Here is a 144,179-nt window from a genome sequence, read left to right on the forward strand (position 1 = left end):
GCCTGAGAGACTTGGTGTGAAAGTCTTCTCTGAAAGCAGGCCGCTAAGCCCCGCCCCTTGCAGTCACATGACCACAGGTCCCGTGTCGGCTTGCTAAACTTCATCACTCAGGTCCTGTGCACCTATACTTTCTGGCTGTCCTGGTCCCCAGGGGTCCCTACAGTGCGGGTGAGTCCCTGCTCAGCGGAGGCTGTACGCCGGCGCTGTCAGGATCCTGATACATTCAGGCAATTCCATATAGCCACTCCACAAGCTTAATACAAGCACTCTACTGTACTTTTCTGAACCAGCATACTCAAGAATTCTCTGAAGAAGGTCCAGTGTTGGACCGAAAATGTTCAGTGATTTTTGTTGTCTGGATGCCAATAAATGGAACTCTCTTTTTCACTATTTTGAGTGCCAAGTTCATTATTGTTTATGTGCCCACAATTGGCGCAGATGGAATCGCGATCCACCTGTGTCTATTAACTAGTTAAATCCCGCTGTCAAACGCTGACAGCGGGATTTAACCAGCGCTTCAGGCCACTGGGCCGGAAATTCGTGCATCGCCGACCCCCGTCACGTGATCGAGGGTCAGCGATGCATTGAGATCTCGTGACCTCTATGGTTGTTGATGAGGCATTGCTATGAGCTCCACCCGGTGGTCAGCACTCATAGCAATGCTTTAATTCTGCTATATATAGGTGATCTGCTCATTGCCTATATGTAGCAGAGCCGATCGAGTAGTGGATGCTTCTAGCCTCCCATGGAGGCTATTGAAGCATGTCAAAATAAAAAAAATGTTTTAAAAAATATGAAAGAGATAAAAAAAATCTAAAAGTTTAAATCACCCCCTTTCAAAATAAAACAATAAAAAAAAAATCAGACATACACATATTAGGTATCGCCACATTCAGAGTCGCCCGATCTATCACTAAAATAAAGGATTAACCCAATCGCTAAATGGCGTAGCTGGAAAAAAATTGAAACTCCAGAATTTTTGGTTTCTGTGACATTGCATTAAAATGCAATAATGGGCGATCAAAAGATTGCATCTGCACATAAATGATATCCTTAAAAACATCAGCTCGGCATGCAAAAAATAAGCCCTCACCCAACCCCAGATCACAAAAAATGGAGATGCTACAGGTATTGGAAAATGGCACAAATTAGTTTTTTTTTTTTTGTTAGCAAACTTTGGAATTTTTTTTCCACCACTTACAGTAGATAAAAAAGAACCTAGATATGTTAGGTGTCTATGAACTCATAATGACCTGGAAAATCATAGTGGCAGGTCAGTTTTAGCATTTAGTGAACTTAACAAAAAAGCCAAACAAAAAACAAATGTGGGCTTGCATTTTTTTGCAATTTCACTGCACTTGGAATTTTTTTCACATTTTCGAGTACACAACATACTCATCCTGCAAAAAATAAGCCCTCACATGGCCATATTGTTGGAAAAATAATAAAGTTATGGCTCTGGGAAGAAGGGGAGCGAAAAACAAAAACGCAAAACTAAAAAACGCTCCATCATTAAGGGGTTAAAAATCTTACGTGATACAGACTTTTGGAGCACATATTCATGCTCAGCACATCAAAATCTATAAGATACAATACAATTTTCTCAGGGGACAAGAACTTCCTTGAAATTTGTTGCGCAGTGATATCAATCTGATTCAATTTCATCAGGTTTTGGCACCAAAAATGCAGCAAAAACTGATGCTTGCATTTTTTCAGCGTTTTTTGCACCACCCATTGCTTTCAATGGTGAAAAATGCTGCAAAAACACTGAAAGAAGTGACATGCTGCATTCTGCAAAGACCAAGCAAATCACAAAATACTGAGGACAAAAGAAACAAGCAGTGTGCTTTAAGGCCCCGTCACACATTTTGTGATGCCACAGCGATCTTGCCAGCGAGATCGCTGTGTGTGACAGGGATCAGCGACCGGCCCCAATGCCGGGTATCGCAGATCGTGCTCGATCGACCTGGGCCGTTTTTCGATCGCTGGTCTCCCGCTGGCCAGCACCCATCGCGTGTGGCAGCGAGAGATCAGCGATCAGCAACGCTGGACGCTGGTTTCTAATGTAAACAGCGGGTATCCAGGAATTGCGCGGCTCTTAGATACCCGATGTTTACATTAGAAACCAGCGTCCAGCGTCGCTGGTCCTGATCGCTGGAGGGGCTGTCTTGTGACAGCTCACCAGCGATCAGCCTAACGATGTCCCAGCAATCCCATCATGTCGGCTAGTTGGTGGGATCGCTGGGACATAGTTTAGTGTAACGGGGCCTTTAGACTTCTGAAATCTCATAGACTTTGCTGGTACTGTAAAAGCAGCTGAAAATTTACATTAAAAAAACATAAAAAATGCTGAAAAAACGCAACATGTGAACATAGCCTTAATTATGATGGTAAGTCTTTTTAGGCCTAATTTACACATTTTAGATTTGTCATTAGTTTGTGTAAACAAAACTACAAGTGAAACAAACACAGAGGAAGTTTATCCTACTTCTCTTTTCATCCATTTTTGTAGATTTTAGGCCGGGGTCACACTTAACGTATGAATTATCGGTCTGATTCTTTTGGCCGAGAGTCGCACAAATGTTCTCCTTATAGTCATCCGTGTGTAATGCGTTTGCAATGCGATGATGATGACTTGCGTATGGTTTTACATTTCTCACTGATTTCCCCCATTGAATTTAATGACTCAAAGGGCTGAACTGAGGAAAATGTGTGCGCATTTCTCGCAAGTTGCACTGATGGTCTGTGTGGCGTTCGAGTTTTTCTCGCACCCATAGACTTGCATTGGCTATTCTCAGCCGATATAGGCATAGAGTCGCAGCATGCTACGTTTTCACTTGCATGCTGAACACGCCCGAGAAAATAAATAGTGAAGGGAGCTGCCCCATAGATTAACAGTGGTCCGTATGCTATGCGATGTTTTCTCGCATAGCACTCGTATGTATTCAACGCTAGTGTGAGTCCGGCCTATGGGCCCCGTCACACATGGCGACGCACCAGTGATCCCGACAACAATATGACCTTGTCAGGATCGCTGGTGTGTCGCTACATGATCGCTGGTGAGCTGCCAAACAGGCAGCTTCATCAGTGATCAGCACCAGCGACACGCGACGCATGTCACTTAGTTATCCACTGTGTTCCTTAGTTACCAGCGTGCTGGTGCAGGGAGTTGGTAACCAAGGTACACATCGGGTTTCTAAGCGGCGCGCGGCACTTAGAAACACGATGTTTACCTTGGATGCCAGCTCCCTGCACCAGCGCACTGGTAACTAAGGTACACATCGGGTTTCTAAGCGCTGCGCGCCACTTAGAAACCCAATCCTTACCTTAGTTACCAGCTCCAGCTCGCTGATCGCTGGTCTCCCACCTGCCACACACAGCGATGCGTGCTGGCCAGCGGGAGACCAGCGATCAAAACAATGTCCTGGCCATTCCAGGACGATCAGCGATACCCGGCAGGGGGGCCGGTCGCTGGTAAGTGTCACACACAGGGATCTCGCTGGTAAGATCGCTGTTGAGTCACAAAACTTGTGACTCAGCGGCGATCTCGCTAGCGAAATCGCTATATGTGACGGGGGCTTTACAGAGATATTCTTGCTCGAGACTTCTTATCTGGTAGATGTTTAGAGATGACTCAGATGTCCATTTCTACCAATAATTAACATAATATTAAGCCTGTACTTTATATAACAGGAAGAAATGATCAGATCACAGCAGTCACACTGGGGATTTCAGGCCCCTGCAGTTAGTCACACTGTGTGTGTTTCCTTTATTGCAGCCGCCACTTAACAACAATGTTTATAGCAACCATGTAACAGAAACAGCAAAGAAGCCAAAGAGTGCAAAGAAGTCTGACAGAGAAGGTGTCAGGACGCTCAGCCATACCCATCCTTCTATCAGGTACTTTTCTAGGGGGGAAATTCAGTGGTACATTATTATTGGGTTTCAGCTGCAACACTCGGAAGCGTACTTCGGGGCAGACAACTTTAAGAATACCTTTATATCTGGCAGATTTGTGGCAGTAATTTCTACAAATTAAAATCTTTTCCATAGAACTGAATATGATTGTATCTGGATTGTTACAAGCCTTACTCATATGTATGAAACAATCTTCTGCAACAGATCTGGAACATGTGAGGTTAATCTGTAACATTGGTAAGCTAGGCATAGTACAGTATTCTGTTAAGTATATATACATTTTGTATATATACTTATTACTGCCTAAAAGCAATGACAGATCAGAGATGTCAGAGAACTTTAAATGTATTTGAAAGTATAAATAATTAATTTTTCTTAGGATCATTTTAAAGGACCACTTACGTTTTGTGACTCATTTATATGTATCAAAAATAAGGGGGTAAAATTGTAAGTTCTAGCAGCAGTTGCAGGGTTCCCCCATAGAGTTCTTTTTTTATATATACATGCAGTTTTAGTTTCATTTTTTTTTTTCTTTACAAATGATATGGTTGGATACTACAGGAAGAAATATAAGTTTTTCCCTAATATTTCACTTTTACCCTTTTCTGATATTGAACATACTGGCACATCCTATTTGGAAACAGCCAGGGTCAATAACAGCATTAATACTGGCTTTTCAACCCTCTAAATCAGCATTTTTCAACTCCAGACTTCAAGGTCCCACCACAGTTCATGATAGAGGATATCTTAAGCTGGTTTCACACATCCTGATATTTCCAATACCGGAAAAAACAGTACTGGAGATATATGTGTCCGTGTGTTCATGCGTGTAATACTTGTGTCATACGTGTGGCAACCGTGTACCATGATTTCCTGTATTGTGCCTGATGCTTTATTAATAGGGATGAGAAAACCTGAACGGTAAAGTTTTTACTACTGTATATCCGGTTTCCTGTTTGGGTTCACCAATCTAATAAAGCTTATTGAAAGGCTGCAGCACAGCCAATCAACAAGCTTTTAGACTGTGGGCACTTACGGAGTCATTGGCATGACTGTGATCGGGCAGCAGCACCATATGACCAGGCCTGTATAAAGCCCGGATCAGGAGTGCAGCCACCATTCTGCTCTTATTACTGTAAGGATAGCACACAAGATGGAGTGAGGGACAGATTCTGCAACCTATATCTGTGGGAGTAGTGTATCAAAGGCCAATGTACTTTGCAACCCATATCTGTGAGAGTACTGTTCTAAAAGCTGCTCTGAGTACTATGCAACCCATATCTGTCGGAGTACTGTGCCCTGTTGTGTGTACTCTGCAACCTCGCCTGTTGGACTACTGTGCCTTAAGCGACTGTGTGTATTCTGCACTCCCCGCCTCTGTGAGTAATGTGCCTTCAAACTGCTATGTGTACTCTGCACCCCTGACTTGCGGAAATACTGTTCCATTAAGCAACTGTGTGCACTCTGCACCCCTCACCTGTAAGGAGTACTGTTGCTTTAAGCCGCTGTGTGTACTCTGCACCCCCCACCTGTGAAAGTACTGTTCCTTTAAGCCGCTGTGTGTACTCTGCACTTCCCTGCCTGTGGGAGCACTGTTCCCTTAAGCCTCTGTGTGTACTCTGCACTTCCCTACCTGTGGGAGTTCTGTTCCTTTAACCCCTTAGCGACTGCCGATACGCCTTTTAACGGCAGAAATTAAGGGTACTAAAACCACAGCGCCGCTAATTCACGGCGCTGTGGAGAAAGTGAATAGCGCCCCCCAGTGTCGGATTTTCTCTGGGGTCTCGGCTGCCGGGGGTAGCCGAGACCCCAGAGAACATGAATCGGTCGGTTTTTACCGACCCCGCTTTTGCGATCGCCGTTATTAACCCTATAACGGCGATCGCAAAAAAAAAAAACCCCGAGATTTTACATTTAATTTCTCTTTCCTCTGATGTGATTGCACATCAGAGGAGAGAGAAAGAGGGTCCCCGATCCCCCCGGTACCTCTCCGTGGTCCTCTGTCCCCTCCCGGTGGTCCTGCGACCCGCCGACGTCCTCTGGTGGGCGCCACCATCTTGGATCCGGGGAAAATGGCGGGCGCATGCGCAGTGCGCCCGCCGGGAATCTGCCGGCTCCGGCTGGCAGATTCCATTCATTCATTTTGATTACGATGATAAACTATCGTGATCAAAATAAACAAAATAGTACATAATCCCCCCCGTTTATCACCCCCTTAGTTAGGCCAACATAACGAAATAAAGAAAATATTTTTTTTTCAGTTTTCTATGAGGGTTAGGGTTAGGGCTAGGGCTAGGGCTATGGTTAGGGTTGGGCTAGGGTTAGGGTTGGTCTAGGGTTAGGGCTAGGGTTAGGGTTAGGTTTGGAAAGGGGTTAGGGCTAGGGCTAGTGCTAGGTTTAGGGCTCGGGTTAGGGCTAGGCTTAGAATTAGGGTTAGGGCGAACTAGGTTAGAATTAGGATTAGGGATTAGGGTTGGGATTAAGGTTAGGGGTGTGTTAGGGTTAGGGTTGGAGCAAGAATTGAGGGGTTTCCACTATTTACCAACTTTGGGGGTCTAAAAATTGGGTCTAAAAAATCACTTTTGTGGAAATAAAAAAGACATTATTTTCACGGCTGTGCATTTATAAACGTCTGTGAAGCGCTTGGGGGTTCAAAGTGCTCACCACACATCTAGATAAGTTCCTTAGGGGGTCTAATTTCCAAAATGGGGTCACTTGTGGGGGGTTTCCACTGTTTAGGCCCATCAGGGGCTCTGCAAAGGCAACATGAAACCCGCAGACCATTCCATCAAAGTCTGCATTCCAAAATGGCACTTCTTCCCTTCCGAGCTCTTCCATGCACCCAAACAGTGGTTCCCCCCACATATGGGGTATCGGCGTACTCAGGACAAATCGCACAACAACTGTAGGGGTATGATTTCTCCTGTTACCCTTGTAAAAATAAAAATTTAGGGGCGAAAAGATAATTTTTGTGGAAAAAAATGGATTTTTTATTTTCACAGCTCTACGTTATAAACTTCTGTGAAGCACTTGAAGGTTCAAAGTGCTCACCACACATCTAGATAAGTTCCTTAATGGGTCTAGTTTCCAAAATGGGGTCACTTGTTGGAGGTTTCCACTGTTTAGGCCCATCAGGGGCTCTGCAAACGCAACATGATGCCCGCAGACCATTCCATCAAAGTCTGCATTCCAAAATGGCACTCCTTCCCTTCCAAGCTCTCCCATGCGCCCAAACAGTGGTTCCCCCCCACATAAGGGGTATCAACGTACTCAGGACAAATCGCACAATAACTGTGGGGGTATGATTTCTCCTGTTACCCTTGTAAAAATAAAAATTTGGGGGTGAAAATATCATTTTTGTGGAAAAAAATGGATTTCTTATTTTTACGGCTCTACGTTATAAACTTCTGTGAAGCACTTGAAGGTTCAAAGTGCTCACCACACATCTAGATAAGTTCCTTAATGGGTCTTGTTTCCAAAATGGGGTCACTTGTTGGAGGTTTCCACTGTTTACACACATTAAAGGCTCTCCGAACGCAACATGGCATCCGATCTCAATTTCAGCCAATTCTGCATTGAAAAAGTCAAACGGCGCTCCATCCCTTGCGAGCTCTGCCGTGTGCAGAAAAAGTGGTTTACCCCCACATATGGGGTATCGGCGTATTCAGGAGAAATTGTACAATAAATTTTGTAGTTGATTTTCTCTTTTAACACTTGTGAAAATAGAAAAAATTGGTTCTGAAGTAAATTTTTTGCAAAAAAAAGTTAAATTTTTAATTTTTTCCTTCCACATTGCTTTAGTTCCTGTGAAGCACTTAAAGGGTTAATAAACTTCTTGAATGTGGTTTTGAGCACCTTGAGGGGTCTAGCTTTTAGAATGGTGCCACTTTTTGGTATTTTCTGTCATTTACACCCCTCAAAATGACTTTAAATATGATGTGGTCCCTAAAAAAAATGATTTTGTAGTAAAAATGAGAAATCGCTGGTCAACTTTTAACCCTTATAACTTCCTAACAAAAAAAATTTTGCTTCCAAACTTGTGGTGATGTAAAGTAGACATGTGGGAAATGTTATTTATTAAGAAATTTTTATGACACATCTCTCTGATTTAAGGGCATAAAAATTTAAAGTTTTAAAATTGCAAAAAACTCCTCATCTACACCACGTCCTCACCAATCACACATTAAGGCCGGGGTCACACTAGAGAGAAATACAGATGAGTGAGAGGCGGAAAAACCACGCATTGCACACAGACCAATGATTCTCTATGGGGCAGCTCCCATCAGCCGTATATTTCTCGTGCCAATTGCAGCATGCTGCGTTTGTCAGCGTATTCCGGCTGCAATACGCCAATGCAAGTCTATGGGTGCACAAAAACAACGCATTACACACGGACCACATGAGTGACTTTCGAGAAATTCGCACCCGGTGTCCTTTAGAAAAGCCGACAATTCAGTGCATGCTACAGTAAAATCACACTGACAGGTTTAATAAAGAAACGAAAGAATAGATATATACACATAGAATACATATATATATGTATATACACTCACTGGCCACTTTATTAGGTACACCATGCTAGTAACGGTTTGGACCCCCTTTTGCCTTCAGAACTGCCTCAATTCTTCGTGGCAGAGATTCAACAAGGTGCTGGAAGCATTCCTCAGAGATTTTGGACCATATTGACATGATGGCATCACACAGTTGGCGCAGATTTGTTGGCTGCACATCCCTGATGCGAATCTCCCGTTCCACCACATCCCAAAGATGCTCTATTGGATTGAGATCTGGTGACTGAGGAGGCCATTTGAGTACAGTGAACTCATTGTCATGTTCAAGAAACCAATCTGAGATGATTCGAGCTTTATGACATGGCGCATTATCCTGCTGAAAGTAGCCATCAGATGTTGGGTACATTGTGGTCATAAAGGGATGGACATGGTCAGCAACAATACTCAGGTAGGCTGTGGCGTTGCAACGATGCTCAATTGGTACCAAGGGGCCCAAAGAGTGCCAAAGAAAAAATTCCCCACACCATGACACCACCACCACCAGCCTGAACCGTTGATACAAGGCAGGATGGATCCATGCTTTCATGTTGTTTACGCCAAATTCTGACCCTACCATCCGAATGTCGCAGCAGAAATCGAGACTCATCAGACCAGGCAACGTTTTTCCAATCTTCTACTGTCCAATTTCGATGAGCTTGTGCAAATTGTAGCCTCCGTTTCCTGTTCTTAGCTGAGAGGAGTGGTACCCAGTGTGGTCTTCTGCTGCTGTAGCCCATCTGCCTCAAAGTTCGACGCACTGTGCGTTCAGAGATGCTCTTCTGCCTACCTTGGTTGTAACGGGTGGCAATTTGAGTCACTGTTGCCTTTCTATCAGCTCGAACCAGTCTGCCCATTCTCCTCTGACCTCTGGCATCAACAAGGCATTTCCGGCCACAGAACTGCCGCTCACTGGATTTTTTTTCTTTTTCGGACCATTCTCTGTAAACCCTAGAGATGGTTGTGCGTGAAAATCCCAGTAGATCAGCAGTTTCTGAAATACTCAGACCAGCCCTTCTGGCACCAACAATCATGCCACGTTCAAAGGCACTCAAATCACCTTTCTTCCCCATACTGATGCTCGGTTTGAACTGCAGGAGATTGTCTTGACCATGTCTACATGCCTAAATGCACTGAGTTGCCGCCATGTGATTGGCTGATTAGAAATTAAGTCTTAACACACAGTTGGACAGGTGTACCTAATAAAGTGGCCAGTGAGTGTATATATATATATATATATATATATATATATACATATACACATGTCATTGAGACACACACACATATATATATATATATTTATATTTAATAGAGTCCTACATAGCAGAATAGCCGGAAAGTCAATTGCCGGCTTATGTAAAATCATTCCCCAACCCGACATGAAATGAAACATGGTTTACATACAGTAAACTATTTAATTTCATGTATTTTTTTTATATGTCCCTGACTAATAATTAAATTAGGGTTTGTGTGTAAAATTTGGGATGTCTAGGTGTTAAATTAAGGGGTTAATTCTTTGGAAAACAATGCGTGGGCTCCCGCAAACAGAGAGGGAAAGCAGGTAAGTGAGGGCAGATTTTAATAGCCTTGAGAGAGACCATTGTTTTTTCCCCCGGCTACAAAAATCTGCCCCCAGACACCCCAGAAAAGGCACATCTATAAGATGCGTCTTTTCTGGCACTTATCCTCTCTATTCCCAATGCCCTGTAGCAGTGGCTAATGGGTTAATATTAATGGCTTAAGCCCCCGTTACACATAGCGATATCGCTAGCAATATCGCTGTAACATCACCGATTTTGTGACGTTATAGCGATATTGCTAGCGATATCGCTATGTCTGATGCTTACCTCCGACCGGCTTCCCCGCTGCTCATCGCTGATCGCGCGAGAAGGTCCTGGATCATTTCTCGTTGGGTGCTTCCTGCTGGGCTTCCTGTGGCGCCGACGAGCGACACGTGGAGGCGGGCGGAGGACGTCTGGATCGCCGCGTCTGACAGGTAAGTAGCGACCCCCGACCCCTGCGATGTCGCTGGTGAGATCTGCCTGTGTGGCAGCTCACTATCAACCACTTAGCGACGCAAAAGCGATCCATATCGTTGTCGGGATCACTGGTGTATCGCTAAGTGTAACAGTACCCTTAATGTCATCTTGCAATTGGAAGGTAACATTCAGCCAATTAAAAATGGAGAGGTGTCAATTAGACACTTATCCATTATTAACCCTAGACCCCTAGACTATTAAACGGTTAAAAAACACACACAGACATTAATTAAAAATTATTTTAGTGAAACAAAGACACCTAGATTTTGACAAGATTTATTGCTCTGGTAATAGAAAAATGAACCATTGACCTGTAACAAAAATAAAACAAAAAAGCAACCATATCCTTACCATGTAAACCACTGCCATAATGAATTATTTCATCTCAGCGCAGCCTCCCTGGCTGCCCTGAGATGAACTAATTACCATGGGAAAGTTTCTGCATTTTTTCCCACGCTCATCAGTTCACCTCAAGTCAGCCGGGGACTCCGCGCAGCCTCACTGACATCACTGCCTGACCTGATGTGAACTAATGAGCGTGGGAAAAAATGCAGAAACTTTCCCACAGTAATTAGTTCCTCTCAGGGCAGCCAGGGAGGCTGCGCAGAGATGAAATAAATCATTCTGGCATTGGTTTACTTGGGGCTGGTCGCATTAGCACCGGTCCCTGTGCAAACCATTTAACCCTTTCTGATGGATTGCAGTGGGGGACCTGACTGAGCAGCGGAGAGGTAAGGATATGGTTGCTTTTTTGTTTTATTTTTGTTACAGTTCGAATGTGTCTTTATTTCATTAAAATAATTTTTAATTAATGTCTGTGTGTGTTTTTTAACCATTTAATAGTCTAGTGTTGTGAGTTCATTTTCCCCTTCACCATTGAGGTCTGATGAACTCCCTCTTCTGGTGAAGGAAGGTAGTGAGGCTGATTACCAAGCACCTGGGCAGGATGATGATGACTGGGTGACGGGAATTGCTGACTGAATATAAGGCAGCCGACGCCCTTCTGCCTTGCTGGTGTTTCTCAGGGATTCTAGGAGACCAGTCTGATTCCTGCTCCTCAAAAGCTAAGTTTTCTGCTCTGCTTTTTGCATTTGTGTTTCGGTTTTGTTTTGCCTTGTTTTTCTGGATTTCTGCCATTCCCTGCTGGGGTGAGCTGAATTCCTTTTTGCTCTGTGAAAGAAAGAACATAGAGAGAAAGAAAGAGGGGAAAGAAAGAACAGAGCGAAAACAGATAGAAAGAAAGAACAGAAAGAGAGAGAAAAAAGGGGAAAGAAAGAAAGAAAGAAAGAGGGAAAAGAAAAAAGAAAGAAGAGAGAGAGAAAGAAAGAACCGAGAGAGAAAGAAAGAGGAGAAAGAAAGAACAGAGAGCGAAAGAAAGAGGGGACAGAAAAAAGAACAGAGGGAGAGCGAAAGAAAGAAGAGGGGAAAGAAAGGACAGAGAAAAAGAAAGAAAGAGGGGAAAGAAAACAGAGCGATAGATAGAAAGAAAGAGGGGAAGAAAGAACAGAGAGAGGGAAAGAGAAAAAAATGAAAGAAAGAACAGAGAGAAAAAAAGAGGGGAAATAAAGAACAGAGAGAAAGAAAGAGAGTAAAGAAAAAAAGAAAGAAAGAGGGGAAAGAAAGAACAGAGAGAGAGAAAGAAAGAAGTAAAGAAAGAGAACAGAGAGAAAGAAAGAGCGGAAAGAAAGAAAGGGGAAAGGAAGAACAGAAAGAGAAAGAAAGAACAGAGAGAGAAAGAAAAAGAGAGGGAAAGACAGAACAGAGAATGATAAAGAAACAGAGCGAAAGAAAGAACAGAGAAAGAAAGAAACAGAGAGAGAGAAAGAAAGAAATATTCTATAAAGATACTATAGCAGCCCGGCTCCCATTGTAATGCCCACCTGAGCCTCCCGATGCAGGAAATATCATGATCCGCTCACATGGCTGGCATCCCTGATTCCAAGGCGATCCTGCTGTTCGCGTTGTCGGAGGAGGACATGGTGATGGATCTGAAGCATTCCTGGTTCCGTCACAATCTCCTCATGAAATTCCATAATTTACGGTCAGCTTTCAGCACATCACTTCCAGTGGAGCGTCATGTGGGAGTTTTAAAGTGCTCCTCTGGGCTCCACTGTATACATCTGTGTACGTGGGAAAAGCCCACTTTGTATGCCTCGTACACACTTGGCTCCGCTCTGTACATCCAGTATACATATGGTTCCACTCCGTACACACACAGCTCCGCATACCACATACACACACGTGTTATGATTGAGTCACCGTAGGAGGCAAAAATAGAAATGCTAGCTAAGTCCAGAAAACCAGAGAAGTTGGCAGCTATCAGATTGCAGACCCCTGAACCTATCAACACAACTAGCAGTAGCCGTGGGGGGCTCCTACGATGCCCTAGGCCCCTCGATCACAGCCGGAGGACTACATAGCCTAAAGACAGAAAGGGAAATCTAAACTGCCCCAGAGCAGACCCCAAAGCAAAAGGCAGCCCCCCACATATAATGACGGTGAAGCAAGAAGAAAGAACAAAACACAGACAGAAAGATAGACTGAGCAAAGATGGGGCCCACGCTAGCTTAGATAGGAAAGGACAGGAAGGCTGCTGTCTGCAATCCGTGAAAAACCCTATGAAAATAAGAGCCAACCAACTGACAGTAAAAAAGGCCCTGAAGACGCTAGGCTTCAAAAAAGCTATGTCAGTACTCAGAAATATTCTGAAGACAGAGCAACAGGCAAAAGGAGATTCAGCTCACCCCAGCAGGGAATGGCAGAATCCAGAAAAGCAAGGAAAACAAAACACTAATGCAAAAAAACAAAGCAGAAATCTTAGCTTTAGATGAGCAGGAATCAGACAGGTTTCCTAGAAGTCCACAGAGAAATCACCCGCAGGCCAGAAGGGCATCGGCAGCCTTATAGCCAGTCATCATAATCAGCCCCAGGTGTTTGACAATCAGGCTCACTACCTTTCTTCACCAGAAGAGGGAGTTCCTCGGGCCTCAGTAGTGAAGGGGAAAATGAACTCACAACAACCCGGTCTCTCTGCAGGGTAACGTCGGGTCAAGGTATGCAGTCTCTCTGTGGGGCAAAGTCTCATCAAGGAGGGGAGTCAGCAGGCTTCCTGGCAGTGCAGTGACAGGCTTCTCGTACTCACTGACCACTGCCTGTGTCCACGGTCTCTCTGACTGCTGCGGCTGTAACCATTTCCTCTCTCCTCCTGCATCAGCGTCCACTCTCCTCTGGTCTCTGTGCTGCTCTGCAGAAAGCGCGCGCAGTTTTCCCGCTCACAGTCCTGCCCACTTCCTGTACCTGGCTTCAGTCCGGTCGCCCTAAAGCGTCCCCCAGTGAACCTAACGCCCTGCTCAATGGTTCCGGGCACGGAGCTGGGAAGGCAACTCCCCCTCGGCTCCTTCGGTGCTTCACCCCCTTACATTTCCCCTCTCTGTGAGCTCGACATTCCACGGGCGAGAGTTTCTGGAGTTCTTGCCAACAATCGTCAAGACCTCGTACAATTTGCTGCCAGATGAATTCATCCTGGTTGTAGCGTCTGGAGGGCACACCTGCTGTTGATCGTTCAGAACATCTCAGATCAGTGGAGGTTGTGGAATCAGCCACTGGAAAAGCAGAAGTTGGAGTTTCCTCGGGCACCAGCCATGTTTCCGTGTTTCCTTGAAGGGGTAGAGAGTCTCCCTCCTCTTCGTCTTCAGCAACGACCATTGGTTCAGCCACTGGGGGCGACGGTGCAGATGGCACCACTGGAGGGTCTCGAGACAAACAGGGATGCAGCATATTCTGATGTAGTGTACGAGTGGGGAGTTCTTCACCCGTTTCAGGTTGAACTTCATAGATGGGTCCCCGTCCACCGAGCTGTTGCTTCACCCTATATGGGCTCTTCTCCCACTCCAATATGCTGTTAGGGTGCTTCTCCCTTATTAAGACTCGGTTCTCTGGTCGTAGGGCTGTCCCCTTCTGGGGAGTGACTTGAGGGTGTTCCAATCCGCGGAGTCGGTTCTGCACAAGCCGTTGAATGGTTTGTAACCGGCAACGATGTTCGCGAACCCAGGAGTACACCACCTTCCACGGGTAGTCCTCCTCGGGCTCTAACGCCAATTCAGTCAGTCCCTTCCTGGGTCTGCAGAAGAACAGTGAATAGGGTGTGAATCCTGTGGTACTGTGTTTACAGTTATTGTATGCCCACACTAATTCGGATACAGACTCAGTCCAGCGTGCCTTCTGATCTTCTTCAAGCGTCCTCAGCATCTGGATCACTGTGCAGTTGAATCTGTCACAAGCTCCGTTCCCCTGTGGATGATAAGGGGTGGTCCGAGACTTATCGATTTTGTACAACTGATGCAACTCTTCCATCACCTTCCCAAGGAAGCAGGCTCCTTGATCAGAATGGAACACACTTGGGACACCCGTATACTTGAATGAAATGTTTACAGATAGCATGAGCCACAGCAAATTTGGAATAGTGGTCAATCATCACCAGGCATTGCACCTAGCCTTGATGTGCTGGGCCAATCGTCAAGTAGTCTATGGCCAGTAACTCTATGGGGGCAGAGGACCTCACTGTTTCTGTGTGGGCTCGCTGTTCCGTCAGCTTGACCAGTTCACAATTCCGGCACTGCTGACATACTCTCTCTGAAAGTATGGGACACTGAAAGTGGCAAGCAGTGAAGGACCTACGATCATGTGACCACAGGGGGCGGGGCTTAGCGTCCTGCTGGATATGAATGCAGGATTTCACTACAGGGATCCTCAGGTGAGACAAAAGGGGGTCATACACGGAGAGGGCGGCACGGTACCAGAGGGACAAGCAGAGAGTAGACAGAACGTAAGCAATGAGTCATACACGGAGATAGCAGCACAGTACAAGAGGGGCAATCAGAGAATAGTCAGGACATAGGCAATGAGTCAGAAACCAGAGAAGCAGATACACAGTACAGAATCAAAAGACAAACTCACAACAGGGGACAGAACCAGGCCAGAATCATATAAGCCAGCTAGAAGACAATCAGAAAGCACAAGCACACAGGAGTCACCACACTCGGCCAAAGGCAAAAGTTTAACTGACAGGGATTTGAGTTTCCCAGGGCTATAAGAAGCTCTCTTTGAACCAAAGAGAGGCCACAATAATTAACCCCAGGCATGCAGGTCAAAGCCTGCACTGGTCTCAAGACATTAACCCCTGATGTGCAGGTCAAAACCTGCACTGGGATCATGACACCAGATAATCGATTTGTGTTTGGAAGAGGTGGCACTTCTAGGGTTTCACCTTCAACCCGTATTTCTGTAGCCGACTTAGAACTTGTTCCAGTCTCTGGAGATGTTCTTCCACGGTGGGAGCAAAGATCATAGATGTCTGTCCAGCCTCTGTTTGAAGACTTCCATTGAAGGAGAACTCACCACTTCTCGTGGCAGCTTGTTCCACTCATTGATCACTCTAACTGTCAAAAAGTTTTTTCTAATATCTAATCTGTGTCTCCTCCCATTCAGTTTCATCCCATTGCTTCTAGTCTTTCCTTGTGCAAATGAGAATAAAGTTGATCCTTCTACATTGTGACAGCCCTTTAGATATTTGTAGACAGCTATTAAGTCTCCTCTCAGTCTTCTCTTTTGCAAACTAAACAATCCCAAATCCTGCAACCTTTCCTCATAAGACAGGGTTTGCAGACCGGTCACCATTCTGGTTGCTCTTTTCTGAACTTGCTCCAGTTTGTTGATGTCTTTTTTAAAATGTGGTGCCCAAAACTGGACACAATATTCCAGATGAGGTCTGACCAAAGAGGAGTAGAGGGAAATAATGACTTCACGTGATCTAGACTGTATGCTTCTGTTAATACATCCTAGAATTGCATTTGCCTTTTTTGCTGCTGCATCACACTGTTGACTCATATTCAGTCTGTGATCTATTAGTATACCCAAGTCTTTTTCACATGTGCTGTCACTTACCCCTATTCCTCCCATTCTGTATATGCTTTTTTAATTTTTATTGCCCAGATGTAGTACTTTGCATTTCTCCCTGTTAAAAACCATTCTGTTAGTTGTTGCCCACTTCTCCAGTTTATTTATATCTTTTTGAATCCTCTCTCTCTCTGCTCTAGTATTAGCTATCCCTCCTAGCTTTGTGTTATCAGCAAATTTAATCAGTTTACCCTCAATTCCTTCATCTAAATCGTTGATAAAGATGTTGAACAATACAGGGCCCAGGACAGAGCCCTGTGGTACCCCACTTGAGACATTCTTCCAACTGGATGTGCAGCCATTTACGACCACTCTCTGGGTCCGATCACTAAGCCAGTTATGAATCCACCTAACAATTGCCTTGTCCATTCCATACTTAGTCATTTTTTCAATAAGGATTGTATGAGATACTTTGTCAAATGCTTTGCTGAAGTCAAGATATACTATATCTACAGCATTTCCTTGATCCACCCAATCAGTGATTCCGTCATAGAAGGAAATTAAGTTAGTCTGACATGACTTATTAGTTACAAACCCATGCTGACTCTGTTTAATCACTTCATTCTTATCCAGGTACTGACATACATGTTGTTTAATTATTTGTTCAAAGATCTTTCCTGGTATAGAAGTCAGACTCACCGGCCTATAGTTGCCTGGGTCCACCTTCTTCCCCTTTTTGAAGATAGGAACAACATTTGCTCTTCTCCAGTCTTCTGGGACTTCTCCTGTTCTCCAAGAATTTTCAAAGGTTATGGAGAGGGGTTCAAAAATTTCTTCTGCTAGCTCCTTCAGTACTCTGGGGTGTAATTCATCTGGACCTGGAGACTTGAATTAATTTAGGTTAGCTAAGTGTTTCCTCACTATCTTTCTGTTTATAGATATCCTGGATTGTTCTGTTCCCTTAATAGGACAGTGAAGAACAGTTGGTGTTACATTTCCTTTCTGAGAGAAAACAGATGCAAAATAGGAATTTAAAAGTTCAGCCTTCTCAACATCCTGTCTTACCATTTCATCATTTTAATCCTGTAAAAATGATTAAAGATGATTAAATTGTCTAGGTAAATCAGGGTGGCTTCGAAGTTAAAGTCTCCTAGACACCGCTCCATGAGTCACTGAAATGCTCCCGGGGCATTGGCTCACCCAAAGGGCATGCGGTCGAACTCAAATAGTCCCATTGGAAGAAAGAAGGCTGTCCTGGCTCGGTCTTGTTCGGACATGGGTACTTGCCGGCACCCGCTGGCCAGGTCCAGTGTGGAAAAATACCGGGCATTTCCCAATGCCCACAGGGACTCCTCTATCCATTATAGTGGATTTGAATCTCATTTGCTCTACAATCTGTCGGCCTTCTTGTAGTACCTGGGATCTGGGGTGACCTCTGCCTTTACGGTCACCAACCATGGTTCTTCTGCCTTGGCAGTCAGCTGCACTGTTTCGGAGGGCACCAGCTCGTCTGGTACACCTAGGATGTGGGCAAATTCTGCTCTGGGAGCCAGTATCACGTCAGTCTCTCACTCAGCGCACGAGGACGGTGCCATTACGCACAGTGGCCAAGGTCAGTGCGACCAGTATTCCTTATGGCAATTGATCAGCGGGGCTAGGCTCCACCTGTACCTCCGCTCCTTCTAGTGAGACTTCTGCTCGCACAGGCAGGGGAAGCACGGTCTGTCCAGGGGGTAATACTCGATTCACAGAAGCAGGGAGGATGATTTTGCCTAGTTCTCTTCCGCTGCTGCATATTTCCCGGACCCGTGCTGCCTGAATCAGTTGTTGAAAGACCCTCTTCTGCGGAGTCTGGTCACTCCACTGTTGCAAGAATTGATCTGGGATCTCGTTGAGCAGTCTGTTTCCAAGGTCATTAAGCACGTTCATGCCCAGGGTTATGGTATGATCCCGAGCGGCTTCTCCACCTACCAACACTACTCCTTTTCTCCCCACATCTTTTCCACAGACTTCTATGTTCAGCCACACCACCCCTGCGACCAGGATGGGTAGGAGATTGGCTGCCATAAGTTTAATGACTGGGCCCCATTCAGGCCGCAGCGCCTCTGTGAAGTGTCTACGAAAAATTTTTTGGGCATGGAGGTCACTTGCAAATCGGTGTCTACCAGGCATCGCACAGCTCTCCCGTTGATTTCAGCTCAGACCAGGGGGCACATGGAAACAAGGCTGGTGGGACTATTTTCACTCCTCCTCTGCTCTTCACACTCCGGGCAGTGTCCCTCGTGCTCGGAGCCACCTAGTTTAACGGGAGCCGCGGGGATGGTCGGCTCCACTGGGGACAATACCGGGTGATAAGACCGGACTCTCTGCAAGTATAGCATGTGAGGGGATGTCTTCTTGGGGTAGCTGCATCTTCTCTTTGGGAACAGCTCCTTTTCCTCATATCAGTAGACCAGGCCTCTCTGCCTGGGTTCTCCTGGAAGTCGCCATTTCTTCGCGGAACTGACTGATCTCCATACTCAGGTCTTCTACCCATTGGGGGACTTTGTCTTCAGTGGTGGTTGCCTCCTTGCTCTGCATCTTTCCCACTGAATCTGTCACATCCTGTTTTTGCTCGTGCGTGCGCGCCTCACTACCTACTTCAGAGAAGGTCATGTCGGTCTTCACCCGCAGGCGCTCTCGCATAGCCTGCTTAATCATTCTGTCATGTAACCCCATCACCATCTGATCCCTGAGCACCACGTCTACTGACCCTACGCCTACCTGTTATGAATGGGTCACTGAGGAGAAAAAAGCAAAACAAGCTGTCACAGAAAACCAGAGAGGTTGGTAACTATGCAGATTGCAGATCCCTGATCCTAACCACACAACTAGCAGCAGCTGAGGAGCGTACCTACGATGATCCTAGACTCTTCGTCACAGCCGGAGAACTGCATAAGCCTGAAGCAAGAAAAGGGGAAAACTAACTGCCCCAGAGCAGACCCCAAAGGAAAGATAGCCCCCACAAATGTATTGACGGTGAAACAAGATGAAAGCACAAACAGGCAGGAAAATAGGCTGAGCAAACGATGGGGCCCAAATTAACTAGAAAGGATAGGAAAGGAAAGACACTGTCTGCAATCTGCAAAAAACCCTACAAAAATAATGTCCAACACTTCTGATAGCAAAATTAACCCTGAAGTCACTAGACTTCTCCCACTATATCAGCACTCTGAAATATTCTGAGACAGAGCAAAAGAGGCCAATCTAATAAAGGACAAAAAAGCTAATTGGCAAATACAGGTAAATAAGAGTGGGAATTCAGCACAGCCCCAGCCGGGGCTGGCTGACCACACAAAAAACTGAATAGACCAACAAAATTAAGTGTGAACATTAGCAGAAAAACTTAGCTTTAGATGACTGGAGCAGAGCTGAAAACCAAGACTTGACAAGCCAGAAGGAATCACCAGGACCAGAATAGGGAGTCGGCTGTCTTAAATCCAGTCTGAGATTCCTGAGGTCCAATCGTCATCCTCATTATCAGGTGGCAGATCTCTACTGATTAAATCAGCCTCACTACCTCCTGTTACCACCAGAGGGAGCCAGGCAGGAGAACTCACAACTGGTGGACCAGAAAATGAACTCACAACAGTACTCCCCCATTGAGGAGGGGTCACCGAACCCTCATCCACGCCACCAGCCCGATCTGGATGGGCCTGGTGAAAAGCACGAACCAATCTATTGGCATGAATATCAGAGGCAGAGACCCAAGAATTATCCTCCTGGCCATAACCCTTCCATTTGACCAAATACTGGAGTCTCCATCTAACCAAACGAGAATCCAATATTTTCTCTACCTCATATTCCACATTGTCTTCAACCAACACAGGGTCAGGAGGTGCTGCCATAGGCACCACTGGCTCAACAAACCTCTTCAACAGAGATTTGTGAAATACGTTATGGATCTTGAACGCAACTAGAATAGCTAATCGAAAAGAAACAGGATTAAGAATCTCCAAAATCTTATAAGGTCCAATAAATCTTGGCTTAAATTTTGGAGATGCAACCTTCATAGGAATATTCTTAGACGACAACCAAACCATATCACCCACTTTAAACTGGGGACCAATGGTCCTATGCCAGTTGGAAAATCGCTGGGCCTTTTCCTGAGAGAGTGACAACTTATCCACCACTTGGTCCCATATCTGCTGCATTCTCTCAACCACAGTGTCCACACCTGGGCAGGATGAAGATTCCACTTGCCCTGAAGAGAATCGAGGATGAAACCCAAAATTACAGAAAAAGGGTGACATCAAAGTGGCAGAACTAGCTCTATTGTTCAGTGCGAATTCGGCCAAGGGCAAAAATGAGACCCAATCATCCTGATCAGCAGATATAAAACATCTCAAATAAGACTCCAAAGTCTGGTTTGTTCTCTCAGTCTGTCCATTGGTCTGGGGATGAAACGCGGAGGAGAAGGATAACTGAATTCCCAGATTGGAACAAAAGGCTTTCCAGAATCTGGAAACAAACTGGACTCCTCTGTCGGACACAATGTTCTCAGGAATCCCATGTAACCGAATCACCTGTTGTAAAAACAAGGGCACCAACTCAGCGGAAGATGGCAACTTCGGGAGTGGTACAAGATGGACCATCTTCGAAAATCTATCACAAATTACCCAGATAATAGTCATCCTCTGAGAGACAGGAAGATCAGAAATAAAATCCATTGAGATATGGGTTAGGGATGGGTGAATCTACTCGTTAGGACTCGTTACTCTGCGAGTAGTAGGGGACTCGCAGGAGTCGGTACTCTGCGAGTTTCCAAGCGATTACTCGCACAGTAACGAGTCCAATACAAATCAATGGCAATCCTAGTCTTTTCAGAGTTTAATACAAGCAATCCTAGTTTCTTAGCGATTTTGTGTCCCCCTGCTGACACAAAATCGCTAAGAAACTAGAATTGCTTGTATTAAACTCTGAAAAAAAAAAAATAGGAGTCTTAGCGATTTTGTGTCCCCCTGCTGACACAAAATCGCTAAGAAACTAGAATTGCTTGTATTAAACTCTGAAAAAAAAAAATAGGAGTCATAGGCCTCTCTCTCTCTCTCTCTCTCTCTCTCTCCAGCACAGGAATTGCTGCAATACTCGCATCCCCATTGATTAACATTGGACTCGCTAGACTTGCAACGAATAGCGAGTTTCCGACTCGGACTCGTTACAGTCTAGCGATTCCGAGTATTTCAGGATTCGCCCATCCCTAATATGGGTCCATGGCCTCTTGGGCACCAGCAGGGGCATCAGCAACCCACTAGAACAAGAACAGGGTTTAGACTGAGAACAAGTCCCACAGGACTGTACAAAATTCCTGATGTCACGAGATAACGCAGGCCACCAAAAAGACCGATTCACCAAATCTCTGGTACCACAAATACCTGGATGACCAGCCAATGCGGAGCAATGAATTTCAGACATCACTCTCTTTCTCCACTGGTCAGGAACATACAATTTTCCCATAGGGCAACGTTCAGGTTTATCCTCCTGAAATTCCTCCAGGGCGCGTCTCAAATCGGGCAAAATGGCAGAAAGAACTACCCCCTCACCTAGGATGGCAGTAGGCTCGGTCACACTAAGGGAATCGGCAAAGAAACTCCTAGAAAGGGCGTCTGCCTTAACATTCTTAGTGCCCGGAAGAAAAGAGACCACAAAATTAAAACGCGTGAAAAACAAGGCCCATCTAGCCTGTCTAGGATTGAAGCGTTTGGCCGACTCCAGATAAATCAAATTCTTGTGATCGGTGAGGACCACAACTTGATGTCTAGCTCCCTCCAACCAATGTCTCCACTCCTCAAATGCCCATTTCATGGCCAACAATTCCCGATTCCCCACGTCATAGTTGCATTCAGATGGGGAGAACTTTCGAGAAAAGAAGGCACAGGGATTCATCTTAGAAGTCACAGGGTCTTTTTGGGACAAAACAGCTCCTGCACCAATCTCAGAAGCATCTACCTCCACCTGAAATGGAAGTGAGACGTCAGGTTGCCGTAAAACTGTAGCTGAAGTAAATCTCTGCTTAAGCTCCTGAAATGCTGAGACAGCCTCAGGAGACCAATTCAGCACATCAGCGCCCTTCTTGGTCAGATCAGTCAGTGGTTTGACAATACCAGAAAAATTACCTATAAATTTATGATAGAAATTAGCAAAACCCAAAAACTTCTGGAGGGCCTTCAAAGAAGTAGGCTGAACCCAATCATAAATGGCCTGTACCTTGGCCGGGTCCATTTCAATAGTCGATGGAGACTAGATAAATCCCAAAAATGAAATCCTCTGTACACCAAAGAGGCATTTCGATCCCTTAACAAACAGGGAATTATCCCTCAAAATCGGGAACACAGTCCGGACGTGTTCCACATGAGAATCCCAATCACTAGAAAAGATCAAAATATCATCCAGATAGATGATCAAAAACTTATCCACAGAGTCACGGAAAATATCATTCATAAAGGACTGGAAGACAGAAGGGGCATTAGTGAGCCGAAAAGGTATCACCAGGTACTCAAAATGTCCCTCCGGAGTATTAAACACCGTCTTCCATTCATCCCCGTGCTTGATGCGAATAAGATTATACCCCCCCAGAGGTCAAGCTTAGTAAACCAGCAGGCACTCTTAACTCTGGAGAATAAATCAGACATCAGAGGTAACGGGTACTGATATTTAACTGTCATCTTGTTAAGGGAACGATAATCAATACACGGTCTTAATGAACCATCTTTCCTGGCCACAAAAAAACCCCCAGCACCTAAAGGTGACGAGGATGGTCTAATATGACCCTTCCCCAACGACTCCTTAATATAGGATCGCATAGCATCATCTTCGGGTACTGATAAGTTGAAAAGCCGACCCTTAGGAAATTTACACCCAGGCATCAACTCAATTGCACAGTCATAACTCCTATGAGGAGGCAAAGACGCAGAATTGCTCTCACTAAATACATCAGAAAAATCGGCTAGATAATCAGGAATATCATGAGACTGAGGAGAGGTGGAGAAAACAGGAGCGTCTCTAAGAACACACTGACAACCCCAACTCACCACAGACCCAGATTTCCAATCCAATACTGGATTATGAGTTTGCAACCAAGGAAAACCCAGAACAATAGTATCATGCAAATTATGAAGCACCAAAATATTTCAATTTTCTTGGTTGCCTGGGGCAACTCGCATTGTCACCTGGGTCCAAAACTGAGGTTTATTCTCCGCCAAAGGATTAGCATCAATACCCCTCAAAGGAATAGGCGTCCGCAGAGGCGTCATGGAAAAACCACAACGTTTAGCAAAGTCCAAATCCATCAGATTCAACGCTGCTCCTGAATCCACAAAAGCCTTCGCGGAAAACGTGGATAAGGAGCAGATCAGTGTAATTGCCTAAAGAAACTTAGGTTGTACACTGCTCACAGCAAATGTGTGTGCAAAACGTTTCTCTCGTTCCTGACACTTTTCTTTTTTTTTTTAACAACTTTTCTGCTTTTGAGTACCCTAGAATCTGCTGTATGACTGGTGATTCTGTTATGAATGGGTCACCGAGGAGAAAAAAACAAAACAAGCTAAGTCACAGAAAGCCAGAGCGGTTGATAACTATGCAGATTGCAGATCCCTTATCCTAACCACACAACTAGCAGCAGCCATGGAGCGTACCTCCGATGATCCTAGATACTTCGTCACAGCTGGAAAACTACATAAGCCTGAAGCAAGAAAAGGGGAAAACTAACTGCCCCAGAGCAGACCCCAAAGGAAAGACAGCCCCCACACATGTATTGACGGTGAAACAAGATGAAAGCACAAACACAGGCAGGAAAATGGGGGCCCAAACTAACTAGAAAGGATAGGAAAGGAAAGACACTGTCTGCAATCTGCAAAAAAACCCTACAAAAATAATGTCCAACACTTCTGATAGCAAAATTAACCCTGAAGTCACTAGACTTCTCCCACTATATCAGCACTCTGAAATATTCTGAGACAGAGCAAAAGAGTCCAATCTAATAAGGGACAAAAGGAAAATTTGCAAATACAGGTAAATAAGAGTGGGAATTCAGCACAGCCCCTGCTGGGGCTGGCTGACCACACAAAAAACTGAATAGACCAATAAAATCAAGTGTGAACATTAGCAGAAAAACTTAGCTTTAGATGACTGGAACAGAGCTGAAAACCAAGACCTGACAAGCCAGAAGGAATCACCAGCACCAGAATAGGGAGTCGGCTGTCTTAAATCCAGTCTGAGATTCCTGGGGTCCAATCGTTATCTTCATTATCAGGTGGCAGATCTCTACTGATTAAATCAGCCTCACTACCTCCTGTTACCACCAGAGGGAGCCTAGCAGGAGAACTCACAACTGATGGACCAGAAAATGAACTCACAACACCTACTCCATCCTTTCTTTTAATAGCAGTGTGAAGCTCTTGTAGGGCATTCATAAACTGGGTGGGTCACAGTCTCCCCCTCTCTTTGTACCCGATGGAACAGTTGCATACGGAGGTCCCCTACATCAGTGGGGTCCCCATGTGTCTCCTCTAGAATACTCAGCACCTTATCCAAAGTATTTATTTTCTGGGGGGGTCTATGCATGACAGAGTCCCGAGCCTCCCCCTCCAAGGCCATTAATGCTATTTCTGCCTCTAGTGCTGGTGCCAAGGGGTGCATCCGCAGTAACCCCTGAATTCTCTCAGTCCAGTTCCATAACATCACATTGTTCCACGTAAGCATATTATTCAGCATGGCTCCCAGGGAAATGCTAGTCATGGGGCCTTCCCTAACTGCTTGGTCTGCTCTGTCCGCGCCTTCATGTGACATCCTGCTGGCTGCGTCAAATGTAAGAACGTGCAGGAGAGGTATATGTCACCACGGAGCAGGCAGACAACAGGAAAAGGGGAGGTTTATTTACAGGGGATAATACTGGTAAAACAGACAGTATGAAAATGGATATGATATGAACAGATTATATCAGCAGCAGAGAGACATATACGGGGTTCAAACAGTAGAAAAGTTATTTTCATAAGAGACAAACTTATCTGTCCTCAGGGGTCTTGCTTGTAGGGTTCACTCTTGTCCAACATTGGCACCGAGGCACCAGCGGTGCTTGCTGTCCTCTGTCTCTGGGGTCCTTAATGAAGTCCAGCTGGAGTTTGAGGGGTTAAAGCAGGAGCCAAAGGGGTATGAGGCAGATGATATCCCCCTGTGCTCCAAGTCCTTTTCTCTTATGCGACAGGGGTGTTCTCCCACTGAGGTCAGGGGCTCTGCCTTAAGCGTCCCCTGGGGAACCTAACGCCCTGCTCAATGGTTCCGGGCATGGAGCTGGTAAGGCATCTCCCCCTCAGTTCCTTCGGTGCTTCACCCCCTTACACACACAGCTTTGCTACATCCACACTGTAAACCCCTCCTGACCGCACACAGAAACTTTACCTCATCCAGCACCATGACAACCAGCACAGCAGAGTCCTGCAGAGTGCAGACAGAAACGATGCCTCTGATCATGTGACTCCTGACTCCTCCCCTCCTGTGACCTCATCACAGGTCCTGTAGTCGCTCCTCTGCTGCAGCTGTAGCGTCTTCACTCCGGATCATGTGGCCCCTGTTTTCTCCCCTCTCACAGGTGCTGTGCGCACAGAACACACAACCCAGCCACATAATTGCAGGGCCAGGCTGTGGTGGGTCTATCTGGGAGGGTGAGGATGGCGTCAGTGGATGGGGGTGCGCGACAGCTCAGTGCAATGCGGGAAAAATAGCGTACCGGGCGGGACGTGGGAGGGGTGTGTCAAAAAATGGGACTGTCCTGTGGGAATCGGGATGCTAGGGAGCTATGTTAATAGTGATGAGCGAGTACTAAAATGCGCAGGTGCTCGTTGCTCGGGTCAAGCATATTTGAATACTCGGGTGCTCGACCCGAGCAACAAACCCAATGCAAGTCTATGGAAAAACTGAGTATTTTTACCGCACCCCCCCCGGCAGTCCTTTTAGAGCATAAAACCATCTGAAAATGATGGAAACAGTGTTCAGATGACATGGCATCATCATGGTGAATACCCCTGGAAGCATTTCTGACTCCCAGGTTACAGCTGTGAACAATGTTGTCCGAGTCTTATGCTATTTTTACAGACGCACAATAAAGCATACAATAACGAAACCAAAATGGATTTTGCTGAGAAATATGTTAAGGAACATCCTTTTCAGGTTAATGACATTTATATAAGGCAAAATGAATAACGCAAAACAAAAATGTTCCTCCACCACTTGGGCTATGTTCACACATTTTTGATGCTTTTTTTCAACTTTACCATTGCTTTCAACCAACACAAATGCATTCACTGGGAATGTCACTTTAACAGTTTACAAACTTATTTGGCCATGTGGTGTGTGACACCTTATCAGACACATCCTGTTTCACTTATGAAGGAGGCTCTGAAAATCACAAAGTCTATTTCTATAGGCCAGCAGTTGGCCCTCACTAGTCTTAGAGAGCCATCAGCCGGCTATGCTTTGTTGCTCCCATTATTAAACATTGGGTCCCTTTTACTGTTATTGCGTATGCAGTGAGTGGCAGGGCTGCCAAAAATTTGGAAGCACCCCAACAACTCATGGAATAGACGTCATGGATGACCACATGCAACCAAAGTTCCAAGTATTCATTTGGTACTCCCATAATGTTTGCTTATGTATTGAATGCAAAGCCTGCCCTGCACCATAGGTACACGCACCCCAATAAGCCTTTGAACACACGTACTGGATGGCCACAGGAAAACCAAGTTCACATTATTCATTTGGTACTCCCATACTGTTTGATTATGCATTAAATGCAAGGTCTGCCCTGCACCAAAGTTACACTCACCACAATAAGCCTTTGAACTGAGTTACTGGATGGCCACATGCAACCAAAGATCCCAGTATGCATTTGATACTCCCATAATGTTTGCACCAAAGTTACATGCACCCCAATAAGCTTTTTAACCAAGGTACTGGATAGCCACAGGGAAACCAAGTTCACATTATTCATTTGGTACTCCCATACTGTTTGCTTATGCAATGAAGGCAAGGCCTGCCCTGCACCAAAGTTACACACACCCCAATAAGCCTTTTAACACACATACTGGATGGTCATGTAGGGGAGTGGGTCCAGGGAAGAGGACCGACGGTGTATCTGGGCCGGCACTGGGAGGGCTGTCACCCGTGTTCCCGGGGGGTACAATTTTGGACCAGGGCCGCCCTGTGACCAGGCAAAAAGGGGGCGGGTCAACTATCGAGTGAGGAACACACAAAACAGGAGACGCTCGATGGGAAGAGAGTCTGCATGTAGGTGGGAGGAGCCAAGCAAGTCTCTCCCTTCAGCCAGGAGTCTGTCACGATTCGTTGTTGCTGTGTCCCCAGTGTCACCTTGTTTTGTCTTGTTGTTTCGTGACCGACCGATCGTCTGGTCGCGTCACGCAGGGCCAAGTCACATTGTGATAGAGTCAGCACAGTCGACACAGGAGCGTGAACACCCAACCTGACAAGACGTATGGCCCAGACTGCGCAATCAGACCGGAGACCACCTCGAGACCCGCTGCAGAGCGCGGCCCACGGTGCACCTGCAGGCACGGCACCACCAGCCCCGATAGACTCGGGGAAAAGCACCGCAACTGCGGCTCCCTCCCCGGGATCCGTGGGCCCCTCTGTGCCACTCCTCACCGTGGCTGCAGCTACCTCCCCAGGATCCGCTGGCTCCTCTGTGCCGCTCCTCACCGTGGCTGCGGCTTCCTCCCCAGGATCCGTGGGCTCCTCCTCTCTGCTCCCAATCACGGTAGCCCCATTCTCAGGAAAGCTACCCGGGCCCTGTATACACCCCGCGCCACGGGAGCACAAGGACTTCCAGACCCTCCGGCAATGCTTCCTCGGCTGGGCAGGGCGACTAAGGCGCCGCCAGAACAGTTCCCGCACACCACCTCTGCAGGACATCAGAGACTGATAAGTGACTCTCCGTTGCTCGTTCCCCTGTCACCCTGTCCATATAACGGTCACTTCCCACCCCGTATTGGTTAACCTGTTTGGAGTTGGTATCTTTGTATTTCACCTCCCTGCATTGTCAGCTTTATCCTATATATATTCATATAAAACTAAAGTTCAACCCTTGCTCTGCCTCCTGCTCATCGCTGCATCCCATGTACCAGCTAGTTACCACATTCACAGGAAAACCAAGTTCACATTATTCATTTGGTACTCCCATACTGTTTGCTTATGCATTGAATGCAAGGCCTGCCCTGAACTAAAGTTACACGCACCCCAATAAGCCTTTTAACACGCGTACAGTATGGCCACATGAAAACAAAGTTTCCATTATTCTGAAAGTTTGCTCATGAAGTGAGTGCAAGGTCTGCCCAAAATTTGCACACACTCCAATCTCCCAAGTAAGAAATGGGGAGGATGTTTTGCCAGTTTAAAGGAGCGGGTCTCCCATACTTGCAATGCCCATACACTAAGTTTATGGGCTGACAAACATTTCCCCCTGGGGGGTACACATCAACATACTGTGTAAATATTTTTTACGGCCATCATAAACACCCTTGCAAAAAACTATAATGGCTGTTGCATGATGGAACACATTCACCCTCATGTTCTAGTGGTCGTGTTTGAAGAGACGTCAAGTATGGCCTTCGAAAAATGTTTTCCCAGTTTAACCCCTTACCTACAATGGACGTAATATTCCGTCCATGTAACCCTGGACCTAATTACCATGGACGGAATATTACGTCACAGCGATCAGCGGCGCCCACGTGGTGAGCGCCGCTGATCGCGGCCGGGTGTCAGCTGACACCCGGCACAATGTGTCAGGGGCAGTCACGGACCGCCCCCGACACGTTATCCCCTTGCACACCGCGATCAAACACGACCATGCCATCAAAGTCTGCATTCCAAAACGTCACTATTTCCCTTCCGAGCCCCGACATGTGCCCATACAGTAGTTTTCTCCCACATATGGGGTGTCAGCGTACTCAGGACAAATTGGACAACAACTTTTGGGGTCCAATTTCTCCTGGTACCATTGGGAAAATAAAAAAAGTTGGTGACTAAAAGATCATGTTTGTGGAAAAAATACGATTTTTTTATTTTCATGCCCAGGCATTATAAACTTCTGTGAAGCACTGGGGGGTTCAAAGTTCTCACCACACATCTAGATAAGTTCCTTGGGGGGTCTAGTTTACAAAATGGTGTCATTTGTGGGGGGTTTCCACTCTTTAGGTACATCAGGGGTTTTCCAATCGCGACATGGTGTCCGATCTCAATTCCAGCCAAAAACGTCAAATGGCGCTGCTTCCCTTCCGAGCTCTGCCATGCGCCCAAATAGTGGTTTACCCCCACATGTGGGGTATCAGCGTACTCAGGACAAATTGCACAATAACTTTTAGGGTCCTGTTACCCTTGGTAAAATGAAAATTGGGGGTGAAAAGATCATTTTTGTGGAAAAAATATGATTTTTTAATTGTACCGCTGTACGTTATAAACTTCTATGAAGCCCTTGTGGGTTCAAAGTTCTCACCACATATCTAGATAAGTTCCATGGGGGGTCTAGTTTCCAAAATGGGGTCACTTGTGGGGGGTTTCCACTGTTTAGGCACATCAGGGGCTCTCCAAACGCAACATGGCGACCGATCTGAATTCCAGCCACTTTTGCATTGAAAAAGTCAAACGGCGCTCCTTCCCTTCTGAGCTCTGCCATGCGCCGAAACAGTGATTTCCCCCCACATATCGGGTATCAGCGTACTCAAGACAAATTGCACAATAACTTTTGCAGTCCAATTTCTCCTGTTACCCTTGGTAAAATAAAAACAATTGATCCTGAAGTATTTTTTCTGTGAAAAAAAGTTAAATGTTTTTTTTTAAATATTCAAAAAATTCCTGTGACGCACCTAAAGGGTTAATAAACTTCTTGTATGTGGTTTTGAGCACCTTAAGGGGTGCAGTTTTTAGAATGGTGTAACTTTTGGGTATTTTCTATCATATACACCCCGCAAAGTGGCTTCAAATATGATGTGGTCCGTAAAAATAAAATGGTGTTGCAAAAATGAGAAATCTCTGGTCAATTTTTAACCCTTATAACCTCCTAACAAAAAAAAAATTTTGGTTCCAAAATTGTGCTGATGTAAAGTAAACATGTGGGAAATGTTACGTATCAAGTTTTTTGTGTGCCATATCTCTGTGATTTAAGGGCATAAAAATTCAAATTTGGAATATTGCGAAATTTTAAAAATTTTCGCCAAATTTCCGTTTTTTTCACAAATAAACACAAGTTATTTGAATGAAATTTTATCACTAACATGAAGTATAATATGTCACGAGAAAACAATGTCAGAATCACCAGGATCCATGGAAGCGTTTCAGAGTTATTACCTCATAAAGGGACAGTGGTCAGAATTGTAAAAATTGACCCGGGAGTTAACGTGCAAACCACCCTTGGTAGTGAAGGGGTTAAAGGAACGGGTCTCCTATACTTGTAAAGCCCATACACTAAGTGTATGGGCTGACAAACATTTCCCCGTGGGGGGGTACACATCAACCTACTGTGTAAATATTTTTCACGGCCATCATAAACAACCTTGCAAAAAACTATAATGGCTGTTGCATCACGGAACACATTAACCCTTGTGTTCTAGTGGTGGTGTCTGAAGAGACATGGAGTATGGCCTCTGAAAAATGATTTCCTGGTTTAAAGGAGCAGGTCTCCTTTACTTGTAATGCCCATACATTAAGTGTATAGGCTGAAAAACCTTTTCCCCTGGAGGGGGGGCACCTCAACATAGAGTGTAAACATTTTTTGGAACGGGCATCATAAACCCCCTTGAAAAAAATTACTTGGTTGTTGCATCATGGAACACGCTCACGCTGGTGATCTAGTGGTGGTGTCGGAAGAGACGTGGAGGATGGCCTCTAAAAAATGTTTTCCCAGTTTATAGGAGTGGGTCTTCTATACTTGTAATGCCCGTACACTAAGTGTATAGGCTAAAAAACATTTTCCCCAGGGGGGGCACCTCAACATAGAGTGTAAACATTTTTGTAACGGGCATCATAAACACCCTTGCAAAAAATTGTAGTGGCTGTTGCATCATGAACCACAGTCACCATGGTGATCTAGTGGCAGTGGATGATGAGGATGAGGAAAAGGAGGAGGATAACAGCAAATAGCGAAAATCAGGAAGCATATACACATGTATGGGTGTGAAGAGGTGCATGGGAATATACTTCCCAAAAAAAGACACTGGATTTGAGGTTAGGCTTCACTGTTATCATGCAGTGGTATATAGAAGTCTGGCCCAATCCAGCCTTTGTTCATTTTTATAAAAGTCAGTCTGTCAGCATTTTCAGTTGACAGGTGGATGCGCTTATCGTATATCGTTATAATTCCACCAGCAGAACTAAAGACACGCTCTGTCAAAAAGCTAGCGACAGAGCAGGCCAGGACCTCCAAGGTATAGAGAGCCAGTTCATGCCACGTGTCTTTCTTGCATACCCAATAATGAAAAGGCACAGAAGAATCACAGAGGACTTGCCAAATGGCCAAGTTCTCCAAAAAATATGACATAGTTGTCATGGGAGATTTCAACTATCCAGACATTTGTTGGGAATCTCTCTCAGGCAAAACTAACAGGTCAAGGAAATTCTTATCCTCTCTTGCTGACAACTTTATCTTCCAAAAGGTAGGGGAGAAAACAAGGGGAACTGCTACCTTGGATCTAATCCTTATAAACAGGGAGGAAATGGTTGAGGAGGTAAAAGTGGCTGGGACCCTAGGAGGTAGCGACCATGCTATTTTAGAATTTTGGATAACTAGAGGCGGAAGACCTGTGAAGACTCAGACGTCAAGGTTAGATTTCAGAAAGGCAGATTTTAAGGGATTCAGAAAGAGAATTGGAGGGATCCAATGGCTGGATATCCTTAAAGACAAAAATGTCCAGAAAGGATGGGAAATCTTGAAAAATGAAATTCTCAAAGCACAGTTGTTAACAATTCCGAAAAGAGGGAAGAATAGGAAGCATTTAAGGAAACCAGGATGGATGAACACAGAACTTAAGCACATGCTAAAAAGGAAGAAAAAAATGTTTAAAAAATGGAAAGAGGGAGGCATATCTAAAGAAGAATATAATGCTGTCTGCAGAACCTGCAGGGCACAAATCAGATTATCTAAAGCTGAAAATGAATTGAGGCTTGCAAGAGATGTCAAAAGCAATAATAAAGGATTTTGGGGATATGTCAAAAGTAAAAGAAAAGTCAAAGATGCTATAGGATTTTTACAGGATGAAAATGATGAAATGGTAAGACAGGATGCTGAGAAGGCTGAACTTTTAAATTCCTATTTTGCATCTGTTTTCTCTCAGAAAGGAAATGTAACATCAACTGTTCTTCACTGTCCTATTAAGGGAATAGAAGAATCCAGGATATCTATAAACAGAAAGATAGTGAGGAAACACTTAGCTAGCCTAAATGAATTCAAGTCTCCAGGTCCAGATGAATTACACCCCAGAGTACTGAAGGAGATAGCAGAAGACATTTTTGAACCCCTCTCCATAATCTTTGAAAATTCTTGGAGAACAGGAGAAGTGCCAGAAGACTGGAGAAGAGCAAATGTTGTTCCTATCTTCAAAAAGGGGAAGAAGGTGGACCCAGGCAACTATAGGCCGGTGAGTCTGACTTCTATACCAGGAAAGATCTTTGAACAAATTATTAAACAACATGTATGTCAGTACCTGGATAAGAATGAAGTGATTAAACAGAGTCAGCATGGGTTTGTAACTAATAAGTCATGTCAGACTAACTTAATTTCCTTCTATGACGGAATCACTGATTGGGTGGATCAAGGAAATGCTGTATATATAGTATATCTTGACTTCAGCAAAGCATTTGACAAAGTCTCTCATACAATCCTGCTTGAAAAAATGACTAAGTATGGAATGGACAAGGCAACTGTTAGGTGGATTCATAACTGGCTTAGTGATCGGACCCAAAGAGTGGTCGTAAATGGCTGCACATCCAGTTGGAAGAATGTCTCAAGTGGGGTACCACAGGGCTCTGTCCTGGGCCCTGTATTGTTCAACATCTTTATCAACGATTTAGATGAAGGAATTGAGGGTAAACTGATTAAATTTGCTGATGACACAAAACTAGGAGGGATAGCTAATACAAGAGAAGAGAGAGAGAGGATTCAAAAAGATATAAATAAACGGGAGAAGTGGGCAGCAACTAACAGAATGGTTTTTAACAGGGAGAAATGCAAAGTACTACATCTGGGCAATAAAAATGAAAAAAGCATATACAGAATGGGAGGAATAGGGCTAAGTGACAGCACATGTGAAAAAGACTGGGTATACTAATAGATCACAGACTGAATATGAGTCAACAGTGTGATGCAGCAGCAAAAAAGGCAAATGCAATTCTAGGATGTATTAACAGAAGCATACAGTCTAGATCACGTGAAGTCATTATTTCCCTCTACTCGTCTTTGGTCAGACCTCATCTGGAATATTGTGTCCAGTTTTGGGCACCACATTTTAAAAAATACATCAACAAACTGGAGCAAGTTCAGAAAAAAGCGACCAGAATGGTGACCGGTCTGCAAACCCTGTCTTATGAGGAAAGGTTGCAGGATTTGGGAATGTTTAGTTTGCAAAAGAGAAGACTGAGAGGAGACTTAATAGCTGTCTACAAATATCTAAAGGGCTGTCACAATGTAGAAGGATCAACTTTATTCTCATTTGCACATGGAAAGACCAGAAGCAATGGGATGAAACTGAATGGGAGGAGACACAGATTAGATATTAGAAAAAACTTTTTGACAGTTAGAGTGATCAATGAGTGGAACAGGCTGCCATGAGAAGTGGTGAGTTCTCCTTCAATAGAAGTCTTCAAACAGAGGCTGGACAGACATCTGACTGGGATGATTTAGCGAATCCTGCTTTGAGCAGGGGGTTGGACCAGATGGCCCAGGAGGTCCCTTCCAACTCTACGATTCTATGATTCTATGACGTTGGTATGGTCAGCTAGGTACTCCCTCATCATCTTCCCAAACTTTGCACTTCTTGTGAGAGTACCCCGTACCTCAGGGCCACGGCGATGGGAGGGTCTGAGAAAACTCTCCCAGAACTTTGCCAGTGCTCCCCTGCCTTTGCTGGATTGGAGTTGTGTCTCTCTCGCTTGTACTCCTTGGTTGTCCAACAAACAGTGACTTCTGCCGAAAGCATTTTCAGATGGTAATTTTTTTTAATAATTCCACAACAAGAGCCTTCTGGTACTGCAACATTTTAGTACACCTGTCTGCCTCTGGAAGAAGAGATTGAAAGCTCTCCTTGTAGCGTGGATCTAGAAGTGTCACCAACCAGTAATGACTGTCAGCCAAAATTGTGACCATACGAAGGTCACGGGAAAGGCAGCACAACTTAATGTCAGCCATGCGTGGCATGCTGCTAAGAGGCAAGACTTCCGTGTCCTCACCAAGAGGAAGACTGACCATGCTGTCCTCCTCCTCCTCCTCCCTGTCCTCACGCCATCCATGCTGAACAGACGGTATGACAGTTGCGCTTGTAGTACCGTCTATAGCTCATGAAAGTACCTCCTCTTCTTCCTCCAATTCCTCATTGTCAACCAATCCACATTGGGATGACATGAGGCTGGGCTGTGTGTAATCACCCTCTATGCTTCCTTGCTCCATCTCATCGCGCTCAACCTAGAATGCCTCCTCTTTGATTGTGAGCAAAGAGCATTTCGGAATACAGAGAAGCGGGATGGTGCTGCTAGGTATGGCGTCATCACCGCTCACCATCTTGGTAGACTCTTCAAAGTTTTTTAGGATGGTACATACAGTATGTCTGATATCCATGTCCACACCTGAGGTCTTATGTGTGGAATCTGAACTGAATACCGACATTGTTGTAGTCAACAACTGCTCTGTTCTGCTCACAAATCCTTTCCAACATGTGCATGGTTGAGTTTCAACACGGGGGGACATCACACACCAGTCAATGAGCCAGAATCTGGAAACGCTGCTGAAGCACAGCAAGGGCAGGGGAAGCTGGAGCTGACTTTCTAATATGGGCACACAGGCGGCGTACTTTGACAAGCAGATCTGACAGCTCTGGGTAGGTTCTGAGAAATCATTGAAAAACGAGTTAAGCACATGGGCCAGGCATGGTACGTGTGTGAGCTCGCCTCAGAGCCACCACCAGGTTCTGGCCATGGTCACATACGACCATGCCTGGCTGTAGGTTCAGCAGTGTCAGCCACAGATCTGCCTGTTTTTTCAGAGCTGTCCACAACTCTTCAGCATTGTGCGGTTTGTCACCTGAGCATATTAGCTTCATAACAGCCTGCTGACGCTTGGCTGAGGCAGTGCTGCAGTGCTTCCAGCTTTTGACTGATGTAGTCATTTCGGAGATGGAGGCTGAAGAGGAGGAGGAGGATAGAGGTGCAGGAGCTGTAGACTGTGGGGCAACCCTGATTGACGTAGGGCCTGCAATCCTCAGCGTCGGAAGGGCGTGTTCCATCCCAAGGTCGCTCTGGGTCCCGGCTTCCACTATGCTAACCCATTGTGCCATCAGCGAGATGTAGCGTCCCTACCCACAAGCACTTGTCCACGTGTCCGTGGTTAGGTGGACTTTCCCAGTAACAGCACAGATAATGTTGTGGGACACATGCTTGTGTAATGCCAGGACAGCACACAGGGAGAAATAGTGGAAGCTGGGGACAGAGTACCTTTGGATGGCAGTGGCCATCAGGTTTTGGAAAGTTTCCGTATCCATGAGCCTAAAAGGCAACATTTTGAGCGCAAGCAGACAAGAAATGTGTGAATTTAGTGCTGTGGCCTGTGGTGCATTGGTTGCGTATGGAAAACTGAAGGCTGTGCTGGGACAAGGACGTAGACGTGCTTGATGATGGTGATAGTTGAGTGTGGGCAATGACAGGTGCAGGGCAGGAGGCATTTTTGCTTGCAACATGGACAGGTGATTGGCTTGCATGCACAACAGTGGAAGAAGCATTGCTCCGTAATACAGGCACCCGGAGACATGAGCACTGTGAACAAATAAGTAGGAACAAGAGTGGATCAACATTCAGCGTGCTAGAAACACCCATAAGATGAATAAGTGCACGTGACTATAAATACTCACAATGTAATGTACAAATGTACAGACCCATAAAATATTAATATACAAACCTAATAAGGAGTATAACAAGTGCAATATATATTTTTTCATGTACGTTATTAAATCCGCCATCTATACATACAATATTTTAATTGTATGTATTACGGAGTATTGCTTGTGGCGCTCGGTGGTGACGTATGCGTGTCAGTGACGTCATTTTGGCTGTGCTGGCACGCAGTGTTGTATTACCATGTCGGAAGTGATGCAAGTTCCGGGGGGCTTTTCCGGATACATACACCGTGATTGTGAACAGCTTGAGCTGGGGGTATATAATAATGACCCTTTTTGGCACCCATTACCGCACCTTGAAAAAGTGCAGCGAAACACGCGTCGGTGGTGGTGGGCACGGGCCCAGTTTGGCATATTATGGTAAGCAATACTTGTGGATGATTTGATATATCCCAGCTTATATCTATGCACATGCAAATGACTTTGCTGGTTTAGAGAATTGTATACTATCCCTTGATAGTATATTTCTGGCACTTAAGCATTTTATGTATTTCTAAGGGTGTGTGCACACGCTGCGGATTCTGGTGTGGATTGATCCGCACGGATTTTGCAAAATCCGCAGGTAAATCCGCAGGTCAAAAGACCTGCGGTTTATCTGTGGATTAGCCTGCGGTTTATCATCTCTACAGTGGAGGAGATGGTAAACCGCTGTGGAATCCGCAGAAAGAATTGACATGTCAATTCTTTCTGCGGTTTAGAAAACGCAGCAAATCCGCACGGAAAAATCCGCACCGTCTGCACAGCGGTTTTTGATTTCCATAGGTTATAATGGTACTGTACACAGCAGCAGAAACTGCTGCGGATCTGCAGGGACAAATCAGCTGTGCACACACCCTAATAGGTGACCTCTCTAGCCATCATTACCCGATACTTGTATACACATTTTGTCATTTATTATATGTTTAATAAATTCATATTTTTATAAATAATTATGGACTTTATACTCCTAAGTGGTCTCTCTGTTTTCAAGGTTATATTCAGGAGTGTACTTTATGGAGCATTTGTATGACCTTATTATGGCTGTTGGTCAATTTGGCAACCTTCTACTTGTTTTGCCTTTTTTGGTCTGTATTGAAATGGCTGAATTGGGAGCAAACTTGTGAGTGATCCATGTGCGGGAAAACTACACTTTAAAATATCTGGAATGTAGGTAAAAATTTATTTTTTGTTATCAAACTGGTGTCAATAACTAGAGTAAGACACAGCAAATACAGTGGAATGGAGGACTGAAATGTCACAATTTGTAGCCCACAGGTGTCTGCCATCAGGTTTCTGACGGAGATACCACACTGTTCAATATGTGGACTGTATTTTTTTTTATTTTTTTACCCCAAAATAGTGTATAGAACTAGGGTAAGACACAGCAAAAAAAAAAGGTTAATGTAGGCCTGAAATGCCACAATGTGTTGCCCACAGATGAGGCATCTGACGGAGATACCACACTGTTCAATATGTGGCCTGTATTTTTTATTTTTTACCCAAAAATAGTATATAGAACTAGGGCAAGGCACAGCAAAAAAAAAAGGTGAATGTAGGCCTGAAATGCCACAATTTGTAGCCCACAGATAGATGAGGCATCTGACGGCGATAGCCCACTAAATATCTGCCCTCTATTTTTTTTTGGGGGGGGGCAGCAAAATTGTGTCAATAAGTAGGCTATGACACAACAAAAAAATTCTATGGAGGCCAGAAATGGCAAAATTTTGAGCACAATGATATGCAATCTGTGTGGCGGACAAAACCCAGTGGAAAATATCTGCCCTGTAGCTAAATTTTTTTTTGCACCAATTATTTATCCTATATTATGGCCGTAAAGCAAGGAATGCATAAAGAACACCAAACGAAAACTTTACAAGAAGGCCAAAATGTAAATGATTAAAACATGTAAAGTTTATTCAAATATATTAAAAGACAACATATAGAACAATAATCAAAAAGAGAAGGCACCACAGGTATACAAGAAGAACAAGTGGGTCTACCCAGGTAATGTATACAAAGTACTCAAGCAAAACCTAATACAAAGATTGTCATATTTGTATAAAACCCCACACATATGAATATCAAGAGAATGATAACACATGATAAAAACCATATAATGCAAACTGTCTGCAATAGTATATAAGTATATACATAATGAGAGAGTACATAATGAAAGGTGCAATACCTTATATGATGATTTGACGTTTTTGGCTGGAATTGAGATCGGACACCATGTCGCGTTTGGAAAACTCCTGATGTACCAAAACAGTGGAAACCCCCCACAAATGACACCATTTTGGAAACTAGACCCCCTAAGGAACTTATCTAGATGTGTGGTGAGAACTTTGAACCCCCATGGGCTTCACAGAAGTTTATAACATAAAGCCATACAATTAAAAAATCATATTTTTTCCACAAAAATGATCTTTTCACCCTCAATTCTTATTTTTCCAAGGGTAACAGGACCCTAAAAGTTATTGTGCAATTTGTCCTGAGTACGCTGATACCCCACATGTAGGGGTAAACCACTATTTGGGCGCATGGCAGAGCTCGGAAGGGAAGCAGCGCCATTTGACGTTTTTGGCTGGAATTGAGATCGGACACCATGTCGCGTTTGGAAAACTCCTGATGTATCAAAACAGTGGAACCCCCCCACAAATCACACCATTTTGGAAACTAGACCCCCTAAGGAACTTATCTAGATGTGTGGTGAGCACTTTGACCCCCCCAGTGCTTCACAGAAGTTTACAACGCCCGGGCGTGAAAATAAAAAATTTGTATTTTTTCCACAAACATGATCTTTTAGTCACCATTTTTTTATTTTCCCAAGGGTACCAGGAGAAATTGGACCCCAAAAGTTGTTGTCCAATTTGTCCTGAGTATGCTGATACCCCATACGTGGGAGAAAACTACTGTATGGGCACACGTCAGGGCTCGGAAGGGAAGTAGTGACGTTTTGGAATGCAGACTTTGATGGAATCGTCTGCGGGTGTCATGTTGCCTTTGGAGAGCCCCTAATGTACCTAAACAGTGGAAACCCCCCACAAATGACACCATTTTGTAAACTAGACCCCCCAAGGAACTTATCTAGATGTGTGGTGAGCACTTTGAACCCCCCAGTGCTTCACAGAAGTTTACAACGCCCAGGCGTGAAAATGAAAAATTCATATTTTTTCCACAAACATGATCTTTTAGTCACCATTTTTTTATTTTCCCAAGGGTACCAGGAGAATTTGGACCCCAAAAGTTGTTGTCCAATTTGTCCTGAGTATGCTGATACCCCATATGTGGGAGAAAACTACTGTATGGGCACACGTCGGGGCTCGGAAGGGAAGTAGTGATGTTTTGGAATGCAGACTTTGATGGAATGGTCTGCGGGTGTCATGTTGCCTTTGGAGAGCCCCTAATGTACCTAAACAATGGAAACCCCCACAAGTGACCCCATTTTGGAAACGAGACCCCCTAAGGAACTTATCTAGATGTGTGGTGAGCGCTTTGAACCCCCAAGGGCTTCACAGAATTTTATAATGCCCGGGCATGAAAATAAAAAAATCGTATTTTTTTCCACAAACATGATCAATTAGTCCCCAATTTTTTCATTTTCCCAAGGGTAACAGGAGAAATTGGACCCCCAAAAGTTGTTGTCCAATTTGTCCTGAGTACGCTGACACCCCATATGTGGGAGAAAACTACTGTATGGACACACGTCGGGGCTCGGAAGGGAAGCAGTGACGTTTTGGAATGCAGACTTTGATGGAATGGTCTGCGGGTGTCATGTGCGTTTGGAGAGCCCCTGATGTACCTAAACTATTGAAACTCCCCACAAGTGACCCCACTTTGGACACTAGACCCCCACCGGAACTTATCTAGATGTGTGGTGAGCACTTTGAACCCCCAAGTGCTTCACAGAAGTTTATAACACTCGGACGTGAAAATAAAAAAATCATTTTTTTCCACAAAAATGATATTTTTGCCCCCAATTTTTTATTTTCCTAAGGGTAACAGGAGAAATTGGAACCCAAAAATTGTTTTGCAATTTGTCCTGAGTAGGCTGATACCCTACATGTGGGGGTAAAACACTGTTTGGGTGCATAGCAGAGCTTGGAAGGGAAGGAGCACCATTTGACTTTTTCAACTCAGAATTAGCTGGAATTGAGATCAGACGCCATGTTGCATTTGGAGAGCCCCTGATGTGCCCAAACAGTGGAAACCCCCAATTCTAACTCCAACCCGAACCCCAACACGCCCCTAACCCTAGCCCTAACCCTAACCCTAGCCCTAACCCTAACCCTAGCCCTAACACTACCCCAACACACCCCTAGCCCTAACCCTAACCCTAACCCTATTGGAAAAATGGAAATAAATACATTTTTTTTATTTTATTATTTTTCCCTAACTAAGGGGGTGATAACGGGGGGTTTGATTTACTATTTATGGCGGTTTTTATGTTTGGCGGCTGTCGCACGCTAAAAGAAGCTTTTTATTGTAAAAATAGTTTTTGCATCACCACATATTGAGAGCGATAATTTTTCCGTATTTTGACCCACCGAGTCATGTGAGGTCTTATTTTTTGCGGGACGAGTTGACGTTTTTATTGGTACCATTTTTGGGCATGTGGAATTTTTTGATCGCTTTTTATTCCGATATTTGAGACGCAGAATGAACAAAAACCAGCGTTTCATGAATTTCTTTTGGGGGGGTGCGTTTACACCATTCCGCGTGCGGTAAAATTGATAAAGAGGTTTTATTCTTCACGTCAGTACGGTTACAGCGATACCTCATTTAGGTCGTTTTTTTATGTTTTTGTCGGTTTTATGCAATGAAAACTATTTTATATAAAAAATAATTATTTTTGCATCGCTTTATTCAGCGAGCTATAACTTTTTTATTTTTTCGCTGATGATGCTGTGTGGCAGCTCGTTTTTTGCGGGACAAGATGACGTTTTCAGCGGTACCATGGATATTTATATGCGTCTTTTTGATTGCGCGTTATTACACTTTTTGTTTGGCGGTATGATAATAAATCATTATTTTTTGCTTCGTTTTTTATTTTTATTTTTTAAGGGGTTCGCTAAAGGGGTTAACTAATGGGACAGTTTTATAGGGCGGGTCTTTACGGACGCGGTGATACCTAATATGTGTACTTTTATTGTTTTTTTTTTATTATTATTTCCAAAAAATGGATTTATTGGGGGAATATTTTTTTTTTTTTCTAATATATTTGGCGATTTTTTTTTAATTATTTTTACACTTTTTTTTATTTTTTTTTTTACTTTATTAAATAGTCCCAGGTGGGACATCACTGTCCTGTGACAGATCGTTGATCTGTCACATCACAGATCACTGTGACAGATCAGCAATCTGTCACAGGCATTGAAGAAGACTTCCTCATGCCTGCGCTTTGCAGGCACTGAGGAAGCCAGCTTCCTCAGGCCCCCGAAGGCCCCCGTCGCCATCTTGGATTCGGGGGCCTGGAGGAAAGGAGCCCCCCGCAGCAGCGCTGCACATTGCGCTGCCGTGGGGGGCTCAGGGAAGCACGGAGGGAGCCCCCTCCCTGCCGATGCTTCCCTTTAACCCCCGGTACACCGCGATCGTGTTTGATCGCGGTGTGCAAGGGGTTAACGTGTCGGGGGCGGTCCGTGACCGCCCCTGACACATTGTGCCGGGTGTCAGCTGTGATAATCAACTGACACCCGGCCGCGATTAGCGGCGCTCACCACGTGGGCGCCGCTGATCGCGGTAGACTTACTATCCCGTCCACGGTCATACGGGCCCGGGTACCGTGGACGGGATAGTACGTCGGATGTCAGGAAGGGGTTAAAGAACAGCGACAGAACGGAGGACATATACCTGGATGGGGCCAGGATGAGGAAAATATATACCAGGATGGAGAGCGCATATACAGCTCTGGCAAAAATTAAGATACCACTTTCAAATGTTCAGTTTGTCTAATTTTTCTCTTTATAGGTATATTTTTGAGTAAAATGTAAATTGTTCTTTAGCCTACAATCTTCTGTCTCTGAATTTCCAAGCAATACATTTTGTATTTTGTTTCTGACAAAGAAAAATGGTCAAAATTAAAAAAAAAACAACAACAGTGCTTTCAGACCTCAAATAATGCAAAGAAATCAAGTTCATAATCATTTAGAAACAACAATACTAATGTTTTAACTCAGGAACAGTTCTGAAATCAATACTTTGTGGAATAATCATGATTTTTATTCACAACTTTCATGCGTCTTGGCATGCTTTCCACCAGACTTTCACACTGCTTTTGGGTGACCTTATGCAACTCCTGGTACAAAAATGTAAGCAGTTCTTTTCTTGAAGGCTTGTGACTATCCATCTTCCTCATCTTACATTCCAGAGGTTTTCAGTGGGGTTCAGGTCATGACAGGGTTTTGATGTGGTGGTCCCTTAATTTTTGCCAGAGCTATATATATATATATATATATATATATATACAGTGGGGAAAAAAAGTATTTAGTCAGTCAGCAATAGTGCAAGTTCCACCACTTAAAAAGATGAGAGGCGTCTGTAATTTACATCATAGGTAGACCTCAACTATGGGAGACAAACTGAGAAAAAAAAATCCAGAAAATCACATTGTCTGTTTTTTTTTTCATTTTATTTGCATATTATGGTGGAAAATAAGTATTTGGTCAGAAACAAAATTTCATCTCAATACTTTGTGATATATCCTTTGTTGGCAATGACAGAGGTCAAACGTTTTCTGTAAGTCTTCACAAGGTTGCCACACACTGTTGTTGGTATGTTGGCCCATTCCTCCATGCAGATCTCCTCTAGAGCAGTGATGTTTTTGGCTTTTCGCTTGGCAACACGGACTTTCAACTCCCTCCAAAGGTTTTCTATAGGGTTGAGATCTGGAGACTGGCTAGGCCTCTCCAGGACCTTGAAATGCTTCTTACGAAGCCACTCCTTCGTTGCCCTGGCGGTGTGCTTTGGATCATTGTCATGTTGAAAGACCCAGCCACGTTTCATCTTCAATGCCCTTGCTGATGGAAGGAGGTTTGCACTCAAAATCTCACGATACATGGCCCCATTCATTCTTTCATGTACCCGGATCAGTCGTCCTGGCCCCTTTGCAGAGAAACAGCCCCAAAGCATGATGTTTCCACCACCATGCTTTACAGTAGGTATGGTGTTTGATGGATGCAACTCAGTATTCTTTTTCCTCCAAACACGACAAGTTGTGTTTCTACCAAACAGTTCCAGTTTGGTTTCATCAGACCATAGGACATTCTCCCAAAACTCCTCTGGATCATCCAAATGCTCTCTAGCAAACTTCAGACGGGCCCGGACATGTACAGGCTTAAGCAGTGGGACACGTCTGGCACTGCAGGATCTGAGTCCATGGTGGCGTAGTGTGTTACTTATGGTAGGCCTTGTTACATTGGTCCCAGCTCTCTGCAGTTCATTCACTAGGTCCCCCCTGCGTGGTTCTGGGATTTTTGCTCACCGTTCTTGTGATCATTCTGACCCCACGGGGTGGGATTTTGCGTGGAGCACCAGATCGAGGGAGATTATCAGTGGTCTTGTATGTCTTCCATTTTCTAATTATTGCTCCCACAGTTGATTTCTTCACTCCAAGCTGGTTGGCTATTGCAGATTCAGTCTTCCCAGCCTGGTGCAGGGCTACAATTTTGTTTCTGGTGTCCTTTGACAGCTCTTTGGTCTTCACCATAGTGGAGTTTGGAGTCAGACTGTTTGAGAGTGTGCACAGGTGTCTTTTTATACTGATAACAAGTTTAAACAGGTGCCATTACTACAGGTAATGAGTGGAGGAAAGAGGAGACTCTTAAAGAAGAAGTTACAGGTCTGTGAGAGCCAGAAATCTTGATTGCTTGTTTCTGACCAAATACTTATTTTCCACCATAATATGCAAATAAAATGAAAAAAAAACAGACAATGTGATTTTCTGGATTTTTTTTTCTCAGTTTGTCTCCCATAGTTGAGGTCTACCTATGATGTAAATTACAGACGCCTCTCATCTTTTTAAGTGGTGGAACTTGCACTATTGCTGACTGACTAAATACTTTTTTTCCCCACTGTATATATATATATATATATACACAAAGTGTATGTATGTGTATATCACCAACCAATCACGAAGCACCTTTCAATTCACCAGAGCTGTTTAAAAGAAGCTGAGCTGTGATTGGTTGCTATGAGCAACAGTTTTCCTTGCAACTAATCACTAAGTATCTTTCATTTCACCAGAGCTGTTTAAAAGAAGCTGAGCTGTGATTGGTTGCTATGAGCAACAGTTTTCTCACTTCACAACACTTCGGCAGACACTGAGGCTACTTTCACACTTGCATTTTTTTGCTGTGCTTTTTTTGCGCACACAAACGCATGAAAAAAACGCATCATGCGCTTTTTGCGGGTTTTGGTGCTTTTTTTGCGCATACGTGCACATTACAATGCGCACGTATGTGCACCCATAGTCTATAATGGGTGTTTTGCTGTAAAAAACGCATTGCGTGCGCAGCGTTTTTTGGGGGCAAGTCGGATGCACAAAAAATGCAACAGGATGCATTTTGTGCGCCCGAGCGCACACTACAAAAAAACGCATGCACATACAAACGCGTACAAACGCATGTGTATGCACACCTATGCGTACCCATGTAAAAGATAGGGGAAAAAACGCATGTGTTTTTTGCGCTAAAAAACAGCGCAAAAAAAAGCAAGTGTGAAACCAGCCTGACATGGTGGGAGAAATCTAGCATCCCCAGAAACATAAGCTCTCAGTTATTGTCTGTCCCCCAGAAAGGAGCACAGCGCACATAACAGACATGAATCCCCCCTCCATCCCATAGGCACATCTTCCCTCTTAAAGGGATTTTCGGCATGGAAGTAAGGGAAAATCCCTCAGTGCTCTGATACTGTCCCCAGGCCTCTCTTAAAGGGATCATTGGTATGGAAGTCAGGGCAAATCCATCCAGTGCTTTGGATTGACCCCAGGCCTCTCTTAAAGGGATCCCCGGTATGGTAGTTAGGACTGTTCCACTCAGCGTTCTGGTTCTGACCCCAGGGTCTCTTAAAGGGATCATTAGTATGGAAATTAGGGCAGTTCCACTAAGCGCTCTGGTTCTGACTGCAGGCCTCTCTTAAAGGGATCCCCAGTATGGAAGTTAGGACCATTCCACTCAGCTCTGTGGATCTGACCCCAGGGTCTCTTAAAGGGATCATTAGTATGGAAGTTACGGCAATTCCACTAAGCACTCTGGTTCTGACCCCAGACCCCTCTTAAAGGGATCCCCGGTACGGAAGTGAGGGCAAATCCACTCTGCGCTTTGGTACTGACCCAAGACCTCTCTTAAAGGGATCTCCGGCATGCAAGTTAAGGCAAATCCCTTAGCGCTCTGATTCTGACCCCAGGTCTCTCTTAAAGGGATCATTAGTATGGAAGTTAGGGCAATGCCACTAAGCGCTCTGGTTATGATGCCAGGCCTCTCTTAAAGGGATTCCCGGTATGGAAGTTAGGGCAATTCCACTCAGCGTTCTGGTTCTGACTAGGGATGAGCGATATTGCCCAATATCATATCGGAATTCCGATTTCCGATATTGGAAAATATCGGATATCGGAATTTTCGATTTCCGATATCAATGCAAGTCAATGGGAGAAAAAAATTGGAATTACAAAATGACCACTACAGTACTATATAATGGATAAAATGGAGGGGAAACACCTCAGGATAATAGGGAAGGAGTTTGCAGAGGCAGAGGAGCAAAAAAATCGCTAGAAAAATGCACAGAGCGAAAGCTGTAGCAGGAAAACTGGTCGCCATGTTTTTTCTTTGGGTTAGGATTAGTTGGGGTAGGGTTAGGGTTTATGGTTAGTAGGGTAAGGGTTAGGGGTCAGGGTTAGTAGGGTTAGGGTTAGGGGTTAGGGTTAGTTAGGGTTATGGTTAGGGTTAGTAGGGTTAGGGTTAGGCTAAGGGTTAGGGGTTAGGGTTATTAGGTTTAGGGGTTATGGTTATGGTTAGTAGGGTTAGGGTTAGGGGTTAGGATTAGTAGGGTTATGGTTATGGTTTAGGTTTAGGGTGAGGGTTAGGGGATAGGGTTAGTGGCTAGGGTTAGTTACGGTTAGGGTTAGCAGTAAGGGTTAGGGATAGTTAGGGTTAGGGTTAGTGATTTTACATTATTAAATTAAAACTGCCGGTGGTGGTGTCAATATGTCCTTTGACTGACATGTGTCTGCGTTCAGCTCACCTTGCTTTGCAGGGAGTTTCCAGGAGCACCACGTGGAGGAACGGATACACTCCCTTTAAACCATGCTTAGTCTTCTTCTGCTGATTATATTACTGTTATTGAGTAATTCTGCATATTGATATTCTGCTTTTGGTTCTTCATGTACATCTGCTCCTACTGCTTCCTAAACCTCCGTCTATGGTTATTCTGCTATTGGCTGGTTGCAGAATGTCCCTAACCCAGAGGAAATATGCAGAAGTAACAGTAGGCACAGGAACTTGACTTGAGAGAACCAGCTGGTGAGTCTGGAACCCTTATAGGCAGCAGAAATAAGCATAAGAGCCAATGAACTAACGGGCACCAGCTGACGTTACCGGAGCCCGTTAACTAAGCAGGAGGTAACTGTGCTAGAATGCACTACCAAGGGCCAGCAGACATTACTGGAACTCGGATACCACAAAGGAGGGACCTAAGCCATTGACTCTACTGAGAACCAGCTGACGTTACTGGAACCCAGATAAGCAGCAGAAGGTAAAAGTGCCAGTGGCTGTACAGGGCAACAGCTGACATTACTGTAGCCCAGATTCCACAATGTAGTAGTGACTAGTGTTGAGCATTCCGATACTGCAAGTATCGGGTATCGGCCGATACTTGCTGTATCGGAATTCCGATACCGACTTCCGATATTTTTTCAATATCGGAAGTCGGCATCGGAATCGGAAGTTCAAAGTTGATTGACAGCCTGACGTCATCATGATGCGCGGTGTGTGCGCATCATGATGCGCCGTCATTTCGGGCCTTCCGGGGGTCTCTGCCGGCCTGCCGGGGGGCTGTGTGGACTGCCCGGGGTCTGTACCGGCCTGCTGGGGGGCTGTGCCGGCCTGCCGGTGGTCTGTGCACCCTGTGGGGGTCTGTACCGGCCTGCCAGGGGGCTGTGCCGGCCTGCCGGTGGTCTGTGCACCCTGTGGGGGTCTGTACCGGCCTGCCGGGGGGCTGTGCCGGCCTGCCGGTGGTCTGTGCACCCTGTGGGGGTCTGTACCGGCCTGCCGGGGGGCTGTGCCGGCCTGCCGGGGGGCTGTGCTGATGTCCGGGGGTCTGTGCAAGCATCGTCCGATGGGACTACAAGTCCCATCTGGCGATGCCTGCTACCATGACAGTGATTGACACATTAGCCAATGATGGGACAGTAGTAGTCCCATCATCCGGCTAATGTGTTAAATGTTAAAAAAAAAAAATACTACATACATACTACATACATACTACATGCATGCTACATACATACTACATGCTACATACATACTACATGCTACATACATACTACATATATACTACATGCATGCTACATACATACTACATGCTACATACATACATACTACATGCTACATACATACTACATGCTACATACATACTACATATATACTACATACATACTACATACATGCTACATGCTACATACATACTACATATATACTACATGCATGCTACATACATACTGCATGCTACATGCATGCTACATACATACTACATACATACTACATGCTACATACATACCACATATATACTACATACATACAATACATTCATACAATACATACATAGACATACAGTACATATAACATAGAGTAACATACTTACCAATACTTGTCACATTGTTCCCCGAAGCCATTGTCTTTTCCGGAATAAATATTAACATAACAAACCACAAAAATACTCACCCACGATCCGAAGCAGTCCACGAGTGTGTCCCACGACGATCTTGGGTAGAGAACTGCAGCATCAGATGATGCTGCCGTTCTCTACGGGCTGCAGGAATCCAATGACGGAAGGTAGGTATCCTTCCGCACTGTATTCCTCCGCCACTTAAAAAAAAAAAAGTCCCTAGTCTCACTTTATGCCATTGCTGCGTGGGAAATTCCCACACAGCAATGGCATAAAGTGAGACTAGGGACTTTTTTTTTTTTTAAGTGGCGGAGGATACAGTGCGGAAGGATACCTACCTTCCGTCATTGGATTCCTGCAGCCCGTAGAGAACGGCAGCATCAGCTGATGCTGCAGTTCTCTACCCAAGATCGTCGTGGGACACACTCGTGGACTGCTTCGGATCGTGGGTGAGTATTTTTGTGGTTTGTTATGTTAATATTTATTCCGGAAAAGACAATGGCTTCGGGGAACAATGTGACAAGTATTGGTAAGTATGTTACTCTATGTTATATGTACTGTATGTCTATGTATGTATTGTATGAATGTATTGTATGTATGTAGTATATATGTGGTATGTATGTAGCATGTAGTATGTATGTAGTATGTATGTAGCATGCATGTAGCATGCAGTATGTATGTAGCATGCATGTAGTATATATGTAGTATGTATGTGGTATGTATGTAGCATGTAGTATGTATGTAGCATGCATGTAGTATGTATGTAGTATGTATGTAGCATGCATGTAGTATGTATGTAGTATGTATGTAGCATGCATGTAGTATATATGTAGTATGTATGTAGCATGTAGTATGTATGTAGCATGCATGTAGTATATATGTAGTATGTATGTAGCATGTAGTATGTATGTAGCATGCATGTAGTATATATGTAGTATGTATGTAGCATGTAGTATGTATGTAGCATGCATGTAGTATATATGTAGTATGTATGTAGCATGCATGTAGTATGTATGTAGCATGCATGTAGTATGTATGTGGTATGTATGTAGCATGTAGTATGTATGTAGCATGCATGTGGTATATATGTGTTATGTATGTAGCATGTAGTGTGTAAGTAGCATATATGTGTTATGTATGTAGCATGTAGCATGCATGTAGCATGCATGTAGTATGTATGTAGTATGTATGTAGTATGTATGTGGTATGTATGTAGCATGCATGTAGTATATATGTGGTATGTATGTAGCATGTAGTATGTATGTAGCATGCAGTATGTATGTAGCATGCATGTAGTATATATGTAGTATGTATGTAGTATATATGTAGTATGTATGTTGCATGTAGTATATATGTAGTATGAATGTAGCATGTATGTAGTATGTAGTATGAATGTAGCATGTATGTAGTATGTAGTATGAATGTAGCATGTATGTAGTATGCATGTTGTATGTATGTAGCATGTATGTAGCATGTAAATTTTTTTTTTAATTTTTTTTTTTTTTTTTTTTACATTCAACACATTAGCCGGATGATGGGACTACTACTGTCCCATCATTGACTAATGTGTCAATCACTGTCATGGTAGCAGGCATCGCCCGATGGGACTTGTAGTCCCATCGGACGATGCCTGCACAGACCCCCGAAGCCTGCACAGACCACCGGCAGGCCGGCACAGCCCCCCGGCAGGCCGGCACAGCCCCCCGGAGCCTGCACAGCCCCCCGGCAGGCCGGCACAGCCCCCCGGAGCCTGCACAGCCCCCCGGCAGGCCGGCACAGCCCCTCGGCAGGCCGGCACAGCCCACCGGAGCCTGCACAGACCACCGGCAGGCCGGCACAGCCCCCCGGCAGGCCGGCACAGACCACCGTAGCCTGCACAGACCCCCTGGCAGGCCGGCACAGCCCCCCGAAAGGCCCGTACAGACCCCAGAGAGGCTGTACAAGGCAAAAACAGGGTTTTTCTTATTCCGATACCGGAAGTCCCATAGACTTGAATGGGACTTCCGGTATCGGAATCGGCGATACCGATACTTTTTTTAAAGATCGGCCGATCCATTCCGATCCGATACTTTGAAGTATCGGACGGTATCGCTCAACTCTAGTAGTGACATAAGCCAAAAGCACTGCTGAGAAGCCCAAAAAAACCTAACAAAGACACAAGTTCAAGAGCAAAAAGACAGGAGTCTGGGGACATCTCCATCTGTCTTCCTGTCTTGGGTCTTCTGCATCTGTCTTCGTGTCTTGGGTCTTCTGCATCTGTCTTCCTGTCTTGGGTCTTCTACCGGAGTAATGTCTTCTCGGCAGAAGGTGTAAGAGCCACATTTGCCCCCACCACCCGGACACAGTCTTCTTTACTCCACAGTTGCAGCAGGGGAGGAGCAGGGACTAATGGCACTGTCGAGACCAGCCTTGAGCGCCATGTCCCGGAGTCCACGTAGGGGGTTCCTACACTGCCGACACCACGGATAAGAGCAAACTGAGCCGGAATACTGTACGGCGGGGGCGTGGAACAGTACGGTGGACACAACCGTGTAACGGTGAGAGTTGTTGAAACACGGTTTGGAGCAGGAGGTACCCGTGCCCTTGGGCACTCTCAAGAACCAGCTGGCAATGCTGGAACTCGGTTTACCCCTTGGGAGAGGCACCTGTGTCCGCACTTCACTGCCAGCCAGGAAACAGCCGGCGTGGCTGGATCCCGCCTCTTGTGCTTCTGCCTATAGGTGTTTGGCATCTGTCGTCCTTTTTTTCCACTTTGGTCTAACGAGGTACAGCTGGCGGTACTGTTGCCCAGAAACACAGCATGCTGTGAAAGTGGCAATCACGGAAATATGCACTAGCTGGCGGTACTAGAGCCCAGAAACACGGCATACTGTGAAATCAGCAGTCATGGAAATGGGCACTTGCTGGCGGTACTAGAGCCCAGAAACACGGCATGCTGTGAAAGTGGCAGTCATAGAAATGGGCACTAGCTGGCGGTATTAGAGCCCAGAAACACGGCATGCTGTGAAAGTGGCAGTCACAGAAATGAGCACTAGCTGGCGGTACAAGAGCCCAGAAACACGGCATGCTGTGAAAGTGGCAGTCACAGAAATGGGCACTAGCTGGCGGTACTAGAGCCCAGAAACACGGCATGCTGTGAAATCAGCAGTCATGGAAATGGGCACATGCTGGCAGTACTAGAGCCCAGAAACACGGCATGCTGTGAAAGTGGCAGTCACAGAAATGGGCACTAGCTGGCGATACTAGAGCCCAGAAACACGGCATGCTTTGAAAGTGGCAGTCACAGAAATGGGCACTAGCTGGCGGTTCTAGAGCCCAGAAAGACGGCATGCTGTGAAAGTGGCAGTCACGGAAATGGGCACTAGCTTGCGGTACCAGAGCCCATGGAAAACAGTATGAGGTGAAAGAGTCAGTCACAGAACCAGGAGCTAGATGTTGGTAGTAGAGGCCAGAGCACGGGCATGACAGATGATGCTGTGTGCAACATAGGCACATGACAGAGCATAAAACCTCAAAAGAAAATAACTAAGGGGTTACAAAATCAAGTATTAAACCAGAGAGCACAGTAAGGAAAAAGCCCTAAAATATAACTTTTAATTCAATAATTAAAAAGAAACACACTCATGTATAATCACACAAGAAACCAGGGGGTCCAAAAGAGAAATCTATATGTATTCCAAATATGGTTAAATATAAATCGCAGAAGGGGCAAAAAAAAACCCTATAATGCCCTAGAAAGCCCTAATAAGGCCCTTCCTGACTGTGGAGGTTGGCACCCTAGTTGTTGACGACATGGCGGCCCTGCTCAACGTCAGCGTCCCTAATAATGCCCTAGACCACCCTGTGTATGCATAAAGGGGGACACAAAAAACAAAAACACAGACATACACCAAAATACCGAAAAAAACTAATATAAAGTGCTAAAGTGCTGTAAACTTATCTCGTAGTAAACACACTCTCAGAAAAATATAATAATAATAATAATAATCTTTCTTTATATAGCGCCAACATATTCCGCAGCGCTTTACAGTTGAACAGTTTCAAACACAACAGTCATAAGTAACAACGTTAACAATACAATAATTAAAGCGAAATAAGACGACCCTGCTCGTGGAGCTTACAATCTACAATGAGGTGGGGGAGATACAAAGCACAGGTTTGTATTTACAATGATGTATTTACAATGACGGTCCAGCCATCTTCAGGGGGTGGGGGTTAGATGGAGATAGTGAATGGGCTACACACACACAAACATGACTTTGATTACTGAATGTGATAGGCCGCTCTGAACAAATGTGTTTTGAGCGAGCGCCTAAAACTATGCAAATTGTGGATGGTCCTAATATCTTGGGGTAGAGCATTCCAGAGGATTGGCGCAGCACGGGAGAAGTCTTGGAGTCGGGAGTGGGAGGTACGGATTAGGGCAGAGGTTAGTCGAAAGTCATTTGCAGAGCGCAGCGGTCGGTTAGGCCGATAGACAGAAATGAGGGAGATGTATGGGGGTGCCGCACTGTGGAGAGCTTTGTGGGTGAGAACAAGTACTTTGAATTGTACCCTGTAATGAATTGGCAGCCAGTGTAACGACTGGCGAAGAGCGGACGCGTCTGAGTAACGATTAGCCAGATGGACAACCCTGGCTGCTGCATTAAGGATAGACTGGAGAGGGGAGAGTCGAGTGAGAGGGAGGCCAATTAATAGAGCATTACAGTAGTCCAGGCGGGAGTGGATCAGGGCGACAGTGAGAGTTTTTGTTGTTTCCATGGTGAGAAAAGGGCGGATTCTTGAGATGTTCTTTAGGTGTAAGCGGCATGAGCGGGCAAGAGATTGTATATGGGAGGTGAAGGAGAGATCGGAGTCGAACATAACACCCAGACAGCGCGCCTGCTGTCGGGGTGTTATTATGGTGCCACCCACAGAGAGGGAAATGTCAGATTTAGGGAGGTTAGTAGATGGTGGGAGCAGAAGAAGTTCAGTTTTGGAGAGGTTGAGTTTCAGATAGAGAGCAGACATGATGTTGGAGACTGCAGACAGACAGTCAGTGGCGTTCTGTAGTACAGCGGAGGTAAGGTCAGGGGATGATGTGTACAGTTGTGTGTCATCAGCATAAAGATGGTACTGAAAGCCAAATCTGCTGATGGTCTGTCCAATTGGGGCCGTATAGAGAGAAGAGAAGGGGGCCAAGGACTGAGCCCTGAGGTACCCCAACAGTGAGAGGAAGAGGAGATGAAGTGGAGCCAGAAAACAGAACACTGAAGGAGCGGTCGGAAAGATAGGAGGAGAACCAGGAAAGAGCAGTGTCCTTAATGCCTAGTGACTGGAGCCTAGAGAGTAGGAGAGGATGGTCAATAGTGTCGAAAGCTGCAGAAAGGTCGAGAAGAATGAGCAGAGAGTGGTCACCATTACGTTTTGCTGTCAGAAGGTCATTGGTCACTTTGATGAGTGCAGTTTCTGTCGAATGTAGGGGGCGGAAACCGGACTGTGAAGGGTCTAGGAGGGAGTGAGTGGAGAGGTAACGGGTAAGGCGTGAGTATATCAGGCGCTCCAAGAGTTTAGAGATGAAGGGGAGATTGGAGACTGGTCTGTAGTTGTTTGTGCAGGATGGGTCGAGGGTGGGTTTCTTTAGTAATGGAGTAATGATAGAGTGTTTGAAGGGGGAGGGGAAAATGCCAGAGGAGAGGGAGAGATTAAAGATTGTAGTTAGGTGAGTTGTGACGACTGGGGAGAGAGACTGGAGGAGATGTGAGGAAATGGGGTCGGTTGTGCATGTAGTCGGACGAGAAGAGGAGAGGAGCCTGGAGACTTCTTCTTCTGTGATGGGAGCAAATGTGGAGAGTGAGCCAGGGGAAATGCAGGGAGGGATGGGAGTCACTGAACTTGGTGATTGGGAGCGGATTTCCTGACGGATATTGTCTATTTTCTCTATAAAGTGGGAGGCCAGGTCATCAGCGCAAATGTCTGTGATAGGGGCTTGTGCTTTTGGCCTGAGGAGGGAGTGAAAGGTGTCAAAAAGTTTCTTGGGGTTGTTGGATAGTGAGGAGATCAGGGTGGTGAAGTAGGTCTGTTTGGCGAGGTGAAGGGCAGAGTTATATGTCCTTAACATAAATTTGAAGTGTATGAAGTCTTCTGGTGTGCGTGTTTTCCTCCATAAGCGTTCAGCACACCTAGAGCATCGCTGGAGAAATCGGGTTTGCGATGTGAGCCAGGGCTGTTTCACTCTGTGTTTGGAGGTTCTGAGGGTGAGGGGAGCTACTTGGTCAAGGGTGCTTCTAAGAGTGTCATTGAAGTGATGTACAGCCAGATCAGGACAGGACAAAGAAGAGATTGGGGACAATGATGAGTGTAGGGAGTCTGAAAGTGTATGAGGGTTAATGGCTTGTAGATTTCTGACTGAATGGTAGGTAGGAGGGTGCTGGGGTGAGCGAGGATTTGTGAGTGTAAAGGAGAGAATGTTGTGGTCAGAGAGGGGAAGCAGTGAGTTATCTAGGTAGGAGATTGAGCAGAGCCGGGCGAAAACCAGGTCCAGGGTGTTACCGTCTTTGTGTGTTTCAGAGGTTGAGAGCTGAGAGAGGCCTAGAGAAGTGGTTAGTGATAGAAGCTGGGATGCAGATGTGGAAGTGGGGCTGTTAATGGGGATGTTGAAGTCTCCCAGGATAAGGGTTGGTAGTTCTGAGGACATGAAGTGCGGCAGCCAGGCAGAGAAATGGTCCAGGAAGTGGGTGGGTGAGCCTGGGGGCCGGTATATGACCGCTACTCTGAGGGAGAGGGGACGAAAGAGCCTGATGGTGTGGACTTCAAAAGAAGGGAATGAGAGTGATGGAACTGGGGGGATGACCTGGAAAGTGCATTGTGGGGACAGGAGTATGCCGACTCCACCACCAGGTCTGTTTGTCGGTCTCGGGGAATGGGAGAATTGTAAGCCACCATGGGAAATGGCAGCAGGAGAGACAGTGACAGAATCCTGAATCCAGGTTTCCGTGAGGGCCAACAGATTCAGAGAGTTTTTCAGAAAGTAATTGTGTAGGAAAGGAAGCTTGTTGCATACAGACCGTGGATTCCAAAGGGCACAATTGAAAGAAGGAGATGAAGGAGTGCAAATGATATTAGTAAGATTATTAAGGTTTCGATGTGAGGTAGGGTAGGGGTTGAGGTTGGGGGATGGTGGACCGGGGTTGGGGGAGATGTCCCCTGAAATCAGTAGGAGCAGGAAGATAAAGAGCAAGTAGTTTTTGGAATTGTATGAAGATTTTTTGTGCAGTGTGTTAGGGCAAGATGGGCTGAGGTTGTTTAAGAAGGTGAGAAGTGCATGGGAGCTGTATATGGGAGAAGGAAAGAGAGAGGAGCTGATGTGTATGAGTCGTGATGGAGGGGGGATTGGTCGGTGAAAGTGGATTGCAAGAGAACATAGGAGGATAGGAATAAAGCACATGGATAAAAGGGACAGCAGAGTGTGGGTTACCTGACTCCAGCCCTGACTAACTGCCATGTAGTAACTGCTGTATCCCGACGCTTATCTTCGTGACGCTTTGCTTCTGTGATGCGTGCACCCCCACATGCACCCCCACATGCAAAATATCATCTTATCTCGGAGTAATACCAGAAAAAATGAGAGCTAAAGCAGTTTCCACATGAACATAGCAAATGGGTTGCGCTGTCATCAATGGCTGATAAGTAAATTTATTTTTTGCACACTGTATGTGGCAGACTATGATATTATATCTTGTAGCACTATGGAGGTTAATGGAGTAACCATATGAGACGGTCTTTTCAAGCATTTGCTGTGTTCATGTGGAAACTGTGCACATATAGTCCACTGGGAAAGATTATATGCTGATGTGGACCTTACCTCTTGCTACATAGGGTCATTGGTACCCCTGTCCCTAAATTTATGACTGGGACATACCCCGATTTTATATGTGGGTTATTTACATACTTTGGATATTTCTGTCTTTTACAGTGTGCTTGATTACACAGGCTTGTCCTGAGGTTTCATTGAGTGCTTTATTGCCACATTTTTTGCTGTAGACTTTTTTTGAGGCATATTGAATCACATGTCTGCCCATTAGCAGCATTAAATATTGTTTTGACTACGAGATAAGTGTCAATTAGCTGCTTTAGCTCTGGTTTCTTGTGTGATTCTACATGTGTGTGTTTCTTTTTAATTATTGAATTAAAAGTTATATTTTAGGGCTTTTTCCTTGCTGTGCTCTCTGGTTTGATACATGACAGAGCATGCATACTGCTACCAACCATGCATGTAACCTGTCTACTCTGGCCCAGGGCAGCAAAAGTCACCAGAAATCAAGGCCTGGTTCATTTTTACGAATGTAAGCCGGTCCACATTTGCAGCGGATAGTCTGGTACGTTGGTCTGTTAGTACATTGCCAGCTGCACTAAAGACGTGGTCAGAAATCACACTGGCACCAGGACAAGCCAGGACCTCCAAGGCATACTGGCTAAGCTCGGTCCATGTATCCAACTTGGAGACCCAAAACTTGAAGGGGGCAGATCCATCTTGAAGCACACTGACAGGGGTGGAGAGGTATTGTGCCACCATATCACGGTAACGCTGCCTCCTAGTGCATTGCACTGTCTGTGCTGATGGTGCCCGAACTGTTTGCGGGTTCAGAAACCGTTGGAACAGGTTGGGTATACTGAAACTGTCAGTAGCAGATGTACTGCTTCTGCTACCGGCTTCTGAACGGATTCCGCTGGGCCCAGGACACACTGAGGTGCCTGCTAGTGCACGCACATCACTGCTATGCGGTGGAAAAGAGTACATGAGTGAATTAATCAGTGTGTCTTGGTACTCCTGCATTTTACGCGCCCAGTTCAACTGTGTAATTAGGCTTTGAAGGCTGTCCCGGTAACCTGGATCTAAGAGGGTGGCCACCCAGTAGTCATTTGTGTGGAGAATACGAGCCATGCATTTGGGGCCCATCAGACTATAGTCTCGCCAATGGTAACTAAGATATATTGGGGAATAAGGAGCACTGCTGTCTTATTGTAAATCAGGGTGGCATGCACCTGGACATTTCCTACCATGAGGCGTTTACTATCTGTCCTAAAGCAACTGCTACTTCTGCACCCAAGATGGATACTCCATTGCAAAACTGCAACTAAACTTAGTGCCACTCAACATTCCGTTTCTGTGGATGACAGCACAATGAACTATTGTGTCATAGGTATGACGTATTGATGTCATACCTATGACACAATAGTTCATTGTGCTGTCATCCATGAAATTCTGGAAATACTTATTTGGGTACAAAGCAACAGAATTAGACACAAGAAGGAACCTCCATGTTTTTTCAACTACAAGTGTAAGAACATAATAGACTTAATAGTTTATTGAAAAAAAAAACATGCTGAAGAAGTAATGTACATGCAAAATCATATTAGAAATGTCCATAACAATTTAATCAGTGACATCGGTCTTTTTAAACTACTACGGAGTTGTGAAGAAGTTTTATCCTTTCTTTCTTACACTGATAGCAATCAGCCATTTCCTTGTCCTACACCAGCACCAATGGGGATTGTATCCTCCTGGAATAAAGGACAGGTGATAGCAAATAGTTTAAATAGTCTTCTATCTATAAATGCACCTACTAGTTCCCCTCCTTGCCGTTTTTTTTGTTCTGTATCACTGAAGGGACAAGTGGTAATGTTGAGAAGTAGCTCTCTTTTTTATAGATACTGTATTTCCTTTGGGGCACTCCAATCTGTGTGCGTCCACTTGAATGGGAGTGCTGATCATTGCTTTTTGTCTATATATAAATATTTTTAGGGCTGAGGTGATCCATTACAGGGTTAAAATTTTGAGCCAAAGCAGGGACCTTTAGACTATGTGCACACGTTGCGGATTGTAAGCGTTTTTGCCGCGTTTTTTCACCGCAAAAACGCTTACACAACACAACCCATTGAATTAAATGGCATTCCGCAATGCTGTGCTAATGCTGCATATTTTTCCGCGATGGAATCACATCGCGGAAAAATACGCAGTATGCTCATTCTTTGAGCGCAATTACGGTGATTCCGCACACATAGGAATGCATTGATACGTTTACTTTCCGTATGTGGCTATGCCCACCATCCGCAATGTAAGCGGATCATGTGCGGATGGTACCCAGGGTCTGAAGGAGAGAAGACTCTCCTCCAGGCCCTGGGTACTATATCCCTGTTAAAAAAAGAATTAAAATAAAAAATAGTGATATACTCACTCAACTTCTGGCTGCCCCCGCAGCCTTCCCGCCTCTCAGTCACGCTGCCAGCATCTTCCGGTCCCAGGGATGCATTGCGCGGATCACCCCAGATGCTGTAGCGGTCTCGCGTGATGCTACGTCATCTGGGGTCATTGTCGCAAGGCATCGTTGGGAACGGGAGTTGCCGGGAGCATCGTGAAGGCTGCGGGGGACGCCGGAAGGTAAGAATATCACGATTTTTTTATTTTTTTTAATAGTCTTAACATTATATCTTTTACTACTGATGCTGCATAGGTAGCCTCAATAGTAAAAAGTTGGTCACACTTGTCAAACACTATGTTTGACATGTGTGACCAACCTGTCAATCAGTTTTCCAAGCGATGCTTCAAATCGCTTGGAAAATGCTAGCATTCTTCATGCTAATTACGCTTGCAAAACGCTAGTGTTTAGCGGGAATACACATGCCAATTTCGCATGCGTATTTCACGCGACAGGCCGTTGCGGAATTGCCACGGGAATTTCCACGGCAATTCCGAATGTGTGCACATAACCTTACACCCTTCTGTCATATCATGTTGCTAGGGATTAAAGGGAACCTGTCAGCAGGCTTGTGCTCAGTAACCTACAAACACTGTCAGGTCAGTGCCATTATACTGATTAAACAACAACCACAAGACGGATTTTATCACCCAGTTATCATCTTAATCTTTATTTTCAGTTTTGAGTTAATGATATGCCCATGCTCCAGGGCGACCTATGGAGAGGCTTCATGTGGTGCTCTGCTTAGGTATTCATGTGTATGGCTTCTGACAGGTCACTAATCCATTAGTGACTTTCCCCCTAGATTACATAATGAATAAAAAAAAAGCTTCTGCAAGTAGGTGCCAGCTGTGGCACCTGTGCTGCAGCATAATCACACGTGTAATGTGCATATGATTATTATGGTAGGGGTTATCCTGATATTTAAAAAAAAATCCTTTTGAAAATGGTGCCCGCCATACCTGTGCAGCTATCTGTGTATTTAGAGGTTATACTATAGCTGCTACTGCGCATGTGCCGGCAGCACCACCTTGCTAGAGAAAAAAATCCTCCTCCAAGGTGGTGCTGCCAGCACTTGCACAGTAGCAGCTATCGGCGATCGCCTCTATATACACTAATAGCTGCCAGGCACAGGCATCACCATTTTCAAGTGGATTTTTTTTAAATATCAGGATAACCTCAACCATATTAATTATATCCACATTACACATTTGATTATGCTGCAGTGCAGGTGCCACAGCTGGCACCTAGGTGCCTGCAGAAGGGTTATTTTTATGTATGTATAATATTCATTATGTTAAATAGGTAACAGGTCACTGAAGGATCAGTGACCTGTCAGCAGACTTCAGGATAAATAGCTAATCAGAGCATCACATGATGACCCCCCATAGGCTGCCCCGGAGCATGGGCATATCATTAACTCAAAATTGAAAATAAGGATTAAAGAGCAACCACAAGATGGATTTCATCAACCAATTTATCATTTTAATCAGTACAACAGTGCCGACCTGACACTGTGTGTGTTACTGAGCACAATCATACTGACAGGTTAGCTTTAAGTGCTGTTACCTTCAGTTTCTGTCTCTCTGGTTTTAACTTGTTTTCCATGCTTGCTGTGCCCTTGTACTGTATTTTGTAATTTGTGCACGGCCAGCGGAGGTAACTTTTTGCACTGCTAGGGGATGTAACTTGCGCACTGCTAGGGGAAGTAACTTGTACACTGCTAGTGGATGTAGCTTGGGAACTGCTATGGTGTGTAAATTGTGCACTGCTGTGGGGTGTAACTTGTTTACTGCTGTGGGGTATAACTTGTGCACTGTGTTGGGTGTAATTTGTGCACTGCTAGGGGATATAACTTGTGCACTGCTAGGGGTTGTAACTTGTGCACTGCTAGAGGATGTAACATGGGCACTGCTAGGGACTGTAACTTGTACACTGCCGTGGGGTGTAACTTGTGCACTGCTAGGGGGTGTAACATGTGCACTGCTATTGGGATGTAACTTGTGCACTGCTAGGGGATATAACTTGTTCACTGCTGTGGGGTGTAACTTGTGAACTGCTGTGGGGTGTAACTTGTGCACTGCTACAGATTATAACTTGTGCATTACTAGGGGATGTAACTTGTTCACTGCTGTGGGCCATAACTTGTACACTGCTCTGGGGTGTAACTTGTCCACTGCTGTGGGGTGTAACTTGTCCACTGCTAGGGTATGTGTTTAACTTGTGCACTGCTATGGAGTGTAACTTGTGCACTGTTAGGGGATGTAACTTGGGCACTGCTAGGGGATGCAATTTGTGCACTGCTAGGGGATATAACTTGTGCACTGCTAGGGAATATAACTTGTGCATTGCTGGGGGATGTAACTTGAGCATTACTGGGGGATGTAACTTGTGCATTGCTGGGGGATGTAACTTGTGCACTGCTAGGGGATGTAACTTGTGCACTGCTAGGGGATATAGCTTGGGAACTGATAGGGGATGTAAATTGTGCAATGCTATGGGGTGTAAATTGTGCACTGCTGTGAGGTGTAACTTGTTAACTGCTGTGGGGTGTAACTTGGGCACTGCTAGGGGATGCAATTTGTGCACTGCTAGGGGATATAACTTGTATAATTCTAGGGGATATAACTTGTGCACTTCTAGGGAATGTAACTGGTGCACTGCTAGGGGATGTAATTTGTGTACTTCTAGGGGGTGTATCTTGTGCACTTCTAGAGGATGTAACTTGTGCACTGCTAGGGGATGTAACTTGTGCAATGCTAGGGGAGGTAATTTGTGCACTGCTAGGGGATATGACTTGGGCACTGCTAGGGGAAGTAACTTGTACACTGCCAGGGGATGTAGCTTGGGAACTGCTATGGGGTGTGAATTGTGCACTGCTGTGGGGATGTAACTTGTTAACTGCTGTGGGGTATAACTTGTGCACTGTGTTGGGTGTAATTTGTGCACTGCTAGGGGATATAACTTGTGCACTGCTAGGGGTTGTAACTTGTGCACTGCTAGAGGATGTAACATGGGCACTGCTAGGGGCTGTAACTTGTACACGTGGGGTGTAACTTGTCCACTGCTAGGGGCTGTAACTTGTACACTGCTGTGGGGTGTAAATTGTGCACTGCTAGGGGATATAACTTGTGCACTGCTATGGGGATGTAACTTGTGCACTGCAGGGATATAACTTGTGCACTGCTGTGGGGTGTCTCTTGTGCACTGCTGTGGGGTGTAACTTGTGAACTGCTGTGGGGTGTAACTTGTGCACTGCTACAGGTTATAACTTGTGCACTGCTGTGAGCTGTAACTTGTGCACTACTAGGGGATGTTGTTATGAATGGGTCACCGAGGAGAAAAAAGCAAAACAAGCTAAGCCACAGAAAACCAGAGTGGTTGGTAACTATGCAGATTGCAGATCCCTGATCTTACCACACAACTAGCAGTAGCCGTGGAGCGTGCCCACGATGAACCTAGACGCCTCATCACGGCCGGAGGACTACATAAGCCTAAAGCACGAAAAGGGAAAGCTAACTGCCCCAGAGCAGACCCCAAAGGAATAGATAGCCCCCACACATTTATTGACGGTGAAACAAGATGAAGGCACAAACACAGGCAGAAAAATAGACTGAGCAAATGATGGGGCCCAAACTAACTAGACAGGAAATGTAAGGGAAGACACTATCTGCAACCTGCAAAAAACCCTACAAAAATAATGTCCAACACTTCTGATAGCAAAATTAACCCTGAAGTCACTAGACTTCTCCCACTATATCAGCACTCTGAAATATTCTGAGACAGAGCAAAAAGAGACCGAACAAGTAAGGGACAAAAAGCCAATTGGAAAAATACTGATAAATAAGAGTGGAAATTCAGCTCAGCCCCCAGCCGAGGCTGGCAGACCACACAAAAAACTGAATAGACCAACAAAATCAAGTGTGAACATTAGCAAAAAAACTTAGCTTTAGATGACTGGAACAGAGCTGAAAACCAAGCGCTGACAAGCCAGAAGGAATCACCAGCAACTGAATAGGGCGTCGGCTGTCTTAAATCCAATCTGAGAATCCTAAGATCCAATCGTCATCCTCATTCTCAGGTGGCAGATCTCCACCGATCAAACCAGCCGCACCACCTCCCGTCACCACCAGAGGGAGTCCAGAAGGGGAACTCACAACTGGTGAACCCGAGAATGAACTCACAACAGGATGTAGCTTGTGCACTGCTAGGGGATATAACTTGTGCACTGCTATGGGGATGTAACTTGTGCACTGCTAGGGGATGGAACTTGGGCACTACTAGGGGATGGAACTTGGGCACTGCTAGGGGATGTAATTCGGGCACTGCTAGGGGATGTAGCTTGTGCACTGCTGTGGGCCGTAACTTGTGCACTGCTGTGGGGTGTAACTTGTCCACGGCTAGGGTATGTGTTTATCTTGTGCACTGGTATGGGGTGTAACTTGTGCACTGTTAGGGGATGTAACTTGGGCACTGCTAGGGGATACAATTTGTGCACTGCTAGGGGATATAGCTTGTGCACTGCTAGGGAATATAACTTGTGCACTGTTAGGGAATGTAACTTGTGCACTGCTGGGGGATGTCACTTGTGCACTGCTAGGGGATGTAGCTTGGGAACTGCTAGGGGATGTAAATTGTGCAATGCTGTGGGGTGTAATTTGTTAACTGCTGTGGGGTGTAATGTATGAACTGCTAGGGAATGTGTTTAACTTGTGCACTGCTATGGGGTGTAACTTGTGCACTGTTAAGTGATGTAACTTGGGCACTGCTAGGGGATGCAATTTTTGATCTGCTAGGGGATGTGACTTGTGCACTGCAAGGGGATGTAACTTGTGCACTGCTAGGGCATATAACTTGTGCACTGCTAGGGGATGTAATTTGTGCACTGCTAGGGGATGTAACTTGTGTAATGCTAGGGGATGTAACTTGTGTACTACTAGGAGATGCAATTTGTGCACTGCTAGGGGATGTAACTTGTGCACTGCTAGGGCATGTAACTTGTGCACTGCTAGGGGATGTAATTTGTGCACTGCTAGGGGATGTAGCTTGTGTATGGCTAGGCGATGTAACTTGTGTATGGCTAGGCGATGTAACTTGTGCACTACTAGGAGATGCAATTTGTACACTGCTAGGGGATGTAGCTTGATCACTGCAAGGGGATGTGTGTAGCTTCTAGGTCAGACACCAGCTTACTTAGTACTTAAAGGAGCAGGGCACCATTTCTCAGCATCACTTCTGCCAGGCTGAGTGAAGTGTAGATCTGAATGAAAGGTGTAGAGGTTTTATCCTATAGAGATCGGTGTTTTGTTTTTTTCCTCTGCCCTATATAGAATCGTAGAGTTGGAAGGGACCTCCTGGGCCATTTGGTCCCACACCATGCTCAAAGCAGGATTCGCTAAATCATGCCATTCAGATGTCTGTCCAGCCTCTGTTTGAAGACTTCCATTGAAGGAGAACTCAACACTTCTCGTGGCAGCTTGTTCCACTCATTGATCACTCTAACTGTCAAAAAGTTTTTTCTAATATCTAATCTGTGTCTCCTCCCATTCAGTTTCATCCCATTGCGTCTAGTCTTTCCTTGTGCAAATAAAGTTGATCCTTCTACAATGTGACAGCCCTTTAGATATTTGTAGACAGCTGTTAAGTCTCCTCTCAGTCTTCTCTTTTGCAAACTAAACATTCCCAAATCCTGCAACCTTTCCTCATAAGACATGGTTTGCAGATCGGTCACCATTCTGGTCGCTCTTTTCTGAACTTGCTCCAGTTTGTTGATGTCTTTTTTAAAATGTGGTGCCCAAAACTGGACACAATATTCCAGATGAGGTCTGACCAAAGAGGAGTAGAGGGAAATAATGACTTCACGTGATCTAGACTGTATGCTTCTGTTAATACATCCTAGAATTGCATTTGTCTTTTTTGCTGCTGCATCACACTGTTGACTCATATTCAGTCTGTGATCTATTAGTATACCCAAGTCTTTTACACATGTGCTGTTGCTTAGCCCTATCCCTCCCATTCTGTATATGCTTTTTTCATTTTTATTGCCCAGATGTAGTACTTTGCATTTTTCCCTGTTAAAAACCTTTCTGTTAGTTGTTGCCCACTTCTCCAGTTTATTTATATCTTTTTGAATCCTCTCTCTCTCTTCTCTAGTATTAGCTATCCCTCCTAGCTTTGTGTCATCAGCAAATTTAATCAGTTTACCCTCAATTCCTTCATCTAAATCATTGATAAAGATGTTGAACAATACAGAGCCCAGGACAGAGCCCTGTGGTACCCCACTTGAGACATTCTTCCAACTGGATGTGCAGCCATTTACGACCACTCTTTGGGTCCGATCACTAAGCCAGTTATGAATCCACCTAACAGTTGCCTTGTCCATTCCATACTTAGTCATTTTTTCAATAAGGATTGTATGAGATACTTTGTCAAATGCTTTGCTGAAGTCAAGATATACTATATCTACAGCATTTCCTTGATCCACCCAATCAGTGATTCCATCATAGAAGGAAATTAAGTTAGTCTGACGTGACTTATTAGTTACAAACCCATGCTGACTCTGTTTAATCACTCCATTCTTATCCAGGTACTGACATACATGTTTAATTATTTGTTCAAAGATCTTTCCTGGTATAGAAGTCAGACTCACCGGCCTATAGTTGCCTGGGTCCACCTTCTTCCCCTTTTTGAAGATAGGAACAACATTTGCTCTTCTCCTGTCTTCTGGGACTTCTCCTGTTCTCCATGAATTTTTAAAGATTATGGAGAGGGGTTCAAAAATTTCTTCTGCTATCTCCTTCAGTACTCTGGGGTGTAATTCATCTGGACCTGGAGACATGAATTCATTTAGGTTAGCTAAGTGTTTCCTCACTATCTTTCTGTTTATAGATATCCTGGATTCTTCTATTCCCTTAATAGGACAGTGAAGAACAGTTGATGTTACATTTCCTTTCTGAGAGAAAACAGATGCAAAATAGGAATTTAAAAGTTCGGCCTTCTCAACATCCTGTCTTACCATTTCATCATTTTCATCCTGTAAAAATCCTATAGCATATATATAAAAGGCATGTTTCACATTTAATATATAAAACTTTATCTATAAGTGCTCACAAAATTAGATTATCAAAAAGTTAATTTATTTCAGTTCTTCAATACAAAAAGTGATACTCTTATATAGAGTCATTACAAACAGAATGATCTATTTCAAGTCCTTACTTCTGTTAATGTTGATGATTAAGGCTACTTTCACACATCAGGTTTTCGGCGTCAGGCGCGATCCGGCGTCGTGCCGGAACGCCGGATCCGGCAAATGTTTTGTAAAACCGGATGTGACGGATCCGGTTTTCTGCCGGATCCGTCTTTTTCTTGACAGACAAAACCGGATCCGTCTCCTCCGGTTCATCCGTTTTTCTATCCGTTTTTCGACGGATTACGCCGGATCCGGTTTTTAAAATTGACCCTTGTGGCCTTCCGAACGGGATTGGCTACTGGAAAACTATATATAGCATGTTCCTACAGCTCTTCTTTGACAGGTTGTAGAGGAGAAAGTGCAGGTTGGAGAGAAGAGCAAGTTACTGGCGAAGATGGATGTTGTCATTGGAAATATTTTGAAGAATTTGGAGGATTTTACAGCGGAGGCGAATCGTTTTAGGGTGATTGTTCTGGAGAGAGCGAAACAGCAGCGCATCAGGCATCGTAGACGACGTTTGTGGATCCACCCCATCACAGCCAAGAGAATGACGCGTGGGGTCTATTCTACACTCTGCATGGACCTTCGACGAAACCCGGATAAATTTTTTGGATATGTTCGGATGAAAATGGAGAATTTTGATTACTTGGTGGAGCGCATTGCACACCTCATAAGAAAAGCGGACACCTATTGCCGCTTCTCTGTTTCACCCGCAGAGCGTCTGATGGTGACTTTAAGGTAAGCCACATTTATTGGATATGCTCGCATCAGAGCACACTTTCACTGCAATCTTGTTGGTGGTAGTTTGTATCTCCAAGTGTTATAGGTCAGTTTTGGTATGTAATGCTGTGATTTAAAACTAATTTATTGTTTTTTAATTCCCCACAGATTTCTTGCAACTGGAGAATCCCTTTCGTCACTGCATTTCCAGTACAGACTCGGGATTTCCACCATATCTGGAATTGTGAAGTACACATGCCGTGCACTGTGGGACTCCTTAGCTGAAGAGTTTTTACCAGAGCCCACAACAGAGAGGTGGATTGAAATTGCTGACAAGTTTCAACAGATATGTCAGTTTCCAAACTGCTTGGGCGCTGTGGACGGGAAACATATCCGCATTGTAAAGCCAGCTGGATCGGGATCGGAATATTTCAATTACAAGAAATATTTTTCAATTGTCCTCATGGCCATCGCTGACGCGGAATACAAATTTATTGCGGTTGATATTGGGGCCTATGGCCGCTCCAATGACTCTCAAGTTTTCAAACTGTCTGCCATGGGGCGTAAACTGTATGGAAACACCTTCCAGTTCCCATCACCTAGACCGCTGCCGCAAACATCTGGTCCACCTATGCCATTTGTCTGTGTAGGGGATGAAGCCTTCCAGCTGTCAGAACACCTTTTGAAACCGTACTCTAGCAGAGGATTGACAAGACCAAAACGCATTTTTAATTACCGCCTCACAAGAGCAAGAAGAATGGTTGAATGTACCTTTGGTATTCTGACAGCCAAATGGCGGGTCTTATTGACTGCGATCAACCTCAAGACAGAAACTGTGGACGAGGTGATCAAAGCGTGCGTGGTACTCCACAATTTTGTTATCTGCAAGGAACCAATTTCCATTGAGGACACCTCTGAAGAAACCACCTTGCAAGATTACCATGACATTACCACTAGAAGTTCTGTGACGGTTTCAGTATTGAGGGACAATTTTGCACTATACTTTATGTCACCTCAACGCAGAGTACACTGGCAGGATGACAGAGTGTGAAAGATTTGTGCCCTAACCAAACTTGTGTACCTTCTGGACCAACAGTATATACCTTTGCCAACCAAAGTTGGCTATCTTGTCATGGTCTTACTATTTTTAGCTTTAGGCCACAGGTGTGTACCTGGTTGTGTTTTATGCTAAGTATTTCACCTTTTAACAAAAGTTGTGTACATTGTTAGGAAATCACCAACAATAAACACAACTTTTTAGGTGAAATACTTTGCTTCAAACACAACCAGGAACACAACTGTGGCAAAAAGCTAAAATTTACCCACAGTTATATACCTAGTTTTGAATACCATTTCACCTTTTAAATACCCTGTATTTAACCTTTTTCGCCGCAGAAAGAAATGACAGACAACCAGTGTAAAATAATTTAACTTTTATTGAAAAATGTTTTTTTTAGTAAACTTTTTTAAAATTGTAATAAACTTGTTTAATAAAGCTTTGAAACCATAAAACTGGTCATTTTTATTTAAATACACACATTATAAATCTGTGTAGTGTGTGGTGGAAATACTGCTGGAGGGGCTGCGGGACACTTCGACACTGGGAGTGTGGAGAGAGGACTGGGATCGTGGTGGGGAAGGAACAGTTAGAGGTGAAGGTGTGGAAAAAACTACAGAATGGGTGGACATGTGGGAAGCAGAAGAGGTGGTGGGTGGTGGAGTGGAGGGTTGGGCAGGGACTGTAGGAGCAGATGATGTTGATGGCAAGTTGTATGGGGAAGGAGTTTGGTACGGGGCAGGTTGCTGGAAGTGGGGAGATGTCTGGTACGGGGCAGGTTGCTGGAAGTGGGGAGATGTCTGCTACGGGGCAGGTTGCTGGAAGTGGGGAGATGTCTGGTACGGGGCAGGTTGCTGGAAGTGGGGAGATGTCTGGTACGGGGCAGGTTGCTGGAAGTGGGGAGATGTCTGGTACGGGGCAGGTTGCTGGAAGTGGGGAGATGTCTGGTACTGGGGAGGTTGCTGGTACTGGGGAGTTTGCAGGTACTGGGGAGGTTGCTGGTACTGGGGAGGTTGCTGGTACTGGGGAGGTTGCTGGTGCTGGGGAGGTTGCTGGTGCTGGGGAGGTTGCTGGTGCTGGGGAGGTTGCTGGTGCTGGGGAGGTGGATGGTATGTAATAGGAGGGGGAGGATGGAAAGTGGCTGGAGGGGGTGTAGATGTAATAGGAGGGGGAGGATGGAAAGTGGCTGGAGGGGGTGTAGATGTAATAGGAGGGGGAGGATGGAAAGTGGCTGGAGGGGGTGCAGGTGGAGGAACTACTGTGGTGGGAGGAGAAGGTTGGGAGGTAACTTGCTGGAGAGCAGCGTGGCATGAATGCATTACATGCATCTGCTGGGCAGGAGAGAGCGTTTCCATGCGCTCCACAACAGACCTGAAAAAGGTGTGGTTTGGCGAAGATCTTGCTTCTGAATGCATGGTTTGCAGAAGTGTCTTCACCTCCAGAATGCTGGAGTTGATCTGCTGATAGCCTGCGGAGATTTGCTCTGACAAGACTTTTAGACAGTTCTGGAAAGATGCATTCAGATGCAAGAACTCTGGCGCATAAGTCTTTTCCTGACCCCTCTGCCGCTGCCGCCCAGTACCCGCAGGTGTACTAGAGGTGGCAGGGGCAGAAGGGTGGGGTAAAGGGAAAGCGATCTCCTCACCAGCAGCTTCATGTAATGTAGGCGGCCACGATGCTCCTGTGCTGGTGGATGGGACAGATGGGTCGAATGTGTGGGAAGGCTGGGAAGGTGCAGATGTACCGGGGCGGTTGAAGTGTCCCTCGGTGCCGGTCTCCTCAGGGATCGCCTCAGAAGGGTCCAATCGTGCAGGCTCCCGAGTGCTGCTCACCGTGCTGTGGAATAAAGAGAAAAAAAAACAATTAAAATACTGACATGGTATGGCCCTGGCTGAAAAAAAAAATTTACATCTAACATTTTTTTTCACATGTGGTGTGTAATATTTACCTTCTAGTGACCATTGTTTCCCGGAGGAACGACAGGGCTTCTGCGTACTTGTACTTGCTCCTGCGTCCTCCAGATCCACTCGGGGCCATCTCTTTATTGAACTCCTTCTTGAAACGATCCCTCACAGACCGCCACCGATTCACAATTCTGTTCCCTGAAACGAGAAAGGACAAAGTGGTTAGTATACAACATCAGTGTTTCCCAAACTCCAGTCCTCATGGTCCCCAGGGGTCATGTTTTCAGGATTTCCATAGTAAATAGAAATCCTGAACACATGATCCGTGGGGACCACGAGGACTGGAGTTCGGGAAACACTTGTTTACATCAAGCAACCGGTACTGTATATACTTACGCTCTTTAATCTGGGCCCGAACATCGAGGTCCTCCCAGCGGCCCACAAGGAGCGAACAGATTTCCTCCCAGAGTCGTCGGGTAACGATAAGGTCAGCGTGGCGGCGGTCAGCCATATTCCAGAGCGGCTCCCTTTCTCTGATGAGATCGATGAGGTGGTCCACATCGAGTCCTCCATCCTCACCGTCAGAGTCGGGAGCACGCTGTGAAGGCTGTTAAAGAAAAAGACAAAAATAACATAATTAGCCTCCACAAAAGAAATGAAATAAAAAGTGCAAAAAAACAAAGCAAAAATATTTATACTTACACGCTGGTGACCGCCGCGTTGCTGTAGCCGGCGACCCTGGGAGGCACTGCGAGGACCTCTTGGCCGAGCACCAGATTGGGAAGACTAGAGAAGAAAACAAAAAATGTTATGTCTTTGGATGTAGGCATTTGTTTGCTGTGTGTGGTCTGCAGAACATTGTTTTCTATGTGTTGTGTGTAGTGTGATGTTGTGTTTCTGCGTTTGATGCAAAAAACTTACCAATTGTGAGCCCACTCCAGGTGTCTGTCCACCCCTTCCTTCTTCTTCTGGGAGCTCCTCTTCATCTTTTTGAATCCTGTTTTGAAATAAAAGGCAATGAATAGACATATATTACAGAGATGATGGATTTTGGAAATAAAAACTTACCGTCAAACGCTGACGATGCGAGGGAGGGCTCCCAGAAGATGATGTGCTTTCTTCCTGGTGGCCACACTCCATGCCTGTGGGTGGTGTTCCAGCTGCTGCCATTGCTGCTGCTGCTGCTGCATCTATTGGGCGGCTGTTGAATAAAGAGAAACAAAGGGCCAATGAATATCTTGATATTCAATAGCCCTAGTTTGGAGGAATGGGGGATTTGATAATTACCGTCTCTCATCTGCTGCTGGCCTCCCCTCCTCAGCATGTTCCATTTGCTGCTCCATTTGGGGTGGTGGTGGTGCTGATGGTGCTGCAGTGGTCTCCTGCCTTCTCCTGCTGCGCTTGGTTGCTTTCTTGGGTGGCATGTTGGGTGTGGCTGTGGGTCCCACTGTCTTGCTTTTATATATGTCTTGTGGGCAGAGCTACTGAGCATGCTCAGACCAAAAAAACCGGATCCGGCCACCGGATCCGGCTTTCGCCGGATCAGGCGCATTGCGGCGCTCATAGGCTTTCATTGTGTGAAAAAGCCAGACGCGCCGGATCCGGCGTGTCCGGCTTTTTCGCCGGAGACAAAAAACGTTACAGTAGCCGTTTTTTCCAGACGCCGGATCGCGACACATTGCCGGATCCGGCGAAAACCGGATGAAATGCATGGCCATCCGGCGCGATCCGGCGCAAATGCAAGTCAATGGGGGGGAAACCGGATCCGGCATTGCATTTTGCCGGATCCGGTTTCTGTCAAAAGCGCCGGATCGCGCCTGACGGCGAAAACCTGATGTGTGAAAGAGGCCTAAGGCTTACAGCCAATGAAAACCCAAAAGTCATTATCTCATTAAATTAGAATAATTAACCAAAATCACCTTGAAAGGCTTCCTTCATGTTTAAAAATGTCCCTTAGTCTGTTTCAGTAGGCTCCACAATCATGGGGAAGACTACTGACTTGACAGATGTCCAGAAGGCAGTCATTGACACACTCCATAGAGAGGGTAAGCCACAAAAGTACATTGCTAAAGAAGCTGGCTGTTCACAGAGCACTGTATCCAAACATATTAATGGAAAGTTGAGTGGAAGGAAAAAGTGTGGTAGAAAATAGTGCACAAGCAACAGGAATAACCGCAGATTGTTAAGAAAAGGCTATTCAGAAATTTGGGGGAGATTCACAAGGAGTTGATTGCTGCTGGAGTCATTGCTTCAGGAGCCATCACACACAGACATATCCAGGACATGGGCTACAAGTGCTGCATTCCTTGTGTCAAGCCACTCATGACCAATAGACAACTCCAGAAGCGTCTTACCTGGGCCTAGGAGAAAAACAACTGGACTGTTGCACAGTGGTTTCTGTGTTGTTTTCAGATGAAGGTAAATTTTCCATTTCTTTTGGAAATCAAGGTCCCAGAGTCTGGAGGAAGAGTGAAGAGGCACACAATCCAAGCTGCTTGAGGTCTAGTGTGAAGTTTCCACCATCAGTGATGGTTTGGAGAGCCATCCATGTCATCTGCTGGTTTAGGTCCACTGTGTTTTATCAAGACCAAAGTCAGCACAGCCGTGTACCAGGAAATCTTAGAGCACTTCATGCTTCCCTCTGCCCACAAGCTTTTTGGAGATGGAAATTTCTTTCTCCAGCCAGACTTGGCACCTGTCCACACTGCCAAAGGTACCAATACCTGGTTTTAAAACAACAGTATCACTGTGCTTGATTGGCCAGCAAACTCGCCTGACCTTAACCCGAAGATGAGAAACGCCAGACCCAACAACACAGACGAGCTGAAGGCTGCATAACACCTCAGCAGTGCCAGAGTAGTGATTGATATAGGGATAGGTACATAAATGGAAAAATACACCCCGGATTCTAAAGAGGCAATGTGTGGGTAAGAAGTGCCCACTCACTAACACATATTCACCTCTGGTTATTTCAAACCATGAATCAGGGGGGAGAAAGACAGAAAAACAAAAGATATATATGGCTGTCTGGCTAAAATAGCCACCCATCTGTCCTAATCCCTTCTCACAATGCTGTGGACACACCACATGATGCCATGGAAAGTTCATTACCCTACTGGGTGGTCAGATGGTCCTGCCTATGGGCAGGACTCATGGTTTGAAATAACCAGAGGTGAATATGTGTTAATGATTGGGCACTTCTTACCCACAAATTGCCTCTTTAGAATCCAGGGTTTATTTTTCCATTTATGTACCTATCACTATATCAATCACTGCTCTGATAGGTGACCCTTCTGATGTGGTATTAACTGTTATGTGTCAGGTGTTCCTGCCTTTGGATCTACCACCTTACGTATACTCATTTTGTATGTCTGTTTTTTATGGAATATATTTATGAATAGAAATAAAAATATATTTGCACGAAAAATCTTTGCCTTATATTGGAATTGAAATGTGATAAGTGGCTGGGCATTTTGAACTCAGTTTTCTTTGTAGGTCTGACTAATCTTTTGAGTTGCCCTTGTTATAACTATTGATGCAGTAATTGATGCAAAAGGAGCACCGACCAAGTATTGAGTGCATTTACTGAACATACATTTCAATAGACCAACATTCTGGATTTAAAATCATTTGGTGTTATAAAGTGTTCTAATTTACTGAGATAATGACCTTAGGGTTTTCATTGGCTGTAAGCCATAATCATCAACATTAACAGAAATAAACACTTGAAATAGATCACTCTGTTTGTAATGACTCTATAATATATGAGTTTCACTTTTTGTATTGAAGAACTGATATAAATTAACTTTTTGATGATATTCTAATTTTGTGAGATGCACCTGTACCTACTCTGTCCTCAGATGTCTCATAGTCATGGCTCTTTGGATAGAGGTTCTGGGAGAAAACAGGCTTCAGGAAAACTGACGCACCTGTTATTTAGATCTTACATAACTTCCCTGCCAGATGGCAGTGAATATTATTTTTCCACAGATTGCAGACAGAGAGGTCTTACTTCTCTACAGAGTAATAATTCTAACAGGGAAATGATGCTGTGGATGAAGGACTTTGTACATGATACATTCAAACAATATAGCCAAGTTTCATCCCAAGACAGATGGGGTTATGATGAAACTCCCCAAATCCAGCTCACCCATATCTGGGACCATGAGAAGGTCTCTCCTCTCAGATAATTAGAGAATACAGAACATTTCATTCTCAGAGCAAGAGCGACCAGAAAATTAAACCTGTTCACACTGAAGATGTATAGGATCGTAAAAAATCCGTATCCTGAGAATGTTCTGTATGCAGAGATTATAGGGCTAATGGTGAATGAGTTGAAAAACACAGATAGAGTGCCTTTCCTAAATAAAAGATTTAAATCCATGCATGAGATTGATCCAAAACAGAAGAACATGTGGAGTGAACCCCAAAGGTTGGCATAGCTGTACTTAGGCTGTTCAAACATATAGTTGTGCCTGAGAGGATGGTTCCAATTTTTCAGATTCTATGGATGAAGGATCTATAGTGCACTATGCAAAGGTTATTTATCTGCTGTGGCACAGGCAAAAGTTTTCATTTCCTTTTACACAGTGGCCAGAGACCTCCGGTCTTGGCTCCTCCAGATGGGGAACATCGACAAAGGAGAGTCTAGAGATAAGATTCTGGCTATCCACCTGTTCCATGGCATTATCTACTGCAGACAGAAATGCAATCTGCATAAAACCATGGCTGGTTGTGTCCAGGTAGCTATTTAGGGAGGGCTAAATTAACCCTTCACGGTTGATCCAGTGATTTCCAAATTAATCCACAGGGCGTTGCTAGCAACTGGGAATGACCACACGGAGACGGGGGTCTCTGTACAGGAGTTTCGAGAGAGATCACTAGCCCCCTTTATTTTAGTCTCTTCTTTTATAATATTTTGCTTAATTATGCAAAGTTCTCAACTACCAATAGCATCATTTCACTTTATAAGCCAATAATATTGCAAGAAAACCGAAAACTGCATATATGTCCATATCCAAATAGCATAGAAAGTAGTATAATGGCATATTCTTCAGAGTTCTACACCCCCAGTTCCCTTATCTTGCATCTGATGGGAACAGTCTGGTTTCATGACAGCCTGAACTTTTTCATCCTAATTCCAAAAATTCATCTTACTGCAACAAAAATGGAGAAATGAAACCTTCAGAGAATGGAGAAAATGAAACTTCAGCTCTGATTTTAGTTTTAACCCTTCACAATCCCCCCTAGATAAAAAATTTTTTTAACACATCTGCAGCATCAGAGGTGCTATCCCAAGCTAACAGCTTGAGGGGTACTGGTCTTCACATGACTGATGCCATGTTACCAGTCATGGCTATCGCAGCACGCCCGTCCCCCCTGTATTCTGCAATTCACAAATAACAATTTTTGATGACGGTGGTGGAGATCTTTTGAAGGTAGCCATGTGCTTGGCTTCAACATCTTCATCAGGTAGCCTTTTGAGATTGGTGCAGAGAACAGCAGGGGCAACGATGCCTTTGGTATCATCATAAGCTGTCTTAGTGCAGAATTTCCTAATACATACAGAAATACACCAAAGAACAAGTTTTAGTATCATATATGCAACAAGGATACAAGCAGCAATATGCAACAAGCTTTGTAAGATCCCAGCTATCCAGCCCCCAATTCCCTTAAATCAATTGGCTGGATTAAGAAAGGAGAAAGTGTATGACCACCAACTGTCCTTATTACGATCATTGTCTTTATCGTATTGATCTTTGAGTCTTTGAATATCTTCTAAATTTAACTTTTAACTTCTACCAATAATAATATGGAAAATGTGAAAAACCAAAACATTATGTCCCCTTTATTTGCTATTGGCTTGTTGGGTGATGAGGAAAACGTGATAGGGACCGTCGTACAAGGGTTCTAGTCCATGCTTCCTGACATGCCTTTTCACGACTACCAAATCACCAGGCTTCAGGTTATAACAGGTGTCGGTTTCTGCTGAATCTGGAAGAAGAAGAAACTAGAGCATGGGTGTTAGCAAGATTTTTACTAAGCTGAATAACACATTGAACAGCACGTCAGTTTCTTTTGATAACTGCTGAGGCTGGAAATTTGCAACTGGGGGCCTAGCACCAAACAATATCTCATATGGGGACAAGCCATATTTTGCAATAGGGGTAGTACGAACGTGGTATAGTACAATGGGCAGGAGTTCTGGACTTGGAGCCGTAGTCTCCTGCATCATTTGGTCAATTGTCCCCTCAGTGTGCCATTCAGCCTCTCAACTTCCCCACTGGATTGTGGGTGGTACGGAGTATGGAGGTCTACAGTGGATCCAAGCATTGTCAGAACTTTTTGGTCCCCATGAGAAGAAAAGGCCGGACCTTGATCACTTTCAACAACTTCTGGAACCCCATATCTGCATATAACTTCCATCACCAGTTTCTCCGCTGTGGTCTTTGCAGTCATGTTGGTAACAGGGAATGCTTCCGGCCAACTGGAGAACCGGGGCCCAGTAGAATTTTTGCACCAGTGCAAGGGCCTTATTCTTTACTTGATATGTAAGTATCTACATCGTCATTAAGCGGTCTCACGGGGTCCGACAGAAAACTTCAGTCTGTTGTACATCATCAGGTTCTTGTAGGGTCAATGATTCTTGTAACTGTTTACGCTGAGAGCGTGTGGTCACCATAGTTGGTATGGTTGGTTCAATGGGTAAGAGAGCGGCGGCTTTTGCTTGCATATCCGCAAATGCGTTGCCAACAGTCTGTGGACTGATCCTAGGACCATGCGCCTTAACTTTGATAATAGCCACCTAAATAGGTAATTTGATCGAGTCCATGAGGGTTTTAACAGCTTCAGCATTTTTCACTGGAGTTCTGGCAGTAGTAATAAACCCTCGATTGGCCCATAGAGCCCCAAAATCGTGAGCAATACCAAATGCATACCGTGAGTTCGTGTATATATTAGCCCGTCTGTTCTTGGCCAAAGTAATTGCAGTAGTCAGAGCCTGGAGTTCTGCTTCTTGTGCTGACTGTGAGAGCGGGAGCGCAGCTGCGTGCACTACAGTGTCCTCTGTGGTAACAGTATATCCCGTGTGGAATCTACCAAACTCGTCAGCATATCTTGAACCATCCGTGTATAACACCAGATCAGGATTTGGGAGTGAATTCTCACTGACATTTGGTGGAGTAGCTGTTTCTTCAGTCAGAAGTTGGGAACAATCATATTGGAGGTAATCCTCATCACTGCCATCTTTCCTTATAGTTCATTATACCGTCTTTCAAGGCGTTGTAAAGGGGTTGCATTATGCGGGATGTATCCGGTATCCACTGACAAAAATAAGTGCATAGTCCAAGAAAACGCTGGAGTTCAGTTTCATCTTTTGGGAAAGGAAGGGTGCTGACAGCTATGTTTCTTTCTTCTGCTAGGTGTCTGGCACCCTGAAGGAGACAGTGACCCAAGAATATCACTTGACCAAGGCAGAACTGAAGTTTTGAGGCTGAAACTTGACAGTTCAGTGCTGCCAGACGCTTGAGGAGGCTAACAGTGGCAGGAATGGCAAAAGACACCTGCTCATATTTTTTTTTTTTTTACAAACTAGTTGGGACTGTTTTGGGCCCCTTGTGGCATCTGTGGGAAAGGCATGAAAAATACAGATTTCTTCACTGTCTTCATCTACGTAGGGATTATATAATGTAAGAACCATCTGACCATCATCTTGGAATTGTAGTCTGGAGCAGAACTGTGATAATAAATCTGCCCCTAGTAAATTTACTGGACATGTGGGAGAGGTTACAAACTGAGTAGTAACCTCGGGGAAGGGTCCCACAGGGATGGGGTTTGAAAAAGTATGGTAATTGGGAGTATTTAGATTACGATTAGAAGAGGGAACTTGAGGGTAGCATCTATCAGCGGGAGTATGACAGTCTCTCTGAAAGTGACCGAGTCGGCCACAGGAGTAAAGTTCCTAGTCACAGGATTAGGAGAGTAGGTAGCTGAAGTCTGAGGGGGGGGCCAGAGTTTGCTGTGTGCTCGAAGCCGTGCTGGGCGCGATGGTGGGGGCTGCTGTTAGAGCAGGGGCTGTCACAGCTGCCGCTGTTGATTTATTTTTCTGTTTCTGTGCTGCTGCAGAGCGGGTTAAATTCTTCTGAAAACTTTTTATTACTTTCAATGCATGATCCGAAGGGGAATTCTCGACATCAGGTCTAACAGATATTATCATGTCTTGCAATTTGGGTTTAAGGCCGGACATCAAAGCTGCCACCAAAAGATGTGTATGGGCTTTATTATACAGTGAGAATCCCAGATCTCTAAATACCACCATAAGACGCCCATAGAACTTCACGGCAGTCTCCCCCTTGGCCTGTGTGACACCTGTAAGAGAGGTAGCTTGGTCCGCTAATCTATCTTGTGCCCAAACCTTTAAAGCATTGCAGAAATCAACACCACTCTCATAAGTTTCCCCATCCAGATTCATATTATATATTATGCCACCCTCAATAATTGGAAAATACCCCTCCCCAACTTTTACTCGAAGTATGTGTAATAGATCTCTTCGGGGAATGGAATAAAACTCTCAATTTGCTGCCATTTGCCTGTAGAAAGCCATGGGGGAAGTCTGTGGATTGGGTAATTGATTGCAAAGGGTGTCTATTTGGGATGGGGTGAAGGGAGTATACTTATAACCACTAGCAATATTAGGCATAGCGGGGACTGAGGCTGGTGGCGGATGATAATAGGTACCATCAGCATCTCCCGGTCTCCTTGTACTATTGTCATCTAGCAGGGAGACCTCTTCTTTCAAATCATTCTTAACTATTTGCCTGACACATCAGTCTCGATATCCATTTCTTCTTTAATCACTTCCTCAATTGTCACACCACAGTCACTTTCTTGAACCACAAAACATCCAGTCCTTGCCATAATAATAGACAATTTTTCCATCTTCAACATAGCAGTAACAGAAACAATCAGCATTCACTTTCTCTGTTCTTCCTAACACCTTTGTCACACAATTCATATGCCAAGCCACAAAATTCTTCTTTTCCTTCCACGGATTCTCTCATTTAGAGCTAAATATCCTTACTTCAGTTGTGCACAGTACTGGCGGCCGTTTTAGTCTCTGTTCCACTGGGTCAATAATCCCCCTCTGGGATACCCAAAATTCAACGCAGTACTCAGTGAAAGAAGGAGGGCGTCTCAGACTATCCCTCTGGACACCTCTGGTTATATATATATCTATCTATGTATACCTGAGTTACATATCCTACCCAGTCTTCGATCACTTCACCATGCTCGACACTAACAGTGATCAGGATTTCAAGATATTTTGGCTATAAAGAGAGCCACAATCACTGGTCAATCCTTAGTGTCCGTCCCTTATGAGGTACGGTTCAAGCAGTGTGCCCCCAACGGGACTACACCTCTATATGATTCCACCCATGAATCACCCCACCATCAAGGACAAACCTCAGATCCTCTTTGCAGCAACAGACACAGGAAAACCACACCAACGGTCAGTCTGAACAGTATAACTGCCAACTTACCGTGGTTGTCGTGGGGGATGATCAGTCCCAATTTAACAGCACCCATGTCCGCTCCGAGGGTCCTTTGTCTTGTTGTCCTCAGGGGGCAGAGGCATCCCTATTCGAGCCCCACGTTGGGCGCCAGCTGTCGAGGTAGCTATTTAGGGAGGGCTAAATTAACCCTTCACGGTTGATCCAGTGATTTCCAAATTAATCCACAGGACGTTGCTAGCAATTGGGAATGACCACACGGAGACGGAGGCCTCTGTACAGGAGGATCGAGACAGATCACTAGCCCCCTTTATTTTAGTCACTTCTTTTATAATATTTTGCTTAATTATGCAAAGTTCTCAACTACCAATAGCATCATTTCATTTTATAAGCCAATAATATTGCAAGAAAACCAGAAACTGCATATAGGTCCGTATCCAAATAGCATAGAAAGTAGTATAATGGCATATTCTTCAGAGTTCTACACCCCCGGTTCCCTTATCTTGCACCTGATGGGAACAGTCTGGTTTCATGACAGCCTGAACTTTTTCATCCTAATTACAAAAATTTATCTTACAGCAACAAAAATGGAGAAACGAAACCTTCAGAGAATGGAGAAAATGAAACTTCAGCTCTGATTTTAGTTTTAACCCTTCACAGTTGGTGGGGTGTGCAGGTGTCTTTGAGCCAGAATGTATCTTCGGGGGCTTAGTTTTACTAGCTAATGGAATATCTATCTAACAAGGAAGGAAAGACCCTTCCCAGACCAGTGAGATGCAGATGGGGTCCTTCATTTCAGGGCCAAATCCCTACCAGTAGGACTCAAAACAAGAGGCTATCCTCAAGCAGAGATAAAGCCTTAGGCCGGGGTCACACTGGCGAGGAATACGGCCGAGTGAGAGGCGCTAAAAGCACGCATTAGACACGGAACAATAATTCTCTATGGGGTCCCTCGCACCAGCCGTATATTTCTCATCCGTATTCTAGGGTCCGTGCCAATCGCAGCATGCTGCGATTGTCAGCGTACTATGACCATAGTACACCAATGCAAGTCTATGGGTGCGCAAAAAATACGGATTACACACGGACCACACATGTGACTTGCGAGAAATACGCACCCGGTGTCTTTTAGCAAAGGCGGCAATTCAGTGCGCTATACAGTAAACACACACTGACAGGTTTAATAAAGAAACGAAAGAATAGATATATACACATAGAATACATATATAAATATATATATATATATATGCATTCTATGTGTCTATATCTATTCTTTGGTTTCTGTTTAGAATCCCTGTCATAGGGCTCCATTATATGTCCATTTTGCAAGCCTGCATGAAAATCTCGCCATACGGATGCCATACGGATTACATACGGATGCTTACATGCGCAAAATACGCGACCACACCTTGATTATGGATGACATACGGAGCACTGTTTAGGGGCCATTCACCCGTATTACGCATGTAAAATACTGACCGTATTTTGCGTTGGTTAGTGTGACCCCGGCCTTACAAAGATTATCTGGTAGGCGGTAGAGAAGACCTCTTTTTATAACAAGAGATTACACATGAAAAACAATTTCTTCTACAGAGATCTGTGAAAGAATTTAGCGAGATATGTGTCCTGGAAGAGGTTCCCTTGTTCCAATCCCCAAAAACAAGTGGAACTATTAGTATGTACACATGATCAGGAATGGCTCAGTATTTGCTCAGGATTTGACTCAGGTGAAATCTGCACCAAATCTGCATCTGAGGTCACTGCCAGGTCACCTGTGTTTTTGATGCATTGTTTCCGCATGCGTTTTTGATTCGCTTTTTCATTGCATGCGTTTTTTTGTCACTTGAAATAAAGCTAATTGAAAGTTGGCTTCTGGGAAGTAAAAAAAAGTGATTTCCTTGGTGCACATACGGTATATTTGGGTATGTGCACACAGTCAGTAAACGCTGACGCTGCGTACATCGGCAGCGTCCAACCTGCAGTGTCCAGCTGTTACAGCATAGTGGATGCTGTAACAGCTGGGTATCACAAGAAAATCTATGCCCAATATGCATGCATCGGCGCCTCCGGCTTCCTTACGGAGACGGACATACGGGCATGTCTTTCCAGACCGCAGCATGTCCATTTATGTAGCGTAGATGCTCAGGGTGTGTGCACACGCTGCAGATTCTGCCGCGGTTCCACAGCGGATTTGGCCGTGCGGTTTTCCTGCGGTTTTGAGACCGCAGAAAGAATTGACATGTCAATTCTTTCTGCGGATTCCGCTGTGGTTTGCCATCTCCTCCATTGTGGAGATGAAAAACCAGAGGGCAAAACCGCAGAGCAATCCACTGGTAAAACCGCAGGTCTTTTGACCTGCAGATTTACCTGCGGATTTTACAAAATCCACGCGGCCAAATCCGCACCCCATTCCGCAGCGTGTGCACGTAGCCTCCGTCTCCGCTGTGTAATTTACCCATAGACTTTCATTAGATGCGGTAAAACCACATTATCTTTCTAAGGGTGGCACGGTGGCTCAGTGGTTAGCACTGCAGCCGTGCAGGTCCTGGGTTCAAATCCCACCAAAAACAACATCTGCAATGAGTTTTTATGCTCTCCCCGTGTTTGCATGGGCCTCCTCTGGGTACCATGGTTTCCTCCCACATTCCAAAGACATACTGATAGGGAATTTAGATTGTGAGCCCCATCGGAGACAGTGCCAATAATGTCTGTTGAGTTGAGCGACTGTGGTCGGATCGGGTTTCGTGAAACCCGAATGAAACAAAATTTGTTTCAGATGAAACTGGTCCAACTGGGGCAAAAAAAGTCAGAGTTTCGTCCCAAACCCGACCCCAATGCAAATCAATGGGAAATTAAAGTCGGCATTGAGCGGATGACATTTTACCACTCAATGCCGACTTTTATTCCCCATAGACTTGCTTTGGGATCGGGTTTCGGACGAAACTCCGACTTTTTTTTGCCCTAGTCGGACCAGTTTCATCTGACTCAAATTTTGTTTCATTCAGGTTTCACGAAACCCGATCCGACCAAAGTCGCTCAACTCTACTGTTAAGCACTGTAGAATTAATGGTGCTATATAAATGAATAAAATAAATAAATATTATGGGAACACAGTTTACTACGCATGTGTGCTAATTTAAATAATGTTGAATCTTGTGACACAGCCGGACATACATGACACAAAAAGTGAAGGAAAGTACAGAGAGAGGTCCCCTCCGTTTTAATAATAATTTAAAAAAATAGCGTGGGGTCCCCCTATATTTGTTAACCATCCAGAGTAAAGCAGACTACTGGGGCTGGTATTTCAGGCTGGTAAGGATCCAATATCCATGAACCTTACCAGCCTGATAATACCAGGCTGTAGCAGTCTGCTTACTTTGGATGGTTAGCAAAAACAGTGGGATCTCCGCCCCAAAAAATAGCGTGGGGACCCCCTATTTTTGTTAACCAGCCAAGGAAAAAGCAGACAGCTGCGGCCTGACATTCTCAGACTGGAGAGGCCCATGGATTTTGGCCCTCACCAGCCTAAAAATAGAAGCCCACAGCCTCCCCACAATTGGCACATCCAAAGATGTGCCAATTGTGGCACTTAACCTGACTCTTCCCACTTGCCCTGTGGTGGTGGAAAATGGGGCAATATTTGCAGGGTTGATGTCACCTTTGTATTGTCCGGTGACATCAAGCCTGTGTATTTAAGACATCCATCCATTACTAATCCCGTAGTTACATGGTAAATAAAGACACAGCCAGAATAAAGTCCTTTAATTGAAATGATGACACAGACTCCTTTAACAGCTCTTAATTAATCCATACTTACCGCATCTCCTAATTCCACTGATGCCCTTGTTCTCCTGTAAGAGAATTAAAATACAAAAGCAATGATATCCTTACCTGTCCACCAAGAATATTTACACTGTCCCACAATGAGTGCAGCTCTGCTACATCTGGATGCCTTTGGCTGAACGGTGGCATTATGCCACAATTCAGCATGACATCCAGACAAAGCAGAGCTTGAAGATGATCACCAGAGATGTCTCCGGAGGTCATGGGCACTGCAGTTCTCGCGGTCAGCTGATCATGAGAACTTGGCTAGTGACCGGAGATAACCCCGTCCCTGGCCGTCACGTGCACAGCAGTTCTCGCAATCAGCTCAGCTCATCGCGAGATCTGCAGTGTACGCTAACTTCTAGCTGAAACAAGGTACAACATTATTTAAATTAGTACACATGGATAGCAAGCTGTGTTCCCGCACTTAATACGCATGTGACTAGAAGATAATGCAGTTTTACCACATCTAATGATAGTGAATGGGTAATTTACGCAGCGGAGACGGAGTGTCTCTGCTACATAAATAGACTTGCTGCAGTCTGTAAAGACACGCGGCATGTCCATCTCCGCAGGAAAGCCAGATGTGTCCATGCACGCATATTAGAGATGGGATTTCTTGGAATCCCATCCCCTATGCTGTAACATCTGGCCGCTGCGGAGGTAAGCAGCGCCAAACCCACAGCGTTTACTGATGGTGGGAATATACCCTTATAGATATCAGGTTTTTTAACAAGTTCATAATTAAAATAAGGTTCAGCATCGACTCAATAAGATTGATTCTACCTTCAACCTAAAGGGTTCTTATCTACATATTCCCATCCATGTGAATCATCGAAGATAACTTTGAATAGCGGTCTGGGTAGGATGCATGTTAACTCATTTCCAGCTCACTTCACTTCCCTTTGGGATCTCCTCTGCTCCTTGAAAGTTGTGACAGCGGTAATCGCAGGACTCACAGAAAGGTATAAGCGTGTTCCCATACCTGGATGATTGGCTTATAAAGGTCTGATCAGAAGTGACCCTTTCTATTCATTTGGATTTGGTATTCATACATTTGCAGACACTAGAATGGATAATCAACTAGGAAAAAGTCTCATCATCTGGTGACTCAGAACGGCCAATGTTGTCCTCACCAGGGCCGCCTTTATCTGATGGCTTTGAGGTTGATCAGCCCTTTTAGATAGATTGGGCTATCAGCGACCTTAAGGCCCCGTCACACTAAGTGATCTCGCTAGCGAGATCGCTGATTTTGTGACACATCAGCGATCTCGCTGCGTGTGGCAGCGAGAGACCAGCGATCAGCGACGCTGGACGCTGGTTGCTAATGTAAACGTCGGGTATCCAGGAGCCGCGCAGCTCCTAGATACTCGATGTTTACATTAGAAACCAGCGTCCAGCGTCGCTGGTCCTGATCGCTGGGGCTGTCTATGTGACAGCTCACCAGCGATCAGCCTAACGATGTCCCAGCGATCCCATCATGTCGGATCGTTGGTGGGATCGCCGGGACATCGTTTAGTGTGACCAGGCCTTTAGTCAAGTTTTCCTCCATTCCAGAGGTGCAAGTGCCAACAAAACTTTTTCTAGAATCAGAAAGGTGTTTTAGGCTTGGTGTATCAAGAACTAGCTTTCCTCTCATTCTTCTACCTTGCAAAACATCCTGGACTTCCTGAAAGATTGTTGTGACAAATGTCTCAAGCCTAATACTATTAGAGTCCAGATATCTGCCATGTCAGCAATACTGGGGAAAAAAATTGTCTCAGAAACCATTTATCCAGAGGTTTATGGAAGAGGTCCAAAGAAAAAAAACCTATCACAGATCTATATCCCAGATGGAGCCTAAAACTGGTCTTGGAGAAACTCGATAAGGCTCCTTTTGAACCTCTTGAATTGGCAGATGTGATGGTGTGATATGTTATGTGGGTATCATTTTGTGTGTATTTATATTTTATGGATTTCCACAGTGTTCCCTTGTTGCCCTGTATCATTCTGTGTATTCCCCCATATTGTCCAGAGTCTCAATTACCTTCCAAAAGTCTGATAATTCAATGAGCTCAATTACTGTCTGCAGCCAGACTGCATCTATGCCTCTTAATGAACCCCCTGTAGTGCCATAATCCCTAAGACACCTTTGACAGGCCTGGGAGGCCTGAAAATCACCCCAACCTGTCCGACTACCCCTGGACAGCAGTGCTAAATGGGTGCGGTTGGGGCATGGACATGTGTGTGATTAGTTCTGAAATGGGTGTGGTCCGGGGGCGTGACCTAAAATTTGCCACGGTGCACCTAGCGCACCGCAGCCTTTATCCCTTTTTCTCTTCAAAAGTTGGGAGGTATGCTAATTATTATCACCTGTCCTTTGTTCCAGGAGGATAAAATCTCCATTGGTGCTGCTGCTTCAGACTAAAGGAAACAGAATTCACAGTAAGAAATTACACTTTGTTGTGAGGAAATAATAGCAAAGCCCATACTTTTATCAATTGAGTGTCCTGATTCAGGTAAGTAGTACCAAGACTATGTTACCACAATGAGTACTTGGTGACACTTTGATGTTTAAGATTTTCAGCAGCATTTCTGCACCTATTGGCTAAATTAAGTTACTTGCGTTTTTGTAAGGGACTGACATTGCTATGGATAGCAGAGACACGCTGCCCCTTTAAGAGACAGCACCCCCTTGGCTGATGCAATGGTACATTCGTTCTACCCTTCAAAAGACTGCTTTGGTTTGCTCTTCCAGCTATGGAGAGGGGAGAGGCTGTTTTCTCAGTGAGTGTTTGGAGCTGGGAGTCTGCAGAAGACTAACGCGAGGAGAAAAATGTGCAGCTTAGAACTTACTGAATCTGTGGGATTGTGTATACCCTTCTGGGGATAAAGAAGGTGGTTTTCCTGTGTTACTGTGAGGAGCCACAAAGATCTGCAAGGAAGGAATTCAGAAGAAGGAATTCACCATTTCTAGGAACAGGTTTGGAATCGTCACACAAGGATAAGACCACGTTGCACAGAGCTTCCAGGGAGGACATGCATCATCTTGCAGAGAACTGCAGGGGGCCCCCAGGAAGGAACTGAGACACCAACTTTACCGTGAGTGTTAACCCCGTGTGTGCACGTGTAGGGCTTAGGATAGGCTGCAATAGACAGAGCATGGCAGCCGTGCGGCCGAAGTAGCAGCAGCCAGTCAGGCTACAGTTAGGGTTGCAGCATACTGTACTTTATTGTATTGTTTTGCCTTTTGAAAGAATGCACTGATCTGTAACAGTTGGTGCACCATGCCATTTGTACGGCCCAGCTAGAGAATATCATTTTTGTAAATTGTTTTATGTCGTTGCATACCCCTGTTTACACTTTCCTACCACTGCATTCCTTGCCTGTAAATAAATTAACCCTTTGTTGTTTGCACCTCAACTTGTGTACCGTAGTCTCCCTGCATTGTATTGGTCCCCCGGCCATCGCATCATTTTTCACATGAGTTGTTATTGGGTTTTTGAGACTGTGATTTTTGGCTATTGCTGGTATGTCATGTTTTAAATAAAGTTGCTTTGTTTTTGATACTTCCTGGTATTTTGCTTTGACAAAACTGTGAGTTACATGTGGTTCAGTGGCTCTGAGCAGAGTGCTCTGTCTACAATGGAAGTGTCGCTGACCTAACTGTCTTCCTTTCTAGCAGCTATGGTTGGATATTGTTTCCATGCCTGAGCCTATGATTCTTTAGGGGAAGAGTGAAACTAAATTCACAATGTAGTGAAAAAAGCTTTTTCGGAGGCGCTTCCCTCTAGCAGCTGAAATCCTAAAAAGACCTTGATTCTGGAATAACTTCCAGGTGGTGTTTCAGAGCAACAATATTACAATTGCGTGTTTACAATTAAATTTATTCTAAAAATATTTTTTTAAGTGCTCATGCACTAACAACATAAAAAATCTTAAAAAAAACTTTTTAAAAAACACAACACGTTTCTGCTCTGGATGAACCTTTCCCAGGTGTATGAAATGATGTGGCATATGGGGAATTTTGTATACAACCCCATCATATGTGAGGGTGGTTACAATCCTGAAAACTCTTGTCTTTCCTGTATTGTTATTAACAGGTTATGGATATATATAGAGCAATATATATTTAAATTGTAAGATTCCAAGAAAATTGTCAAATTGATTTCTGTTCATATATATATACATATGGAATGAATGGAGCCACTAAGTTGGAATCCAACACCTAATAAACTCATTCATAGAGATGTCTGCACAACCCGTACAGGTGAGCATATACAAATGCATCACCATTGTTATCTTAAAGCTTTTACTGCGCTTAGGTAGCGCTCTCTTGTTTTCTCTCTCCACCTCTTCAGCTTCCTGCTATCATACATCTAATTTCACAATGTGTTTTACAGAACCCTTCATTGTACATGGTAAGATGTTCCTAAGTTATACCTACCTCTGACGCCACTTTATTATTATTATTATTATTATTTATTGCAATACTGCAATAATATTATTTATTGCAATAAAGTGTCATAAAGTGACTGCCAGGATAGTGATGGGGCTGACATGCTCGCTCTCTGCTAACTCAGAGCTCTTCTACGATTATGAAGGACACGCACTTAGTCATTAGCCATGTGTGCATCTTATTACATGATCAGTAAGTTCATATTTACGGACATAATTCAAAGGTGGCTGTTTACAGATCTACTGTGCAGAACCCAGGAGTGTCTAAGTGCATCCAATATACAGTATACTTTTCTACCAAAAGATCTAGGTGTATATACTGTATAATAATTGCCAACGTTACATCTTCGTAAGCAAAATAGCAACAATGTTCAATAATACAACTGGTAAGGTTCTCACAAAAGGAGTATAGAGCAATATAGATATGCAAATGTGGCACCCCTGAGGGTTCAGTCGCCACAGAGGTACTGCACCTCCTCCTGAGGTGTGGTACCCCACCATCCAGGTAAGGTGGAGACTCCTGACCATGCTCCAACACCTGCATCCCACACAACACAGTAGTGTAGCAAAGCACCCTTTGGTGGCTCCCTGCTTGGAACACGAAGCGTGCTGGGAGGCGGGTGGAGTTTAGGTTGCACCAAAAGAGCGGGAAGAGTTTGGGATTTACTCAGTCTGACAGAGTCAGAGGAGGAGAGAAGATCCCCTGAGAGGGATGGATGGAAGGAAGTGCTGCAGCCGACCTCAGTGACCTGGGTCTGCTGGCACAGGAAAGTGACATTTTAGAAAGCCTGACTCTCCATAAGAAAGAAAGGATTTGAACGGAACGTAAGGAGAAGAGGAGGACTAAGGATTAGGGTTAGAGGAGAACCCTTCCCAAGTTCTCAGCGCAAGGCCGGGGTCCGGTCCCCAAGGTTGTATGGATACTAATGGTCCTGCAGCAGACACCGGAGGAATAGAAGTTGTCACCACTTTATTCCCACACAAGACTTGGGGGCACAACAGCATCAAGAGTGAGCCGGGACTAGGTAGTAAGGAGTCCCCGAAGCAGGCTACAGCTGTCTGCCATACAAGTAGAGTTCATAGGAACATCTGACAGGAGGAACTCCAGTGTAACTCAGTACTGTGAGTACTTCACTATAGGCGCAAGAAGGGAGACGTTCAGAAAAGGCATATGTTGGCGGAGTGTTGGAAAGGAGTACTTCATCTTGCCTGGAGGTTGGCTGAGCTCCTGACCCGGAGGACACGGCACAGATGCGGGCCCCTGTACCCCAACAGACTATGAGTAAAGCTTTGGAACTACATGCCCTGGTGTCCTCCACGTATTCCCGTGTCAACCTTCTCAGCACTGCTACATCTCCGAACCTGACACAGCACCATCTATGTCTCCCCTTCACCGTCACTTCACCTACTCTGCCCTGGGACTACAGTCCTACCTGTGGAGGGCCACACCATCACTGCTGCACCACACTATCTGTTCCAGAGGATCTGCTTGCAGCATCGGCTTAACACCTCCCTTGCCGAACACCACAGGTGGCGTCACGAATCACTCATAAACTTTAACTGTCATAAGCACACTGAACATTCCCCTTTTACAATGGACACCAAGGGCCACGGGCCGGGTCCCAACTGCCGTGACGTCTCCCATTGAAGCTCATCGGGCCCGGTGCCGAGTACCCCACCAGCCCTGGGAGGGCGACCCACAAACACAGTCCTACAAAAGGCAGGGAACAAGAGCTGCAAAGAGCAGCTCATAGGTTGCTAGGGACGCTCCCTGTAGTCACCACAAAGAATGGAAAGCATAGAAAATGCTCACACCCAGTAGGAGGAAAGGAATTGTTGGGACAATGCTATCAATTGACCAGGAAGTGTGCATTTTCAGCTATTCAATGTGTGAAGGAAAAGAGACAGATTAATGACGGCGCTCCCATCACGACAAAGTGTAAAGAGCTTATCTGTCTCAGTAGCGCTCTATACCACAATGCTAATAAGCAGCGCTCCATGACAACAATAACAACTAATGAAGCTAGTGTGGAGCCACTGTAATACCCCGGGATTGTATTACTAAGTAAACACTGTGTAAGCTATTGTTGCTATGCTGCTGCACTTAGCACAGTAATAGTTAAACCCTCTCCCTGGAATGGTGGCTTACTGGGTGGAGTGGCTGAGTGTACAGAAGTTAGATTCAGACTGTATCTCAGAGAGTTCCAGAGTGGCAGAGGTGCTAGAATCCTCTTGAGAGGACAGCAGGAGTACAACAAGAGGAACACGTGAGATTTCTTAGGCTACTTTCACACATCAGTTTTTTGCCATCAGGCAGGATCCGGCTATTTTTAGACAAAACGGATCCGGCATAAATTTTGGAGAACTGCAGAAACGGATCCGTTTTTCTGCCGGATCCGTCTAGCAGGTTATATCTGTTTCCTGGGGGCTGGCCAATTGGATCTGAGCATGCGCAGACTTAAAAAAACGGATCCGGTGGCTGGATCCGTCTTTTTCTGGATCCGGCGCATTCCGGCGCCCATAGACTTTCATTGTGGCAAAAAGCCGGAAGCGTCGGATCCGGTGCTTCCGGCTTTTTCGCCGGAGACAAAAAACGTTACAGTAGCCGTTTTTCCTGACGCCGGAATGAGACAAGTAGCTGGATCCGGCAAAAAACGGATGAAACGCAATGCCATCCGGCGCGATCCAGCGCTAATGCAAGTCAATGGGGAAAAACTAGATCAGGCACTGCATTTTGCCGGATCTGGTTTTACAAAAAAAAAGCCGGATCGCGCCTGACGGCGAAAAACTGATGTGTGAAAGAGGCCTTAGCCTTCCCCTTCCAGCAGGCCGCATAATGATGGACTGACTGGAGGAAAGCCTTGAGGACTAGGACCCTTGAGGCAGGTGAAATGCCCTGGTCTGCACAACACCCTGAGCCTACCTGAAGTAGTCACTGTAGACCCAGAAGGAGTACAGGCCTAGAGAGCGGTCCCCCACGTTGGAGAACAAGAGTCGTGCAATATAATGAAGGTCAGAGGGAGCAGGGATGCAGGGGTCTGCTGGGGAACGCCTCCGTCCCTTTTCTGCCACTCCTGTTCCCTGTAATGTTGGTATGGAGGGAGACATCGGCAACATCACACCACTTAGGGGGGACAGTAAGAAACAGCGTTTAACCCCTGAACACCCACGTGCTGTGTGCCCCCTTATCATTGTAATCTTCGAAGCGCCATGCGTCAGACGCTTCAACCACCGTAAACGGGACAGAGACGATCCGACCCATACCTGACAAACTGGAGGCTAACCCCATCACCTTGCTCTCTGGTGTGCGTTACACAAAAATATAAATGAGACAGAGCCCTAGGTGAGTATATTAAGTAAGATTAAGGCTATGTGCGCACGTAGCGTATTTGCTTGCAGAAGTTTCAGCATCTTTTTGCAGAAAAACTCAGGGGAAAATATGTGCGTTTTATATGGGTTTTGGGTGCGTTTTTTTCTTGAGTTTTTCCTGTTCACTCAATGGGTCAAAAACGCACAAAGAATTGACATTCTGCAGAAAATAAAATGCTGCAAATACAGACTGAAATTTACTGATCATGTGCACAACACTTCAGGACTGTCATTGTATTACCTTGCATAAGTATTCCATTGCGTTTGTGGACCATTTACGTGTGTAAAAAATTGCAGCAAATATGCATCAAATACGCCACATGCGCACATATAGTAAAATCCAAGCACATATTTTGAGTAAGAGGTACCATAACTGACCCTATGGCATAATGTTTGAGTGACAAATAAGGAAAAATATGTAAAATATTAGCTGGCTGCCATTTATGCTGATTCATAGTAGGCCCAAAAAAAAAAAATAATACCACACCGCTCACCTCCTCAGCCACCAAACTTCTTGTTCTGTCCAGTACAATACTCAGCACATCTTCTTACCTTCGTACCGTGCACTGCAATTTTCGAGTGGTCAGGAACATCCGACTTATGGAGGCTGTCCTGGGCTTAACAGTGGCTGGAAGTCTCGCCTAGAGTACACTCATTAAGGTCATTGTACACATCCTACCGTCAAACTTACTAAAAAACGTCTATTTGTCATAACTCTGGGTGGAAACTTCGGAAAGAGATGACAGGGGTATTGTCATGATCCAGGTTGGATTGACAGATTTTGCACAAGTAAACTTTTTTTCCCCTTTAAGCTGTTTGCTTAAAGTTAGTTTTGCCCCTGGTGGCCATTAGGGTCATTACACTGTGGTTGTTTTAGTTCTAGTTTTGCCCTGGTGGCCATTAGAGTCATTGCACTCTGGTTACTTTAGTTTAGTTGCCCCCAGTGGCCGCTAGTGTTATTGCATGTGATAATAAAGCAGGTGTGATTCCCTGGCTGCTACCTATAAAGGAGTAGCAGGTGGTCTCACTCACTGTTGGTGATATTGCTCATTTCCAACCAAGTCTGGTGAAGGAAGGAACTACAGAGAGGAGTTCCTGGCAGCTCAAGGGAGCTCTGGTGTAATAGCTCCATGCGGAAGCTGAATTCAGGTGTCAAGCTTCAGGGGAAGGAACTTCAAAGAGGAGTTCCTTGCAGCTCAGGGGAGCTCTGGTGTAAAGTCTGGTGAAGGAAGGAACTACAGAGAGGAGTTCCTTGCAGCTCAGGGGAGCGCTGATGTAATAGCTTCAGGCGGAAGCTGAATTCAGGTGTCGAGCTTTAGGGGTGAAGCTGAACTTTGGTGTCGTACTCTGTTGCTGGGAGCAATAGTAACAGAGCTAAGCTAAGTGGTGTTTTTCCCTGTTTGTTACTTTCCTTGTGTGTGTATTAGTGCAGTGGTGGGATTAGTTTCTGCACCGTCCAATTCACTAGAAAGGGATAGGTGCAGGGCGAGCTAGGGATTTGAGGTATCCAGCTCGTCGCCAGGTGCGGAACCTGCCTAGGGATCGTCAGGATTGTGGGACACTGACTCAGGGGAGTGCAGTAGGTCTCCACGTCCCCATTCCCTATTGCCCTGCTGGAGGCGGTGTATACAGGGTCACGGGTGTTATAGAAATTCGCCCTGCTGGAGGCGGTGTATTCAGCCACACGTGACATTACAGGTATCATTTTTCTTATTACAATATTACCTTTCTTTTGATACCTAACATCACATATCTACAGTATGTGTTACTGGGAAGCATATACCCTTTACTCGATTTCTGGTGGGCGCAGAAGCCCAAAAACGCTGCTGTGAATAGTTTTATTCATGCAGATTCCAAAAATATAATTTCCTGCCTCTATGATTATCCTGTATTGTTATATTGGGGTTTGAATGAACAAAGTAGAGTGTCACAACGGCGGCTGTGACCACCGCCGTTCCAGCAGCGGTGGGGCCTGCCGCCGTCCGTACTCACTGGTCCTCAGTTCGCCGTCCTGTGCCCGCCTCCTCCTCTTCCCCATCCTTCCGGCGCGTGGCGGTCATGTGTGCTCGCTCTAGGTCAAGGGCGCGCGCTCTGCAGGTTCCTTAAGCCTGCAGCGCCCGCCCACAGGTCTGGCCGCCCAATCAGTCTGCAGCGCATGCTGTATCAGGCGTCTCGAAGATGGTGGAGACGCCTGATTATCGTGTGTTGTTCCTTGCGGTACTCTGGCCAAGTTGTAGGGGTTCTTCCCTGCAACACTCTCTGTATTTCTGCCTTGCCTCAGTCCTGTACTCTTGTTCAGTTCTATACTTCGTCTAGTACTCCTTGTTCCGTCCTGCTCTGCCTACTCAGTCCTGCACTGCCTACTCAGTCCTGCACTTCACATTCAGCCCTATACTCCGGTACTTCGACTCCATCCTGTACTCCGTTCTCGGTCCAGCACTCCATGCTCAGTCCTGTACTCTGTTCTCCGTCCTGCACTGCCTACTCAGTCCTGCACGTCGCACTCGGTCCCATATTCCTGTACTCCATCCTGTACTCCGTTCTCGTGTGCCTGACCCGTCCTGTATCTCTGATTCATCTTGTGCGGATCCATTTCCTCTCTGGTCCTTTGAGCCGCCCCTCTTGGTTCTAGCTGTCACGGTATCTGTCTTCCGAGGGTCTGCCCCTAACGGTCCATATATAGGGGTCGGCTCCACCTGGCTCGCTCGCCCCCGGGAGCTCCAGGTCCGCGACCCAGAGGGTCCACTCTTGGACACTACCTGTCTGGTCGTCACAGTATAATCAGGCCATTGACCCTAGCACCTCGGCGGCCACGCAGAAAGAATTGCTCTTTTTGCGTGAGAACCAGACCAGAATAATGTCCTTTATGAAATCTATGGACACCCGCCTCTCTGCCTTACAAACTGCTGATCCAGGGAGTGCCCCGTTGCTAGCGGGACTCCAGCAGGAGCCCGCGCAGCAGCGTGACGCCCAGTCCCACATCCACATGTGGATTACCAACTTCTGTCCCTACAGTCCTCTGCTGCTGCTTCAGCTTTACCTCGGGATCCCGTATCTCATCCGCCACCACACTTGAGGAAACCTTCCAGGTTTAGCAGCGACCCCAAGTTTTGTCGGGGGTTTCTAAACCAGTGCCGGTTGCACTTTGGCTCGATCAGAGGGGTATTGTTGAGGCAGGAGCTCAAAGTAGCCTTTATTGTGTCCCATCTTGAGGGGGAGGCCTTAGCTTGGGTAAATCCCCTGTGGGAGAGAGATGACCCAGTGGTATATAGCATACAGAACTTCCTAGATACTTTCCGCAGGGTTTTTGACGAGCCTGGACATGTAGCCTCCACCACTGAGGCTCTTTTTAATCTTTGCCAGGGCTCTCTCACCGTAGGACAGTATGCCATCCGCTTCCGGACACTGTCCTCGAAACTAGGGTGGAATACTGAGGCCTTGGTCGGGGCCTTTTGGAGGGGACTCTCCGGCAAAATAAAAGATGAGCTTGCCGGCCGAGACACTCCTACCACCCTGGAGGATCTGATATCTCTAGCCACCCGTATAGATTTACAGTTTCAGGAACGCTCCCAGGAGTCAGTTAGGGAGATGAGATCTTTTAGGCTATATCAAGTGCCCATTCCCCGCTCCCCAGCGTCTTCTAGTAGTTCCACTCCCGAGCCCATGCAAGTGGACCGAGTAAAGTTGTCTGAGAAGGAACGCAGGGAAAGAAGATCGCAGGGGCTATGCCTTTGATGTGGTGGGGCCAATCATTTTGTGCGCACTTGCCCAGTGAGGCCGGGAAACGCCTCCACCTAGGTCAGGTAAGAGAGGCCTTCCTAGGTGACACCGATTCCTCTCTGCCCCTTACCATTTCGGCTTTAATTGTTTTAGGTCGGGAGCGTAGATCTGTGGAGGCGTATGTGGACTCGTTTGCGGCTGGTAACTTCATCCGGCTCAAGGAAGTGTACCAGTTCTGGATTCCAGTGGTTACTCTAGAGAATCCACGCATCATCGCCTCTGTGGATGGCAAACCGCTACCTGAACCCATCACCATGGTCACTGTCCAGGTGGAGATACAAGTTGGAGCTCTTCACGGAGAAAAAATCGCCTTCTATGTTCTGCCTAATCTGTCCCACGCCGTGCTCTTCGGCCTACCATGGCTACGCCTACATGAGCCCGTTCTGGACTGGCGTTCTGGGGAGATCCTCCGCTGGGAACACTCTTGCCATGAACATTGTCTGTTGTCAGTATCTCGCCCTGGTCCGCAGCACGCTCCTACCGATCTTCCTGGGCTTCTTACGGCTTATCACTTGTACGCTGATGTCTTCAGCAAAAAAGAGGCTGAGACCCTGCCGCCGCATCGATCCTATGATTGCCCGATTGAGTTGAGTCCAGGAGCTATTCCCCCCAGGGGAAGAACTTATCTATTGTCTCTGGCAGAAACCACGGCTATGTCTGAATACATCCGGGAGAACTTGGCTCGGGGCTTTATTCAGAAGTCATCCTCCCCTGCTGAAGCAGGGTTCCTTTTCGTCCGGAAGAAAGACGGATCCCTCCGGCCATGTATTCACTACCGAGGCTTGAACAGTATCACTGTCAAAAATATATATCCTCTCCCGCTAATCCCGGAACTCTTTGACCGCTTGAGAGGGGCTCGGAACTTTACCAAATTGGATCTGCGGGGAGCCTATAACTTGATCCGAATCCGTGCCGGGGATGAGTGGAAGACAGCCTTCAATACTAGTGACGGCCATTACGAGTATTTGGTTATGCCATTTGGTCTCTGCAATGCCCCGGCGGGTTTCCAGGAGAATTTTAATGAGACCTTTCGAGACCTGCTGTACTCATGTGTCGTCGTATATCTAGATGACATTCTCGTCTTTTTGCCTGACCTATCCACCCACAGGAGGAGTGTTCGGCTGGTTCTGCAACACCTATGGGAAAACCCACTCTATGCTAAACTAGAGAAATGCCTGTTCGAGCAAACCTCTTTGCCCTTCCTAGGGTATATTATCATGGACTCCGGGGTGAAGATGGACCCCGAAAAGTCTTCTGCTGTACTCAAATGGCCACGCCCAGTTGGAGTAAAAGCCATCCAACGGTTCCTGGGTTTCGCAAACTATTAGAGTCGTTCCCCACTTCTCTTCTGTGACGAAGCCAATCTCCGCTCTGACCCAAAAAGGGACCAAAGCAAATGTCTGGACTCCAGAGGCTGAAGAGGCCTTTCTTGCCTTGAAACGGTCCTTTGCTACCGCCCCGATTTTACACCGGCCGTTAGTCAATAGGCCCTTCATCCTAGACGTGGATGCGTCCTCCACTGGAGCAGGAGCGGTCCTTTCCCAGCGGAGATCTTCTGGCCATTTGGCGCCTTGTGGGTTCTTCTCCAAATCATTCTCCCCCGCAGAATGCAACTATTCAGTTGGAGATCGGGAATTACTGGCCATTAAGATGGCTCTGGAGGAGTGGCAGTATCTTCTGGAGGGAGCGGTCCATCCATTCATAATCTTCACGGACCACAAGAATTTGGCGTACCTTCAGTCTGCGCAGAGGCTCAACTCCAGGCAGGCCAGGTGGTCGCTATATTTCTCCTGTTTCAACGTCAAACTCCATTTTTAACCTGGGGACAGAAACATCAAGGCGGATGCCCTATCCAGGTCTTTGCAGTCACCTGAGACTGAAGAAGTTTCTTCTTATATCATTGAGCCAGCCAAAGTTGTCACCGTGGCACCCGTGACGCTCTCCCCCATTCTGCCGGGCAAGACCTTCGTCCCACAGAATAAGAGGTCGGAAGTCCTAGATTGGGGGCATTCCTCCAAGATTGCGGGCCACGTCGGGGTCAAGAAAACCCTCTGCCTCCTCTTGCGCTAATATTGGTGGCCTTCTCTTCGCCAAGATGTGACAGATTTCGTAGCTTCCTGCACAACCTGTGCTCTGAACAAAGTACCAAGAAGTCTACCATCCGGCCTGCTTCACCCTCTGCCTCCTCCTGAGGCCCCCTGGCGACAGATTGGTATGGACTTCATTACCGATCTACCTCGCTCTTCCGGGTGTACTACTATCCTAGTAGTGGTCGATCGTTTCTCCAAAATGGCCCATTTTATCCCGCTGCCCGGATTACCCACGGCCCCTGAATTGGCCAAGGTCTTCATCCAGCAGATCTTCAGGCTTCATGGGCTCCCTCAACGAATTGTCTCTGATCGAGGGGTCCAGTTCACCTCCCGATTCTGGAGGGCTCTCAGCAAACTCATGGGTATATCTCTGGACTACTCCTCTGCCTATCACCCTCAGTCCAATGGGCAAGTGGAACGGGTCAACAAGGTATTGGCAGCCTACCTGTGTCACTTTTCTAACGCCCATCAAGACAACTGGGTGTCTCTCCTGCCATGGGCAGAGTTCGCCCATAACAACCACCCTAATGAGTCCACCACTAAAACGCCATTCTTCGTGGTTTCTGGCCAGAATCCTGGTGTTCCGCTGCCTCTCTCTACGTCTTCTGGTGTTCCCGCAGCGTATGCGCTTTCTTCCGAGTTTTCTCAAGTCTGGAGGGAGACCAGAGAGGCACCCAAAAAATCCAGTATCCCGATTAAGAGACATGCTGACAAGAGACACAAGGACCTTCCGCCATACCAACCTGGTGACAAAGTTTGGCTGTCAACTAAGCATATCCGCCTAAAGATGCCATCTTACAAACTGGGTCCACGGTACATCGGTCCGTTTGAGGTTCTTGGACGCATTAACGACGTGGCTTATAAATTGAGGTTGTTACTGGCTTCACTCCGGGTCCCTAACGCCTTCCATATCTCACTCCTTAAACCTGTTGTTCTCAATTGGTATCGCCCGGTACCACCTCCTTCCCCTCAGCCAGTAGGGACTGATAACATCTTTGAGGTAAGGGATATTTTAGCCATGAAAAGAGTTCGGGGGCGAACCTTCTTCCTTATTGATTGGAAAGGTTTTGGTCCTGAGGGGAGGTCTTGGGAACTTAGAGAGAATGTTAATGCTCCTCTTCTTTTAAGAAAGCTTTGTCCAACCTCAGGAGGGGGGAGACGTAAAGGGGGGGTACTGTCACGACGGCGGCTGTGACCGCCACCGTTCCAGCAGCGGCGGGGCCTGCCGCCGTCCGTACTCACCGGTCCTCAGTTCGCCGTCTTGTGCCTGCCTCCTCCTCTTCCCCGTCCTCCCGGCGCGTGGTGGTCACGTGCGCTCGCTCTGGGTCACGGGCGCGTGCTCTGCAGGTTTCTTAACCCTGCAGCTCCCGCCCACAGGTCTGGCCGCCCAATCAGTCTGCAGCGCATGCTGTATCAGGTGTCTCCAAGATGGTGGAGACGCCTGATTATCGTGTGTTGTTCCTTGCGGTACTCTGGCCAAGTTGTAGGGGTTCTTCCCTGCAACTCTCTCTGTATTTCTGCCTTGCCTCAGTCCTGTACTCTTGTTCAGTTCTATACTCTGTCTAGTACTCCTTGTTCCGTCCTGCTTTGCCTACTCAGTCCTGCACTGCCTACTCAGTCCAGCACTTCACATTCAGCCCTATACTCCAGTACTCCGTCCTGCACTCCGTTCTCGGTCCAGCACTCCATGCTCAGTCCTGTACTCCGTTCTCCGTCCTGCACTGCCTACTCAGTCTTGCACGTCGCACTCGGTCCCGTATTCCTGTACTCCATCCTGTATTCCGTTCTCGTTTGCCTGACCCGTCCTGTATCTCTGATTCGTCTTGTGCTCTGGATCCGCCATTTCCTCTCTGGTCCTTTGAGCCGCCCCTCTTGGTTCTAGCTGTCGCGGTATCTGTCTTCTGAGGGTCTGCCCCTAACGTTCCCTGTATAGGGGTCGGCTCCACCTGGCTTGCTCACCCCCAGGAGCTCCAGGTCCGCGACCCAGAGGGTCCACTCTTGGACGCTACCTGTCTGGTCGTCACAGTGAGTTTAAATCCATGTGCTAGAAGAACTGCCCTTAACCAGTTAGGGACATAAACAGATCCTGTGTTGCCAGGCATACCATGGTCTCAGATTACACCAGCTTGTATAGCTGGAGGGAGGGAGCAAGTGGACATTCCAACAGGGAGAAAGAGGGAGTGGGGGGAAGTAGCATGAGGAACTCAGTGTTAACTGCACAAACCAAGTGGGAGTGGGTCAGCATGTCATTCCAAAAACTAAGGAGCTGCGCTGTATCTGTAATGAAAACCATGGAAAAAGATTCATATTTTCCTGACACAGGTCAAATCTATTCATCATATTTTCTCAATAATTGAAGCCTCACCAATAGATTATCAATCCTCTGTGCATATTCTGCAGATATGTTATGTGTAACAAACATTGGTTGTGCCAACACATAGCCTGAAATTTTCTCCTCATCATTACCAAACTATTTCTTTTGCAATAGGCAGAATATTTTGGATGGATGTGATTTAATGTTAAACAAAGTCATGTTAAATTATTTCAGATGTTGACTTTTAACGATATATTTGAAAAATTATTGGAGATTTGGTTAGCTTTTGTTAGTATTATATGGAACTTAAATACATATGTTCTTTGTTTCAGAAAATGCCAAAGGGTAAAGGAAAACAGAAGGGTAAGAAAATCACTTTGAAGGCAGCCAAGAACTCCATCCGTATCACATTTGATGGGAAACGAAGGCTGGATCTTTCTAAGATGGGAATTGCTGCTATTCCCAAATGCTTGTTAAAACTCTGTGACATAGAAGAATTGGACCTCAGTAGAAATTTTATACGCAAGATTCCTGATTGGATACATCGTTTTCGCAATCTGAGATGGCTTGACCTACACAGCAATCAGATAGAAAAACTTCCAGAATCTATAGGCCAAATACAAAGCCTCCTACATCTTAATGTTTGCAACAACAAACTGACCACAAATGGTGTTCCTATGGAATTGAGCCATCTCAATAACTTACGGCAACTTAACCTAGGACTTAACAGCATTGATATGCTGCCGTCTACATTTGGGAATCTAAAAGAGCTGAAAGAAGTGGGTGTCTTTGATAATCAACTTACTTCAGTGCCCCCCAGCATACTCAAGCTGCCTAAACTGAAGAAGCTTAACACCAAGAGAAACCCTATCCACAATGCAGAAAAAACAGAGGAAGAGTATCAGGAAACCATCAAAAGAATTAAATCTCTTTATCTTGTGAATGAAAGGGATCTGTGTCATCCTTGTCTGGCAAAATGCCAAATGGATAAGAGTAAGCTGAAAAATGTGACTTCAGCAATGAGAAATCCTTTCTCCAACAGCCTTGTTTCTTCAAACTCTGTAGCCAATGAAACATTGATAAATTTAAATGAATATGAAAAGATACCATAAACTACACCAATCAGAAATAAAAATTAAACATGATAAAAAATAAATTCTGAAGTATAATTATACCAAAAATAACAAAAAGGTTTATCCAGCCTAAAAAACAATATAAATATGATTATATGGAACCTGTGATCAGAATTTACTCCTATAAAGTATTAGGTGCTCTGTATGAGCTTCCTAGTAATTTTTCTAATCATCCCATTAGTATAAGGTGCCGCATCATATGTAAATTCCAACCGACAATGAGTATGTGCTGCAGGAGCGTGTCTGCTCTCCCTACACACTGACGTGTCCGTCATACAACTTTGGGCATGATAACAGCGCACGTGCCCCTAGTGGCAGCATTTTATTAAACATGAATCATGCCAAGATTAAGAACGAAAAATCTTTATGATAAATAATTTTTAAAGGACTAAGTTATGTATAATTCAATTACAACAGATGCCCTGATCGTTCTGCAGTCACTTCAGCACTGGATCATCTTCACCTACTAGCCTGCATCAACACAATACCAGACTGTAATGTGTGGAGGTTCTGACTGCTCATTCAAAAGTGTGAGCAAATCTTCTTGTCTCATCATATGCACTATAAAAGTGTGCTGGTCTAGCTAATTACAAGAGCCCCCATCCATCCCTTTCCGTACATCGCTCTGGTTATGTGTTGATGCAGGAGTTGCTCTGCTGTGTGGAGCACTAGACCAGAAGTGAAGCTACTGAGACCCGACACCAGACCTGCTACCTGAATTTTGGGGTACATAGCTTAATTGCCCTTTATTAATCAGCTATATAGCTTACTATTTAAATAGTAACTGTTGGAAAGTCAAAAGTGGACAGTTTTTGCTCCTATTTTATTCTTGTTGCTCCCAAGTATTCAATTTTATTGTTTTCTTTAAGGCTATGTGCACACGTAGTTTTTTGGGTGTGCGGATTTTGAAGAGAAAACCGCAGGTAAATCCGCAGGACAAAAGTCCTGCGGTTTTGCCCTGCGGTTTTACACCTCATAATGGATGAGGTGTAAAACTGCAGCGTTTCTGCACCAAACAATTGACATGCTGCGGATGGTAAACCGCGCGGAAAAATCCGAAGCATGTGCACTGTTTTTTTTTTCCATTGAAAATAAAGATACTGTACAACGCAGCAGAATCTGCTGCTTTTCTGCAGAGCCAAAACTGCTGCGGAAACGCAGCAGATTTCACTACGTGTGCACATACCCTTATAAATTCGCTATTTAGGGCTCATTATTATGGACTTTAGAAGGGGTGTTGCTCACAGCGTAATGCACAGCAGTCTAAATACACACCCCAGAGAATCTGGTCAGCATTACCCCCCTGGTAAATGCCATAAAAATTAGCACTAAATTAAAATGCCCATTTGTGTTTTTTTAATCCACCATTCAGTTACAAATAAATAAAGAAACAAAAAAACAATACTTAGAGAGCCAGTATCAATAAGGCTACTTTCACACATCAGGTTTTCGGCGTCAGGCGCGATCCGGCGTCGTGCCGGAGCGCCGGATCCGGCAAATATTTTATAAAACCGGATGTGACGGATCCGTTTTTCTGCCGGATCCGTCTTGTTCTTGACAGACAAAACCGGATCCGTCTCATCCGGTTCATCCGTTTTTCGATCCGTTTTTCGACGGATTACGCCGGATCCGGTTTTTAAAAACACCCCTTGTGGCCTTCCGAAAGGGATTGGCTACTGGAAAACTATTTATAGCATGTTCCTACAGCCCTTCTTTGACAGGTTGTCGAGGAGAAAGTGCAGGTTGGAGAGAAGAGCAAGTTACTGGCGAAGATGGATGTTGTCATTGGAAATATTTTGAAGAATTTGGCGGATTTTACAGCGGAGGCGAATCGTTTGAGGGTGATTGATCTGGAGAAGGAGAGAGCGAGACAGCAGCGCATCAGGCATCGTAGACGACGTTTGTGGATCCACCCCATCACAGCCAAGAGAATGACGCGTGGTCTATTCTACACTCTGCATGGACCTTCGACGAAACCCGGATAAATTTTTTGGATATGTTCGGATGAAAATGGAGAATTTTGATTACTTGGTGGAGCGCATTGCACACCTCATAAGAAAAGCGGACACCTATTGCCGCTTCTCTGTTTCACCCGCAGAGCGTCTGATGGTGACTTTAAGGTAAGCCACATTTATTGGATGTGCTTGCATCAGAGCACACTTTCACTGCAATCTTGTTGGTGGTAGTTTGTATCTCCAAGTGTTATAGGTGAGTTTTGGTATGTAATGCTGTGATTTAAAACTAATTGATTGTTTTTTAATTCCCCACAGATTTCTTGCAACTGGAGAATCCCTTTCGTCACTGCATTTCCAGTACAGACTCGGGATTTCCACCATATCTGGAATAGTGAAGTACACATGCCGTGCACTGTGGGACTCCTTAGCTGAAGAGTTTTTACCAGAGCCCACAACAGAGAGGTGGATTGAAATTTCAGAAAAGTTTCAACAGATATGTCAGTTTCCCAACTGCTTGGGCGCTGTGGACGGGAAACATATCCGCATTGTAAAGCCAGCCGGATCGGGATCGGAATATTTCAATTGCAAGAAATATTTTTCAATTGTCCTCATGGCCATCGCTGACGTGGAATACAAATTTATTGCTGTGGATATTGGGGCCTATGGCCGCTCCAATGACTCTCAAGTTTTCAAACTGTCTGCCATGGGGCGTAAACTGTATGGAAACACCTTCCAGTTCCCACCCCTTAGACCGCTGCCGCAAACATCTGGTCCACCTATGCCATTTGTCTGTGTAGGGGATGAAGCCTTCCAGCTGTCAGAACACCTTTTGAAACCGTACGGTAGCAGAGGATTGTCAAGAACAAAACGCATTTTTAATTACCGCCTCACAAGAGCAAGAAGAATGGTTGAATGTACCTTTGGTATTCTGACAGCCAAATGGCGGGTCCTATTGACTGCAATCAACCTCAAGACAGAAACTGTGGACGAGGTGATCAAAGCTTGCATGGTACTCCACAATTTTGTTATCTGCAAGGAACCAATTTCCATTGAGGACACCTCTGAAGAAACCACCTTGCAAGATTACCATGACATTACCACTAGAAGTTCTGTGACGGTTTCAGTAATGAGGGACAATTTTGCACTATACTTTATGTTACCTCAAGGCAGAGTACACTGGCAGGATGACAGAGTGTGAAAGATTTGTGCCCTTAACCAAAATTGTGTACCTTCTGTACCAACAGTATATACCTTTGCCAACCAAAGTTGGCTATCTTGTCATGGTCTTACTATTTTTAGCTTTAGGCCACAGGTGTGTACCTGGTTGTGTTTTATGCAAAGTATTTCACCTTTTAACAAAAGTTGTGTACATTGTTAGGAAATCACCAACAATAAACACAACTTTTTAGGTGAAATATTTTGCTTCAAACACAACCAGGAACACAACTGTGGCAAAAAGCTAAAATTTACCCACAGTTATATACCTAGTTTTGAATACCATTTTACCTTTTAAATACCATGTATTTAACCTTTTTGGCCGCAGAAAGAAATGACAGACAACCAGTGTAAAATAATTTAACTTTTATTGAAAAATGTTTTTTTTTGTAAACTGTTTTTAAATTTTAATAAACTTTTTTAATAAAGCTTTGAAACCATAAAACTGGTCATTTTTATTAAAATACACACATATTATAAATCTGTGCAGTGTGGGGTGGAAATACTGCTGGAGGGGCTGCGGGACACTTCGACACTGGGAGTTTGGAGAGAGGACTGGGATCGTGGTGGGGAAGGAACAGTTAGAGGTGAAGGTGTGGAAAAAGCTACAGAATGGGTGGACATGTGGGAGGCAGAAGAGGTGGTGGGCGGTGGAGTGGAGGGTTGGGCAGGGACTGTAGGAGCAGATGATGTTGATGGCAAGTTGTATGGGGAAGGAGTTTGGTATGGGGCAGGTTGCTGGAAGTGGGGAGATGTCTGGTACTGGGGAGGTTGCTGGTACTGGGGAGGTTGCTGGTACTGGGGAGGTTGCTGGTACTGGGGAGGTGGATGGTATGTAATAGGAGGGGGAGGATGGAAAGTGGCTGGAGGGGGTGCAGGTGGAGGAACTACTGGGGTGGGAAGAGGAGGTTGGGAGGTAACGTGCTGGAGAGCACCGTGGCATGAATGCATTATATGCATCTGCTGGGTAGGAGATAGCGTTTCCATGCGCTCCACAACAGACCTGAAAAAGGTGTGGTTTGGCGAAGATCTTGCTTCTGAATGCATGGTTTGCAGAAGTGTCTTCACCTCCAGAATGCTGGAGTTGATCTGCTGAAAGCCTGCGGAGATTTGCTCTGACAAGACTTTTAGACAGTTCTGGAAAGATGCATTCAGATGCAAGAACTCTGGCGCATAAGTCTTTTCCTGACCCCTCTGCCGCTGCCGCCCAGTACCGGCAGGTGTACTAGAGGTGGCAGGGGCAGATGGGTGGGGTAAAGGGAAAGCGATCTCCTCACCAGCAGCTTCATGTAATGTAGGCGGCCACGATGCTCCTGTGCTGGTGGATGGGACAGAGGGGTCGAATGTGTGGGAAGGCTGTGAAGGTGCAGATGTACCGGGGCGGTCGAAGTGTCCCTCGGTGCCGGTCTCCTCAGGGATCGCCTCAGAAGGGTCCAACCGTGCAGGCTCCCGAGTGCTGCTCACCGTGCTGTGGAATAAAGAGAAAAAAAAACAATTAAAAAAGTGACATGGCATGGCCCTGGCTGAAAAAAAATTGTTACATCTAAACATTTTTTTTTCACATGTGGTGTGTAATATTTACCTTCTGGTGACCATTGTATCCCGGAGGAACGACAGGGCTTGTGCGTACTTGTACTTGCTCCTGCGTCCTCCAGATCCACTCGGGGCCCGCATCTCTTTATTGAACTCCTTCTTGAAACGATCCCTCACAGACCGCCACCGCTTCACAATTCTGTCCCCTGAAACGAGAAAGGAGTGGTTAGTATACAACATCAGTGTTTCCCAAACTCCAGTCCTCATGGTCCCCAGGGGTCATGTTTTCAGGATTTCCATAGTAAATAGAAATCCTGAACACATGATCCGTGGGGACCACGAGGACTGTTGTTCGGGAAACACTGGTTTACATCAAGCAACTGGTACTGTATATACTTATGCTCTTTAATCTGGGCCCGAGCATCGAGGTCCTCCCAGCGGTCCACAAGGAGCGAACAGATTTCCTCCCAGAGTCGTCGGGTAACGATCAGGTCAGCGTGGCGGCGGTCAGCCATATTCCAGAGCGGCTCCCTTTCTCTGACGAGATCGATGAGGTGGTCCACATCGATTCCTCCATCCTCACCGTCAGAGTCGGGAGCACGCTGTGAAGGCTGTTAAAGAAAAAGACAAAAATAACATAATTAGGCTCCACAAAAGAAATGAAATAAAAAGTGCAAAAAAACAAAGCAAAAATATTTATACTTACACGCTGGTGACCGCCGCATTGCTGTCGCCGACGACCCTGGGAGGCACTGCGAGGACCTCTTGGCCGAGCACCAGATTGGGAAGACTAGAGAAGAAAATAAAAAATGTTATGTCTTTGGATGTAGGCATTTGTTTGCTGTGTGTGGTCTGCAGAACATTGTTTTCTATGTGTTGTGTGTAGTGTGATGTTGTGTTTCTGCGTTTGATGCCAAAAACTTACCAATTGTGAGCCCACTTCAGGTGTCTGTCCACCCCTTCCTTCTTCTTCTGGGAGCTCCTCTTCATCTTGTGATTCCTGTTTTGAAATAAAAGGCAATGAATAGACATATATGACAGAGATGATGGATTTTGGAAATAAAAACTTACCGTCAAACGCTGACGATGCGAGGGAGGGCTCCCAGAAGAAGATGTGCTGTCCTGTTGATGGCCAGACTCCATGGCTGTGGGTATTGGCTGCTGCTGTTGCTGCTGCCAGTGATGCCATTTCTGCTGCTGCTGCTGCATCTCTTGGGCGGCTGTTGAATAAAGAGAAACAAAGGGCTAATGAATATCTTGATATTCCATGGCCCTAGTTTGGTGGAATGGGGGATTTGATAATTACCGTCTCTCATCTGCTGCTGTACTCCCCTCCTCAGCATGTTCCATTTGCTGCTCCATTTGGCGTGGTGGTGGTGCTGATGTTGCTGCAGTGGTCTCCTGCCTTCTCCTGCGCCTGGTTGCTGTCTTGGGTGGCATGTTGGGTGTGGCTGAGGGTCCCACTGTCTTGCTTTTATATATGTGTCTTGTGGGCAGAGCTACTGAGCATGCTCAGACCAAAAAAAACGGATCCGGCCACCGGATCCGGCTTTCGTCGGATCAGGCGCATTGCGGCGCTCATAGGCTTTCATTGTGTGAAAAAGCCGGACGCGCCGGATCCGGCGTGTCCGGCTTTTTCGCCGGAGACAAAAAACGTTACAGTAGCCGTTTTTTCCAGACGCCGGATTGAGACACATTGCCGGATCCGGCGAAACCGGATGAAACGCATGGCGCATCCGGCGCAAATGCAAGTCAATGGGGGGAAAACCGGATCCGGCATTCCATTTCGCCGGATCCGGTTTTTGTCAAAAGCGCCGGATCGCGCCTGACGGCGAAAACCTGATGTGTGAAAGAGGCCTAAGCAGGTCCTCTTTATGGCTGGAGTCACACTAACCTGCGCAAAATACGGTCAGTATTTTACATGCGTAATACGGATGACAGACCCCTAAACAGTGCTCCGTATGTCATCCGTAATCAAGGTGTGGTCGCGTATTTTGCGCATGTAAGCATCCGTATGCAATCCGTATGGCAAGATTTCCTCGTCACCTTGCAAAATGGACATATAATGGAGCCCTATGACAGGTTTTATAACACAAACCAAAGAATAGCTATATAGAATGCATATATATATATATATATATGTATTCTATGTGTACAGTATATATCTATTCTTTTGTTTCTTTATTAAACCTGTCAGTGTGAGTTTACTGTATAGTGCACTGAATTGCCGGCTTTGCTAAAAGACACCTGGTGCGTATTTCTCGCAAGTCACATGTGTGGTCCGTGTGTAATCTGTATTTTTTGCGCACCCATAGACTTGCATGGGCGTACTACGGCCGTAGTACGCTGACAATCGCAGCATGCGAGCACGGAGCGTAGAATACGGATGAGAAATATATGCCAGGTGCGAGGTACCCCATAGAGAATCATTTGTCCGTGTCTAATGCGTGCTTTTAGCGCCTCTCACTCGGCCGTATTCCTCGCCAGTGTGACCCCGGCCTAAAGCTTATTTATAGAGGTTTTCAGCAGCACAATTCCTTCAATGTCTTTTATTTTATACAGTGGGTATGGAAAGTATTCAGACCCCTTTAAATTTTTCACTCTTTGTTTCATTGCAGCCATTTGGTAAGTTCAAAAAAGTTCATTTTTTTCATTAACCCCTTCACTACCAAGGGTGGTTTGCACGATAACTCCCGGGCCAAGTTTTACAATTCTGACCACTGTCCCTTTACGAGGTAATAACTCTGAAACGCTTCCATGTATCTTGGTGATTCTGACATTGTTTTCTCGTGACATATTGTACTTCAAGTTAGTGGTAACATTTCATTGATATACAGTGGGGAAAAAAAGTATTTAGTCAGTCAGCAATAGTGCAAGTTCCACCACTTAAAAAGATGAGTGGCGTCTGTAATTTACATCATAGGTAGACCTCAACTATGGGAGACAAACTGAGAAAAAAAAATCCAGAAAATCACATTGTCTGTTTTTTTTTCATTTTATTTGCATATTATGGTGGAAAATAAGTATTTGGTCAGAAACAAAATTTCATCTCAATACTTTGGTCAATACAGAGGTCAAACGTTTTCTGTAAGTCTTCACAAGGTTGCCACACACTGTTGTTGGTATGTTGGCCCATTCCTCCATGCAGATCTCCTCTAGAGCAGTGATGTTTTTGGCTTTTCGCTTGGCAACACGGACTTTCAACTCCCTCCAAAGGTTTTCTATAGGGTTGAGATCTGGAGACTGGCTAGGCCACTCCAGGACCTTGAAATGCTTCTTACGAAGCCACTCCTTCGTTGCCCTGGCAGTGTGCTTTGGATCATTGTCATGTTGAAAGACCCAGCCACGTTTCATCTTCAATGCCCTTGCTGATGGAAGGAGGTTTGCACTCAAAATCTCACGATACATGGCCCCATTCATTCTTTCATGTACCCGGATCAGTCGTCCTGGCCCCTTTGCAGAGAAACAGCCCCAAAGCATGATGTTTCCACCACCATGCTTTACAGTAGGTATGGTGTTTGATGGATGCAACTCAGTATTCTTTTTCCTCCAAACACGACAAGTTGTGTTTCTACCAAACAGTTCCAGTTTGGTTTCATCAGACCATAGGACATTCTCCCAAAACTCTTCTGGATCATCCAAATGCTCTCTAGCAAACTTTAGACGGGCCCGGACATGTACAGGCTTAAGCAGTGGGACACGTCTAGCACTGCAGGATCTGAGTCTATGGTGGCGTAGTGTGTTACTTATGGTAGGCCTTGTTACATTGGTCCCAGCTCTCTGCAGTTCATTCACTAGGTCCCCCCGCGTGGTTCTGGGATTTTTGCTCACCGTTCTTGTGATCATTCTGACCCCATGGGGTGGGATTTTGCGTGGAGCACCAGATCGAGGGAGATTATCAGTGGTCTTGTATGTCTTCCATTTTCTAATTATTGCTCCCACAGTTGATTTCTTCACTCCAAGCTGGTTGGCTATTGCAGATTCCGTCTTCCCAGCCTGGTGCAGGGCTACAATTTTGTTTCTGGTGTCCTCTGACAGCTCTTTGGTCTTCACCATAGTGGAGTTTGGAGTCAGACTGTTTGAGGGTGTGCACAGGTGTCTTTTTATACTGATAACAAATTTAAACAGGTGCCATTACTACAGGTAATGAGTGGAGGAAAGAGGAGACTCTTAAAGAAGAAGTTACAGGTCTGTGAGAGCCAGAAATCTTGATTGCTTGTTTCTGACCAAATACTTATTTTCCACCATAATATGCAAATAAAATGAAAAAAAACAGACAATGTGATTTTCAGGATTTTTTTTTCTCAGTTTGTCTCCCATAGTTGAGGTCTACTTATGATGTAAATTACAGACGCCTCTCATCTTTTTAAGTGGTGGAACTTGCACTATTGCTGACTGACTAAATACTTTTTTTCCCCACTGTAACTTGTGTTTATTTGTGAAAACGACTGAAATTTGGTGAAAATTTTTCAATTTTCCAACTTTGAATTTTTATGCCCTTAAATCACAGACATAAAACACAGACACAAAAACTTAATAAGTAACATTTCCCACATGTTTACTTTACATCAGCGTAATTTTGGAACCCAAATTTTTTTTTGTTGGGAAGTTATAAGGGTTAAAAGTTGACCAGCGATTTCTCATTTTTGCAACACCATTTTATTTTTACGGACCACATCACATTTGAAGCCACTTTGAGGGGTCTATATAATAGAAAATATGCAAAAATGACACCATTCTAAAAACTGCACCCCTTAAGGTGCTCAAACCGACATTCAAGAAGTTTATTAACCCTTCAGGTGCTTCACAGGAATTTTTTGAATATTTAAAAAAAATGAACATTTAACTTTTTTTCACAAAAAAAATACTTCAGGTTCAATTTTTTTATTTTACCAAGGGTAACAGGAGAAATTGGACTGCAAAAGTTATTGTGCAATTTGTCCTGAGTACCCTGATACCTGATATGTGGGGGGAAACCACTGTTTCGGTGCATGGCAGAGCTCAGAAAGGAAGGAGCGCCGTTTGACTTTTTCAATGCAAAATTGGCTGGAATTCAGATCGGACGCCATGTCACGTTTGGAGAGCCCCTGATGTGCCTAAACAGTGGAAACCCCCCACAAGTGACCCCATTTTGGAAACTAGACCCCCCAAGGAACTTATCTAGATATGTGGTGAGAACTTTCAACCCACAAGGGCTTCACAGAAGTTTATAACGTACAGCAGTATAATTAAAAAATCTTATTTTTTCCTCAAAAATGATCTTTTCACTGCCAATTTTTATTTTCCCAAGGGTAACAGGACCCTAAAAGTTATTGTGAAATTTGTCCTGAGTACGCTGATACCCCACATGTGGGGGTAAACCACTATTTGGATGCATGGCAGAGCTCGGAAGGGAAGCAGCGCCATTTGACTTTTTTAGCTGGAATTGAGATCGGACACCATGTCGCGTTTGGAAAGCCCCTGATGTACCAAAACAGTGGAAACCCCCCACAAATGACACCATTTTGGAAACTAGATCCCCCAGGAAGTTATCTAGATGTGTGCTGAGCACTTTGAACCCCCCAGTGCTTCACAGAAGTTTATAATGCCCGGGCATGAAAATAAAAAAATCGTATTTTTTCCACATACATGATCATTTACTCCCCAATTTTTTTATTTTCCCAAGGGTACCAGGAGAAATTGGACCCCAAAAGTTGTTGTACAATTTGTCCTGAGTATGCTGATACCTCATGTGGGAGAAAACTACTGTATGAGCACACGTCGGGGCTCGGAAGGGAAGTAGTGACGTTTTGGAATGCAGACTTTGATGGAATGGTCTGTGTGTGTCATGTTGCCTTTGGAGAGCCCCTGATGTACCTAAACAGTGGAAACTCCCCACAAATGACATCATTTTGGAAACTAGACCCCCTAAGGAACTTATCTAGATGTGTGTTGAGCACTTTAAACCCCCAAGGGCTTCACAGAAGTTTATAATGCCCGGGTGTGAAAATAAAACAATCGTATTTTTTCCACAAACATGATCATTTAGTCCCCAATTTTTTTATTTTCCCAATGGTACCATGAGAAATTGGACCCCAAAAGTTGTCCAATTTGTCCTGAGTACGCTGATTCCTCATATGTGGAGAAAACTACTGTATGGGCACACGTCGGGACTCGGAAGGGAAGTAGTGACGTTTTGGAATGGTCTGCAGGTGTCATGTGCGTTTGGAGAGCCTCTGATGTGCCTAAACTATTCAAACTCCCCACAAATGACCCCATTTTTGAAACTAGACCCCCACCGGAACTTATCTAGATGCGTGGTGAGCACTTTAAACCCCAAGTGCTTCACAGAAGGTTATAACGCCCGGGCATGAAAATAAAAAAATCATTTTTTTTTCCACAAAAATGATATTTTTGCCCCCAATTTTTTATTTTCCTAAGGGTAACAGGAGAAATTGGACCCCAAAAGTTGTTTTGCAATTTGTCCTGAGTAGTCTGACACCCCATATGTGGGGGTAAAACACTGTTTGGGCGCATGGCAGAGCTTGGAAGGGAAGGAGCACCATTTGACTTTTTCAACGCAGAATTGGCTGGAATTGAGATCAGATGCCATGTTGCATTTGGAGAGCACCTGATGTGCCCAGACAGTGTAAACCCCCCAATTCTACCTCCAACCCTAACCCCAACACACCCCTAACCCTAATCTCAGCCCTATCCCTAGCCCTAACCCTAATGGGAAAATGGAAATAAATACATTTTTTTAATTTTATTATTTTCCCCTAACTAAGGGGGTGATAACGGGGGGGGGGGTTGATTTACTATTTATAGCAGGTTTTAATTTTTGGCAGCTGTCACATGCTAAAAGACACTTTTTATTGTAAAAATAGTTTTTGCATCACCACATATTGAGAGCTATAATTTTTCGATGTTTTGACCCACTGAGTCATGTGAGGTCTTATTTTTTGCGGGACGAGTTGACGTTTTTATTGGTATCATTTTCGGGCACGTGACATCTTTTGATCGCTTTTCCGATTTTTGGGACGCAGAATGAACAAAAACCAGCGTTTCATGAATTTCTTTTGGGGGGTGCGCTTACACCGTTCCGCATGCGGTAAAATTGATAAAGTGGTTTTATTCTTCGGGTCAGTACGGTTACAGCGATACCTCATTTATGTCTTTTTTTATGTTTTAGCGCTTTTATGCAATGAAAACAATTTTATATAAAAAATAATTATTTTTGCATCGCTTTATTCTGCGAGCTATAACTTTTTTATTTTTTCACTGATGATGCTGTGTTGCAGCTCGTTTTTTGCGGGACAAGATGACGTTTTCAGCGATACCATGGATATTTATATGCATCTTTTTGATCGTGCATTTTGCACCTTTTGTTTGGCAGTATGATAATAAATCATTATTTTTTGCTTCGTTTTTTATTTTTATTTTTTAAGGGTTTGCTAAAGGGGTTAACTAATGGGACAGTTTTATAGGGCAGGTCGTTACGGATGTGGCGATACCAAATATGTGTACTTTTATTGTTTTTTTTTTATTTCCAAAAAAAATGAATTTATTAGTGTTTTTTTTTTTTTTAATTTATTTAGCGATTTTTTAAAAATTATTTTTACTTTTTTTTTTAACTTTATTACATTGTCCCAGGTGGGACATCACTGCCTTGTGACAGATCGCAATCTGTCACAGGCAGTGCTGCAGGCTTCCTCCTTGCCTGCGCTTTGCAGGCATGAGGAAGCCTGCTCCCTGCAGGCCCCCGAAGGTCCCCGTCGTGTTTGATCGTGGTGTGCCAGGGGTTAACGTGCCGGGGCGGTCCGTGACTGCCCCTGACACATTGTGCCGGGTGTCAGCTGTGATAACCAGCTGACACCCGGCCGCGATCAGCGGCGCTCAACACGTGGGTGCCGTTGATCGCTTTGATGTAATATTCCGTCCATGGGAATTAGGTCCCAGGTCACATGGACGGAATATTACGTCCATTGTAGGAAAGCAGTTAATGTACACTCTGCACCCCATCTTGACTGAAAAAAACAGAAATGTAGAAACTTTTGCAAATTTATTAAAAATGAAAAACCGAAATATTACATGGTCATAAGTATTCAGCCCCTTTGCTCAGACACGCATATTTAAGTCACATGCTGTCCATTTCCTGGTGATCCTCCTTGAGATGGTTCTACTCCTTCTTTGGAGTCCAGCTGTGTTTAATTAAACTGACTTGATTTGGAAAGACACACATCTGTCTAAGACATCACAGATCACAGTGCATGTCAGACCAAATGAGAATCATGAGGTCAAAGCAACTGGCAAAGGAGCTCAGAGACAGAATTGTGGCAAGGCACAGATCTGACCAAGGTTACAAAAGAATTTCTGCAGTACTCAAGGTTCCAAAGAGCAAAGTGGCCTCCATAATCCTTAAAAGGAAGAAGTTTGGGACCACCAGAAGTCTTCCTAGACCTGGCCATCCAGCCGAACTGAACAATCATGGGAGAAGAGCCTAGGTGAGATGTGAGAGAGTTAAAGGAGAACCCCAAGATCACTGTGGCTGAGCTCCACAGATGCAGTAGGGACATGGGGGAAAGTTCCACAAAGTCAACTATCACTGCAGCCCTCCACCAGGGCTTTTATGGCAGAGCGGCCCGACGGCAGCCTCTCCTCAGTGCCAGACATATGAAAGACCGCATAGAGTTTGCAAAAAAACACATGAAGGACTCCCAGACTATGAGAAATAAGATTCTCTGGTCTGATGAGACGAAGATAGACCTTTTTTGGTGATAATTCTAAGTGGTATGCGTAGAGAAAACCAGGCACTGCTCATCACCTGCCCAATACAATCCTAACAGTGAAACATGGTGGTGGCAGCATCATGCTATGGGGGTGTTTTTCAGGTGCAGGAATGGGACAACTGGTTGCTATTGAAGTGCTCTTGACCTCATATTTGGCCAATGGTTCACCTTCCAACAAGACAATGACCCTAAGCACACAGCTAAAATAACAAATGAATGGCTTCGGAACAACTCTGTGACCATTCTTGACTGGCCCAACCAGAGCCCTGACCTAACCCAATCGAGCATCTCTAGAGAGACTTGAAAATGGCTGTCCACCAACATTCACCATCCAACTTGATGGAGCTGGAGTGGATCTGCAAGGAAGAATGGCAGAGGATCCCCAAATCCAGGTGTGAAAAACTTGTTGCATCATTCCCAGGAAGACTCCTGGCTGTACTAGCTCAAAAGGGTGCTTCTACTCCATACTGTGCAAAGGGTCTGAATACTTATGACCATGTGATATTTCAGGTTTTTTTTTTTATAAATATGCAAACATTTCTACATTTCTGTTTTTTTCAGTCAAGATGGAGTGTGGCGTGTACATTAGTGAGAAAAAAATGAGCTTTTTTGCATTTACCAAATGGCTGCAATGAAGCAAAGAGTGAAAAATTTAAAGGGGTCTGAATACTTTCTGTACTCACTGTACATAGAATGTTGTCTGACTTATTGTGTGGCATCTTTATGGCAGATCAGGTGTTATAGATATTAATCAATAAGCAGATTGGATCAATCTTTTGTATTACCCAAGTTTAGTTTCTTTATTGAGCCCTCTCCCCACTAAAGTATAGCCCTACCCCGTCAGATACGGGGTAGCGTTTAGTAAAAACTGGTAAACTACCTAAGTTAGAAGGTGCAGTGAATAATGCCCCATGCCATCTAATAAGATACGTACCTAATGGATAATTAAAAGAAAATATGCAAGATAGAGAGGACACTCGCCAGTAGTGTTGAGCGATACCACCCGATATTGAAAAATATCGGATCGGATTGGATCGGCCGATATCCAAAAAGTATCGGGTATCGCCGATTCCGATCCCGGAAGTCCCATTCAAGTCAATGGGACAGAAATATCAGAATTTTAAAAAACCCTTTCTTTACTTGCACATCCAGTTTGGGGGGGGGAAGAGTGTGGGCGGTGCATGGGCGGACACTGTGTGTGTCTGTGTGCGCGGACGGGGTCTGTGCGGGCCTGCCGGGGGTCTGTACGGGCCTGCCGGGGGCTTGTGCCGGCTGCCGGGAGTCAGTACGGGCCTGCCGGGGGCTTGAGCCGGCTGCCGGGAGTCTGTACGAGCTTGCTGGGGCCCTGTGCCGGATGCCGGGGGTCTGTACGGGCCTGCCGGGGGCTTGTGCTGGCTGCCGGGGGTCTGTACGGGCCTGCCGGGGGCCTGTGCCGGCTGCCGGGGGTCTGTACGGTCCTGCCGGGGGCTTGTGCTGGCTGCCAGGGGTCTGTACGGGCCTGCCGGGGACCTGTGCCAGCTGCCGGGGGTCTGTACGGGCCTGCCGGGGGCTTGTGCCGGCTGCCGGGGGTCTGTACGGGCATGCCGGGGGCTTGTGCCAGCTGCCGGGGGTCTGTGCGGGCCTGCTGGGGGTCTTGTGTGTGTGCAGGCATCGTCCGATGGGACTACAAGTCCCATCAGGCGATGTCTGCTACAATGACAGTGATTGACACATCAGCCAATGATGGGACAGTAGTAGTCCCATCATCCGGCTAATGTGTTGAATGTAAAAAAAAAAACATACATACTACATACTGGTGGGGGTGGCATGGGGGGTGGGGTTAGAACAGTTAATAATTTAAGAAAGAATAGAGGTACTGAGAGATACATAAAGTGCATGTATACTAATGCCAGAAGCCTCGCCAACAAAATGGAGGAATTGGAGTTAATGTTGTTGGAGCATAATTATGACATGGTGGGGGTATCTGAGACATGGCTGAACGAGAGCCACGACTGGGCGGTTAATTTACAGGGCTATAGTCTGTTCAGAAATGACCGAACAAATAAGCGAGGGGGAGGCGTGTGTTTATATGTAAAATCATCCTTAAAACCCATCCTTCGTGATAATACTGTATATATGAATCTAATGAAAATGTAGAGTCCCTGTGGGTAGAGATAAGGGGAGGGGGGAAAAATAATAAATTACTGATAGGGGTTTGTTATAAGTCTCCAAAAATAATGGAAGCAACAGAAAATATCCTCATAAAGCAAATAGATGAAGCTGCGACTCAAGGAGAAGTCATTATTATGGGGGACTTCAACTACCCTGAAATACATTGGGGAACTGAAACCTGCAGTTCCAGCAAAGGTAATAGGTTTTTGACAACTAAGAGAGACAATTACCTTTTACAACTGGTTCAGGACCCAACAAGAGGGGGGGCACTGCTAGACCTAATATTAACCAACAGGCCAGACCGCATATCAAATGTAAGGGTTGAGGGTCACTTGGGTAATAGTGATCACAATTTAATAAGTTTTCATGTATCCTTTAATAAGATGTGTAGTAGAGGGGTTACAAGGACACTAAACTTCAGGAAGGCAAATTTCCAACGGATGAGAGATGATCTTGGTGCAATTAACTGGGATGATATCCTGAGACATAAAAATACACAAAGAAAATGGGAGACGTTTATTAGCATCCTGAATAGGACCTGTGCACAATATATACCATATGGGAATAAACATGCTAGAAATAGGAGGAAACCACTATGGCTAAATAGAGCTGTAAGGGGCGCAATAAGAGATAAAAATAAAGCATTTAGAGAATTAAAGCAAGTAGGTAGTGATGAGGCATTAAATAAATACAGAAAATTAAATCAATTCTGTAAAAAGCAAATCAAGACAGCAAAGATTGAGACAGAGAGACTCATTGCCAGAGAAAGTAAAAATAATCCCAAAATATTCTTTAACTACATAAATAGTAAGAAGCTAAAAAATGATAGTGTTGGTCCCTTAAAAATAGTCTGGGTGAAATGGTGGATGAGGATGAGGAAAAAGCCAATATGCTAAATGACTTTTTTTCAACAGTATTTACACAAGAAAATCCCATGACGGATAACGTGATCAGGGATAAAATTCTCAGTTAAATGTCACCTGCTTAACCCAACAGGAAGTACAGCGGCGTCTAAAAATCACTAAAATTGACAAATCCCCGGGGTCCAGATGGGATACACCCCCGAGTACTGCAGGAATTAAGCACAGTCATAGAGAGACCATTATTTTTAATCTTTAAAGATTCCATAATAACAGGGTCTGTACCACAGGACTGGCTTATAGCAAATGTGGTGCCAATATTCAAAAAGGGGACAAAAACTGAACTTGGAAATTATAGACAAGTAAGTTTAACCTCAACTGTGGGTAAAATCCTGGAGGGTTTTCTAAGAGATACTATACTGGAGTATCTGGAGAAGAATAACCTTATGACTCAATATCAACATGGGTTTACAAGGGACCGTTCCTGTCAGACTAATCTGATAAGATTTTATGAAGAGGTAAGTTCCAGACTGGACCAAGGGAATGCAGTGGACGTGGTGTACATGGACTTTTCAAAAGCTTTTGATACGGTGCCACACAAAAGGTTGATACATAAAATGAGAACAATGGGGATAGGGGAAAATATGTGTAGGTGGGTTAAGAGCTGGCTCAGGGATAGGAAACAAAGGGTGGTTATTAATGGAGCACACTCGGACTGGGTCACAGTTAGCAGTGGGGTACCGCAGAGGTCAGTTTTGGGCCCGCTTCTTTTTAACATATTTATTAATGACCTTGTAGGGGGCATAGAGAGTAGAATTTCAATATTTGCAGATGACACTAAACTCTGCAGGGTAATCAATACAGAGGAGGACAATTTTATATTACAGGAGGATTTATGTAAACTAGAAGCTTGGGCTGATAAATGGCAAATGAGCTTTAATGGGGATAAATGTAAGGTCATGCACTTGGGTAGAACAAACAAGATGTATAATTATGTGCTTAATTGTAAAACACTGGGCAAAACAGTCACTGAAAAAGACCTGGGTGTATGGGTGGACGACAAACTCACATTTAGTGGCCAGTGTCAGGCAGCTGCTGCAAAGGCAAATAAAATAATGGGATGCATTAAAAGAGGCATAGATGCTCATGAGGAGAACATAATTTTACCTCTATATAAGTCACTAGTGCGACCACACTTAGAATACTGTGTACAGTTCTGGTCTCCGGTGTATAAGAAAGACATAGCTGAACTCTGAACTGGAGCGGGTGCAGAGAAGAGCGACCAAGGTTATTAGGGAACTAGGGGGTCTGCAATACCAAGACAGGTTATTACACTTGGGGTTATTTAGTTTGGAGAATCGAAGGCTTAGGGGTGATCTTATTACAATGTATAAATATATGCGGGGACAATACCAAGACCTTTTTAATGATCTTTTTACTCTTAGACCTGTGACGGGGACAAGGGGGCATCCTCTATGTCTGGAGGAAAGAAGGTTTAAGCATACTCACAGATGCGGATTCTTTACTGTAAGAGTAGTGAGACTATGGAACTCTCTGCCATATGATGTTGTAATGAGTGATTCCCTACTAATATTTAAGAAGGGACTGGATGCCTTTCTTGGAAAGTATAATATTACAGGGTATATACACTAGTTTCCTTAATTTTACGTTGATCCAGGGAGCTAGTCTGATTGCCGTATGTGGAGTCGGGAAGGAATTTTTTTCCCCAATGTGAAGCTTACTGTTGCCACATGGGTATTTTTTGCCTTCCTCTGGATCAACATGTTAGGGCAAGTTAGGATAGGATATAGGTTGAACTAGATGGACTTAAAGTCTCCCTTCAACCTTAATAACTATGTTACTATATTACTATGTTACATACATACATACTACATATATACAACATTCATACATACTACATACATACTACATACATACTTCATATATACTACATTCATACAACATACATACATACTACATATATACTACACTCATACAGCATACATACTACATTCTACATACATACTACATATACAAAATTCATACAACATACATACATACATACTACATACTACATACATACTACATACATACATACTACATATATACTACATTCATACAGCATACATACCTACTACATACATACTACATATATACAAAATTCATACAACATACATACATACTACATACTACATACATACTACATTCATACAACATACATGCTACATATATACTACATCCATACAACATACATACATACTACATATATACTACATCCATACAACATACATACATGCTACATACATGCTATATATATACTACATTCATTCAACATACATACATAGTACATACTTCATATATACTACATTTATTCAACATACATACTACATATATACTACATTCATACATACATACTACATACTTACTACATACAACATACAGTACATACAACATGCTACAGACATACAACACACAATACATTCATACATTCATACAATACATACATATAGACATACAGTACATACTCACTAATACTTGTCACTTTGATCCCCGAAGCCAGTGTCATCTATGAAAAAAAATGAAAATAACAAACAACCAATATACTCCCTGATCCGCAGAAATCCACGAGGGTCCCACGCCGATTTTCCGTGGAGAACAGCAGCATTAGCTGATGCAACCGCTCTCTAGGGGCTCCAGGAAACCAATGACGGGAGGTAGGTATCCTTCTGCACTGTATTCCTCCGCCACAGTAAAAAAAAAAGTCCCTAGTCTCACTTTTGGCATTGCTGTGTGAAAAAGTTCCCATGCAGCTTTTGCCATAAAGTAAGACCAGGGACTATTTTTTTTACAGTGGCGGAGGAATACAGTGCGGAAGGATACCTACCTCCCGTCATTGGATTCCTGGAGCCCCGTAGAGAGCAGTCGCATCAGCTGATGCTGCTGTTCTCCATGGGAAATCGGCGTGGGACACTCGTGGATTTCTGCGGATCAGGGAGTATATGGCTTGTTTGTTATTTTCATTTTTTTTTTCCATAGATGACACTGGCTTCGGGGAACAATGGGACAAGTATTGGTGAGTATGTACTCTATGTTATATGTACTGTATGTCTATATGTATGTATTGTATGAATGTATTATATGTAGTATGTATGTAGTATGTATGTTGTATGTCTGTAGCATGTTGTATGTATGTAGTATGTACTATGTATTTATGTTGTATGAATGTAGCATATATGAAGTAGGTACAGTATGTAGTATGTATGTATGTTGTATGAATGTAGTATGTATGTATGTAGTATGAATGAAGTATGTATGTTGTATGTATGTAGCATATATGTAGTATGTATGTTGTATGTATGTAGCATGTTGTATGTATGTAGTATGTACTATGTATGTATGTTGCATGAATGTAGTATGTATGTAAGGTATGAATGTATGTACGGTGTATGTAGTATGTATGTAGTATGTATGTAGCATGTTTTATGTATGTTGTATGTATGTAGAATGTAGTATGTATGTACTATGTATGTATGTTGTATGAATGTAGTATATATGTAGTATGAATGTAGTATATATGTAGTATGTATGTTGTATGTATGTAGCATGCTGTATGTATGTAGTATGTATTTAGTATGTACTATGTATGTATGTTGTATGAATGTAGTATGTACGTATTGTATGAATGTATGTATGTTGTATGTAGTATGTATGTAGTATGTCTGTAGCATGTTGTATGTATGTTGTATGTAGTATATATGTACTATGTATGTATGTTGTATGAATGTAGTATATATGTATGTATATTGTATGAATGTAGTATATATGTAGTATGTATGTAGTATGTATATATATATATATATTTTTTTTTTACATTCAACACATTAACCGGATGATGGGACTACTACTGTCCCATCATTGGCTAATGTGTCAATCACTGTCATTGTAGCAGGCATTGCCCGATGGGACTTGTAGTCCCATCGGACGATGCCTGCACACACACAAGACCCCCGGCAGCCGGCACAAGCCCCCGGCAGGCCCGTACAGACCCCCGGCAGCCGGCACAAGCCCCCGGCAGGCCCGTACAGACCCCCGGCAGCCGGCACAAGCCCCCGGCAGGCCCGTACAGACCCCCCGGCAGCTGGCACAGGTCCCCGGCAGGCCCGTACAGACCCCTGGCAGCCGGCACAAGCCCCCGGCAGTACCGTACAGACCCCCGGCAGCCGGCACAGGCCCCCAGCAGGCCCATACAGACCCCTGGCAGCCGGCACAAGCCCCCGGCAGGCCCATGTAGACCCCCGACAGCCGGCACAGGCCCCCGGCAGGCCCGTACAGGCCTCCCGTAGTCGACACAGAACGCGCATCATGATGCGCACAGACCGCGCATCATGATGACATCATTTCAGCAGCCAATCACAGCCGCAACAGTGGCTCATTGCATTATGGGGACTTCCGATTCCGGTATTGAAAAAATATCGGTAGTCGGTATCGGAATTCCGATACAGCGAATATCGGCCGATACCCGATATTTGCAGTATCGGAATGCTGAACACTACTCGCCAGCTCAAAAACCTTCCTATATTTCACGATAATAAAACCCGAAGAAAGCGGCACAGCAGGAGAGGCGACAACTGTTTTGTTTAACAGAAGCTTCAACTGGCCTTTGATCTCCTAGATAATCCTGTAGGATTGTACCAGAGGAGGAGAGTGACACAAGTATGTCTGTGCTGCCTCTTTTCCTACACATTTGATCATAATAAAGTGCTACTCCAGACATAGTTCATCGCTTTCCAAAGAATTTCTATCCAGTGGGCCAATCCAGCAGAAATTGTGAAATATGAATGAAAATTGTACCTGGTACACCTAATCTAATAGTAAGGAGCACTTTAATCTTTATTTAGGATATTTTCTCCATTGTGTTGCACCATCACCTCCTCTGAACAGAAAAGTGGCTAAAATATTTTGCATATGATAGCTCTAAATCTACTCTATATTTCACACAATATTTCCATTGACTACACATTGCACATACTGTACAACTGAACCAGTTTCAATGCACAGTAAGAAGCAATGATACTGTTCAGTATAGTGTAAGTACTGTATGCACTTACAGTACTAAGTGCAGCACAAATGGAGCATTTTGTAAGAGAAGAATTTGAAAGGGAATGTGTCTGCACAATCCAGTGCCTTAACCTGTTATTTACCCATGTCATGCATACCCTCACTATCGCAATGTGTCGTTCCTGGACTGAAAAATCAAAGTTTATAACCAGTCAAGCAGAGGAAGATGGAGCTGGATCAGGAATAGATCCAGTGTACTGATCTGCACAGAGCACTTCACTTTCAGATGCATATGAATTAAAACAGTGATTCTCCAGTCAGAGAGCAATAAATGCCTCGGTAAAGGTGTGAATTACATCTTTTCATGAGCAACATGATCATGTAACAGCTGGACTGATGGATCATTTTGACAGAGTCCCTCTAAAGGGAGCAGAATGACTGTTCAAACCAAGTACAGACACTTCGTGCTTCACAGTGGGGCCAATCATTTTAGTGTTCCTTCCCAACTGATTGTTTTCTCTCTTTCTCCTTCCTTCTCTGGCTCTATGAAGCCAGAGCTGTCAATCACATAAAGGGGCAGTGGAGATGGAGGGAAAACAAGCAGCTGTGAAGCGGTATATAAATGAACAACCATGATGCACAGAGTGGTGGGGTTTAGTTTGAACAGTCATTCTGAGCTGACAAAGTCCCTTTAAGAACGTGAACAGAGTCATGGTTTGTTCCATATCAGCCCAAATAAAACTTAGTCAAGGGCAAAAAAAAAATTGAAAATGTCACATTCTAATCTAGAGAAGTTGCAACATACAGTACGTGAGGTTCTTCTTCATTTCTCTGTATTTGCTTAGTATTCAAAATTATTTGTTCCCTTACCCTTCTTATGTACATTTCCCCTTTCCCCTCCCTTTTTCTTGTTCCCCCTCCCCATCCACCTCCCAGTTTTATAAAAACTTTAATAAAAATATTTAAATACAAATTTATTTGTTATATAATTTTATATTGTTTGCATCAATAACATCATATGTGTGTTAATGATCGTTTTGCCATTAGGTTGTGCTGTTTTTAATGCAATAGTGTTCATATATACATTTTTTTTAAATCTTCACATGTAATTTAATGTTCTTTCCATGATTATTTTCCCCAATGAATTTAGAGATGTTGGTATTACTTGAACATTTTTAATATTTAATATCTCTATTAGTTGCTTATATTATCAGTAATATTTCTTTAAATGTTTACACACTACAGACCTGTGACTGTCACATTTCACATAACTTTCACTGATGTAGGGACGATCTGGCCATACAGATATGCAGCTGGCTACCACATACAGTATGTATACAGTTGTGGTCAAAAGTTTAAATACCACGGCAGTTTGAACGCTGCTGACATTATCAATTCCTTGGATATCCCGTGGCTGGATGAAAGATGTAACAGTCTCTCTGGATCCCAGAAACTCACTCAGCTTTTATGCACACACACTGATTATAAGCAAACAGGTCACAGGTGAACATGTAACCTTTAGCAGCCATTGAAACCCATTTGTGTCAACTTCTGTGCATGTTATCAGGCCAAAATCACCAGTCTATGTGAACTTTTGATCAGGGTCATTTGGATATTTAGGGTTGTCATTATGATTTAAAAAGAGAAAACACAGTAGTTTGACAATAATTGGCTTCACCCAACCACTAATCAAGAGTGGAGAAAAAGTTTTGGTGTTATCTGTGACGAACATCAGCTTACGCTGAGTTGTTTTCCTCTTTAGAGTGGACCCTCTGGGCCGTGGCACCCACCCACCTAGGGCGAGCTGACCTAGTGAGAACCCACCCCCTATACAGGGAGTGTCAGGGGCAAGACCAAGGGGGTGAGCCACCACGGCAGCTGGACCAGACAGCCGGCTCAAGTAGACACTATTGTGTCTGACAACAGGACGGACAGGATGCCAAACATAAAGCAAAGTCACACAGTTTCTTCCTGAAATGTGGATTCACACTTTATTCAGGTGCAAGGCATAACAGGGAATCAGGTGCAGGGCACAAACAGTGAAACACGGCAGGATGCGTGCAAGGGCACGCCAAATGTTCCAGGCATAGTACATGCACGAAAACATACCAGGGTCCAGGACAGGATACGTGATAGGGATCACACAAGAATTCCTAGAAGGGATGCATGCTAGGACACGCCAGGATCCAAGGCGGGGTGCGATGGCATCGGACTCCGGACTACTGGCAACGACCGACAGGGTCCAGGCATCAGGCTGCGGACATCAGCTCCAGACATCAGGCCGCAGTCATCTGGTTCCAGACCTCTGGCAATGGTCGGCAGGTTTTGGGAATCCGGCAGGCAAGCCAAGGTTCAAGGCAGGGTGCGTGCTTGGAGCCACGCCAGGGTTCAAGGAAGGGTGCGTGCTTGGAGACACACCAGGGTTCAAGGCAGGGTGCGTGCTTGGAGACACGCCAGGGTTCAAGGCAGGGTGCGTGCTTGGAGACACGCCAGGGTGCGTGCTTGGAGACACGCCAAAGCACAAGTTACTAGACAGAGTTCTGCGCGTGCAAAGGGGCACGCCAGGGTCAGGCGAGGCAGAGTCCTGCGCGTGCAGAGAGGCACGTCAGGGTCAGGGTTCCAGGACAGGGTTAGGGCCTGTGCGTGCAAGAGGGCACGACAGGGGACATGGCAAAGCCTGCGCGTACTTTTACAGAAGCACGGGGAGGTATGCCATGGGCAGGCGAGGGCCTGCGCATGCTTTAGAGAGCACACAGAGCACAGTGCGGAAACAGCGTGAAGTGCAAGGGAGCACAGAGGGCACGGCTGGGGCACTGGCTAGCTGATCGGGCTGCGGCACTGACAGAAGGGCAAGACTCCAGCAAACCCGACTGAGGCATGGCAGGCAGCACAGCTGTCACTGACCAATGAGCACGGCTGAGACACAAGCAGGCGGGCACGGCTAGGGCAGGCACGGCTGAGGCACAAACAGGAGGCTAGGAAGGCCAGGTGCATGCAAAGGGCACACAAAGAAACAGAGCAAGGGAAGACAAGACGAGAAACAAGACAGAGCTTAGGCAGTGTACGGAACCAGGGACGGAAGCATAGGCAGAAACACGGAACAGGAACAGAGCAAGAACAGAGCTAGCAGCGGAGCGTAGGCCGAAGCCCAGAGCCGGGCCAAGGGAGAACCTTGGGACTAGCCTAGAAACGTGCAAGAGAGCGTAATAGGAAAGAGTCTAGCAGCGGAGCGTAGGCCAAAGCCCAGAGCCGGGCCAAGGCAGAGCCGTGGGACCAGACATGGAAAAGAGCACAAAAGGAAAGAGGAGGAATGGTGCATGTGCCAGGGAGCACTACAGAGCACCATAGGAGAGAGCGAGGCAGAGCAAGCAAAGACTGAGACTATAGGGAGGAACAAGGCAGAGCAAGGCAAGGTAGGAAACAAGGCATAGCGAAAACAGGCAAGGCAGAGAATAACAGAAGGACTACAAGTCCAAGCAGGACAAAGACGAACATGGCACAACGGACAAACATAAGACAAGGCACGGGACAAGAGATGGAGTACGAGCATGGAGCGTGTGCAGAGATGCACGACAGAGCAGAGTGCAAGGGCACAGAATAGAGGGAGCACCCCACAGACCAACCAGCCATGCAGGGACACAACACAATACTCAGGCCCTGAGCAAAGGAAAGGGTGGTCTGATATAGGGCACAGCACCTCCTCTTCCGGGTCAGGACCAGGGGAGAACTTCCTAGTTCAGATGCTCCAGGATCACAGAGCGCAGTCACATGATCAGGGTTTCAGACATGACGAGATGATCACCAAACCAGACAGTGCAGGATCCTAGGAAGGACACATGATCAGAGTTTCAGACATGACGAGATGATTGCAGAACCAGACAGTGCAGGATCTTAGGAAACATCACATGATCAAGGTTTCAGACATGACGAGATGATTTCAGAACCAGACAGTGCAGGATCCTAGGAAAGGTCACATGATCAGAGTTTCAGACATGACGAGATGATTGCAGAACCAGACAGTGCAGGATCCTAGGAAACGTCACATGATCAAGGTTTCAGACATGACGAGAAGATCACAGAAGGCAAAGCAGAAACGCAGGCATCTTGCAGCTCAGCAAACATGAGGTGAGTGTGCATACTGCTCTAGGGAACAAGCAGGATAGCAGACAAGATATGCGCATGCACATCGCTCCAGGAGTTCTTGAGACAAAACAGACATGACAGACATGGCGGACATGACACTATCATTCATATTCTCTGAAAAAAAGGCCTCGAAAGCACAAATTCGGCTGGGGTATGTAAACTTTTGAGCTTGACTGTATATATGTGGAATGGATGAGCATACAGTTGTGGTAAAAAAGTATTGACACCCCTGCAATTCTGTCAGATAATACTCAGTTTCTTCCTGAAAATGATTGCAAACACAAATTCTTTGGTATTATTATCTTCATTTAATTTGTCTTAAATGAAAAAACACAAAAAGAATTGTCCTAAAGCCAAATTGGATATAATTCCACACCAAACATAAAAAAGAGGGTGGACAAAAGTATTGGCACTGTTCGAAAAATCATGTGATGCTTCTCTAATTTGTGTAATTAACAGCACCTGTAACTTACCTGTGTCACCTAACAGGTGTTGGCAATAAATAAATCACACTTGCAGCCAGTTGACATGGATTAAAGTTGACTCAACCTCTGTCCTGTGTCCTTGTGTGTACCACATTGAGCATGGAGAAAAGAAAGAAGACCAAAGAACTGTCTGAGGACTTGAGAAACCAAATTGTGAGGAAGCATGAGCAATCTCAAGGATACAAGTTCATCTCCAAAGACCTAAATGTTCCTGTGTCTACCGTGCGCAGTGTCATCAAGAAGTTTAAAGGCCATGGCACTGTGGCTAACCTCCCTAGATGTGGACGGAAAAGAAAAATTGACAAGAGATTTCAACGCAAGATTGTGCGGATGTTGGATAAAGAACCTTGACTAACATCCAAGTAAGTTCAAGCTGCCCTGCAGTCCGAGGGTACAACAGTGTCAACCCGTACTATCCATCGGCGTCTGAATGAAAAGGGACTGTGTGGTAGGAGACCCAGGAAGACCCCACTTCTTACCCCGAGACATAAAAAAGCCAGGCTGGAGTTTGCCAAAACTTACCTGAAAAAGCCTAAAGCGTTTTGGAAGAATGTTCTCTGGTCAGATGAGACAAAGGTAGAGCTTTTTGGGCAAAGGCATCAACATAGAGTTTACAGGAGAAAAAAGAGGCATTCAAAGAAAAGAACACAGTTCCTACAGTCAAACATGGCGGAGGTTCCCTGATGTTTTGGGGTTGCTTTGCTGCCTCTGGCACTGGACTGCTTGACCGTGTGCATGGCATTATGAAGTCAGAAGACTACCAACAAATTTTTCAGCATAATGTAGGGCCCAGTGTGAGAAAACTGGGTCTCCCTCAGAGGTCATGGGTCTTCCAGCAGGACAATGACCCAAAACACACTTCAAAAAGCTCTAGAAAATGGTTTGAGAGAAAGCACTGGAGACTTCTAAGGTGGCCAGCAATGAGTCCAGACCTGAATCCCATAGAACACCTGTGGAGAGATCTAAAAATGGCAGTTTGAAGAAGGCACCCTTCAAATATCAGGGACCTGGAGCAGTTTGCCAAAGAATGGTCTAAAATTCCAGCAGAGCATTGTAAGAAACTCATTGACGGTTACCGGAAGCGGTTGGTCGCAGTTATTTTGGCTAAAGGTTGTGCAGCCAAGTATTAGGCTGAGGGTGCCAATACTTTTGTCTGGCCCATTTTTGGAGTTTTGTGTGAAATGATCAATGATTTGCTTTTTGCTTCATTCTCTTTTGTGTTTTTTCATTTAAGACAAATTAAATGAAGATAATAATACCAAAGAATTTGTGTTTGCAATCATTTTCAGGAAGAAACTGAGTATTATCTGACAGAATTGCAGGGGTGTCAATACTTTTGGCCACAACTGTACTTGTTTACAGAACTTCAATAATATACTGCTCGATCCATTATAGGGGCTCATTCACCCAAGCGTGTGACTCTGCCGAGTGCTATCTGATATCTAACCGGATAGTACTGGGACCAATGTTATACTATGGGGCAGTGCAGATCTGCCATTTTTATTTTTTTTTCTACAGATTGAATCGGAATTCAGATTCCACGCACCCATACAAGTCTATGGGTATGTGTGAAACATCAGATTGCACTCGTATGTCATACAAGTACAGTCTGACATCCACAGGCACAGACAATGGAGAAATTAAGTTTTCAGTCTTCTCCACACCTGTGCTCCTATTCTCAGATGCAAGAGAATCGGATCACACTAAGGTGACCCTAAGCTCAAACTCTGATCAGCGTTTAATCCGAGTCATTAGTATAATTGAGTGAATTCTCTTGAAAGAGAGAACATTTGTTCGTGTGACCCTGCTCTATGGCCTTCAATATTAGGAAACACTTTTTAGAGTATGTGCAAGTCTGGAAAATTGAAACTTGAAAATTGAAAATGAAAACTTTAAAGACTCTTCCTAATCATTTCTAGTCTTATGATCGGTTTTAGTTAGCTTTAGGTTTTCAAATCCATCTACCTCATTATGGTGATTGGTTCTGTTGGAGGTCTGAATTGTATTTTTGTGGGATTTATATGATTGCTTTGTGTAGAACACAAGAATATAATCTAGTCATGATGAAAGTGATCAAAAAAGGTTTTGTACCCCAAAATGTTACCGACGAAAAACCCTAGAGGGGGATTGGAGTTTACCACATTGCATGTTGAATAAATAGAGGTAGAAATGACGTGGAAGTGCAATAAGGACTGCGCTTGCTTCTGGTAGAGTAAAGGGTTCTTTATTCAGCCAACGCGTTTCCTGAGCCTGCTGGCTCACTTCATCAGGGCAGATTACATTGGAAGACAGTGAAACATACTTATAGACAAAAAAGACGCCAATACAGGGTCAAACAGAATCAGCAAAGGTCAAAAAAAAAAAAAAAAAAAATGAAACTTTATTACAAGCATAAAAAACACAACAATAAGAGTATATATAGAAAAGAAAGAATAAAAATATGTAAAAGTACAAAAAATTAAAATATAAAATAGAGTGCTATGGATCACGGGGTTAAAACATGGCTATAGTTAAAAAAGGTGAGTCCTCAAGGGGTATTAGAACCTGGCTCATAAAATGCAAATGGAAGGTATTAGTCCACTAGACCATAAAGCTTGACTGTGGTGGTGTGAAGAATAAATTGAGGGGTTGTGTGTCACTTTATTTAGAAAAAAAAAAAAAAAAACAATATAAGCAAAGGTCAAAAATGGTAAAGAATAAAAACAATGAAATTACAAACATAGAAAACACAACAATAAGAGTCTATATAGAAAAGAAAAAATAAAATTATGTAAAAGTACAAAAAATATGAAACAGAGTGTTAAGGATCACGAGGTTGAAACATGGCTATAGTAAAAAAGGTGAGTCCTCAAGGGGTATTAGAACCTGGCTCATGAAGTGCAAGTACAGACTATAAAGTGCAGATGTAAGGTATTAGTCCACTAGACCATTAAGCTTGACTGTGGTGGTGTGAAGAATAAATCCTTTCCCCCTCTTCTATCAAATAAAAGCATCATTGATAATATTGAGGCCATAGGGACCAATTGTCTTTAGTTTATAAATCCAATAGACCCCTTTTCTATTCAGTGCTTGGGTTCTATTGGAAACGTGTTCAGGGATGTGTTCTATAGGAAAAATGATAGCTTTAGAAAAATCTCTTTGGTGAAATAAATCAAAGTGACGTGACAAACCGTGTTTTTGATACCCAGTTTTAGTGTTGTGTCTATGAGAGTTCATTCTACAGTGAAGGGGTTGTGTGGTTCTGCCAACATACAATTTAGGACAAGGACAAAGGATGACATAGATGACAAAGGAAGACACACAGAACAGGTGGTTAGTGATGGTGAATTTTTCTGAGGTGAATGGATGTGAAAAGATGAATGTATTATGAGCAATATTACTGCATAGGCTGCACCTGGGTTTCAGGCATCTGAAAATGCCTGGTGTCAAGCCAGTGCAGTTATCAGGAGTACACTGGGTCAATCTGCTAGGGGCCAGATGGTTTTTTAGTGATCTGGCCTTCCTAAAAGTGACAGTAGGTCTATCAGGCAGAACTTTATTGAGTATTGGATCTTTTTTGATAATATACCAGAGGTCACCTAACATATTTTTTATCTCTTTATGTTGGGAGTTATAAGTAGTGATGAAGTTGGCCTGATAGTTATCATGTGCATCCTTTTCTTTAGATCTCTCACTTAAAAGAGTTTGCTGATTAAAATTTTTAAAAACATTATTAAAAGTAGAATGAACCAATTGGGAGGGGTATTTTTGAGCAAGGAATCTTCCCTTGAGGACCTCAGCTTGATTATTAAAATCCTCATCCTCTGTGCAATTCTTTCGGATTCTCTGAAATTGATTATGAGGGATGTTAAAAAGCCATTTGGAATAGTGGCTACTCTTAAAATGGACATAACTATTGGAGTCAACTTTCTTAAAAAAGGTTTTGGTATGAATTTTGGAATTTTTTATAAAAAAAGTGATATCAAGAAAGTCCATCTGGGTATTACTAATGTGGGGGGTAAATTCCAAACCCCATGTGTTATTTTGTATAGAAGAAATAAAAGCATCAACTGAAACGTGACTGGTGTCCAGGATTAAGAATAAATCATCAATGTATCTTCTATATAAAACAATACCCTCTAAAAATGAATCAATAGTAATAAAAGCATTCTCAAAGACCCCCATAAAAAGATTCACATAAGTTGGCGCGACCCGTGATCCCATAGCGGTGCCTCTGATCTGATGATAAAAATCCCCCAAGAAAGTAAAAAAATTATTATGTAAAATAAAATCCATCCCATTAAAAATAAATTCCTTTTGAGGGTCAGACAGTCGACTGTCAGTTAAAAGAAATTTTTTAAAACAGCTCAAACCCAGTTGGTGATCAATGTTGGAATACAAAGCAGATACGTCAAAAGAAATAAAAACATAAGAATCTTTCCAAGGTGTGTTATTAGTTAAATTGATCAGTTGTGTAGAATCCTTTAAAAAACTAGGGAGCTGTGAGACATGAGGCTGCATGATTCTATCTATGTAAAATGATAGATTACTGGTGAGGGAGTCAATACCCGAAAAAATGGGTCTTCCTGGTGGATTAATAGTATTCTTGTGTATTTTGGGTAAATGATACAGGAAGGGAGTGGAGGGGTTCTTGACTGTTAAAAACTTTTTTTCATGGTCATTAAGAACCCCAGAATCATGCGCCTTTTTAATAAAATCATTGTAAAAAACAGTGGCTTGGGGGATGGGGTCCTGGGGGATGGGTGAATAAAATTTTTTGTCAGATAAAATTCTAAAAGCCTCGTTCACATAGTCAGTTTTATCTTGAATCACTATCCCTCCACCTTTGTCTGCAGATTTGATCACGATATTAGTGTTTTTCTCTAATTTTTCCAGTGCCACACGTTCTTTTGAGGACAAATTTTGTTTTACTGGTATATTTTGGGTGGGTAGTGCATTTGGACGATCCAATAGGAGGTCAGAGAATGTTTCTATATGATGTCCTCTGCTTTCTAGTGGGTAGAATGAGGATTTCCCTCTGACATCAAGGTGGAAGGAAGAGACAACTGTAGTGTTTGAAGTGTCAGGGTTAGAGTGAACTTTTTTGAGTTCAAAATGTCTCAGTAGGGTAAGTTTCCTAATGTATTTCTGGGCATCAAAAATGAACATCTAACTTTTTTTCACAAAAAAAATACTTCAGGTTCAATTTTTTTTATTTTACCAAGGGTAGCAGGAGAAATTGGACTGCAAATGTTATTGTGCAATTTGTCCTGAGTATGCTGATACCTGATTTGTGGGGGGGAACGACTGTTTCGGCGCATGGCAGAGCTCAGAATGGAAGGAGCGCCGTTTGACTTTTTCAATGCAAAATTGGCTGGAATTCAGATCGGACGCCATGTCACGTTTGGAGAGTCCCTGATGTACCTAAACATTGGAAACCCCCTACAAGTGACCCCATTTTGGAAACTAGACCCCCCAAGGAACTTATCTAGATATGTGGTGAGAACTTTGAACCCACAAGGGCTTTACAGAAGTTTATAACGTACAGCGGTACAATTAAAAAATCATATTTTTTCCACAAAAATGATCTTTTCACCCTCAATTCTTATTTTTCCAAGGGTAACAGCACCCTAAAAGTTATTGTGCAATTTGTCCTGAGTACGCTGATACCCCACATGTGGAGGTAAACCACTATTTGGGCGCATGGCAGAGCTCGGAAGGGAAGCAGCGCCATTTGACGTTTTTGGCTGGAATTGAGATCGGACACCATGTCGCGATTGGAAAACCCCTGATGTACCTAAACAGTGGAAACCCCCCACAAATGACACCATTTTGTAAACTAGACCCCCCAAGGAACTTATCTAGATGTGTGGTGAGCACTTTGAACCCCCCAGTGTATCACAGAAGTTTATAACGCCCGAGCGTGAAAATAAAAAATTCGTATTTTTTCCACAAACATGATCTTTTAGTCACCATTTATTTTTATTTTCCCAAGGGTAACAGGAGAAATTGGACCCCAAAAGTTGTTGTCCAATTTGCCCTGAGTATGCTGATACCTCATATGTGGGAGAAAACTACTGTATGGGAACACGTCGGGGATCGGAAGGGAAGTAGTGACGTTTTGGAATGCAGACTTTGATGGAATGGTCTGCGGGTGTCATGTTGCCTTTGGAGAGCCCCTAATGTACCTAAACAGTGGAAACTCCCCACAAATGACCCCATTTTGAAAACTAGACCCCCTAAGGAACTTATCTAGATGTGAGGTGAGCACTTTGAACCCCCAAGGGCTTCACAGAAGTTTATAATGCCAGGGCATGAAAATAAAAAAATCGTATTTTTTCCACAAACATGATCAATTATTCCCCAATTTTTTTATTTTCCCAAGGGTAACAGGAGAAATTGAACCCCAAAAGTTGTTGTCCAATTAGTCCTGAGTAAGCTGACACCCCATATGTGGGAGAAAACTACTGTATGGACACACGTCAGGGCTCGGAAGGGAAGTAGTGACGTTTTGGAATGCAGACATTGATGGAATGGTCTGCGGGTGTCATGTTGCCTTTGGAGAGCCCCTAATGTACCTAAACAGTGGAAACCCCCACAAGTGACCCCATTTTGAAAACTAGACCCCCTAAGGAACTTATCTAGATGTGAGGTGAGCACTTTGAACCCCCAAGGGCTTCACAGAAGTTTATAATGCCAGGGCATGAAAATAAAAAAATCGTATTTTTTCCACAAACATGATCAATTAGTCCCCAATTTTTTCATTTTCCCAAGGGTAACAGGAGAAATTGGACCGCAAAAGTTGTTGTCCAATTTGTCATGAGTACGCTGACACCCCATATGTGGGAGAAAACTACTGTATGGACACACGTCGGGGCTCGGAAGGGAAGCAGTGCCATTTTGGAATGCAGACTTTGATGGAATGGTCTGCGGGTGTCATGTGCGTTTGGAGAGCCCCTGATGTACCTAAACTATTGAAACTCCCAACAAGTGACCCCATTTTGGACACTAGACCCCCCCACGGAACTTATCTAGATGTGTGGTGAGCACTTTGAACCCCCAAGTGCTTCACAGAAGTTTATAACGCTCGGACGTGAAAATAAAAAAATCATTTTTTTCCACAAAAATGATATTTTTGCCCCCAATTTTTTATTTTCCTAAGGGTAACAGGAGAAATTGGACCCCAAAAATTGTTTTGCAATTTGTCCTGAGTAGGCTGATACCCTACATGTGGGGGTAAAACACTGTTTGGGCGCATGGCAGAGCTTGGAAGGGAAGGAGCACCATATAACTTTTTCAACTCAGAATTGGCTGGAATTGAGATCAGACGCAATGTTGCATTTGGAGAGCCCCTGATGTGCCCAAACAGTGGAAACCCCCAATTCTAACTCCAACCCGAACCCCAACACACCCCTAACCCTAATCTCAGCCCTAACCCTAGCCCTAACCCAAGCCCTAACCCTAACCCTAGCCCTAACCCTAACCCTAACCCTAGCCCTATCCCTAACCCTAGCCCTAACCCTAGCCCTAACCCTAACCCTAATGGAAAAATGGAAATAAATACATTTTTTTAATTTTATTATTTTTCCCTAACTAACGGGGTGATATCGGGGGGTTTGATTTACTATTTATGGCGGTTTTTATTTTTGGCAGCTGTCGCACGCTAAAAGACGCTTTTTATTGTAAAAATAGTTTTTGCATCACCACATATTGAGAGCTATAATTTTTCCGTATTTTGACCCACCGAGTCATGTGAGGTATTATTTTTTGCGGGACGAGTTGACGTTTTTATTGGTACCATTTTCGTGCACGTGACATTTTTGGATCGCTTTTTATTCCGATTTTTGGGACGCAGAATGAACAAAAACCATCGTTTCATGAATTTCTTTTGGGGGGGTGCGTTTACACCGTTCCGCGTGCGGTAAAATTGATAAAGCGGTTTTATTCTTCGGGTCAGTACGGTTACAGCGATACCTCATTTAGGTCTTTTTTTATGTTTTGTCGGTTTTATGCAATGAAAACTATTTTATATAAAATATAATTATTTTTGCATCACTTTATTCTGCGAGCTATAACTTTTTTATTTTTTCACTGATGATGCTGTGTGGCAGCTCGTTTTTTGCGGGACAAGATGACGTTTCCAGCGGTACCATGGATATTTATATGCGTCATTTTGATCGCGCGTTATTACACTTTTTGTTTGGCGGTATGATAATAAATCATTATTTTTTGCTTCGTTTTTTATTTTTATTTTTTAAGGGGTTCGCTAAAGGGGTTAACTAATGGGACAGTTTTATAGGGCGGGTCGTTACAGACGCGGCGATACCTAATATGTGTACTTCTATTGTTTTGGGTTTTTTTTATTTTCAAAAAATGAATTTATTGGGGAATATGTTTTTTTTTTTTACTAATTTATTTGGCGATTTTTTTAAAATTATTTTTACACTTTTTTTATTTTTTTTTTACTTTATTACATAGTCCCAGGTGGGACATCACTGTCCTGTGACAGATCACTGATCTGTCACATCACAGATCACTGTGACAGATCAGCAATCTGTCACAGGCATTGAAGAAGACTTCCTCTTGCCTGCGCTTTGCAGGCACTGAGGAAGCCAGCTTCCTCCAGGCCCCCGAAGGCCCCCGTCACCATCTTGGATTCGGGGGCCTGGAGGAAAGGAGCCCCCCGCAGCAGTGCTGCACATTGAGCTGCTGTGGGGGGCTCAGGGAAGCAAGGAGGGAGCCCCCTCCCTGCCGTTGCTTCCCTTTAACTCCCGGTACACCGCGATCATGTTTGATCGCGGTGTGCAAGGGGTTAACGTGTCGGGGGCGGTCCGTGACCGCCCCTGACACATAGTGTCGGGTGTCAGCTGTGATAATCAGCTGACACCCGGCCGCGATCAGCGGCGCTCACCACGTGGGCGCCGCTGATCGCGGTAGACGTACTATCCCGTCCATGGGCATAGGGGCCCGGGTCCCATGGACGGGATAGTACGTCGGATGTCAGGAAGGGGTTAAAAATAGTCTGGGTGAAATGGTGGATGAGGATGAGGAAAAAGTCAATATGCTAATTGACTTTTTATCAACAGTATTTACACAAGAAAATCCTATGACGGATAACTAGTGTTGAGCGATACCATCCGATACCCTAACATATCTGATCGGATGGTATCGGCCCGATACGAAAAAAGTATCGGGTATCGCCGATTCCGATACCGGAAGTCCCATTCAAGTCTATGGGACTTCCGGTATCGGAATAAGAAAAACCCTTTTCTGTCTTTGTACAGCCTCTCGGGGGTGTGTACGGACCTTCCGGGGGTCTGTGCCGACTGCCCGGGGATCTGTGCGGACTGCCGGGGGTCTGTATCGGCCTGCTGGGGGGCTGTGCCAGCCTGCCGGCCTGCCGGTGGTCTGTGCCGACTGTCCGGGGGTCTGTGCAGGCATTGTCCAATGGGACTACAAGTCCCATCGGGCGATGCCTGCTACCATGACGGTGATTGACACATTAGCCAATGATGGGACAGTAGTAGTCCCATCATCCGGCTAATGTGTTGAATGCAAAAAAAAAAATACATACTACATACATACTACATGCTACATACATACTACATACATGCTACATACATGCAACATACATACTACATACATGCTACATGCATGCAACATACATATATACTACATATATACTACATGCATGCAACATGCATACTACATATATACCACATATATACTACATGCATGCAAAATACATATATACTACATGCAACATGCATATTACATATATACTACATGCATGCAACATGCATACTACATAGATGCCACATATATACTACATGCATGCAACATGCATACTACATATATGCCACATATATACTACATGCATGCAAAATACATATATACTACATGCAACATGCATACTACATATATACTACATGCATGCAACATACATACATACTACATATATACCACATGCATGCAACATGCATACTACATATATACCACATATATACTACATGCATGCAACATACATATATACAACATATATACTACATGCATGCAACATACATATATACAACATATATACTACATGCAACATACATACTACATATATACTACATGCATGCAACATACATATATACTACATACACTCACTGGCCACTTTATTAGGTACACCTGTCCAACTGTGTGTTAAGACTTAATTTCTAATCAGCCAATCACATGGCGGCAACTCAGTGCATTTAGGCATGTAGACATGGTCAAGACAATCTCCTGCAGTTCAAACCGAGCATCAGTATGGGGAAGAAAGGTGATTTGAGTGCCTTTGAACGTGGCATGATTGTTGGTGCCAGAAGGGCTGGTCTGAGTATTTCAGAAACTGCTGATCTACTGGGATTTTCACGCACAACCATCTCTAGGGTTTACAGAGAATGGTCCGAAAAAGAAAAAAAATCCAGTGAGCGGCAGTTCTGTGGCCGGAAATGCCTTGTTGATGCCAGAGGTCAGAGGAGAATGGGCAGACTGGTTCGAGCTGATAGAAAGGCAACAGTGACTCAAATTGCCACCCGTTACAACCAAGGTAGGCAGAAGAGCATCTCTGAACGCACAGTGCGTCGAACTTTGAGGCAGATGGGCTACAGCAGCAGAAGACCACACCGGGTACCACTCCTCTCAGCTAAGAACAGGAAACTGAGGCTACAATTTGCACAAGCTCATCGAAATTGGACAGTAGAAGATTGGAAAAACGTTGCCTGGTCTGATGAGTCTCGATTTCTGCTGCGACATTCGGATGGTAGGGTCAGAATTTGGCGTAAACAACATGAAAGCATGGATCCATCCTGCCTTGTATCAACGGTTCAGGCTGGTGGTGGTGGTGTCATGGTGTGGGGAATTTTTTCTTGGCACTCTTTGGGCCCCTTGGTACCAATTGAGCATCGTTGCAACGCCACAGCCTACCTGAGTATTGTTGCTGACCATGTCCATCCCTTTATGACCACAATGTACCCAACATCTGATGGCTACTTTCAGCAGGATAATGCGCCATGTCATAAAGCTCGAATCATCTCAGATTGGTTTCTTGAACATGACAATGAGTTCACTGTACTCAAATGGCCTCCTCAGTCACCAGATCTCAATCCAATAGAGCATCTTTGGGATGTGGTGGAGCGGGAGATTCGCATCAGGGATGTGCAGCCGACAAATCTGCGCCAACTGTGTGATGCCATCATGTCAATATGGTCCAAAATCTCTGAGGAATGCTTCCAGCACCTTGTTGAATCTCTGCCACGAAGAATTGAGGCAGTTCTGAAGGCAAAAGGGGGTCCAACCCGTTACTAGCATGGTGTACCTAATAAAGTGGCCAGTGAGTGTATATACTACATGCATGCAACATGCATGCTACATATATACCACATATATACTACATGCATGCAACATACATATAGATTCAAAGAAGCTTTATTGGCAGGACTAAATACACATTAGTTTTGCCAAAGCAGGTGTACAGAAGGAAATAGGGATAGGGACTGTAGGGATGTTGGGAAGGGGCTGTAGGAAAGGTGGATGGGGCAGATCAAGGATGGGGCTATAGAAGTCCATGGCATATTGAAGGTGGATGGGGGCATGGGGGCAGATCCAGGATGAGGCTATAGAAGTCCACGGCATAGGGAAGGTGGATGGGGGATTGGGGCATATCCAGGGCGGGGCCATAGAAGTCCATGGCATATCATAGCTCTCTTTCTCGCAGTCTATGGCATTCGAGCACATATTGCGCTGCTATCTCCACTGCTCTCTCTTCTTCCCCCAGCAGGATGTATGTTTTCTCTTCCTCCCATATATACTACATATATACTACATGCAACATACATACTACATATATACTGATTCAATGATTCTACTACATATATACTGCATGCATTCAACATGCATACTACATATATACCACATATATACTACATGCATGCAACATACATACTACATATATACCACATATATACTACATGCATACTACATATATACTACATGCATGCAACATACATATATACAACATATATACTACATGCATACTACATATATACCACATATATACTACATGCATGCAACATACATATATACTACATATATACTACATGCAACATGCAAACTACATATATACTACATATATACTACATGCATGCAAAATACATATATACTACATACAATACATTCATACAATACATACATATAGACATACAGTACATTTAACATAGAGTACATACTCACCATCACTTGTCACTTTGTTCCCCGAAGCCATTGTCATCTGTGGAATAAATATTAAAATAACAAACCACTAATATACTTACCCCTGATCTGCAGAAGTCCACAAGTGTCCCACGACGATCTTGCGTGGAGAACAGCAGCATCAGCTGATGCTACCGTTCTCTACGGGCTCCAGGAATCCAATGACGGGAGGTAGGTATCCTTCCGAACTGTATTCCTCCGCCACTGTGAAAAAAAGTCCCTAGTCTCACTTTATGGCATTGCTGTGTGAGAAATTTCAGTATCTATGTAGCATGTATGTAGTATGTATGTTGCATGTATGTAGCATGTAGTATGTATATATATATATTTTTTTTTACATTCAACACATTAGCCGGATGATGGGACTACTACTGTCCCATCATTGGCTAATGTGTCAATCACCGTCATGGTAGCAGGCATCGCCCGATGGGACTTGTAGTCCCATTGGACTATGCCTGCACAGACCCCCGGACAGTCGGCAAAGACCACCGGCAGGCCGGCACAGCCCCCCGGCAGGCCGGTACAGACCCCCGGCAGTCCGCACAGACCCCTGGCAGGCCGGCACAGACCCCCGGGCAAGCCGATACAGACCCCCGGGCAGGCCGGTACAGACCCCCGGGCAGTCGGCACAGACCCCCCGGAAGGCCCGAACTGACGGCGCATCATGATGCGCACAGACCGCGCATCATGATGACGTCATTTCGGCAGCCAATCAGAGCCACAACAGTGGCTCATTGCATTATGGGAACTTCCGATTCCGATATCCGATATTGAAAAAATATCGGTACTCGGTATCGGAATTCCGATACAGCGAATATCGGCCGATACCCGATATTTGCAGTATCGGAATGCTCAACACTACGGATAACATGATCAGGGATAAAAATTCTCCATTAAATGTCACCTGCTTAACCCAGCAGGAAGTACGACGGCGTCTAAAAATCACTAAAATTGACAAATTCCCGGGCCCGGATGGGATAAACCCCCATGTACTGCACGAATTAAGCACAGTCATAGATAGACCATTATTTTTAATCTTTACAGATTCCATAATAACAGGGTCTGTACCACAGGACTGGCATATAGGAAATGTGGTGCCAATATTCAAAAAGGGGACAAAAACTGAACTTGGAAATTATAGGCCAGTAAGTTTAACCTCAACTGTGGGTAAAATCCTGGAGGGTTTTCTAAGAGATACTATACTGGAGTATCTGTAGAAGAATAACCTCATGACCCAATATCAACATGGGTTTACAAGGGACTGTTCCTGTCAGACTAATCTGATAAGCTTTTATGAAGAGGTAAGTTCCAGACTGGACCAAGGGAATGCAGTGGACGTGGTGTACATGGACTTTTCAAAAGCTTTTGATACGGTGCCACACAAAAGGTTGATACATAAAATGAAAACAATGGGGATAGGGGAAAATATGTGAAGGTGGGTTAAGAGCTGGCTCAGGGATAGGAAACAAAGGGTGGTTATTAACCCCTTAAGCCCCAAGGGTGGTTTGCACGTTCATGACCGGGCCAATTTTTACAATTCTGACCACTGTCCCTTTATGAGGTAATAACTCTGAAACGCTTCCATGGATCCCGGTGATTCTGACATTGTTTTCTCATGACATATTGTACTTCATGATACTGGTAAAATTTCATTCAAATAACTTGCATTTATTTGTGAAAAAAACAGAAATTTGGTGAAAATTTTGAAAATTTCGCAATTTTCAAAATTTGAATTTTTATGCCCTTAAATCACAGAGAAAACACACAAAAAACATGTTAATTAACATTTCCCACATGTTTACTTTACATCAGCACAATTTTGGAACCAAAATTTTTTTTTGTTAGGAAGTTATAAGGGTTAAATTTGACCAGCGATTTCTCATTTTTGCAACACCATTTTATTTTTACGGACCACATCACATTTGAAGCCACTTTGAGGGGTCTATATGATAGAAAATATCCCAAAGTGACACCATTCTAAAAACTGCACCCCTTAAGGTGCTCAAAACCACATTCAAAAAGTTTATTAACTCTTTAGGTGCGTCACAGGAATTTTTTGAATATTTAAAAAAAAAATGAACATTTAACTTTTTTCACAAAAAAATTACTTCAGGTTTTTTTTATTTTACCAAGGGTAACAGGAGAAATTGGACTGCAAAATTTATTGTGCAATTTGTCCTGAGTACCCTGATACCTGATATGTGGGGAGTAACCACTGTTTCGGCGCATGGCTGAGCTCAAAAGGGAAGGAGCGCCGTTTGACTTTTTCAAAGCAAAATTGACTGGAATTCAGATCGGATGCCATGTCACTTTTGGAGAGCCCCTGATGTACCTAAACAGTGGAAACCCCCCACAAGTGACCCCATTTTGGAAACTAGACCCCCAAGGAACTTATCTAGATATGTGGTGAGAACTTTGAACCCACAAGGGCTTCACAGAAGTTTATAACATACAGTGGTACAATTAAAAAATCATATTTTTTCCACAAAAATAATCTTTTCACCCCAATTTTTATTTTCCCAAGGGGAACAGGACCCTAAAAGTTATTGTGCAATTTGTCCTGAGTACACTGATACCCCACATGTGGGGGTAAACCACTATTTGGGCGCATGGCAGAGCTCGGAAGGAAGCAGTGCCATTTGACGTTTTTGGCTGGAATTGAGATCGGACACCATGTCGCGTTTGGAAAGCCCTGATGTACCAAAACAGTGGAAACCCCCCACAAATGACACCATTTTGGAAACTAGACCCCCTAAGGAAGTTATCTAGTTGTGTGGTGAGCACTTTGAACCCCCCCAGTGCTTCACAGAAGTTTATAACGACCGGGTGTGAAAATAAACAAATCGTATTTTTTCCACAAACATGATCTTTTAGTTCCCATTTTTTTTATTTTCCCAAGGGTACCAGGAGAAAATGGACCCCAAAAGTTGTTGTCCAATTTGTCCTAAGTACGCTGACACCCCATATGTGGGAGAAAACTACTGTATGGGCACACGTCGGGGCTCGGAAGGGAAGTAGTGACTTTTGGAATGCAGACTTTGATGGAATGGTCTGCGGGTGTCATGTTGCCTTTGGAGAGCCGCTAATGTACCTAAACAGTGGAAACCCCCCACAAATGACCCAATTTTGGAAACTAGACCCCCTAAGGAACTTATCTAGATGTGTGGTGAGCACTTTGAACCCCCAAGGGCTTCACAGAAGTTTATAATGCCCGGGCATGAAAATAAAAAAATTATATTTTTTCAACAAACATGATCAATTAGTCCCCAATTTTTTTATTTTCCCAATGGTAACAGGAAAAATTGGACCCCAAAAGCTGTTGTCCAATTTGTCCTGAGTACGCTGATACCCCATATGTGGGAAAAAACTACTGTATGGGCACACGTCGGGTCTCGGAAGGGAAGTAGTGACGTTTTGGAATGCAGACTTTGATGGAATGGTCTGCGGGTGTCATGTGCGTTTGGAGAGCCCCTGATGTACCTAAACTATTGAAACTCCCCACAACTGACCCCATTTTGGAAACTAGACCCCCCACGCAACTTATCTAGATGTGTGGTGAGCACTTTGAACCCCCAACTGCTTCACAGAAATTTATAACGCCCGGGCGTGAAAATAAAAAAATCATTTTTTTCCACAAAAATGATATTTTTGCCCCCAATTTTTTATTTTCCTAAGGGTAACAGGAGAAATTGGACCCCAAATGTTGTTTTGCAATTTGTCCTGAGTAGGCTGATACCCCATATGTGGGGGTGAAACACTGTTTGGGTGCATGGCAGAGCTTGGAAGGGAAGGACCACCATTTGACTTTTTCAACTCAGAATTGGCTGGAATTGAGATCAGGCGCCATGTTGCATTTGGAGAGCACCTTATGTGCCCAAACAGAGGAAACCCTCAATTCTAACTCCAACCCTTACCTCAACACACCCCTAACCCTAATCTCAGCCCTAGCCCTAACCCTAGCCCTAAGCCTAGACCTAGCCCTAGCCCTAGCCCTAACCCTAGCCCTGACCCTAACCCTATCCCTAACCCTAATGGGAAAATGGGAATAAATACATTTTCTTTTAATTTTATTATTTTTCCCTAACTAAGGGGGTGATAACAAGGGGTTTGATTTACTATTTATGGGAGTTTTTATGTTTGGCAGCTGTCACACGCTAAGACGCTTTTTATTGTAAAAATAGTTTTTGCATCACCACATATTGGGAGCTATAATTTTTCCATATTTTGACCAACTGAGTCATGTGAGGTCTTATTTTTTGCGGGACAAGTTGATGTTTTTATTGGTACCATTTTCAGGCATGTGACATTTCTTGATTGCTTTTTATTCCGATTTTTGGGACGCAGAATGAACAAAAACAAGCGTTTCATGAATTTCTTTTGGGGGGTGCGTTTACACCGTTCCGCGTGCGATATAATTGATGAAGCCCTTTTATTCTTCGGGTTAGTATGGTTACTGCGATACCTCATTTAGGTCTTTTTTTATGTTTTGTCGGTTTTATGCAATGAAAACTATTTTATATAAAAAATAATTATTTTTGCATCACTTTATTCTGCGAGCTATAACTTTTTATTTTTTCGCTGATAATGCTGTATAGTGGCTCATTTTTTGCGGGACAAGATGACGTTTTTAGTGGTACCATGGAAATTTATATGCATCTTTTTGATCGCGCGTTATTGCACTTTTTGTTCGGCGGTATGATAATAAACAATTATTTTTTGCTTCGTTTTTTATTTTTATTTTTTAAAGAGTTCGCTAAAGGGGTTAACTAATGGGACAGTTTTATAGGGCAGGTCATTACGGATGCGGCGATACCAAATATGTGTACTTTTATTGTTTTGTTTTTTTTTATTTCCAAAAAATGAATTTATTGGGGGAATTTTTTTTTTTTCTTAATTTATTTGGCGATTTTTTAAAATGATTTTAACACTTTTTTTTTAACTTTATTACATTGTCCCAGGTGGGACATCACTGTCCTGTGACAGATCACTGATCTGTCACATCACAGATCACTGTGACAGATCAGCGATCTGTCACAGGCAGTGCAGCAGACTTCCTTATGGATTTATTTGGGGGAATATTTTTTTTTTTTTCTAATTTATTTGGCGCTTGCAGGCACTGAGGAAGCCGGCTCCCTGCAGGCCCCCGAAGGTCCCTGCCGCCATCTTGGATACGGGGGCCAGCAGGGAAGAAGCCCCCCCGCAGCAGCGCTGCACATTGCGCTGCCGTGGGGGGCTCAGAGAAGCACAGAGGGAGCCCCCTCCCTGCCGATGCTTCCCTTTAACCCTCGGTACACCGTGATCGTGTTTGATCGTGGTGTGCAAGGGGTTAAAGTGTCGGGGGTGGTCCGTGACCGCCCCTGACACATTGTGCCGGGTGTCAGCTGTGATAATCAGCTGAAACCTGGCCGCGATCAGCGGCGCTCACCACGTGGGCGCCGCTGATCGCTATGACGTACTATCCCTTCCCTGGGAATTAAGTCCCAGGGCACATGGACGGGATAGTACGTCATATTCCTAAGGGGTTCCATAAGGGGTTAATGGAGCACACTCAGACTGGGTCATGGTTAGCAGTAGGGTACCACAGGGGTCAGTTTTGGGCACGCTTCATTTTAACATATTTATTAATGACCTTCTAGGGGGCATAGAGAGTAGAATTTCAATATTTGCATATGACACTAAACTCTGCAGGGTAATCAATACAGAGGAGGACAATTTTATATTACAGGAGGATTTATGTAAACTAG

General features: G+C 44.6%; 1 protein-coding gene across 3 annotated transcripts; it reads left to right on the forward strand.

Annotated features, from left to right (window-relative positions):
• Nucleotides 1–3,789: 3,789 nt before the first annotated feature.
• Nucleotides 3,790–100,735, forward strand: LRRC18 (leucine rich repeat containing 18). 3 transcript variants are annotated; one of them, XM_073552067.1, is made up of 3 exons: nt 3,790–3,900; nt 85,261–85,390; nt 99,215–100,735. In XM_073552067.1, the coding sequence occupies exon 3, from the start codon at nt 99,218–99,220 to the stop codon at nt 99,992–99,994; it is 777 nt and encodes a 258-aa protein (XP_073408168.1). In that variant the 5' UTR covers nt 3,790–3,900; nt 85,261–85,390; nt 99,215–99,217; the 3' UTR covers nt 99,995–100,735. The 3 variants fall into 3 exon arrangements, with proteins under 3 accessions (XP_073408168.1, XP_073408169.1, XP_073408170.1); XM_073552068.1 differs by having other exon boundaries at nt 85,261–85,316; XM_073552069.1 differs by lacking the exon at nt 85,261–85,390 and having other exon boundaries at nt 3,820–3,900.
• Nucleotides 100,736–144,179: the final 43,444 nt, after the last annotated feature.

Source organism: Dendrobates tinctorius, unplaced genomic scaffold, assembly GCF_039654945.1.
Source record: "Dendrobates tinctorius isolate UK_male_01 unplaced genomic scaffold, ASM3965494v1 ptg000184l, whole genome shotgun sequence".
Lineage (NCBI taxonomy): Eukaryota > Metazoa > Chordata > Amphibia > Anura > Dendrobatidae > Dendrobates > Dendrobates tinctorius.

Coding starts and splice junctions, on each gene's coding strand:
- LRRC18 (XM_073552067.1), top strand. CDS start 99,218: ATGCCAAAGGGTAAAGGAAAACAGAAGGGTAAGAAAATCACTTTGAAG.